The following is a 144,179-nucleotide window of genomic DNA, read 5'->3' as shown; positions in this document are numbered from 1 at the left end:
CTTTTATGATCAGAATTCTCAAAGGTTAAATGAATACTACACATTAGCAGTGTTGGTAGGGTTATAAACCTGGTGGACTGTATACAACCATCAACATAATGCTTTCTGGGGACACACACTTTGCAAATTCTGATAAAATCTATTAGAGCTGATAGCAGTAATAACTGCTTGGATAATGGCTCAGTGTGCACCATTGCACATAAAATGTCCAAATAGATTTTAGCTGAATTGTTTTCCATTTTTTTTACCAATTTGGAAAATTAAATTTCAAGCACTTAGTGCTGGGGTATAACAAGCATATTAGCCTTAGGGCATTACTGTGCTAAAAACAGTTGCTTGCAGTGTGATATGTGGAGATGAGCAATTTAATGCTGTAATTTTGCTTGGAAAGCAAAAGTATGGGTCAAACAGGAAGTTTGAGTTTCTCCCACTTCTTTTTATCCTTAGAAATACTGTAGTCTTTTCTGTTTAAATGCTTTGGAGGAGGTGGTAAAATTGTTCAGTGAACGGGCAATCATAATTGAAAGGGTGTAACAGGCATATTTCCTGGACATGACAATATCTGCTTGAAGGTTGTTGGTTACCCCAGCTTTATTATGAGTTTTATCCAGGTCTTCTATTTTCCACACACATTCCAAAAGCAAATTTTACACCCCCCCCCACACACACACATACACCAATGGACCTATTGTGCCCCCCCAAGAAAAAAAAGTTCTGTAAAAATGTTTATTAGATTGTTATCTGACCATAATTGGAAACCAAAGTCAACATTTTACAGACAAAATAGGGCTGTAGATATAGAGCACAGATACACAAGGTAGGAGTTAAATGGTGAGGGGAGCATCTGTAATGCAAAGCAGGCATGAGAAATGTATAAAAACAAGGAGATAAGCAGCTTCTGTATATACAGTTAACCTCCCTGCTGGTATGATTTTCATACGGTGCACGGCCGCGGGAGGCTTTTTTTTTGCCTTTTTTTGCCTTTTTTAGCATGTAGCTAGCCTAGCGCTAGCTACATGCTTCCCCCCTCCCTGCAGCGTCTGCCCAGCCCCTCCGATCCCCTCCGGCGCATAATCACAACAGGAAATCCCGTTCTGAACGGGATTTCCTGTATGGGCTTCCCCCGTCGCCATGGCGACAATCGCTATGACGTCAGCGACGTCGTGACGTCAGACGGGGACCCGATCCACCCCTCAGCGCTGCCTGGCACTGATTGGCCAGGCTACGCACGGGGTCTTGGGGGGGGGGTGGCGCGGCGGATAGCGGCGGATCTCGGCGGCCATCGTATAGAACACACAGCTAGCAAAGTGCTAGCTGCGTGTTTAAAAAAAAAATGATGCAAATCGGCCCAGCAGGGCCTGAGAAATCCTCCTGCGCAGCATAGCCCGGGCTTACCGCCAGGGAGGTTAATAGAGAACGCCACTTCCCATTTATTTCTAATTTTGCTTTTAAAGTGTACCCGAGGCAAGATGTGACATAATGAGATAAACATGCACATGTACAGTGCAAAACATAATAATAACAAGCTGTTTTACTTGTTTTAGTTTGCTACCTGAGTTAATTTCTAGACATGGAAGTGACAGCTTCTGTCTTGTCGTTACCTTGTCGGTATATAGTAAATATCACTGATAAGCAAATTACAACCATAAAAGTTTTCCTGGCACAATACAAGTTCAGAGGACAGGGAGAGATAAAATACATAAACTATTAACATTTTTTCTAACCCTGGGACACTCAAAAGGCTGCCACTGATTAGAGACAGTAAAATATTCAACCTACTTGGTAAATGTTTAAAGAGGAAGTGTCGTGAAAATCTTAAAATTTAAAACACATACAAATAAGAAGTTCATTTCTCCCAGAGTAAAATGAGCCATAAATTACTTCTGTCCTATCTTGCTGTCACTTATAGTAGGTAGTAGAAATCTCACATTACCGACAGGTTTTGGACTAGTCCATCTCTCCATAAGGGATTCTCAGCATGACCTTTATTCCTTATAAAGACATTCCCTGAAAAAGATTTACATAAAGATGCTGGCCAGCCTCCCTGCTTGCTGCACACTATTTTGGCAGTTGGACAGAGCAACCGCCATTCACTAAGTGCTTTTAAAAATAAAGAACCCCCCTATGAGAAGATGGGCTAGTCCAAAATCTGTCAGTAATGTCAGATTTCTACTACTTACTGTAAGTGAAATCAACATAGGAGAAAAGTCATTTATGGCTCATTTACTCTGGAAGAAATGTACTTCTTATTTGTATGTGTTTTAGAATTTAAGATTTTTGCGACAGTTCCTCTTTAAATATAAAAAATATAAAAAAAAAAACATAAGATATTTTTTTTTTAAAAGTCATTTTTAGAAGTAGGAGGATAAATATAATTTTTTATCTCATCAGTTAATTTTCACCTTGGGTTTACTTTAAAGCATAGTTCCCAACTGTACCTCTCTCGGAGGGACAGTCCCTCTTTGGGAGCCCTGTCCCTCTGTCCCTCTTTCCTCCTCATTTGTCCCTCTTTCAGAGCTTTGTTCCTCTTTCTATGTAAATATATGTATTTCTCTACTAAAAAATGTGTTTGATTGACTCTAAACTTTTTTCTTATCCTTTAAATTGATATATTACTCACTTGAAAATGTTAATATGAAGGAAAATGAACTGTGAAATAAAGGACCAGTGTAGAGATGTCCCGAACCTCCGATTTTCGGTTGGCGAACCTCCGCAAAAGTTCAGTTCGCGTGAACTTTCACGAACCGCAATAGTCTTCAATGGGGAGGCGAACTTTGAAAACTAGAGACACTTATGCTGGCCACAAAAGTGATGGAAAAGATGTTTCAAGGGGTCTAACATCTGAGTTTTTGCATGGATAAGTGGGATAGCGCCAAAAGTCCCGTGGTAAAATCTGGATTTGATGCAAAACAGCGTTTTAAGAGCAGAAATAACATTGAATGCTAAATTGCAGGCCTAAAGTGCTTTAAAACATCTTGCATGTGTATACATCAATCAGGGAGTGTAATTACAGTACTGCTTCACACTGACACACCAAACTCACTGTGCAACGCACCGCAAACAGCTGTTTGTTTAGTGATGGCTGTGCTGGACTGGTGCGCACCATGGCCAGAGTGCAGGCCGTTGCGGTTTTCAAGCCCATATGGTCGCCGGGCTGTGGTAGCTCAGGGTGGATCCGGAAGCACTAAGGCAAGGCATTGGACTAAAAAATGTCTGCATGTCCGACATCACCATGAGATCGCTGGAGCGTCCTGTCCTTGCCTGCGTGGACATGGGAGGAGGAGTATTACTGGCAGTGGTACCTTTATTCCGTTGTGCTGTGACATCACCCTTAAACGCACTGTAAAGCATAGTTGCCAGCTTGTTCTGCAAGTGCTGCATCCTTTCTGCCTTCAGGTGAGTTGGTAACATGTCCACCACTTTGTGCCTATACCAAGGGTCTAGTAGCATGGCCACCCAGTACAGCTCATTCCCCTTGAGTTTTTTTTATACGGGGGTCCTGTGCAGGGTACATGTGTCAGCTTTCCCAAATTCAAAGCGGAAATGAGATTGCTGCCGTTGTCACACACCACGTTGCCGATCTCCAACTGGTGCGGGATCAGCCATTGATCCACCTGTTTGTTAAGAGCAGCCAGGAGAGCTGGTCCAGTGTGACTCTTCACTTTGAGGCAAGACATGTCTAAGATGGCGTGACAGAGTCATACCTGGCATGCAGCATAGGCCCTGGGGAGCTGGGGCTGTGTAGCTGGAGAGGAGATCGCAGCACCAGTAGAGTTGAACTATCACTCAGCCAAGGAGAAGGAGGATGACGACAGCGAAGAGGATGTAGCAGGAGGAGAGGAGGTGGCATAAGGCCTGCCTGAAAGCCGTGGAGGGGTCACAAGTTTGTCCGCTGCACAGCCACGTACTCCCTGCTTGCCATCGGTCACCAGGTTGACCCAATGGGCTGTGTGAGTAATGTACCTGCCCTGACCATGCTTGGCAGACCAGGCATCCGTGGTCAGGTGGACCCTTGACGCTGTGTGCCAGAGATGACACCACTTGCCTTTCAACTTCACAGTACAGTTTGTGTATCGCCTTTTTAGAGAAATAATTGCGGCCTGGCATTTTCCACTGCGGTGTCCCAATGGCCACAAATTTACGGAAGGCCCCAGAGTCCACCAGCTGGTATGGTAACAGCTGGCGAGCTAACAGTTCCACCACGCCAGCTGTCAGACGCCGGGCAAGGGGGTGACTGGCAGAAATTGGCTTCTTCCACTCAAAGATTTCCTTCACAGACACCTGGCTGCTGTGGGCAGAGGAGCAGGAACCGCTCAAGGTCAGAGGCGGAGTGGAGGAGGGTGGCTGTAAAGGTGCAAGGGAGAAAGCGGCTGAAGATGATGCACCAGAAGGAGGAAGAGTAGAAGGAGGGTGGATATTCTTTTTGTGTGCTGCTTTTGCTCAGGTGCTCTTCCCTTTGCAGTTTGCGCCTTTTCTCCATGTGCCTTTGTAAGGCACTTGTCCCTACGTGGTTGTTGGCCTTTCCACGGCTCAATTTTTGGAGGCAGAGAGAACAGATGGCATTGCTTCGATCTGAGGGAGACACATGAAAAAATTTCCGTACCGTTGAGCCCCCCTGGGGTGATGGCACTATGGTGGCATCAGCAGCTGACGTTGAAGGGCATGTTGGCTGGCTGTACATAGGTGGTGATACATGGTGCCAGACACTGCCACCAGCTGTTTCTGATGACGAGCTCCCACTGCTTCTTTCAGGAACTCGTCTCCTCCTATTCCTCCCTGCCCCCCCCCCCCCTCTGAACTGTCCCCCTGCTCATCTCCTCTATTGGGAACATACATGGGATCCATATCATCGTCATCATCATAATCATCCTGCCCAGCTTCGCTTGCCTCAGACACCTCCAAAACTGCACCAATAGCAGGTACTTCATCATCCCCCTCCGCACACTCAGACATATGAGGTGGTGTAACTTGCTTAGCGCCTTCATCTGGTTGTAACAATAATGGCTGTGCATCAGTGATTACCCCACCAAATAACTCCTGCGATCTGTCAAATGTAGCAGATGTGGTACTTGGAGTAGTGCTGGTGGCTGCGGAAGATGAAATGTTCTGTGTTAAATAGTCAACCACTTCCTGACAATCTTGGGAGTTGATGGGACATGCCTTCTTCTGAGCACTGTACTGTGGTCCAGGGCTGCACAAAATAACATCACCATGACTTTGCACAGACCTGCCGGGTGGCCTTCCTCTGGGTCTGCCTCTACCTCTGCCTCTACCTGTTTTGTCCGTTTTGGCCATATCGAGGGGGATGAAGTGAAAGGTATGCACTGACTTGAGTAATACAATGTGCAGTCACACAGGTGCAGTTAACAGGTATGCACGGAGTGGTACATCACACTGCGTGCTCTCACGTAGGTGGGTGGGTGCACTGAAGTGAACAACAGGTAGAAGTAGGTATATGCAGTGATGGATATTACAATGTGCACCTGTCACACACAGACAGGTACTGGACAGGCACAGTGACACTGCATGCGCTCACATAGGTGGGTGGGTGCACAGTGAACAACAGGTAGGTATATGCAGTGGGTATTACACTGGGGGCAAACCGAACTTCTGGAAAAGTTTGCGGTTCTCCGCGACCGCGAACCCCGGAAGTTCGCCGGGAACCGTTCACACGGCATGCAGGCAGAGATGCTGTGTGTGGGGACTGACTTGGTCTTCAGGCAGGCCTGAGCGTGCTTTGCAGACCAGGCATCCATGGTCAGATGGACCCTTGACCTAACGCTGTGTGCCAGAGATGTCACCACTTGCCTTTCAACACCATGGTACAGTTTAGGTATCGCCTTTTTTGAGAAAAAATTGCGGTCTGGTATCTTCCACTGTGGTGTGTGGCTTTGCTTTTGTGTGCTGCTTTTCCTCAGGTGGTCATCCCATTGCAGTTTGTGCTTTGTAATCATGTGCCTTCGTAAGGTAGTTGTCCCTACGCAGGTCTTGGTCTTTCCACGGCTCAATTTTCGGTGGCAAAGAGTACAGATGGCATTTCTCTCATCTGAGGCAGACACACACAAAAATTTCCACACCGCTGAGCCCTGGGGTGATGGCACTTTGGTGGTGGCGGCTGACTGAGTGTTAAGTGGAGTGCCAGAATCAGAGCTGGAGGAGGAAGATATGTCACGCTTCTGAGAAAGATGAGGTGTTCTGCTGTGTTAAATATGTTAGTCAACTAGGTCCTGACAATATTGGGGCTTGATGGCACGTGCCTTCTTCTGAACACTGTACTTTGGTTGAGGGCCACACAAAAATCACGACAGCACGACCTCAAACAGACCTGCCAGGTGGCCTTCGTCTGCCTTTTGCTTTGTCCATATCGGGGGGATGAAGTGAAAGGTATGCACTGACTTTACTAATACAATGTGCAGTCACACAGGTGCAGTTAACAGGTATGCACACTCCGTGCATACCTGTTAACTGCACCTGTGTGACTGCACATTGTATTATATCACACTGCGTGCACTCACGTAGGTAGGTGAGTGCACTGGACACAACAGGTAGTTATATGCAGTGATAGGTATTACAATGTGCACCTGTTCCACACAGACAGGTACTAGACAGGCACAGTGACACTGCATGCACTCACTTAGGTAGGTGGGTGCACTGTGAACAGGTAGGTATATGCAGTGATGGGTATTGTAATGTGCACCTGTCACACACAGACAGGTACCGGGCAGGCACAGTGACACTGCGTGCACTCACGTAGGTGGGTGGGTGCACTGTGAACAACAGGTAGGTATATGCAGTGATGGGTATAACAATGTGCACCTGTCACACACAGACAGGTAGCGGACAGGCACAGTGACACTGTGTGCGGTCACGGGTGCACTGTGAACAACAGGTAGGTATATGCAGTGATGGGTTTTATAATGTGCACCTGGCACAGTAGTAATTATACCACCAAGGGGCCAAAGGCCAGCTGCGACTGACTGACAAGGCTGTATATAATGCAAGTGGGCCACACACACACAAAAAAAAATAGATCACAAGAACAAGATTAGCACCCAAAAGAGCTGTTGAGGGGTGCTTTTTTTAGCAATAAAAATCAGCAAGGAGCAAGCTAAGAAGCCTACAAGAGCCTAACTAAGCTTTCCCTATAGGTAGGGATGCTCAAATTCGGATTCGGGAGATACCCGGATAGTTGCTATCCGGATATCTCCCAGTAATGCTGTGCGGGGTGGGCTGGGGGGGTCAAGCTTACCTCTCTGACGTCTTCTTCGCGCGTCCTTCGGCGCCTCCCACGATGCAGTCCACGCGCATCACGTGACTACAAACACTTCCTCCTTTCGGGTTGAAGGAGGAAGTGTTTGTAATCACGTGACGCGCATGGAGCGCATCGTGGGAGGCGCCGAGGGACGACCGAAGAAGACGTCAGAGAGGTAAGCTTGACCCCCCAGCCCACCCCGCACAGCATTACTGGGAGATATCCGGATTGCAACTATCCGGGTATCTCCCGAATCCGAATTTGAGCATCCCTACCTATAGGTCTCTGCACAGCAGCTCTCCCTTCTCTAATTACTGCAGGCACATGAGTGAGTGAAAAGCCTGACGCTGCCTGCCTTTTATAAGGGGAGTGGGGCTCCAGGAGGGAGTGTAGCCTGATTGGCTCCAATGTGCCTGCTGACTGTGATGTAGAGGGTCAAAGTTGACCCTAATGATGCACTATGGAGGCGAATCGAACTTCCAGAAAAATTCACGAACCACCGAAGTTCGCCGGGAACTGTTTGCCGGCGAACCGTTCGGGTCATCTCTAGACCAGTATGGTTTGAATTATAAAACAACATATTTTTCTTATGAAATCGTCATGGTTTGCATGACTAGGGGTTTGGTGGGGGCGTGGTCAGGGGTGTGGCAGGGGTGTGGCTTACATGTCCCTCTTTCTCATCTCAAAAAGTTGGGAGGTATGCTTTAAAGTGAAATCACAATGTACAATACCATTACTTTCTAGTCATGTGCCATGCAACTTCTAAGCACAGTAGACAATCACAACCAATCAAAGCGGGGTGTCAGGAGGGGGTGTGTGTGCAGCGGATGGATACAGCGCTGCAGTCAATCAGAGCGGCACAGGAGGTGACGTGTGACAGAAGGACACGCATAAACACAGTGGCGAGCTTAGAAGTTATTACTATAGATTTTAAAGAGAACCCAAGGCAGTTCTTTGGGGGACAGAGGGACACAGAGGCATCTTCTCTGCCCTATGACATGCCTCTGTGTCCCCACACCGCCACTCTCTGCGTCCCCACCACCGCACTAGAGCCCCCCCCCCCCCCCAAATTATTGGCAATATTTGTTGCTCTCTTGGAGGGGAAATATTGAAGAGGGATTCCCTGCTCAAAACGCCCACTAGGGGCGTTCCTGAAGGCTTTCCAGAGCTGCCACTGGGCAGCTCTCTCTCTCCTCGTCTGCGCCTCCTGGCCCTCAAGTGGTTATCTAAAGGGCCAGATCCCATGGATGCTTGCATGTTATTTACCACAGGCCAAGGCGCTCGATGTTTAAGCGCTGCCCATTCAAGCGAATGTGCAGCGCCAGTACTGCAGTTACCCTCTGTTTACCGCCATTTATGCAAACACCACGTTTTCACCCTATTTTTCCCATAGTTTGAACCCACCCCCTGTGGGATTGAAAAGCACCAATCACCACTAAAAACCTATGAAAGCTGTCAAATACTTTTTTGCACTCTAACAAAAAAGGATTTGACCGAAACACCCCAGAATGCCCATAAGAAGGGGTGCTGCTATGGTGCTCAGCCACTGTGTTCTTCCACCTGGGACATATTCTCATAGTTTGACAACATTCGGGAAAATAGCAGAAGGCAGCGCAGGGGACTGTACTACTTCCTGCACTAGATGTAGCACCCCTACCCCTTCCTGTCCCATGGGCAATGTGTCTCCTCACTCGCTACACACAGCCTGCAGTGAGTGAATGTGCTGAGCAGCAGGTTGAGTAGAGAGAATGATTGCTGTGCTGCAGCTGGGACATTAGAAGGGAGAGGTGGCAGGATGTGTTATGTGCTTCAGAAGTTGCCTGTCATTAGTAGCCATGTGCACTGGTTGCCATGGTGACCTGGACTATTGATTATTTATCCTGATAAGAGTAATTAATCGATAATGCAGGACAGTCTGCTGTTGCAGAAGCCAGTGATACAGGTGCTGACAGTCAACTTTTGTAGTGAGCAGAAAAGCAAGCTCCGGGCAATTTAGATTAGCTAGATTGCAGGTAATCTTATTTCTTTTCCCAGCTCCCCCTCCCACTCTGTTGTTTTCCCCATGACCTTTTCCTCTTTTCAGATTTTAGTGGCTTATTTTAACAGCATGTCCCCTGCTAAACAGCACTGATGATATCTGCAGTCCTGTTGAGAGGTTTCCCTTCCATTTCTCCTCTCCCACCAGGCTCTCTGTCTTGTGCCTCTACCTCTTTACCCAACCTGCCTCCTATGCTTCCTCCTCTTTCATATGTCCCCCTTTTCTGACTATCCTCAGAGGAGCTCACAATGTAATCATACCATAGTCATAGTCTAATGTCCTACCATATTATTATTGTGTATTTATATAGCACTCACATCTTCTGCACCACTGTATAGAGTACAAAGTTCCATAACAGTTAGCTTCGTCCACATCCTGACAACTCGTTGCTGGGACACGCTCAGCGCCCCAACCCGTCAACCCTCCCATCAAAAAAAATGTTTTGTTTTTTATTTCCTTGGCTTTTTTTGGGGGGGGGGGGGGGTCTGTATATAGTCAGCACCGGGTGTTCTCAAATTAACTGGGTACACCACTGTGAACCAGCCCTAAAGTACCATTATTGTCTGCTTTTGATTTTTGTATGAAAAGCATACACATTAGGACCAATGTTCCATCCTGATTTTGCTTGATCTCCCAGCGGTTTTTGACACAGTAGATCAAATAATCATGCTACAAGAGTACTGAGGCATTGATGTCTTAGTTCAGCAGTTGTTTAACACCTTCTGGGCTGGCAAAAAACTAAAAGATTATCCTTGGGTCCTTTTCTTTTCAACCTTGTACCAATAAAATATGGTATACCATATACATGCTGCCACTTGGAAAAATTGTCCAAAAACACCTGACATTCCACAGTTATGCTGATGACACCCAACTATATTTAACATTCAAACTTGGTGTCACAGACCCTTCGCCACAAATTAATGCATGCTTAGTTGTGCTTCAGGAGTGGATGAATGACAACTGGCTAAAAATAAATGCGGACAAAATGAGGTTCTTGTCATCAGAGGTCAGTGCTTGACAACAAAATAGCTCCAGTTTCAGTCAGCACAGCACTACTAAGGATAGGAAGTTCAGACCTGAACAGCTCAGGCTGTGTGTACAACCTGAATGTACTAACTGAAGGGGGAATTAAGCTTCAGGAATCAAATCTTAAGAGGCCCATACACTAGTCAATTTTAGCCATCTATTGACGGCCGATTCGACCCTTTTGATCGAATCGTCTAGAAATCGATGCAGCGAAAAGCATGATCGATCGGCAGATTTCCGGCTGATTTCGATCGATTTGCTCGATCGGTCCGGGTGGAAAATCTAGGTCGCAGCCGATCGATGGCCCATAGGGTTGCATTGGGTCAAATGGTGCAACACTGCATTTTGATCGAATTTCAATAGATTTTATTCTGAAATCTATTAAAATTTGATTCCTACTGTGTGGCACACATCAGATACATTCCTGTCAGATTCAACCTGATAGGCATCTGACAGAAATCTATCTGATGGTCGAATCTGCTGCAAATCTTTTAGTGTATGGCCACCTTTAGTTGTTGTAAAACATTCCTTCTTTTACCTAAAGACTATTGCAAAAATTAAGCAACTTATACCTCCAACAGATATTCCAACCCTGGTTCATGAGTTCATCATGATTGGACTACAGCAATGTGCTCTATACAGGCCTTGCAAACAAAGATCTACATCACCTCAAATTAGTACAGAAAGCCGTTGCAAGGCTGTTAACAACCAACCCCACTATTGCCACATAATACTGATCCTTTGCTTACTCCACTGGCTACCCAGAGAATTCTATCTAAGATTGGTTCATTGACTTTCAAATCTTTTCACAATCTGGACCCTGGATACCCGAAGGATATGTTGCAACTGCATCACACCTCCCACAAGCTTAGATCAAAAGGATCTGATAATTTGGTCAACCGCAGGGAGCCTTCTGTCATGCTGCGCCTACACTTTGAAACTCCCTGGGACATCTCCTCCACCCCTGGATGCATTTAAGTCCAAAATGAAAAGCCACCTGTTTAGTCTGGCATTTAAGAAAACCTGATTATTTCCTCTGTAACGCAGTCCACCCTGTAACCATGTATTGATTTGAGACATTTCTATGAGCTTTGAGTCCTACGGGAGAAAAGCGCTTTATAAGTGTTATTGTATTGTATCCTATAGGAATGAGGTTCACAGCTGCTTGTTATGGAGGGAATTGGCTATACTTATTGCTGGGGAAGGCTGTGGAGAGGGGAGTATGGCTATACTAGAGGACTGTTGCTGCTAACAACATATTCTTGAGTCTTCACAATTTCCAAACTTAAAAGGGTCTAATATTTGCATATATTCAATATGTTGCCATATATTCAATGTGGACTTGTATTTAAGTGTATACAGTGACTTTAAAAATAACACATGTACTTCAGTTGTACTGAACATCAATATTGAGTGCATCATCTTCTTCAATAGTGCGCAAGTAAAGTATCAAACTTTTTAAAAAAATTAATTTTCCTCTCTTTCTAAAAAACTGTTTAAAAACTTATCAGCACAGATAAATTAATATTTTACGTTTGAGTTTTCTTCTCCTGTTTGTACCTGTCATTTGATCTTGATAATCTGACCCTCAGATGACAGTAGTTGTTTGTTGGTCTTTCAGCTTAGCATATAAAGCAAATATATAAAGCACTCTGCAGTTTTAAGACTTTGCTTTTGCAGCATGAAAGTCCATTTTAAAGTCAGTACCTAAACAAATGCTCTAGTATCGAACTCATTCATTTGTTTTAAGCCTATTTAGTTTAGAAGTGAGATAAAGGGAGTTGATCTTGGCCTTCTTTCATCAATACTGTGCTGCCAGACAAATAACTAATCTAAAAAGTTCCCTATTCATTCTGCTCACACTGCTCTTGTGATTTATTCAATCTACAGATTTGCTTTCCCCCTAAAACAAAAGGTGTAATTTATCAAGATTTGGTGGTGAAATAAATGCAATAGAAAAAGTCCTCATTCCCAGTCCTTGCCTGAGGATGACGGTGGCGGCTAAGGAAGCAATACGCTGTCTATTTGTAACACACCACTACAATCAATGCATTTCAGTTTTCTTTTCCGTTTACTGCTGATTCGTGCTGAAAGATATCTAACGTTACACAAATAGACCTTTTTTTTATAAAAGTGAAGATAGTCCCCTTACATTGATTAGTTCTTCTGTGCGCACATTTCTCTGGTCACATCTCCACTGATGCTTCTAAAGCATAACCAATGTAATAATACTTGTGTGCATAGAAGTAAATATTAATTTTAACAACTTCAGCTTTGAATGAAGGCTGAAGATAATAAAATATATGCAGTAAAAGGGTGAATAAATATCTTTATTGCAAGTGGTTGCTAGAGGTTGCATCAGCATCATTTTTTCTCTATTGAAAATAATGTAAGTGACAAGACAATTATGTACAGTGCTGTGGAAGATGTTGGTGCTGTATACATACTAAATAATAATAATTAAAAATTATAATGTAACACACCACTATGATAATTGACTATTAGAAGCCTTAGTTTAGAATGTACAGTCCCATCCTTAGGGCCGGTTTAATCCCTGATGGGGCCACGGCCGGGGCAAAGGTAACCTGGGGTCCCCATCCCCTAGAAAAATTTCATCTAGTCGGCTGATGTCCCCCGACACCCCCCCTTAACTTTACAGTGGTCCCTGGGTTGTGCTGCCAGGAACCCTGACCTCCCCCGAATTGTTCTGCGCTGTCAGTGCACTATATCTCGAACATTCAAGTATACTGCGCCAATCGCATAAAAACAACAACTAATATATATATATATATATATATATATATATATATATATATATATATATATATATAACAATTACTGCAAAAAAGTCATGGGTGCACCTTAAGAATAATGGTTTGCGGTGTATCCAGTTTGTTATCAAATGAGCTATTTCCATAGCCTCTGAGGAAGCTTTATATAAGCGAAACGGCTGTCAGGCTCTCTTCACCCCCACTGTAAACCCGATGTCCGTCTGCAGTGATTAAAGGTACAATAATTGCAATCCTAGTGCCTCCTCTCTCTCCGTTCAAGTACTTACCTTACTTACCTAGTAGTCTTAAAGGTCCTTTGGATTCCTCCCAATCTTCTCCATTGGCTCCAGTGCCCCTCCAAAAGCTCACCATTTGGACCAGTTGCGGACCAACGCACATGCGCAGCCCTGGCCATGTGCCTCCTCGATTGTGTTCCTGTCGTCGAGAGTACAACGGAGAAAGCATGCAGCAAATGCCCAGTAGCCCATGATGGGTGATCTTACGGAGAGGCACAATGTTGGAATGGAACAAGAGTACTTACCTTACTTACCTTGTAGTCTTAAAGGTCCCTTGGATTCCTCCCATTCTTCTCCATTGGCTCCAGTGCCCCTCCAAAAGCTCACCATTTGGACCAGTTGCGGACCAACGCACATGCGCAGCCCTGGCCATGTGCCTCCTTGATTGTGTTCCTGTCATCGAGAGTACAACGGAGAAAGCATGCAGCAAATGCCCAGTAGCCCATGATGGGTGATCTTACGGAGAGGCACAATGTTGGAATGGAACAAGAAAAAGCTGAGGGACCTTTAAGGCTACAGAGGGCTGGGAGAACAGCCTGGTAAGTAAAATAAACTTGTGTTTCTTCCATCTCAGGTTTGTATGTAATGTTAAAATGTAGAATACTTCTTTACTTCAGCAGTTAAAAAAAAACTCTCACAAAGTGTACACGGTGGAGGAGCAAGTAGACTTAAGGTAGCCATACACTGGTCGATTGCCACCAGATCGACCAACAGATAGATCCCTCTCTGATCGAATCTGATCAGAGAGGGATCTAATTGCTGCCCATACACTGCAAACAGAATTTGAATTGATTTCAGCATGAACTTTCTCACAGGACGGGACAGGAAGTGAAGAGAAGACGCCGGAAGAAGTGAGAGACTGCTGGGACCTGGGGACTCACACCGGCCTGACAGGTGCTGTATTGCATTATCAATTTCACAGCAGATTCGATCACAGTGATCAAATCTGCTGTCTCTCAGCGGGAAACCGTGTTAGTGTATGGGCCCCTTTAGTAAAACAATAAATGGATGAAAAATGATAAAGAAAAAGAAAAGAAAATTATACATTTCTTTAGAAGGAATGAATTATATTTAGTTAGAGCTACTGTATAGAGAGGATGGAAGTTGTACCAAGTCTACCATAAATACACCTACTTGTAATCAAGGATATCTCATGCATTGTGTACATGTGTGTGATACTCCCAGTGGTATGCTGTCAAGATTCAAGGCATCCTGCAAGGAAAATATGATATGTTGCTGAAGATCAGATATAGCTAAATGGTTCTGAATAAGTGTTGCTCATGTGTATGAAAACTCATTGAGAAGCAATTTATTGGTTTGATCAGCTGATATGTTTTCAAGGCTCTTATTTACTGTGATCACTTCCGTCTTTAGCACAAGGTTGTGACCAGCAAATCTAAAGCCTTCTACACACATAAGATAAAAGTTGCTTGAAACATCTCATGAACTACAGATTTCACTATTTTGCACAACAAACATAGTAAAAAAAAAGTGCAGCTAAACAACAACGAGTGACTAATATTGGGTATTCTGCTTGGTCCAACTGGTGGATCAATTCAGACTTTTGCACAGATATTGTGCAGTCATTTACCGTCATTGTTCCAGAGCATGCACGCATGTCATATGAAATGCCACTTCTGCTTGCAAGTGCAGTTTTTGAACTACATAATCAATTGGAATATCGGTTAGTGTGATCAAAGTTGAAACTACTTGAAGTTTCTTTTTGCTTGGCAACGTTGTTGTTGTTTGAGTGCCAACTATACCTAGCATGTGCATGGACCTTAAAGCATACGTTAGCGCAAAAACAATTTAAAAATGGGGAGAGCAGGCATGTGTATTGCGCTCCCCTAATGCCCACCGCTCCTCTCCCCATTCTCCTCTGTCCCACTCGGTTACTGCATACCGATCCCCCAAACTTTCTTCCTTGTTGCGGTGGTCACAGCTGACTGCCCATGCGCTGCCTGGCAAGTGGCGACACACGTTCTTACTTGCACGCACAAGTTCAGGAGTAGTTGTGACGTAGTTCCCCTGCACAGAGCGCTCCCAGCCGTGGGAGCATGAGCAAGGAGGCACATTGCTGGGCAGCGCCTGCGTAGCTGGCCGTGACCACCCTGCCCAGGAAGTAAGTTTGGGGGATCGGTACACGGTAACAGAGGGGGACAAGGGAGAACGGGGGAAGTGGTGGGCATGAAGAGCGCCCACTACACATGCCTGCTCCACCTGTTTTTAAATTGTTTTTGCATTAAGGACCTTTAAAGGATATCCGAACCAAAAGTTTTGCTACAAATGAAGTCCATACATACTTTAACCATTTCAATCCACACATTTTATTTGCCCATTTGTCCTGGTTATTGCAACATTAAAATTATATCCCTAGTATAAAGTATGGTGACAATATTTTATTTGGAAATAAAGGTGCATTTTTTTCAGATTTACATCCATCACTAATTTTTAGCCCATTGTTTAATAATTGTATGCCCTCTTGACATAGATATTATTATTTTTCCCCTAAAGTCAATAGATGTATTTTACTATTTGGCCACAAATTGTCCCCGCTGATTCTATGTAGCTTACAAGTACGCTATATAGGATACAAGGAGCTTGATTCACTAACCGGCGCTAAGTGCTAGTGAAAAGCCACTTAGTGCCCCTTATGTAGCTTTGTGCACACTAAGAGATGCACAAAGCTACATCGCGCACCGCGCATAGTGCACTCAGCGTAGTGTGCCGATAATGGCGCACAGTGCGACAACAACGTCGCACCCGCTATGCTGTATATGATGCGACAATAACAGCGCATCGGGTGCCCCCGAAACAGCACACTAATGCGCCGTTTTGGGGGCACCCGATGCGCCATTATCGTTGCATCATATACAACATTGTTCCCATTCATAAATTTAACGATCGGGCGGAAATCACGGCGGGAGATAGTGTGGTGGCTCTATGTAAGAATAAACACTATTTTTGAACAAAAACAGTGTTTATTCTCGGCGGACATGTATGGATTGGTACAGGGGACTTTTGTCCCCTGCATCCAATCTCCCCCTGCTCCTGGCAACAGCGTGATCATGGGCATCTGCCCGCAGGATCGCCAGCACAGCCCCCAAACTGCAGGGACGTGACTAGCGTGTTCCTGCGGCTCTAGCAGCTACCGCTGTGGACATGAAGCTTACGTCCGAGCGGCATAAATGGTTAAAGGACACCCGAGGCAAAAATAATCTAATGAAATAAATGATTGCATCTATCTTCCTTCTCCTAAAATTGACTTTTTAAGATATTCTGCAGTTTTATTTTATGTTTAAATGTACTTTTTAAGTTTTAACTGTATTATTGTTTTTGCTCAATGACACAATGATTGAAATAAGCCAGAGGTAAAATGTATGAACTATTGACCCTTTTTATCTCTTTCCTGCTCTCAGAAGCCATTTTCTGCTAAGAAGATGTTTTATAGTTGGAATTTCTTATCAGTGAGGGTCACACACACTGTAGTCACTTCTTGTCAGTCAGGACTGAGTCAGCCACTTACATACTTGATATTGAACTCTTTCAGGCAGAGAAAGAAAAAAAAGGAACACAGCACAGTTATTTGTGTGCTAGGCACTGTACATACCCATGTCTATCTCATCATGTCACATGTCACCTCGGGTATCCTTCGAGTAATGTCTCCACACCAGGATCACTGCCTCTTTTACCCCCCTGCCAGCCTCTGTTTCCTTGCAGTAAGCTCTGGACTAGGCCCCAACCACCAGAGGTCGTCAACCTTTGAACCAGATAGTTTTTTGGCGGTTGGTACGTAGTTGGGGGCCATTGGCATAGCTAAAGAACACAGGAAGGGAATAGTTTGTTAATGATCACCAGTATTCAAACCAAATATAGAAGTGATCATTACTAGCATAGCACCATTGAAGAGCTAATAATGCGGTTGAGGAAGGTCCCCTATTGGGCCTCTCTGGTCCAGGGGCCCCAGTGTGGTCGCAACCTCTGCATCCCCTTTTGCTAAGGCCACTGGGATTATTTTAGGGAAACTAAGCCTAGCTGGAGCAACAGAGGCTGGGATCCTGGTGTGGAGACATGACTTGAAGTAAGGACTTCATTTGTGGCAAAACTTTCAACACCTATATCAATTAAATCTTGCAGCTCTATCACCTGTTTAAACTGATCACTTGTTTCTCCATACACACAAGTATCAGTTTGTCTGATTTGTAAAAATATATTGTAAAGTGTGTGATTCCTACAATCAATTACATTTACATATATTTTCAAAATATGTGTTGCCAATGCAAAGTTAAAAACAGATATTTAAATGGGAAAAAATATTTATTTGCAGCAGAACCATCTGTGAGGAACCACCATCTGTGAGGATCTTATGAGTAAAGACCTTAAAACTAAATTTAGAAGACATCATCAAAAAAAACTACATATGTTGTCTTTACGTAAACCTTAAAACTGCACTCCTAGCAACCCATAATCAAGGAGGCACTGTTTGAGAAGGATATGGGTGGCAGAGTGGCAAACATTCTTGCCTTGCAGTGCTGGGTCCCTGGTTTGAATCTGAGGCAGAACATTTAGGCCGGATTTACACTGCCAACCAGCGTTTTCATTGTGGTTATATGATTGGATCGCACCGCAACACTAAAAACAAGCCTAGTGTAGTTCTTGCTAGCAAAACAAACTGTAAGTGAGGCTCTTTGGCACTCACTTCCTGTGGTGGAAATTCGCATTGCATGCAAGTGTATTGAAAATATATGCTTTCCACTCACACAAATTGCTACCCGAAACAGTTTAAAATATCTGTGGCGCCATTGACTTACATGACTTCCGGTCAAGGGGCTTGATTCACTAAACTGTGATAACTCATATCACGGCTGTTTTTAGCACGGAAATTCAGGATTGCGTGCGATAATTTGCGATCATGTGCAAACGCGAAAATGCACACAAAAACGGCCGTGATATCAGTTATCATGGTTTAGTGAATCAAGCCCAATGTGCGTTGCCGCAGATGCTGGCCCATTACACGCTGTTGCCGTTGTGTCAGATTGGATGCTTCCACCACATCACATCCGATCTGAAATGTTCCATAGACTTTCAGTGCTTTAGCATTACCCATTTAGCATTAAAAAAGGGAAACACAGTGCAATTAAAGAGGCCTAAGGCTAAGTTCACAGATTGGCATTGCAGTCAGTGAGACCCTACAGAAGTATTTTACTGAAATGCAGAAAGTCACACTGTAATAGCAATAGTATTTCGTTTATGTGATGTTCAGAGCACATCCAGTGTGATGTGATCCAGCTAACTACAGTATCAGCATGCAGTGCGTTACTGCATGGCGCACATATCAAAAGGGGCAGTGAACTTTTCATTCACTGACTGTATGTGACGCAACAGTCGCATAATGTCTAATGCAACTTTTATATTGCATTGCATTCCTGTTTTTACTAGGAATGCAATGCAGCTCGAATTGTGAACTCAGCCTCACTGTATGGAGTTTGAATGTTCTCGCTGTGTCATTGACTGACTCCCCCCACTACCCCCCCCCCCCCCCCAACTCCTTAAAACTTGGCCTTAAACTATGACAGGTGTACTTCCTGTTGTAAGTATTACATTGGGAGCCAAAGCAGGTCATTCATGCACAGAGGTACAGAGGTGAGTAAGTGCCAGATGATGGTGCAGCTATAGCTGCAATGTTATGCTATGTAATGTGCCCTGAATAAGAGTAATTTGGGGTTCTGTGATTGCTGAACTCTGATTTACTGCTCTCTTTGAGTTGCGATGACTGCGGCAGCAGGGTGAGCCGCCATTCGGCACCTGAAATACCTGTGCACAAGTCACGGACTATAGCATTGCAGCTATAGCATAAGGTAAAAAGGGGTTCAGCCCTAAGAAATGGCACTACACCAAAATATATGCAAATTACAAAAGTATTTATTAATCAATATGCAACACTACAACATTTAAAACCAATTAAGAACGGAAAAGCACCATACCGATTAGGCACATATATTCATCATAAATAATTCTACTTATATTTCAATAGATTATTCATAATAATATCAATAATAGCCATCAAGATGCTCAATTTTTGAGCTATCTTGGGCTAAGAACCCGGGTTCTGTATCAAGGCTAGAGAAAAAAGTGCTAAATTAGTGCAATAGGACCTGTACAATAACACATGAATTAAAGTGCAAAACAATAATAGCTTGTTTATATAACGCTACAATTCAATCAATCAGTGACTGGTAGACCTAATATACTAGAGTGAGCACAGACGTGACTATAGTGAGACACAATAGAGATAAGGTAGTCGAGATACTTAGCCGGACCAAAAATGGTAAAGAAGCTTGTGGTAGGTGCCTGGTGGAAGCCCCCGGTGGACTGCTCCACCGGTATAGCGGCCATCACGCCGCTTTTTCAAAGAGCGAGGGGGATCCGTGCATTCAAACGCCGCAAGTGCACCAGTTAAGTAGTGTGGAGCAGGGGTGACGTCAGAGGAAGTGACGTCAGCGCGTATCCCAGCATAGGCTTATGGAAAATGTGGCCAGTACGTCTGCGGAAGAAGCAGAACCACGCTGGAGCGCAAATAGGGAAGTAAGTATTCCACCATACAAAAGCGCTGGGAGAAGACAACCAATATGCGTGTACTCATAGCGGAACCACGCTGAAGCACATGGATAAGGTAAATATGAAGAGCAACAATAATACAATGAAGGTGGTAATGAATCCGCAAATATAGAAGGCAAGGCTGGACAATGCCAAACAATAATATGAATAAATCAGGGGGCTGAAGATATATTGATATAGATCACGTCTGGGCTCACCCCTCTAGACACCTTACCAACCCATCAGTACAATTATGATGACAATATTATATACTGAGCTTAATTATTATTCAAAAACAATAACATAGATACAATACAGTATTCAGATACAGTCAAATGAGGACAAGAGCAAGAAATAGTAAGAATATGGTCCCAGCATCAGATTGGCAATCCCAATAAAAAACAGCGGCGCAAAATAGCACAAAAACGCGTTGCATGGAAAAATATATATGTAAATCCATAGGGCATCCATTGTAGTCCATATATATCAAACCTTGAAGGTTAAACATAAGTATTGGCATGTCCATGGTCCATACAGAATTCCCAAAGAACAGAGCAAAGGTATCATTTAACCACTTTACCCCCGCGCGTACGTATTTCTCCGCCCCTTTTTCCATCCTTTAAAAACCAGGGACGGAGAAACACGTACTTTCCGCGTTCCCGACGCTGCCCGCGCTCCCGCTCGTAAACACGCCACCCGCCGCTAGTAAACACGCCGCCGCCCGCTCGCCCAGAGATCAATGAACGGGAAAATCCATTCCCGTTCGTTGATCTAAGCCCCGCAATGATCAGCTGCTCTCCTATGGGCAACGCGATCATTGTGAGAAAAAACTCACGTGTCCAGCCTCCTTATTCTTCCTCCAAGCTTCCGGAAGGAAGCTTGGAGGTCGCATTAAAACAAAAAGTTACTGTGGCCATCTTGTGGCCAAATAGTAAACTACACCCTACACATTTTTCACATACAAATAAATTACTTTTACACATAAAATTAACTCATTACCTCCCACACTCCCCATTTTTTTTTTTTTTGTAATTAAAAAAAAAATTAAAAAATTTACAATTAAAAAAAATACATAAATAGTTACCTTAGGGACTGAACTTTTTAAATATTTATGTCAAGAGGGTATAACACTGTTACTTTATAAACTATGGGCTTGTAATTAGGGATGGACGCAAAACTGAAAAAAATGCACCTTTATTTCCAAATAAAATATTGGCGCCAAACATTGTGATAGGGACATAATTTAAACGGTTTTATAACCGGGACACATGGGCAAATATGTTTCATGGGTTTTAATTACAGTAGCATGCATTATTTAAAAACTATAATGGCCGAAAACTGAAAAATAATTATTTTTTTCCCCACATTTTTCCTATTTTCCCATTAAAACACATTTAGAAAAAAATAATTCTTGGCATAATGTCCCACCTAAAGAAAGCCTAATTGGTGGCGAAAAAAACAAGATATAGTTCATTTCATTGCGATAAGTAATAATAAAGTTATAGACGAATGAATGGAAGGAGCGCTGAAAGGTGAAAATTGCTCTGGTGCTCAGGGGGTAAAACCCCTCAGTGGTGAAGTGGTTAATGGCAAATGACATCAAGGAACAATCAAGACATGGCAAGATTCAAGTTATCGTGTACTTTTGGTCTGCTGTTTAGGAGATCTCCTCGATTCTTCATCCTAGCTCTATAGAAGGCGGATTTGATGACTTTTTTCGGGTATCCTCGATCAAGGAAACGTTGTCTCAGAATTTGTGCCTGTAGTAAAGGTCCGAGGCCAATGAGCCATCATCCTGTATCTGTATTGATAAGTCCAGAAACTCCACTTGCTCCGTAGAAATCTTCCATATCCAGAAAGTATTTGGTGGTTGTCCAGGCCCATTCATGGGAGATGTTCGTGTATAACGATTCAACATCGCAGGTAATTAGTACAGTTCCAGGAGGTACATATCACTACTACTACTACTGACATGCAGAGGGGGAATGCTTAATGAGCCAATCAACCACCTCTTCTGCATTCGAGGATCTAACAGCTTTCTTATGCAGAAGATCACATTTTCCATGGCCACAGGATGACGAGCCAACACACCCACTAGAACCTCTGAGTTTTCGCCTGCCTCTGCCTGTCATGTTTGTTTAAGTGAGTGACCAGTATTGTCAGAAATGTCTGTTTCACTTCACCTACTGACTGATATATCACTGAAAGTAACACACAGTAATGTATGTTGGTGTAACAATGTATGCTAATCAACAATCAGTAAGTGACAAAAATGTCCATGACACTGTAATTTATTTATTTTTTCACCAAAAACTGACTGTCTGAAATATCACTGAAAGTAATGCACAGTAAGGTGAGCTGGTGTACCAACATACAGGATCTTCTCAAAAAATTAGCATATTGTGATAAAGTTCATTATTTTCTGTAATGTACTGATAAACATTAGACTTTCATATATTTTAGATTCAAATACACACAACTGAAGTAGTTCAAGCCTTTTATTGTTTTATTATTGATGATTTTGGCATACAGCTCATGAAAACCCAAATGTCCTATCTCAAAAAATTAGCATATTTCATCCGACCAATAAAAGAAAAGTGTTTTTAAAACAAAAAAGTCAATCTTCAAATAATTATGTTCGGTTATGCACTCAATATTTGGTCAGGAATCCTTTTGCAGAAATGACTGCTTCAATGCGGTGTGGCATGGAGGCAATCAGCCTGTGGCACTGCTCAGGGGTTATGGAGGCCCAGGATGCTTCGATAGCGGCCTTAAGCTCTTCCAGAGTGTTGGGTCTTGCGTCTCTCACCTTTCTCTTCACAATATCCCACAGATTCCTTATGGGGTTCAGGTCAGGAGAGTTGGCAGGCCAATTGAGCACAGTAATACCATGGTCAGTAAACCATTTACCAGTGGTTTTGGCAAGGTGAGCAGGTGCCAGGTCGTGCTGAAAAATGAAATCTTCATCTCCATAAAGCTTTTCAGCAGATGGAAGCATGAACCCACTTTTGAACCAGAAACAGCGGCAGAAGCGCCTGACCTGGGCTACAGAGAAGCAGCACTGGACTGTTGCTCAGTGGTCCAAAGTACTTTTTTCGGATGAAAGCAACTTTTACATGTCATTCGGAAATCAAGGTGCCAGAGTCTGGAGGAAGACTGGGGAGAGGGAAATGCCAAAATGCCTGAAGTCCAGTGTCAAGTACCCACAGTCAGTGATGTTTTGGGGTGCCATGTCAGCTGCTGGTGTTGGTCCACTGTGTTTTATCAAGGGCAGGGTCAATGCAGCTAGCTATCAGGAGATTTTGGAGCACTTCATGCTTCCATCTGCTGAAAAGCTTTATGGAGATGAAGATTTCATTTTTCAGCACAACCTGGCACCTGCTCACAGTGCCAAAACCACTGGCAAATGGTTTACTGACCATGGTATTACTGTGCTTAATTGGCCTGCCAACTCTCCTGACCTGAACCCCATATCTATGGGATATTGTGAAGAGAAAGTTGAGAGACGCAAGACCCAACACTCTGGATGAGCTTAAGGCCGCTATCAAAGCATCCTGGGCCTCCATAACGCCTGAGCAGTGCCACAGGCTGATTGCCTCCATGCCACGCCGCATTGAAGCAGTCATTTCTGCAAAAGGATTCCCGAACAAGTATTGAGTGCATAACTGAACATAATTATTTGAAGGTTGACTTTTTTTGTTTTAAAAACACTTTTCTTTTATTGGTTGGATGAAATATGCTAATTGTTTGAGATAGGAGATTTGGGTTTTCATGAGCTGTATGCCAAAATCATCAATAATAAAACAATAAAAGGCTCAAACTACTTCAGTTGTGTGTATTTGAATCAAAAATATATGAAAGTCTAATGTCTATCAGTCAGGGCCGGATTTACAGCTCAGGAGCCTATAGGCACATAAGCTCTGGCGCCCTAAACTCTGCCCCTTAACAGACCACACCCCTAATGCCACGCCCCTTTTTCTTATTTAATAAAACCACACAATGTAATGTAGATACCCAGATAGGTAGGTGGGAGGTAGGTATAGACAGCACAGATAGAAGTCAGTGGGGGTTGATAGGTAGGTGGGAGAGTACAGCAGGTAGGTATACTGAGCACAGAGAGGAGTCAGTGAGGGTAGGTAGGTGGTAGAGCACAGAGAGGAGTTAGTAGAGGAGTCATTGGAGGTAGGTAGGTAGCAGAGTACAGCAGGTAGGTATAGAGAGCACAGAGAAGAGTCAGTGAGGGTAGGTAGGTAGCAGAGTACAGCAGGAAGGTATAGAGAGCACAGAGACGAGTCAGTGAGGGTATGTAGCAGAGTACAGCAGGATGGTATAGAGAGCACAGAGAGGAGTCAGTGGGGGTTGGTAGGTAGCAGAGTACAGCAGGTAGGTATAGAGAGCACAGAGAGGAGTCAGTGGGGGTAGGTAGGTATAGAGAGCACAGAGAGGAGTCAGTGGGGGTTAGTAGGTAGCAGAGTACAGCAGGTAGGTATAGAGAGCACAGAGAGGAGTCAGTGGGGGTAGGTAGGTATAGAGAGCACAGAGAGGAGTCAGTGGGGGTAGGTAGGTATAGAGAGCACAGAGAGGAGTCAGTGGGGGTAGGTAGGTATAGAGAGCACAGAGAGGAGTCATTTGGGGTAGGTAGGTGGGAGAGTACAGTAGGTAGGTAAAGAGAGCTCATGCACAGAGCAGTCAGTGGAAGGGTTAATGCGGACCTGAACATAGAACTTCTGCTCTTCTCTGAAAGATACACATATAACATTTAAAGATTCATTACAGCTGATACAAATCCTGCAATAAATCTGCATTGTGTCTACTTCCTTCGTTCGTGAGAGCAGACATAGGCTTAACATTCTATGCTTTCAAACAAGCTTAAAAGAGTCATCAATCAGTACTGCTTACCCGGGGCTTTCTCCAGCCCCTGGCATCCGCTATGTCCCTTGCCGCAGCTCCGCTCTTCAGCGCTGGCTCGCGGTCCCTGGCGGTGCCTTGTCAGTGTCCTTTACTGCACCACTGTTAATCACCTCCACATGGTCCGGAGTGTACTGCGTCGACGGCGATGCAGAACTACTGAGCCTGCACAGTACACCCCGGGCCACGTGGAAGTGATTGACAGTGGCGCTCGCACAGGTGCAGTAGAGGACGACCTGTCGGTCTGGGACCGGGGGCCATCGGCGGAGAGTGGAGCTGCGGTGAGGGACATAGCAGCTGCCAGGGGCTGGAGGAAGTAGTACTGGAGGGTAGCATTATCTGATTGGTGACTCCTAATTGATGACAGGGGCAATCAGGTGACACAGGGAAGAAATTACAACTTGTGATTAGACAGATTAGTGGGGATTAGACAGGCTAAACTCTTTAATACATACTGTGCACTTCATGTTTTCCTTCTGTCCTGTGCACGAGTTCAAGTCCACTTAATTCTCTGCTCCAGAGGACTGGGTGAGGCTTTTCTTGAGCTGGAGATTATTCCAGGTGCTTTGCACCAGGCAGGCAGCTCTCCAAGGAGTCGGAGGGGGCGGAGCCGCGGAAACTTCAAGTCCCTCTTCTCCAAAGTATGCCGCGCGGCTACGGACAGCGGCTGAGGGGAACTTGGGGGCAGAAGAAGGCCATGGCAGAGGAGACCCGAATAGAATCCGGAGGAGCGGCGGCCGCCCAAGCAGCCCTCTCGGCGGTGACAGGAAGGATGCCCACGGCCACGGCTCCTCCATGCGTTCCAGGCAGTCTTAACGTCACTCCTCAGCAACGCCCCCTGCGTCCTCTCCATGGCTACACACAGCGTGACATGGAGAGGATGCAGGGGGCGCTGCTGAGGAGTGACATCAGCGCTGGGTCTGGAACACACACAACGTAATTTTACATGCGTCGCTCTCCGGCGCAGAAGGTGCTGCCTGCTGCCACTTTGGTCGAATGGAGGGAGGAAGGGAGGACGAGACAGAGACACTGTGGGTGGGCAGTGACCCGCCCGCCCCTCACAAACGGCTCCGCCCCTAAGCACGTGCCTACAGTGCCTAATGGTAAATCCGGCCCTGCTATCAGTACATTACAGAAAATAATGAACTTTATCACAATATGCTAATTTTTTGAGAAGATCCTGTATGGCTGAATAGAGTACTGGTTAAGGGCACTGCCTTTGACATGGGAGACTGGGGGTTGAATCCTGGCTAGGGTCAGTACCTATTCATTAAGGAGTTCAAGGCAAGACTCCCTAACACTGCAAGGTGGCCTCTTGAGCGTGTCCCAGTGGCTGCAGCTCCGGATCACAGAAAACTCATCAACGAATGCGGGTGTGGATTTGTTTGTGTTTCCATGTGGATTTTCATGTGGAATCGCTCGCGGTTTGCACTATGTGATATTAACCATGTCAATGCTGGCAAACATTTACATGTGTTTTCACGCGCAAATGCTGGGAAAACCGCAAGACTAACATGCTTGCGGTTTTCCTATTACATTACATTAGAGGCGATTCACGTGCGGGTGTGCGGCATGCGAATGCAGATTTTTTTTCCTGCACAGCAGACCGCACAGAATTTCTGACAAGTGGAAACAGCCCCATCCACTTGTATTGGTTATGCGAATTTGCATGCGGACAACGCATGCAAATTCGCATTAGTGGAAACGGTGCCTTAAGCCAATGCACAGAAAGGTGAGTGACTTGGGTGACGCTGTGTGGGGGTCAGTGACAATCAGTCATTTATGCACAATGAAAACAGGCTAGAACGGTGACACAGCCAGCCACACACTACGCTGTATAGAGTGTTGTGTTGCTACAACACTCACCACAGACACCACAATGCAACAACAAAATATCAGTACAACGCACAGCAGGGTCAATTTCAGTACACAACATGACTGATGAGTCCTCAAACTGACTATTAGGTGTTTTTAAAGTGATACTACTAGAATGGAATCAGTGTGGCTACTGTCCTCCGTCACTCATATACAGAACTACTTTTCTGCAGCTATACATTGCTGAATAATAAACATAATTGCACTGACATATTTTGTAGATATTAGATGGTAGTGCTAATGTTTGTAATGACAATGATTGCACCTTATTTAATTTGGCTTAAGTATTATGCCATGAAGCCAAATTACTTGTAAAATACCTGTGGTATATTAAATAAAATAACACTTTTTTTGTTTACCAGCTTTTTCTATTAGAAAAAAGGATTCTTCTCAGAAAGGAAGTACTGGCAGTAGCCACATGGTGGTGCATACATCCCTCAGTAAGGAAACAGCAGGCTTTTGCATGAGCACGTACTCTTTATTGTTAATATTGAAACGTGAAGCTGGGGAGACTGAAGAATTTCAAAGTGGAATGACACAGCTTGTAATATCATGCAAGCCCATCTTGCTTTTACAGGCTGCATCCCATTACCTGGCCCTGATCTATTTGTAACAACAATGAACTACTAATGCTAAATGTAGCTGTTATATTTGTGGTATTCTTGTATATAGAGACAGTCTCGGCCATTCAGCTGGTGCTGAGACTATGAATGAAGGGGAAAAATACAGGGCTTATTAAATTGAATGCTGCACAAAATGTTCTGGTTCCAGCACCTTACAGAGGAAACGCTGAATACGAAGCGGCACTAAATGTCACTTTTTAAAATGGAAGTTGCCGGCACAATTGCCTTTTCTATTGCAGGTCAAAGAGGCTGCTTGCAGATACGTGTGCAAGTACTTCTCATTAGGTTTAGCTTTTTTTTCTGCATTACCTTACCCATATTACATTCTCTTGAATAGAAACTAGCCACAATGTTATTTCTGAATGTTTATTTCGTCTGAACTGTGGATGCTCTCCTGTAAACAGGCAGCATGCAGCGTATCACCTGTTGTAAAGCCATGTTTATTTGATATTGCCCATAGCTATTATTTTTAATCCTGGCTTGCCAGTGCCCCTAGTGTTTTTATCACAGTTAAACATATGCTGTGGCGGGCATGTACAAGTTGTGAGGCAGCTGATATGCAAACCTTCGCAGAGCCATCATATGGTTCATCAGAGCATTCTGCATTAAAATAGTCTATTCCTTTTACAGAAAATCGAGCTTTGAAGTGTGCGAGGCTAAGGTGACATCAAGGAGTCACGCAGACACCGTCAGTTCTTCTCTGCAAATGAGGAATGTCCTACAATGTAGTTCAAGATTCAAGCTGTTGTCCACTTTTATGTAGAATTCATTATTATTGGTTAACCAATTAGGGACCGACGCAGTACAAATCTACGTCGGGCCGGTGGCGCTGCAGTTCTGACCGGACGTAAGCTTTACATCCCATTCACCGCGTGCCTCCGCTCTCGCCGCTTTCTACCCGCCGCATGACGGCAGAGCACTGTGAGCCGGGCAGGAGCCGTTATCATTGGCTCCTGGCCCTGTCATTACTGTAAGCCAATCCCATTGGCTTACATTGAGTGACAGGGTCAGGAGCCAATGAAAGCGGCTCCTGACCGGCGCACAGCGCTCTGCCGTCATAGAGATGGCAGAGAGAGCAGCCTGCTGCGGGGACAGAGCGGCGTGACCGGCGGGAGCGACGGATTATTGCGGCGATTTGTCGGTATGCTGCATTTTAGCGTACCAGCAGCCTCTGGTCCTTAAGTAGGGAGAGGCTGCTGGTACCGAAGTGGTTAAAATGAGACTGATTGGAAATATTTACAAACAAAATATGAATTGTCTACACCTAAGTTAATACGTAAGTTAATTGGCACACTGCAAAATTGGCCTTAGACTATAAGGGACTTATGACTATGGTAGGGGTTAAATTGTGAGCTTTTCTAAAGCTGCATACAAATTGAATAAACTCGGTGGACGATAAAGACCTCTTTGGCCAAGAAATGACTCCAGCGTGTACAGCGGCCGCCTGATGTCTGCTTAATATCCGACATGCTGCGACATTAGCGATCCCCGACACCCAAGCATTGCCCTATAGAATTGTTCTCCACGCTTCCCTGCCCGCGAGAATCCACTCATCCACTGGTCGTTCTTCCTCCATCCCTCCTTAGCAACAGACATATCACTAGCCTGGAGGCTAGTGATGCATCTTTGCAGTGTCGGCACAGCACTGTCACCCAAAGGATTGTGTACCAATCCTTGCTCGGTGACAGAAATCCCATGGTGCGTACGGGGCTCTATGAACAGTTAGTGACATCATTATATATATAATCTGTAAAGTTCTAAAAAAACAAATCAAATCTGGGAATTGGGTAGGTGCCCCTAATGTGATAAAACTCTTAAAAACTGTTTAAAAGGCTAAGAATCCAAGCTTGCTTCAGAGATGTAGTAGAAGTTATGTTTATTAAAGATACACAAGTACAAGTTGTTTCACGAGTTTTATCCTCTGGAGGATGAGCCAGACACAACACCATTCTAGTGAAGATGTTTTTTTCACACGCACTATATCTTGGTCGCTAGACTAGCAACACGGTTTTGTGAGTACCCATTGTCTTCAACTTATTACTGACTCATTTTGACACATACACTATACGAGGCTCCTGATATCTCTGTGTTTTTATGTCCCTGGTGTAGTTTTACATCTACATCAAACTCCACCAGCTTAAAGGGGAACTGAAGTAAGAGGTATACGGAGGCTGCCATATTTATTTCCTTTTAATCAATACCAGTTGCCTGGCAGCCCTGCTGGTCTATTTCTCTGCAGTAGTATCTGAATAACACCAGAAACAAGCATGCAGCTAGTCTTGTCAGATCTGACTTTAAAGTCTGAAACACCTGATCTGCTGCATGCTTGTTCAGGGGCTATGGCTAATAGTATTATAGGCAGAAGATCAGCAGGGCTGCCAGGCAACTGGTATTGCTTAAAAGGAAATAAACATGGCAGCCTCCATATACCTCTCTCTTCAGTTCCCCTTTAAAGGGATCAAGAAGTATTGTTATTGATCTAATAACAAGATATTATCTTGTTGCATCCATTATTAGCATTCACAAAATATACCAGGAGGTTGCATGCTAGGTGCAAGTGAAGTTTAAAGAACTTTTTTAACAGTAGGGGTCTTTGCTCTTAGTGTTGCATATGAGGCACACAGACATGGGCTGCAGCAAGTGTGCAGAGAAAAGCAGGGTAGCTTTCAGGTTACTTGCCCCTTTGCACTCCTGTCCTATGTCTTTTTACCACCCAAGACCCAGACCTTTAGGGCCTACCTATAAATCTGGCCATGCGTACAGCTCTAAAATACTTTGGTATAAAGAGGAATTAATGATCAACGCAATAGCTACTATGTGCCCCACTCCTGTCACTGTAAAAGAAGCATGGTTAATCTGGTGTCTTTGATATTAGCACTTCTTTTTAGGAGTGGTAATGGTGTCCCAAATGTTCACACTCTGCTTTGGATTTTGACTTTGGTCAAAGTACAGTTTGGTTGCAGTGCTATGGAGCAGACAGGGACTAGGGGCTGGTCCACAAGCCCATACATGTATAAATGTAGCAGAATAAAAAGAAAGAGATTGCCCTGGTGCTTGAACACTAGTCTCAATGCTGGCCTCTTGGTGTAATAAAATAGATAGTACCTTTTCCTGCCGAACCAACCCAAAGAGTGAGTCTATGCAATGGGGATTTTGTCTGTATGGTACAAAGGGGAAACCCGTGCAGCCGGGGTAGCTGTGCAATGCAAGCAGGTAATCCTTGGGATGTGAAACCACTCTGATTCGCCTTCTGGTCTCAATGCAGCGAGTCGTGATGTAGCCTGTGAGTGATCTGTAAGGTCCAATGCTCCTCAACCATGTATCTTCAGTGGTGGTGGCTGTGCTTCCTGGCTAAGGGATGAGAGGGGACAAAAAAGTGCAGACCGCACACACGCAGGTGAGTGCATGTTAAACAATGCACTCAACCCGGATTTCAACCTAAAGGTGCGTACACACGTCTAATTTTTTCCAAACGACCTGTTGTTTGAACGTCTGAATGATCGGTCGTTTGGACGTCAAATTGGGCGTGTGTCCAAACGGTCGTTCAGCTGATGGATCGGTCAAATCCAGTCTTATCAGCTGAAAGTCCGTTTGTACACACGCCCAATTTGACGTCCAAATGACCGGTCGCTCAAACGTCCAAACGACCAGTCGTTTGGAAAAATCCGACGTGTGTATGTACCTTTAGCCTTCATCAGGGGAGTTTGTATGTACCTAATTCTAGACCTGTCAAGGACATGCAAAGCCTTAACATTGTACTTTTGTTCTCATGGCTGTAACTGAAACACAACTTATTATTTAAAACAGCAGCAGTCCAGCCTAGTAAAAAGAAAAGCAAAGTGTTACAGGAAAATAATGGTTTCTGTTTTTTTTTTCTTTTTTTAAACAACTTAAATATTAAAAAAAAAATTATCACAAAAATGTACCTGTAATGATAACTGAAAAAAAGCCCAATGGCCTCAAAACAATAGCTTGCTTGTCTTTTACATACCTGGGACTTCCTCCAGCCCCATGTGCATGGATCGCTCCCACGCCACCATCTTCCACTGCCTACAGCCCCGGTACCAGGTCCTATAACTTCATCCAGTCGTGATCAGTCTGCACAAGAGGAAGTGCGCTCTCTACATATCTCTCTGGCGGCTGGTGGAGAGATACATAGAGGGCGCACTTCTCAAAAACAATGGGTACAAATATTAAGGGTATTTCATTATTAACAATTTAAACCTTTTCAGAAAACATAGCTGAAACAGCTCATTGTCTCACTCAAAAATATAAGTTGCCTGCATAGTAAGAACTAAATCAAAGTATGTACAGTTATGGAAAACATATTAACAATTTTGACATGACAGGAAAAAAACACCCTTAAACGTGATAGAATATGTAACTGCCAAACTGATCCCATACGCGCCGTTTAAAGTTTCCTAAAATCTTGCAGAATAAATCTAACAATAAGGAAAGTTATCAAGATACAATGATTTGTTATTGTGCCATAAAGTAAAACACAGACAGACACAGCAAGAAATAAACACAGATTCCCTCTCTGTCCCTTCAAAATAATTTCTCTTTGCCGTGCCTAATGCAAAACATGATGCCGCGAGATGGGAACAAAAAAAGGATAAACACTAGCAACACTTCTGTATAAGAGCCAGTCCCTAAGCCCACTCCTGTAGCAACTAAACAGAGTATCAATAGAAAACATGCTTAGAGATCCCTGTTGTTCTCGTGTAGGTCCCAGGACAAATAACCTGTCTCCTCTGTCCTGTCCTCTCTGGGCAAAGTGCATTGCTCAGTAGGGATAAGTGAAATTAGCAAGTAGTAAGTTTGCAGTTTGCAGAAATCACCGGTAGCCGTCCTAGGTCATCACAGTGCCCAACCACCCACCTTTGCACTGATGTGTAGGGTCAGGTGCAGTGATACAGTTACTGACGCGTACCGCTGATGGTTACGGTATGACTGCCTAAGGAATACTGGATGCTTTTTGGATTACCACACAATAAATCACTTGATGCTTCAGATGGTGCCTGTCTTCTACTTCTATGTACCACACAACATAAGACCCACTAATAATAGTAATTCCAATATTTGTATAGCGCTTTTCTCCTGTCGGACTCAAAGCGCTTGCGAGTCAGCTACTAGGGCACACTCAAAAGGTAGTAGCAGTGTTAGGGAGTCTTGCCCAAAAGCTCCTGCTGAATAGGTGCACAACATAAGGAACATACTATAGGAGCTGCAATAAATACGAAGATACTATATCTGGAGGCATTTTAATGGGGAACACTTACTTTAACCACTTCAGCTTGTAGGTATTTTCACCTTCAGGACGGAAGCAATGTTCTCCTGGGAGCGCTCCTCCAATTAATTTGCCAATAACTTTATCACTACTCATCACACATCAATGATCTATATCTTTTTTTTCACCACAAATTAAGCTTTTCATGGCGGTACTAGTTTACAGTAATTACTTTATTTTCTATGCATTTTATAGGCAAAAATAAAAAATGAAAAGAGAAAATACACTATTTCTCAAATGCTATCCCCTATAGTTTTAAAATAAGCAATGTTATTATAAATAAAACCCACCCATTTAATTTGCCCATTAATCCTGGCTATCACAACATTTAAATTATGTTCCTAGTACAATGTATGGCGTCAATATATTATGTGGAAATAAAGGTGTATTTTTTTCAATTTTTTTTTTGTGTCCCATCAATTGTAATCCCTTATGTACTAAAATAACAGTAATATACCCTCATGACATACATATATATATAAAAAAAAAAGCTGAGTCCCTAAGGCAACTATTTATGGATTTTTTTTTCATCTGTTTGCTTGGTAATTGGGATGGTGGGGGGGGGGGGGGGGAGGGGGCTTTGAAACGGTTCACGCTCATGCCTGTGCATCCACTAGTTAAACCACTGGACGAGAGTACTCATCCAGTTAGCCTATGAGCTATCTGTACAAGAATACTCGTCCAAATAGGCTTAAGTGGTTAATGGGATCCATAAAAAAGATATTATTTTTGAGACCACATCCCTATGATAATAGATTATTTGATCCCCCTTTCTATTAACTTCTTATCGCCCACTTATGCCATTAAAAGTGTTCTTATTAGTTGTACAATGCAATAAGTAAATGTACATAAATGCTTTTATTTTTATATTAAATATCCTCATCATACATTGAATCAGCAGAATAATTTATGTTTTATCCTCCATTAGTATAGGTGTATAGCACCTGTCTCAGCTGTAACGAGTGCAGTTGTGTCTTTAATGCTAAGTACAAACAATACAATTTTCGGACAGATTTCCTGTCAGATTGACTATTTCCAACAGGTCCGATCTGATTTCCGATCAATTTTATGATCGATTTTCCATTTACTTCTATAGAAAATTGATCGGACAATTGATCATAAATCAGATCTGACCTGTTGGAAATAGTGGATCTGACAGTAAATCTGTATAGAAAATTGTATATATATATATATACCTAGCATTAGAGGCCTTGCAGCTCTATGCAGATAGTGTCAGTCAGTAGCGGCTTGGTTTAGATGCGCTGCCATTCCTCTCTATGGTGTGCAAAAATAATTTATGTTTTATGATAAACAGGATAGATAGTGAATATGATTTGTAGTTTTAATTTTCAGTTGCAATGATAAACTATATTGGTAGAAACATGGTGGAAAAAACGCATCCCAAAAAAACTTCTTTGACATGAAAAATAAAAATGAAAAAACTGCACGTTACTTAGGAAAGTTGGGATAAAGTTATTCCTTAAAGGGACTCCAAGCACCTCTCATGGGTATGCCTAGGGACTCCAACCAGTACTGCAAAGTACTTAAAGATGCATACCTTTCTGTACCTTTCTGTAGCTTGTGCTCCTCTCTTTCATTTGATGCCTGTGCCATTCTACACCAAATAGTTTTCATTCGATATCAATTAAAAAATCGTGGCTGCCATCTTGGCTATGTTATAACTTCTGGATCACCCCTGTCTTCTCTGTTAGAGAAGTGCATCACTGAATGAAGCAGGAAGAGGAAGTGACACACATGGCCATTGCAAGAGGCTCCTCCAGAGGGGTCATAGCACGACTTTGTTGGAAGTTGTCTGGATTAAAGGCATACCCATGAGAGGTGCTCGGAGTCCCTTTAATAAATAGGGACAAAGAGTAGCTAAAGCAGCAAAATTGCTGTAGTCCCTAAGGTGAAAACAACTTCTAGAAGCAAAGTGGTTAAAAAAATTGCATGTTAGGCTTTCCCTTGTATACATTACCAGTTACAATTTGATAACGCCTGTACAGACTACTGTATCTTTCATGAAGGTGAGAAGGCGCTTAAGGTGTTTGGCTACGTGTTTATTGGGTATTAAGTTTGAGTGTGTGGTATAAGTAATATATTTTGTTATTTTCTCTACTCTTTTCTCTATTAATGTCACAGGGGTGCTTAAATGTAACAGGCATGGATTACCATCAGAAGAGTTTTCACCAAAAGGAGGGGAGCCTTCATGCACCTTTGCTGTATAGCGAGATCAGTGATAGAAAGTCCGTAATCATTTCCTTAACATGCTCACCTTGCTCCTGGCACTAGGACACTGAGCATCACTGAGCCTTCACAGCAGGAGGAAATCATCAAACATGAGTTTTCCAAGTGTCTTCCTGTCTGCATTGTACTATACTCCTGAGACAAATTGTGGGTTTAGAATTAACCATTTCACAGTCATGACATGACAGACACATTCACAGCTGTATAAGAGGGGAGTAAACATGCTTAGGATAAAATACTACAGGGATCCGTGTGAAAATAATTCTGGAGTAATCTAATTGTTTTTGCGTTAACCCTTAAAATCCATGCTTTTGTATGTGCACATGTGTATGGATGCTTAATCCATCCCTCTTGTGGTTAGCTCTTAGATGTAACTTCTTTTTGGGGTCAATGAAGCTTACCACTAAGGAACTGCCAGGGCCAGTGCCCACTGTACATTGTAACTGCAGCTTGTGGTTCTTCTGAGCCAGGCCCACAAGAATTGATCAATCATCCATTACACATACAGAGCTAAGATGGGCATGAACTGAACCGATGCAGGTAGTATCTGAAGGCCTAGAGGTGATAGCATTTCCTTTTAAAGTTCAGGGATTAAAAGTTCAGTTTTTGACAGCCCAGATCACCCAAGGGGAAAATGCATTTATGCATACCGACTATGACATGTAGAAAATAAAATGTAACGTTTTCAGTGCTTATAAAGTTATTGCGTGTAGACAGCAGAAAAAAAATAACCGCAAAGAAAATGAATGTACACTTAGGTGCCACTGGGCACAGACCAACAGGGAAACATACAAACAATTATTTATTTTTCTTTTAATGGTAACTCTTGCAAAATATGTGGCAAAAATATAATATTTTCAATTGCTTCTTTTAAACATAGGCAACTTCCATTGCCAGTCTTACAGCCACACCATCACAGAGACTTAGCAGGTCATTTCACATTGTCACTTGTTCCTCCGCATCAAGCTTGATTCCAAGACTCTTTAGAGATCTTCAGAAAATAAGCAAACAGAACTTGGGTTGCAAATGCAAAGCACCACACATACACCTATCAAACAACAGTAGAATAAGCCAGTCCTTCAGTCCTATGGGTTATTTGCATTAGCTTACTGGCAAGATTGATTATGTTCCATTTTATATAACAATCAGTGTGGACTCCTCCTTCTTAAGGCCCATACCCACGAAACAATTTTCATGGACGATTTTTTGCAATGAAATTTTTTTGTGATCTTGCACAACATCGTTTATCAAAAATGTGTTAAACAATGTTCAATTAAACACACCACTCACAGCGATCGTTCATTTTTGAATGACCGACATGCCTGATTAAGTTGTTGAGGATAATAATATTGATCCTCATTGACTTGCAAGGGCTTTGCTGTGATCGTGTAAAATATCGTTCGTTTCAGACATCGCAAATGAGGCTTACCAATTAGACCAGAGGGATCGGGGAAATGATTGTTCATCGGCATGGACCCCTGATCCATTTGGCCTCATCTGCCGGTGAGTATGTAGCTTTACTTCTTTTGCCACACCAGTAGTCAATTATCTCAGAGGTTCAGGGTAAAGCCCAGATAGAAAAGCGTAGTTGTTACTTGCATGCTATGAAATGGTGAAAAGAAGGTTTAAACAGCTTGTTCAGTAAAGCTCAACAATCAGCCTTCACTCTGGCCTCTTCACTCCACTTGAATTGGCTAAATGTACAACAAATAATTCATATAAATGCACAGCATCTCAGTGCTCAAATAACTACAACATCTCTGTAAGCGATAGACAATCTTGACCTTGGTCTATAAAAACACTTAGCGACATACACATATTCACTTTTATATTTCATGCACAGTTTCATGCACATTTAAAATAAACCACATTAATAATACCCCAGTCCAGCATCACCCACATAACCAGGTGTCCTCCCAATTAGATAATACCCTTGTATCACTTGTAATTACAAAAAATAAAACTAAATTTGATTACCCCCGCGTCACTTGCAATAAAAAGAAAAAAATAGCTATTACCCTTTTCATTCACTGTCCAGAAGTTTTAAAGTGTAACTGTCAGGGCATGAAATTAAAAAAAGAAATTCTTTATTTTTATCTGGTAAACAAATTATTAATAAGTATGCTAACCAGGCAATCCAAAAGGTAAAAATGACTATTACTTTTCTTGTTGATAAATGATCATTCCCAAGTTTGCCTGGCTCTTATTTGGTACATTGCCTCGCAAAGGAAGTTGCAGGGCATGCTGTGTTTTTCTTTTTTTGCTTTTTTACTTTCCTCTCAGACTTAACTAATGCAGCCTGATTGGCTAAAGCCTTTTTCCCTCCCGTTTTCCCCTCCCACACATCTGTTCCTCTCTGATTGGCCAATATTTCTCATGCTGAGACAATGCACTTTTTATTGCAGAGCTGGTTGGGAGTGCCTGAAGACAGGGAGGAGGGTGGGCAATGCGTACACCATCAGGCAGAGGAAAGTAAGGGAGGAAATGACATCAGGATTTTCTTCAAGATAGACACAGTTAACATGAAGAATCTTAAGACGGAATTTCTCTTTTTTTACAACAGAAAAATCACTAAAATAAAAATGTGGACAGTGCAATACATATGCTATGTAAGTAGAGCAAGAATTTATCTAATTATATACATGGGTTTTTTTTATTTTCTGAGATGGTATGGCTGACAGCTCCTTTTTAACAACCATGATCAATGTATTTAGACAAAATATGAGTGTTGCAGGGCAATATATTGGTTAGATGACACTCTTTTCATCTGTGAATTTGGTTGGTTCTTTTAACTCCTGTAGTGCTTAGCTGTAAGATGCCTCTTCTTGACCTCTCCTTCAAGGCTTACCCCTTCCTGGTGTCTGACTCTAACCCCTAACCTAACTTCAACATATTTCTTAACCCATTAGCAGCTTTAATAGAGTTATCTTGTTTGAGATAAGTGCACTGCTTTTTACCTCAGTCGGCAGAACTCTTTGCGCTGTAAATCATTGGAATGCTTTGTTCTCTCTCTACTAGCAGAAAATATAGAAACTAAAGGCAGAAGTCCTCTGTTATCATCTCACACTCCCCCTAGTGTCAAGTGGCCATAAATACACAGGACTAATTAAAAGCAAGAAAATGTAATAAATCAGAGATTAAAAAATGTGCTTAAATAAATTGATCTGGAGTGCTTGCAAGCCTTTACATAAATTGGCTGCTAAAGGTTAAAGTAAGTGAAAATTACCCCCCCCCCCCTTACCTTACATGCTAAGCTCACAGGAATGCTTAATATAGATTGATTGTGATACATACACCTACATTACATAAATAAGCTCCTGATATACATAAATATGCATTAGTAAAAAGCAGAACTAAATGTATACGGTAACTTCCTCTCTGTTCTAAAAGATTAGGCACAGCATCATAAACTTTATGGAAAAAAAAGTTTTCATTATAACTTATGGAAATCCTACAAAAGTGTTAATTTGGTTTCACTATGCAGGGAGCATTGTATGTGTTTACTGTTTGGGGAGAGGTCTCCTTGCAGAGCTCCTGCAGTCTATTCACAGCTACCATATATACTCAAGTATAAACCGAGTTTTTAGACCAAAAAAGTGGTCCAAAAGAGGAAGTCTCGGCTTATACTTGAGTCACTTGTTTCTGACCCCCCATGGAGATTAACAACCGATGCCCATGTGCCGCTGTACTGCACCCCACCTGGGGCAACCATTGGAAGGCACAATTCTGTTCTGCTCTGGCAGGGGGGCAGCACAACAGCAAATGGCCATCTCATGGCCGTTAATCTCAAGGGCACAGTACAGAGCTCTGCTTATGCAGGGTGGATCACAAATTGGAAAGCACACATTCTTCTCCACTCTGCCAGCGGTGAAGCACAGCAGCATATGGCCATCTAATGGTGGTTAATCTCCTATGTCAAGGACAGCAACTCATGGCAACAATATTGCTTCTTTCTGCCTTTTCAAAGTGACATGAGTGACAGTAAATCCTTTGAAAACCATCCCTACATCCAATGCTTGAGTATCTTATAGCATTTTTTCTAGTCTACTTCTTAGAACAGTGATGGCTAACCATTCAGAGGCCGAGTGCCCAAACTGCGACCTAACATCGCCTTATCTATCTCCGAGTGCCAATGAAGGGGGGGGGGGGGGGGGGTTGCGCGCATCGAAAAATTGGCGTGGCCATGATATTGTATGGGCAGAGCTAACGTAATGATGTAACAGCGAGGCAAAAGAAAGCAGTGTTTCCGCCATGATTATTATTATTATTTTTTATTTATATAGCGCCAACATCTTCCGTAGCGCTGTACATAGTACAAACAAATAATGGGGAACAAATATACATAAGAAATACAGGACACTGTACCGTCATGACATTGAATAGAGTAAATACAGATACATACATAGTTGATATGTGGTTGGTACATGTACATATGTTAAAATAACAGCAGTATGAGAAACACTAGGAGGAGGTCCCTGCCCTTGCGGGCTTACAATCTAGAGGGTAGTTGGGAGGAAACAAAAGGGAAGGAAACAAAAGGATTAGTGGGTGAGCCAGTGTGCCTTCAGTGCTGCCTATAGCAAATTATAGGCTTGTCTTAACAGGTGTGTTTTCAGAGTACGTTTAAAGGTTTCCAGACTTGAGGCATGACGAACCGGCTGAGGGAGAGAGTTCCAAAGGAGAGGGACAGCCCGTGAGAAGTCTTGGATGCGAGAGTGAGACGAGGTGACTAGGCTGGAGGACAAAAGGGTCTCCTGTGAGGAACGGAGGGTCCGGGCGGGGAGGTATCTGGAGATTAAAGAGGAAATGTATGGAGGCAATAGCTTGTATAGAGCTTTGTATGCAAGTGTGAGAAGTTTAAACTGGATCCTTTGGGCAACTGGTAGCCAATGGAGGGATTGGCAGAGAGGGGCTGCCTCAGAGGATCTAGAAGAGAGGTGGATGAGACGGGCAGCAGAGTTTAGTAGGGATTGGAGAGGTGCCAGTCTGCTTTTTGGTAGACCACAGAGTAGGGTGTTGCAGTAGTCAAGGCGGGAGATGATTAGGGCATGTACAAGCATTTTAGTTGCTTCTTGTGAAAGGAAGGGACGGATTCTGGAAATGTTTTTGAGATGGAAGTAGCAGGAGGTAGTTAAAGTGTTAATATGTGGTTTAAAGGAGAGCTCAGAGTCCAGAGTTACCCCTAGGCAACGAGCTTTGGGGGTTGATGCTATTGGGGTGTTATCTACATTGATTGTGACAATGGGAGGTGGAACAGAGAGCGAAGGTGGAAATATCACAATCTCCGTTTTGCTCATATTAAGTTTAAGGAAGCGGGATGACATAAATGTAGATACAGCGGATAGACATTCGAGAACTTTTGATAGTAGTGTGGAGAGGTCTGGGGCAGAACAATAAATTCGGGTGTCATCAGCATAGAGGTGATATTGAAACCCAAAAGAGCTTATTATTATCTGTCCCAGGCCATGGGTGTAAATGGAAAAGAGGAGGGGTCCAAGGACGGACCCTTGTGGTACTCCCACAGACAGTGGGCGTGGAGAGGAGTTGGTATTGGCATAGGAGACCATGAAAGAACGTCCAGACAGGTAGGAGTTGAGCCAGGAGTGTGCTAGGCCCTTGATTCCCAGTGTTGAGAGGGTCTGGAGAAGTAGGGTATGATCAACAGTGTCGAAGGCAGAGGACAGATCTAGGAGTATTAGTAAATCTGCCTTTGGCTTTAGCAGCTAGGAGGTCATTGGCAACCTTAGTGAGAACGGTTTCCGTAGAGTGTTGAGGGCGGAAGCCAGACTGGAAGGGGTCCAACAGGGAATTAGCAGAGAGAAAGTTAGACAACTCTGAGTAAATGTGGCGTTCCAGCAGTTTGGAGGCAAAGGGAAGGGACCATGATGTGGGGAAACGAGGATTCGCATCATGGGTGTGCAGAAACTGTGTGATGCTATTAATTAGTATACCCGCCGTAACCCCAAAGCAGCAAATATAGCCAACTATGACCATTTAAGGCTCATTCACACTATGTGCTGCGCTGTCAGTTTTGACGCAACGCACATAATGTAAGATTCATATGGTAACATGAAAGTAAATAGACTTCCATGTTACTATTCACACTACAGGCGTGCGTTCCCATGCGTTACGTTGTAACGCATCTGGGAACATTTTAACGCACAACGCATACGTTTCCCCGATGGGTACAGCTACCGACGTCCACGCTTTAGCGCACCACAATGTGCATTCCGTACGATCACTGTGCGTTGGCAGCGCATGCATGAAATTGCATTAGTGCATACATTCTGTAGTGTGAATGAGCCCTTAATAATAAATGCAGCAACAGTTACCCCAGACACTAGAAAATAAACGCAATGTGTGCAACATTTCAGCAGAAAATCATGCAATGTGGGCCACATTTCATCAGAAAACAAACACAGTGGGCCACATTTCACCAGAAAATAGACGCAGTGGGCCACATTTCACCAGAAAATAGACGCAGTGGGCCACATTTCAAGAGAAAACAAACGCAGTGGGCCACATTTCACTAGAAAACAAACGCAGCGGGCAGCATTTCACCAGAAAACAAACGCAGCGGGCAGCATTTCAGCAGAAAACAAACACAGCGGGCAGCATTTCACCAGAAAACAAACGCAGCGGGCAGCATTTTACCAGAAAACAAACGCAGCGGGCAGCATTTCACCAGAAAACAAACGCAGCGGGCCGCATTTCACCAGAAAACAAACGCAGTGGGCCACATTTTACCAGAAAACAAACGCAGCGGGCACCATTTCACCAGAAAACATACGCAGTGGGCTACATTTCACCAGAAAACAAACGCAGTGGGCAGCATTTCACTGTAAATAAACGCAGTGGGCCACAATTCACCAGAAAATAAACGCAGTGGACCACAGTTCACCAGAAGACATACACAGTGGGCCACATTTCACCAGAAAACATACGCAGTGGGCCACAATTCACCAGAAAACATACGCAGTGGGCAGCATTTCATAGTAAATAAACACAATGTGGGAAACAGTTTAACAGAAAACCACACAGTGGGCCGCATTTCACCTGCAAAAAAAAGTAATGTACTCACCTGACAGAAGTCTTCCCTCTCGGCTTGGCTCTGGCGTGCATCTTCCCCGGATCTTCTGCAGCTGCGTCTCCCGCGCTGCCGCTGACAGGCAGAGTGCAGGGCTATGGGAAGATGGCTGCCGCCGAAGCCCTGTACTGGAGACACAAATAGTCTCCAGTACAGGGCTTCGGGATGGCAGCCATCTTGCCGTAGCCCTGGTCTGCCTCCCGGGAGACTGCGGGGCTGCGGGCTATGAACTGGCACGGCGGCGTCTAGTAGACGCTGCGGCCAGTTCATAAGCAGCGGTGGCGTGCCAGCAGATTAGGATAGTGCCATAGGTTCGCCACCGCTGTCTTAGAATATGGCCTACTTGCAATAAAAAGGATTCATTCATATTCCTAAAATGGGACTCCTAATTTTTCAGCATATGTTAATTTCTACTGCTACTTCTACTTCAAATTTTTCCACCCTCGGCTTATACTTGAGCCTTTTTTTGGGGGGGGGGATTCCGGTAAAAGTTGTGGGGTCACTTATACTCGGGTCAGCTTATACTTGAGTATATACAGTAATTCAACTTTTCAATCTGCGTAATCAAATGTAGAACACAGAGCAGTGAATTTATTTAGCAACTATATGTGAAATAAAGACATTTCTTTGTGTGTTACGAAAGAGTTTGGATCTGCTTTAATAATTGCTGCTTGACATTTATCTGCCTGGTACGTATACATGCACCGCCTTTATTTACATACATCCCTGGCATATACCTGCTAGAAATGATTTTAGTGGTGTTTCAAACAGGTTTCTACAGTGTGTTGGTCAAATGCTTAAGCTTATGACAGCTTTTGACGGCTTCCAGCAGCTATTGGCGGATTTCACATTTTTTCACCACTGCAGGGGGCACGGAAATACAGCAGTAAGCAACCCTGGAAGTAGCATCTTTCAACAGAAAATTTAGGATCGATATGCAGTGTTCGGTTCGTGCAAACTGCAGTAAACAATGCTACAGGCACTGCCCATTCAGTTGAATGGGAAGCAGTTTAACGACGAGTGCCGTGGCTGGTAATAAATGTCCTGCAACCAGCCCTTAGGGACAATCAAGTTTTTGTGTTTTTAACATATTTATTTTTTTAACGTTAAACAATAGATGTCCCCATCATACAGCATAACTACTGTGTTAGCTAAGTAACCACAGCTGGCATTGTCATTCATTGTACAGAAGCTCTCAAGCAGTTATTCTGTGTTTGGTGTCAATAAAAAAAGATGAACAACCAATAGTATTGCATATAAATAGGAAATTGCTTCCGAGGCTGACAAAGCACTCTGATATTGGAAAACTGTATCTCGCAATAAAATATCTTTGTTACCTGCGTTATCTGTTCACTTGTACTGCATTTATTTCTTTATGCATTACAGTCCAATGAGACTCAAACACCTATAAATGAATTTGATACCATGGATATATTTGGCAGAGCTATATATGACTTCTTAATGTTATTAATAATCCCATGCCAAATGTTTTCTCATATACAGTAGGGAAATAAACAGAACTTCTAAACTACACTTCAACTTTAGAAGCTTTATATATAACGTTTTACCAGTTATTACAGGTGGAAGCTTGCTGGGATTATTGCTGCTGCCTGTTTCTCTTCTGTGCACAGACAAAATTTTGTGAGTGTGCTGTGAGGTTCAAAAATGTGAGTAAAACATAGGGAATATGATTGTACTTGACACGCTACTATATTCTGTATATTGGGGTGATTGTTTAGCTGTTTGTGTTTGATTTATAGAGCTAATTGATAGGTACATACACCTACATTACGTAAATACTAGCATATACTTCACAGAAATGTTCTGTGTCTCTTATCCTGAGAGGGATATGGATGCTGCCTTATTTATTTCCTTTTAAACAATACCAGTTGCCTGGCTTCCTGCTAATTTTTTATGCATCCGGAGAGTCGGAATCACACTCCTGAAACAAGCATGTGGCAAATGAAGTTAAACTTAAAGTGTACCTGATGGGAAAAAAAGTGCCACTAGGGGTACTTACCTCAGGAGGGGCAAGCCTCTGGATACTAAAGAGGAATCCCCCATCTTCCTTACCAGAGGGGATCCAGCGCTAGGACCACTCAAGATTTACTTGATGCTGCTTGACAGTGGTGCACGCGGGCACAGTAGCGGCTCTCCCTTGGGCTCTGGTGGAAATAACTCAGCCCAATCAGGTCTGCTCTACTGCACAGGTGAGAGCCATCTAAGCTTGCATGAGAATGGACCTGACAGGGCTTGGCTGTTTCTGCCCTAGCCTGAGCAGAGCTGGATTAGCATGGCAATGGGAGACAGGGGAAGCCTCATTAGGATTCAGAGGCTTCCCTTTCTCTAGGTAAGTACCCCCCAGGGGTCTTTTTTCACTACAGGTTTACCTTAAGTCAAACATTTATTTTACATGCTTGTTCAGGGTCTATAACTAAAACTATAAAGAAAATTCACATATATCTAGTTGCCCCATGTGTGCTTTCTGTGCCACTTTTCCAATATTAGATCTAGGGATCACCACTTTAGTGCAACCTTTTTAACAATTTCAAAACAACAAGAACTAGGAAATAGGTCTAGGCACATCTCTTTAAGTGATCCACTGTAGAAAATGTTATTGCACAAATAATCTTGGTGACATGAAATGCTAACGAGCCAGAACAGTACAGACATCTAAAATATTTCTCTGAGCAGAAAAGGTAATTAAAGGGGCACTACAGCGAAAACCTGTAAAATTTAAAATATCTGCAAACATATACAAATAAGAAGTACGTTTCTTCCAGAGTAAAATGAGGCATAAATTAATTTTCTCCGATGTTGCTGTCACTTACAGTAGGCAGTAGAAATCTGACAGAAGTGACAGGATTTGGACTAGTCCATCTCTTCATACGGGATTCTCAGCAAGGCTTTTATTCTTTATAAAGATATTCCCTAAAAAGGATATAAACAATGATGCTGGCCAGCTTCCCTGCTCCCTACACAGTTTTTTGGCAGTTGGATAGAGCAACTGCCATTCACTAAGTGCTTTTGAAAATAAATATATCCCTGAGAATCCCCTATAAAGAGACGGAGTAGTCCAAAACCTGTCACTTCTGTCATATTTCTACAACCTACTGTAAGTGACAGCAACATAGGCGAAAAGTAATTTATGGCTCATTTTACTCTGTAAAAAATGTACCTCTTATTTGTATAAGTTTGCACATATTTCAAATTTTACATTTTTTTGCTGTAGTGCCCCTTTAATTAAAACCACACAGGGGCCAGCAATTCACCGCATTTTTATTGGCTTAACTTGCTTGCAGGATCGGCGGTCATTCAGACTCAATTGAGTCTGGATGACCGCTGCTCCTGCAAGCAAGTTAAGCCAATGAAAATGTGGTGAATTGCTGGCCCCATGTGGTTTTAATTAGAGTGACCAGATTTTTGTGGGTTCAACCTGGGACGGGGAGGGAGGCGAAAAGTGGGGGGACTGAGGAGCGCGCAGCTATGCGCGCCACGGTGAGAAATGGGCGTGGCCATGACATTGTATGGGTGGAGCTAACGTAATGATGTAACAGCGAGGCATAGGAAAGCAGTGTTTACGCCATGATGTGGTCAAACGAGACTTTGCATCATGGGTGTGCACATATTTCAAATTTTACAGTTTTTTGCTGTAGTGCTCCTTTAATTAAAACCACACAGGGGCCAGCAATTCACCGCATTTTCATTGGCTTAAATTGCTTGCAGGAGCTGCGGTCATTCAGACTCAGTTAAGTATGGATGACCGCCGCTCCTGCAAGCAAGTTAAGCCAATGAAAATATGGTGAATTGCTGGCCCCATGTGGTTTTAATTAGAGTGACCAGATTTTTTGTGGGTCCAACCTGGGACGGGGAGGGAGGCGAAAAGTGGGGGGACTGAGGAGCGCGCAGCTACGCGCGACGCGGTGAGAAATGGGCGTGGCCATGACATTGTATGGGCGGAGCTAACGTAATGATGTAACAGCGAGGCATAAGAAAGCAGTGTTTACGCCATGATGTGGTCAAACGAGACTTTGCATCATGGGTGTGCAGAAACTGTGTGATGCTAATAGTATACCGTAACCCCAAAGCAGCAAACATAGCCATCTATGACCACTAAATAATAAATGCAGTAACAGTTAGTCCGGACACCAGAAAATAAACGCAATGGGCAACATGTCAGCACAAAATAAACGCAATGCGGGCAACATGTCAGTACAAAATAAACGCAATGCAGGCAAACATGTCAGTACAAAATAAACACAATGCGGGCAAACATGTCAGTACAAAATAAACGCAATGCGGGCAAACATGTCAGTACAAAATAAACGCAATGCGGTCAACGTGTCAGTACAAAATAAATGCAATGCGGGCTAACATGTCAGTACAAAATAAACGCAATGGGGGCAAACATTTCACCAGAAAATTAACGCAATGCGGGCAAACATTTCACCAGAAAATAAACGCAATGCGGGCAAACATTGCACCAGAAAATAAACGCAATGTGGGCAAACATTTCACCAGAAAATAAACGCAATGCGGACAAACATTTCACCAGAAAAACGCAACACGGGCAATCATTTCACCAGAAAATAAACGCAATGCGGGCAAGCATTTCACCGGAAAATAAACGCAATGCGGGCAAACATTTCACCAGAAAATAAACGTAATGCAGGCAAACATTTCACCAGAAAATAAACGCAATGGTAGCACATTTCACCTGGAAAAGAAAGCATTTACTCACCTGGCAGAAGTCTCCGGCCTCTGGCGCGCTGCTCCCGGGACCACCTTCCTCCTGCTCTTGTCTCCCGCGCTGACAGGGCTATGGCAAGATGGCGCCCGAAGCCCTGTACTGGAGACACAAATAGTCTCCAGTACAGGGCTTCGGCAGCCATCTTGCCGTAGCCCTGCTCGCCTGCCGGTGTCGGAACACCGGAAGACTATAGACTAAGGAGGCTGGAGCGGGGCTGCAGGCAATAGCCATGCCAGTTCATGCAGAAACAGTGGCCAGAGTCCCGAGGCCGGGACGATCCGCTGCTAAAAGCGGGACGTTTCCCGGGACCTCATGCTGCCTGGGACAGCGGACCCCGAATCCGGGACGCGTCCCGGGCAATTCGGGATGTCTGGTCACTCTATTTTAATTAATTATCTTTTCTGCTCAGAGAAATATTTTAGATGTCTGTACTGTTCTGGCTCGTTAGCATTTGATGTCACCAAGATTATATGTGTAATAAAACTTTGTACAGTGGATCACTTAAAGAGATGTGTCTAGACCAGTGGTTCCCAACCTGGGGGCGATCGCCCCCAGGTGGGCGATTTGGGTTCTAAGGGGGGCGGTAAATTTGTGGGGGGCGACAGGGGGGCGATCAGTATGAAAAGGCAGAAAAAATAAAGTGTCGCAGTGTCACTCGTTTTTAAGAAAATTATAGGCAAAAAATATGATCTGTATAAAATATGCAAGTGTGCATGATAGAGTTGCGTAATTCCTCAGGGCTCGTTGGTCACGCGCCGGTGTAATGTCAGATATTGCAGCCTGGAAGCAGCCTTCCTCACTGAGTATCGCGCATGCTCAGTGGGAAGTTAGATATTATTTACCTGAAATATCTCTGCTTCCGCACCACGTACACTCCCAAAATTTTCAGGGGAGGGAGGGGACCCCCAGATCTAGCTCTGTGTTGAATTTCAGCCCCCGAGCCCTGCTAATTCCCGAGATAGGTTTGCTGCAATCAGTCTCGGGAACCAGCGGGGCTCGAGGGCTGCAATTCGGCACAGAGCTAGATCTGGGGGTCCCTGCTGGATCTGCTAGATCCCCTCCCTCCCCTGAAAATTTCGCGAGTGTACGTGGTGCGGAAGCGGAGATATTTAGGACGGTTTACGTGGCTGCACAATTTAATGGGACGCAGGCTCCTACTGCGCATGCGGGGCTGCACAACGTGCGGGGCTGCAATAGCTGACATTACACCGTTAAGGGAATTGGCGCAAAGTAGTTGAGTCACCGGCTATTTTTAGCTAGCAAGGTCACAGCGCTACCCCCTCCACTGGCACCTCTACCTGGCGTAAGGGTATACCGTACTAAGAGAAGGGAGGCAACAGGGGTGAGTCATCTTCCCCTAAGGGGCGATACCTCATAAAAGGTTGGGAACCACTGGTCTAGACCTATTTCCTAGTTCTTGTTATTCTATAACTAAAACTATTATAGGAAGAGGATGAGCAACACAGCCAGGCAATGTGCATTGTGTAAAAGGATACAAAACACAGCCTCAATATCCCTCTCAGGTCAATTATTCTTTAACTATTTGACATTCCTGGACGTGAAACTCACGTCCAGGAAGCCATGTGCGCTCCTGCGCGTCCACGCGGCCGATCGCGCGCGTGCACGCGCGCTCCCGGCCGGCGGTTTGTTAGCCAGTGAATCAGTGAATCGGGCAACGGTGCCCGATCACTGATTCCTCTCCCCCGCAGAAAAAGCGACAGCTTCTCTCGGAAGCTATGCTTTTTCTGCTTCCTATGTCGCTCTAAGCGTACGTGGTACGCTTAGAGTGACGTCACTGTAAACAACTCATGGCTGCCATCTTGTGGCCAAAAAGTAAACTACATCTAAATGTTAAATAAAAATAAAAATACACATATTTACAAAAAAAATACAATTTCAATCCACCCTCCCAAAAATACCCACATAAAATGTTTAATTAAAAAAAAACAAAAAAACATTACAATAAAAAAAAAAAACACAAATATTTACCTAAGGGTCTAAACTTTTTAAATATCTATGTAAAGATGAAATATTTCTTTTTTTTTATTATTATAAGCTTGTAAATAGTGATGAATGCAAAACGGAAAAAATGCACTTTTATTTCCAAATAAAATATTGTCGCCATACATTGTGATAGGGACATAATTTAAATGGTGTAATAACCGGGACAAATGGGCATATACAATACGTGGGTTTTAATTATGGAGGCATGTATTATTTTAAAACTATAATTGCCGAAAAGTGAGAAATAATGATTTGTTTCCGTTTTTTTCTTATTCTTCCTTTTAAAATGCATTTACAGTAAAGTGGCTCTTAGTAAAATGTACCCCCCAAAGAAAGCCTAATTAGTGGCGGAAAAAACAAGATATAGATCAGTTCATTGTGATAAGTAGTAATAAAGTTATAGGCTAATGAATGGGAGGTGAACATTGTTCGGATGCATGAAGCGAAAAACGACTGAATGCGAACTGGTTAATCTTAGCTCCTGTGTTGATATATTAGGCTTACTCGTTTGTTATTATTGAAGATTTACCCTTGCTTCAATTGGGCAGTTTCTATAAAACAAAAGGAACTGTTTAGAAATGTATATAGGTTGGGTTTAGAAAAATATATAGGGGCCATGTGATTGGCATTATTATTATTATTATTATTATTATTATTATTTTTATTTTCAATTTCTTCATAGTGTAGTTTCAGTTTTCCCAATTTTTGGAATGTAGAGGCCAACTAATTACCGACAGAATTCACAGTTCAGTGTATACTTTCTGTGTTCTGAAAAAAGGGTGCCGCCCTAATCTACCATGACGATGAAATACAGTGGAACCTTAGTTTGCAAGCATAATTCATTCCGGAAACATTCTTGTAATCCAAAGCACTCTTATATCAAAGCGAATTTCCCCATAAGGATGAATTGAAACCCGGTTGATATGTTCCACAATTCAAAAACAGTTATAGTAAAATAATATAAAATATTATTGGCTTGCCCCAACCTTTTTTTTTGTGTTGCTTTAATAAGGTACTTATCCAATGACAATTAGTTTGGAGGATTTCATAAAAAAGTGACTTTGCACAATCTCTACATTCAGATTAAGTACAATCCTGCAACGCCAAAGGGAGAAGAACCATTGGGTCAGTTGTGATGATGTGATGCATGTATACTTTTTTCTGCTTGTATATCAAAACACTGCTTGTATAGCAAGTCAAAAGTTCACAACATTTTTTGCTTTTATTACAAAGCTCTCATAAACCAAGTTACTCTCAATCCAAGGTTTTACTGTAGCGCTGCATTACCTGTTTTTTTTAGCAACACTCTAAAAATGTGTGAACTAAGGAGACTTATGATCATTTTTGAATAGTTAAAAGTGATAGCACATCAATCATTACAAAAAAGATGGACTTTACTAAGATTCCAGAAGAACCAATGGTTGAGCCCGTAACACATTGTGGACTTGGCTAAATAATGTATGTGACCCTAGCAGCAATGTAATTAGCAATTTGTGCCATCCAAACTCCTCCCCAGCAAAACTGGATAAAACCTGCCCTCTCCTCAAAGAATAAAATGGGCCAAACCCTTTACTACTATATAGACGTCCATAAGAAACATAATAAAATGGTATCATCCTGATTTAAAACTTCTTGCTTATAATAAAATACATGGTACATGGACTATTTTCCACAGCAACTACTTCTAGATTATTTAATCACACATAACCAGGCATATTGCCATACACAACAATTAAGCAACTTGTTTGTTTAAATAACAATTTGGCACTATGTCCACCACAAGCAACATGAATAGGAATAGACAGTATGTCACTCATTTTGAATATGATCCACTGACCACTCTTTGCTTTCTGTCCAGTAGCCACTTCCCTATCCATGCACACAGACTCTTCCCCAGTCCATGCATCCTCAACTTAATTCTACTGTCTAGGGGCACAGAGACAACCTAGTACTACTATTTTAGGGACACAACTTAATATATATATATATATATATATATATATATATATATATATATATATATATATATATATATATATATATTATACTGCTATGTTAAGATACAATCAAATGGACCATACTTATTACTGATATCTTAGGGGCACTATCTGATATTGTTATTTGAGGGGCTGCTACTGCACTTTATACTACTGTCGGGGGCACATAGACTACCAAATACTATTATTTGGGGGACACACGTGGCTACTTTATGATAATATCCTACACGTCACATGTGTCCCCCGCCGCAACTTTGTTCTTCTCCCATCTCCTCCCGGCAGCATCTGAAGATTGCCAAACGCCGGATGGGTCGGCCTCTTCTGCTCATGCAAGGGCTTGCACCCATGTCACTAGCAGTGTACTGCGCAAATGCAGTATGCTCCTGATGACACAGGTGAATTAATGCACGGTGTGAACGCGTACTTCCCCCCTCCCCTGCATACGCAGAAGACGCTGACCCAGCTGCATTGGGATCTTCAGAGCCTGCTAGCAGGAGATTGGAGAAGACCAGAGCTACGGTGAGGGACACATGTGACTTGTAGGGGCTGGAAGAAGCCCCAGGTAAGTAAAAATAATTTTACTAAGGAATACTTCAATATTACCTCCCAAGTGCTATGATTATTTCCAGATTTTAGGGTGTTTTTAAAACTTTTCAGATCCTAAAATCAAGAAAAAATCATGCCACTAGAGTCTCTGCAGCAGCCCCTGCTCTTATTCACCTCCCTGGCCTCCAGCTCTGCAATTTTATCTCCATCCTTCGGGTGGTGGTCTAACTCTGTAGTGAGATCGATGACAGTGATCTCACCAGAGTGATTCCGAGCCTCAGAGGACAGGAAGGGGAGCGGCTACCGACATCTGGACCCCCGGGAGGTGAGTAAAAGCGCCCGTTGCTCACTAAACTCTGCATTGCATGTAAAACAAAAAGGAGGAAAACCGAGAGCCCAATATAGTGTAGTAGTTTTTGATACAGATGGTTAAATTAGGCCAACAATAAATATAAAATTCACAACAATTACAGCACCCTGATACTGCGCTCATATGCTGAGTCAGGTGTTAAGTGGGTCACCTCTAAAATTTTATAAAAGATAATGAATCAAACATTCATCAAACATTCATATTACAGGTGCTAAATTCTAAATAAAACACATTGGCAGGTAGTAACCACATGTATAGTGTCCTTGCTCATATAATGGTTATCATGTGGGAGCGCTCTTCCTAGATGCGTGCAGCCATCAAAATAGAGTTCTTCAGTGAAATGGTTAAGCGCTCTTCTCTGCCTGTTCCTTCTTAAACACAGCGAATATGTCATATAATGAAAAAGCCCCCCCTTCGGGGAAAGACTCACCAGACTTCTAGGCCTCCAAGGCCAATGCTCGCATTCGGGGTATTGGCCACCCCGCAGCCTCTCTGGCAGTCCTCTCTCGGCTATTCCCAGTCTGTGTAATCAAAGAAACGAATTCCACATCGCGTAAAAGCATACCAGTTTATTTAAAAAATGGTTAAAAACAGATCAGTGGTGTGTAACCACTCATTGGGTCAAAAAACTTCATCATAGCGTTGTGCGCTATGACTTGCTAGGGCAACGAAACGTTGGGCGGAGCTACGGAGTGACGTCATAGTGCACGACGCTCGCTGGACGCGGCGGGATTGTCTGTCTGCAGTAGGCTCGGTATCTTTTAGAGCACTAGCCAGTAAGATATTGCGGAGAGGGACGCTAGATGACAGAGGCGTGCGCCTTGTCACAAGCTTAGTGCATCTCATCTCTGCATACCCCACTGGCGAACTAAGGGGGCTATTCCGGGTGTCTGGAACCTCCCCCCTGCACTGAGCTGTGTATTCAGCCAGGGAAGCCCGCATAATATAAACAGCCTCATTCTCCCTCCCTTCTTACTTCTGGTGCTTCCCTCCAGCTAATAGAATGAGAGAGGCAGCCTAGCTTCCCTCACAAGAAGATGTAGCCTGCAGTGAGAGAATGTTGATTATGGAGTCCTGGACTCTCCACAGCACAGAAGTGTCCGACATGATGAAATTAGAGTGCAGGCAAGCTGGTAAATATGCACAGCATGATGCAGAGCTTGCCTGGACTCAGGGTCCGTGGGCAAACATCTGTCTGGTCTCTCCCCATTGTTATAATGACTGCATGTGTGGGTAAGGTGTTTAACAAGCTGAAAAGTTTTTGACAGTCCCTAGACTCCAGGAGGGCTTCTTTCTGACTTGTATGAGAGACTGACAGGGACAGGAGTCCGATTACAGGCAAGTAGCCTGTCTGATGTGGGACTGCAATACAGATAAGTTCTCTGCTCCATCTCAGGCTATTCTCAATTTCTCCACTCCTCTTCTCTCTGGGCTAGTGCACGCCAAAATGACAATAGCAATCGCTAGCAATTTGTGAGTGTGATTTTGTGAAGTGATTTTCAGAGCGATTTTTGAATGAATTGCTCAAAAACATGCTACATGCAGTATACCTGCGATTTTGAAAAAATCACAACGCTGCTGTGGGAACACCCACATAGGGTAACATTAGTCAAGCGCTTTTCAAATCACTGTTGATTTGAAAAACGCTCAGAAGCACTCTTGGTGTGCACCAGCCTCCTTCATTCACCTTTGTTTCCCTCTTCCCCTAGAGCTGGCTGTGTGTTCTTGTCATACAGGAAAGCTAAATAAAAGTGCAATCCTGGTGAGGCAAAATATTATTATTTAGTATTTATATAGCGCCGCCATCTTCCGCAGATGCATATATCCCTGCATCATATGGGTATCGCTTGCGCTATGTGACACTATGTAGCATATTCCACTGAATTGTCCAAACTAAGTCTATCTCCTGTTCCTCTCTTGGGGAGTTGTTCCAGCCCTGTACCCCGTTCACATTTGCTGCTACCAGAAGCCCTCAGAAACACTTGTGTCCTTGAGTACTTCCAAAGATAGGCAGCTCCGTAATACGCCAGCGCACTTTTGTGCATGGGCAGTATGGAGCCACCTGTATTCGGAAGCACTCGGGGACATACGTGCTTCTGGACCTTTCAGGAACCCCCCCTTAAAAATCCTGCGTTTGCCCCTGTACCCCTGTACCTGAAATCAGGTAGCTTGTCAAACAAGGGGCTGGCTGTGTTTCATTTTCTTGATGAAGTTTTTTGACCCAATGAGTGGTTACACACCACTGATCTGTTTTTAACCATTTTTTAAATAAACTGGTACACTTTTACGCGATGTGGAATTCATTTCTTTGATTACACAGACTGGGAATAGCCGAGAGAGGACTTCCAGAGAGGCTGCGGGGTGGCCAATACCCCGAATGCTAGCATTGGCCTTGGAGGCCTAGAAGTCTGGTGAGTCTTTCCCCGAAGGGGGGGCTTTTTCATTATATGACATATTCGCTGTGTTTAAGAAGGAACAGGCAGAGAAGAGCGCTTAACCATTTCACTGAACAACAATAAATATACTCACAAGTATAGGTTACCAGCCAGGTAACTACTTCAAAGGCAGGTGGGGAGAATTATAACCTGACCCCACTCAGGTTTAAGAAGTCGCTCTCTGTAGATAGGAAACATCAGTGGTGGACTAGACCCTAGTTTCTCAACATGCGGTACGTGTACCCCAGGGAGTACTTCTGATGGTTCCAGGGCGTACTCAGGCTTGAGATACTTGATCAAGAGTAACAAATTTAGAGTTTTAGAAAATTATAAATCCTATATAAACACCAAATTAGTATTTTTTTCTAATTAAAAGCAACAGTAAATGCTTGGAAATTGTTTAGAACCAATTATCATGTACTAAGATTAAATGTATTTGTTAAGGAGTACTTGTGATAATATTTACTATGCCAGGGGGTACTTGGTGAGTACAGGGTTTTATAAGGGGTACATACCAATAAAATGTTGAGAAACACTGGACTAGACTATATAAAGAGGTTTTTAACAGAGGCGCCAATGTAGAATAAAAACGTCTAAAAACTGTTTAAAAGAGGGAAGTTGGTGAACTTACCTCCCTCGAGAAGTAACAGACCAAGAGTCGTTAATTCAATAAAATATTAACATTTATTCGTAGCTCCAGTATGTAATGCGTTTCACGGGTAAAAATCAAACTTCATCAGGCAATTCAATGGAGAAAAAGGGAACTAGGAAAAGACAAGGGGGATCATATGACAGAGGGCTAAGATGCAGTATACAAACACTAGTAAAAAAAAGTTACATATACAAAATGACTTACGTCTTTTTAAGCCACAGCATTAGATATGGTTATATACATAGTGTTAAAATATCGTACCAAAACTATATACATTTTGGTCATATAAATAACAAACAGATACCATGCTAATACAAAGCTAGTATTTTCCTCTTATATTAATGCTTATTATCCTGTTAAAAAGTTGTGATTTAGCCATTGTATATGTGTGGTAAAAGGGCAGTTTAAGGCCATAGCAACAGAACAAAATATTTTATACGTGTCATCAAAAGTTGGTATCCCAAAGGAATAGACTATGTTAGCAAGTATATCGCTATAGAATCTAAAGCCAAAACAAAGTGTCAGTGACAGAATAAAAAAAGGTTTCTTTAATCTTACCTAGTGCAGGTCTGTGTAACAGCCGAACGCCTCTGTATCAGGTGATTGCGCACGGCTGCTTAAAACCCAAAGCTGGCTGCCAATTAACCAATGGGCTGCCTCCTATTCATCAGAAACATCAGAACTGCTCCGCCGTCAGAGTACGGCTTCAGGGCGTGCGTCTATGACGTCATGGGCATGCCCTGAGTTGCGGAGGAGTGAGTTTCCACCCTTAACGTTAAGGGCAGAATAGAACAGTAGCTAGAGTGCGTTTGTGCATGTCCGTGATGTCATTGCCACCGGAAATGCACCGGCGGCCATTTTAAATAAGGGAATATGACTCTGATGGTCACCCTTCCTATAAATATATGTTTATGCATAGCGAAAATTATTAAAATATAATATATGTGCAAATAGATGTCTACCAATTTGTTTAAGGTGTCTCGTTAGAACATTAGTGTGTTTACTGTACAATTATAACATGGTCAAATTGCCGGGATTCTATTTAGTTCGGTATGCTAGCGGCCCCTTCTGGTAAAAAAACAACACTCATAGTCATTACAGATCTTCACATTTATGTTGAAAAGATTATTATATGATGGCTAAAATAAATTACATGAATATATTCATAGGGCAAGGATTTTTTCGGAGCAAAGAGGTAAAAATGGAGGTTTTTCTTTACAATAAAATTATATATAAAAACCAAAAGTAGACAAAATCAAAGAAGATATATATATATAAAGATCAATATTAAGATTAATATTAAACACAATTCAGCCCTAATAAGTGACAAGTTAATATAAAATGCATTCACCATATTTACAGGCTAAATATAAGAAAATAATAGCATATATATTTTTATGGGTAAAAGAGAGGACTGGTATATGTAAAAAATAATAAAAATTAGTATATGTATTAATTATTTTGCCCATAGTTTGGTCGTAACGCACTGGATCTAAAAGGTTTTTTTCAAGCTGTTCATTGAGTCCATTGGGTGTTAATGTTTTTAAAATTTGGATCCAGTACATTTCTCTGTTTCTCAGGGCTTCAAAAGTATTTGTGCATCGGGGGTGAATTGACTCTATTAATGTGATTTTGAACAGGTGGGGGTTATTGTCATGAAAAATACCAAAGTGACGGGATACACTGTTCAAGGAATAATTTTTTGCAATGTTCCTCCAATGTTGGCCCACTCTGCTGCGTACTGTCTGAGTCGTATGCCCCACATACTGGAGATTAGATGGGCAGGAGATGACATATATGATGTTTCTTGATGAACAATTGATAGTTTGTTTGATGGTGTATTCAGTATGTGTAGCTGTAGATGCAAAGGAGACTGTGGAATTTATAAAGGAGCAGGCTTGACATCTAGATCTATTACAGGGAAAAGACCTTGGATTAGATGGGGCCATGGGGACCTCTGTTGTGTCAAAGCAGGGTCGCAATTTGCTAGGTGCTAACAGATTCTGCAGATTAGGGGCTCGTTTAAACGTAAGAGTGGGAGTAGGAGGCAACTGTGATTTGAGATATGGATCTTGTAGAAGTATTTCCCATTTTTTTTGTAGAATTGATCTGATATTACTGTGTTGTGCACTATATCTGGTGATGAAACATGGGAAGGGGAAGGACTGATCTACAGGGTCTTTTGTTCTAGCTGGGCCTGACATGGCTTTCCGTTTGGCGTCCATAATGAGTTTCTTTGGATATTGATGGGCTATGAATTTTTGTGTTAAGGTATCTGACTGGTTATGGTAATCATTAATATCTGTACAGTTCCTAAAAATTATTTTGTATTGACTGTATGGGGTATTGGTGGTCCATGGTCTGTGGTGAAAGCTGTTAAAATGTATATAATTGTTAGCATCGACTGTTTTGAAGTGGGTTTTGGTTTTGATGTGGTTGGATTCAATGAAGAGGACAAGATCAAGAAATTCTATTGTGGTTGGGTTATAGTGAGAAGTAAATTGGAGGCCAGCGGAGTTGTTATTATGATATTCTATAAATGATGGTATGGACATGGGGTCACCTTTCCAGATAAATATCAGGTCGTCTATATATCTCCTGTAGAAAATGATGTTGTTAATAAATGGATGTTGTGCCGATAGTTTTTGGTGTTCGAACAGGCTCATAGATAAGTTAGCATATGAGGGGGCAAATAAACTCCCCATGGCGCTACCAGTAATCTGATGGTAGAAATTGTCAACAAAAGAAAATGTATTATGTTGAAGTATAAATTCCGTGCTTTGAGTAATGAATTGTTGTTGAGAAGAAGGCATATTGGAATTTGAGGAAGGATAAAATTTGATTGCTTTTAAACCAAAGTAATGTGGGATATTGGTGTATAAAGATCACATCACGTGTTAACCAATAATATTCAGAATTCCAGGTGATATTGTTGATAAGCTGTATTAAATGTTGGGATTCCTTGAGATAGGACTGTAAAGACTGGACATGCACTTGTCAATGATGATCTATAAACCTAGAAAGATTGCTAGTCACAGAATCTATTCCAGATATTATTGGTCGATCTGGTGGTTTGTTCAAAGTTTTATGTATCTGTAACGATCGGTGAAGCACAGAGAGACTCTGATTACCGGTGATCTGCAGTATCACTGGGAATACAGATATATACCAGATTATATGTGATCTGCAGTATCACCGATAATCCGATATACAAGCTAACCTCTGTTCACCTGAGTAGAGTGTAGTGTTTGGTGTAACAGTAACACTTAGAGGACAAGGCCTCAGTGCAGCAAGGAGTACTGCACAGATTCCCTCCGCAGACCTGAGCTCTCCAAGACGGGAGGAGTCAGACTGACAGAAGGAGGGATAGTCTGAAAGTGACCCTCAGGAGGAAGAGTCGCTAACAGAGCGAGGAACCGCCTCTAACAGTAAGGTCGGTTCTCGAGGTCGGACAAGCCAGGTCGTACACACACGGACAGATAAAGTACAAGATCAGGAGGCAAAGGCGGAGTCTAAATACAGGCAGAGTTCGGCAACAGGGTATCAGGAGGCAGAAGCAGAGTCGAGGAATGAGCCGGGGTTCGGCAACAGAATATCAGAAATATCGAGGTACAAGATCAGAGTTCAGAGGGATAGTCAAGGCAGGCAAAGGTCATAACAGATAATCACAATCAAACTAGTACTTTAGCTATCAAATAGAATCTAGCTAAGTGTAGGATTACAGCTCCAGCTGGTCCCGGCACACTTGCGGATCTGACTACGGATCTGGGTGCTCCCACGTATGTGATTGCAACGCCAGACAAAGAGCAAGTGAACAGCCAGCAGTATATATACTCAAGGACCTTTCCAGGACCTCCCTAATTGCTGGACCAATGAAAGTTGTGGAAAATGTCAGCTGACCAGCCTGGTCAGCTGACTCACTTCTGGCTGTTATTTAAACTCAGCCTCTGTGCTCGCGCGCGTGTAAGTCTGAATCTTGGTGGACTATCAGTCCCAGCCACACCAGTACTGTTTTGCAATGTATCTAGTGAACCAAGTGCGGGAGCCGCCTCCAATGCGGATTCCGCCGTTACCGATGCGGATTCTGCCGTTCCCAACGCGGATTCCGCCGCTCTGCCTGAGCAGTTTGCGGCGGTACTTCTGCGTTGAGACGCGCTGCTGGACGCGGAAACAGCCGCCTCACCTCGAGAGCCGGCGGCTTTTCCGCGTTTCCTCACAGTATCTTTGGTAAATAATAGAAAAATGGTGTCCTAGAGTGATGATTTATGAAGAAATTTCTTTCATTTTTAGTAATAATACCATTGCGAAATGTTTCATTGATTAATTGTTTAAGTACAGTATTATAATTATTAGTGTGGTCTGAACTGAGTTTCGTATAGTGGTTAGTATTATCTAGTAGCCTGTGAGCTTCTTCCAGGTAATCTACCCTGTTTAGAATAACAATGCCTCCCCCTTGTCTGCTGGTCTGATGATTACCGTATTTTTCGGACTATAAGAAGCTCCAGACTATAAGACGCACCTAGGTTTAGAGGACAAAAACCCAGGGAAAAAAATAATTTACTAGACCTGGTGTGTCTGTGGTGCACGGGCGTCTTATGGAGCTTCTCCCCCCAATTATTATGTCCCCGTTGTGCCTTCCTTGAACCTCCTGTGTCCTCTGTCCTCCTAGGTCCCCTGGTGTCTCTTTGTCCTCTTTCTCCCTTCCTCTGTCCCATGTTCTCTGTCCCTCTGTTCCTGTCCTCCATCCCCTTGTGTCCTGTTTCCTCTGTGTCTTCTACTCCTGTGTTCCCCTGCATACTCTGTGTCCTCTATCCCTCATGTCCCTTCTACCCTCACCATGTCCTCTAGTGTGTTAAGTAAATACTTGCAGTCTGGCATCTCTATCCCTGTGTCATCTATCCCTTATCTCCCTTCTATCCTCATGTCCCCTTCCTCCATCCCCATGTCCACCAGTGAGTTAGATACATACTGTACTTGTAGCTGGGCAGCTCAATCCCTGTATTCCCCTGTGTCCTCCATGTCCCCTGTCACTCATCTGCTGGGCATCTTAATCCCTCAGTTCCTGTGTCACCCATCTCTTTTTCCATTCTATTGCTGATGTCCTCCTCCTTTGTCCCTGTGTCAGCCAGTGCATTTAATATATACTTGTAGCTGTTCCCATCCTTTGTGTCCCCCATCTCTTATTCCCCTTCTATTGCTGATGTCCTCCTCCTTTATCCCCATGCCAGCCAGTGCATTTTAATACATACTTGTAGCTGTTCCGAGTCCTTCGTGTCCTCATCTCTTATTTCCCTTCTATCACCGTCCAATGTCCTCCTTCGCCATCCCACGTGTCAGCCAGTGCATTTTAATACATATTTGTAGCTGTTCTGAGTCCTTTGTGTCACCCATCTCTTATTTTCCTTCTATCGCTGGCCAATGTCCTCCTTCCTCGTCCACGTGTCAGCCAGCATATCAGATTCAAACGGGAAGCCACACAGCTCCCTCCATTCAAAAGTCACAGCACAGCTTTGCTGATCTATGGGCGGGACAACAACTCCATCAGTGGGGCCAATCAGTGCACTCCCTGCTACTGAGGGAGTGCAGTGATTGGCCCCAACGACGGGCTGTGCTCCCACCCTCGAGACTATTGGGTGCCGTTTTGATTGGAGCAGGAAACGTTAAGCAGCGTGATTGGCGGTCTGGGGCAGCGCCCCTGCTGCCTGATTGGCTCATAGCTCGGCAAAGTTGTGGCATTAATGTCGGGAACTGTTTGTGTCTGAAACACTGGCGAACACGGGGATGGAGGAGGACATCGCGACCAGGGAATAAGTGATGGGGGACACAGAGGACACGGCAACATAGCTCAGTATGTACTCAAACACTGGCGGACACGGACGGATTAGGAGGACATCGGGGATAGAAGGGAGAGGCAAGATAGGGGACATACAGGACACGGGAACACAGATATTGAGCTGTGGGGCTGTTTGTACAGTATCTATGGCAGGCACAGACTGGGGTGCAGGTCTGAAAATGTAGTATTCAGACTATAAGATACTGACTTTTCTCCACCACTTTTGGAGGAGAAAAAGTGCGTCTTATAGTCCGAAAAATACAGCATAAAAAGTGTCAATGAAACTACCTTTGGATTCAGTCGGATAAAAACGTGTGCTAAAATTGGTGTGCTATCATTAGATGTAATGATCAGGGTCCAGTCTTTTTCTGTACTTAACCACTTCCCGACCGCCTAACGCACAGAGGCGGCCGGGAAGTGGAGCCCTGAAGGACCGGCTCACCCACAGAGGCGGCGGTCCTTCTAAGGGCATGGGCGGAGCGATCGCGTCATCCGTGACGCGATCCTCCGCCGGCGCCTGTCACCGCTCGCCCGCCGCAACATCCCGCCGGCTATACGGAAGCGCCGGCGGGATGTTAACCCCGCGATCGCCGCATACAAAGTGTATAATACACTTTGTAATGTTTACAAAGTGTATTATACAGGCTGCCTCCTGCCCTGGTGGTCCCAGTGTCCGAGGGACCACCAGGGCAGGCTGCAGCCCCCCTAGTCTGCACCCAAGCACACTGATTTCCCCCCCCCCTGCCCCAGATCGCCCACAGCACCCCTCAGACCCCCCCCCCTGCCCACCCCCCAGACCCCTGTTTGCACCAAATCACCCCCCTAATCACCCATCAATCACTCCCTGTCACTATCTGTCAACGCTATTTTTTTTTATCTCCCCCCTGCCCACTGCCCCCTCCTGATCACCCCCCACACCTCAGATTCTCCCCAGACCCCCCCCCAGACCCCCCCCCTGTGTACTGTATGCATCTATCCCCCCTGATCACCTGTCAATTACCTGTCAATCACCTGTCAATCACCTGTCAATCACCCATCAATCACCCCCTGTCACTGCCACCCATCAATAAGCCCCTAACCTGCCCCTTGCGGGCAATCTGATCACCCACCCACACCAATAGATCGCCCGCAGATCCGACATCAGATCACCACCCAAACGCAGTGTTTACATCTATTCTCTCCTCTAAACACCCACTAATTACCCATCAATCACCCATCAATAACCCCCTATCACCACCTGTCACTGTTACCCATCAGATCAGACCCTAATCTGCCCCTTGCGGGCACCCAATCACCCGCCTACACGCTCAGATTGCCCTCAGTCCCCCCCTTATCAATTCGCCAGTGCAATATTTACATCTGTTCTTCCCTGTAATAACCCACTGATCACCTGTCAATCACCTGTCAATCACCCATCAATCACCCCCTGTCACTGCCACCCATCAATCACCCCGTCACTGCCACCCATCAATCAGCCCCTAACCTGCCCCTTGCGGGCAATCTGATCATCCACCCACACCAATAGATCGCCCGCAGATCCGACATCAGATCACCACCCAAACGCAGTGTTTACATCTATTCTCTCCTCTAAACACCCACTAATTACCCATCAATCACCCCCTATCACCACCTGTCACTGTTACCCATCAGATCAGACCCTAATCTGTCCCTTGCGGGCACCCAATCACCCGCCTACACGCTCAGATTGCCCTCAGACCCCCCCCCCCCCCCTTATCAATTCGCCAGGGCATTATTTACATCTGTCCTTCCCTGTAATAACCCACTGATCACCTGTCAATCACCCATCAATCACCCCCTGTCACTGCCACCCATCAATCACCCCCTGTCACTGCCACCCATCAATCAGCCCCTAACCTGCCCCTTGCGGGCAATCTGATCACCCACCCACACCAATAGATCGCCTGCAGATCCGACATCAGATCACCACCCAAGCGCAGTGTTTACATCTATTCTCTCCTCTAAACACACACTAATTACCCATCAATCACCCATCAATCACCCCCTATCACCACCTGTCACTGTTACCCATCAGATCAGACCCTAATCTGCCCCTTGCGGGCACCCAATCACCCGCCTACACGCTCAGATTGCCCTCAGACCCCCCCCCCCCCTTATCAATTCGCCAGGGCATTATTTACATCTGTCCTTCCCTGTAATAACCCACTGATCACCTGTCAATCACCCATCAATCACCCCCTGTCACTGCCACCCATCAATCACCCCCTATCACTGCCACCCATCAATCAGCCCCTAACCTGCCCCTTGCGGGCAATCTGATCACCCACCCACACCAATAGATCGCCCGCAGATCTGACATCAGATCACCACCCAAGCGCAGTGTTTACATCTATTCTCTCCTCTAAACACCCACTAATTACCCATCAATCACCCATCAATCACCCCCTATCACTAGAGATGGGCCGAACGGTTCGCCGGCGAACGGTTCCAGGCGAACTTTGGGGGTTCGCGTTCGCCTGCATCAGGCGAACTTTTGCGGAAGTTCGATTCGCCCCATAATGCTGTATTGAGCAAAATTTTTAGCCTCCATTTCACTGTCAGCAGACATGTTATTGTCAAACACACTGCTTTCAGTGCTAGAGAACCCGTCCACCCTCCCTTCAAGCTAGGTCCTTTATACCATTTGACTCAGTTGTCTGGCTACACTAATTAGTTATGGGACAGCTGCTACACACTCTGCTAGGGAGATTTTAATTGGCCTCCCTCCACCCTCCTCCCTCCACCCTCCTCCCTCCACCCTCCACCCTCCTCCCTCCTCCCTCCACCCTCCTCCCTCCACCCTCCACCCTCCTCCCTCCTCCCTCCACCCTCCTCCCTCCACCCTCCTCCCTCCTCCCTCCACCCTCCAGAGGATCTGCAGGATAGCCAGGTAACTGGTATTGCTTAAAAGGAAATCAATATGGTAGCCTCCATATACCTTTCACTACAGTTCTCCTTTAAGCAACCTAATGGTTCTATTGCATTGAGCATAAATGTTACATTTTAGGCTAGCTTCACTTACTTCTGTAGTGGTACAGTGCTTAGAGTGACGTGTCCACCACACAGTGAGATCTGGGTTCGATTCCCAGCTATGGTATGATCTGGTGTTTGACATTTTTGTAAGATCTGACAAGATTAGCTGCATGCTTGTTTCTGGTGTGATTCACACTACTGCAGCCAAATAGATCAGCAGGGCTGCCAGGCAACTGGTATAGCTTAAAAGGAAATCAATATGGCAGCCTCCATATACCTCTCACTACAGTTCTCCTTTAAGCAACCTAATGGTTCTATTGCATTGAGCATAAATGTTAAATTTTAGGCTGGCTTCACTTACTTCTGTAGTGGTACAGTGCTTAGGGTGACGTGCCCACCACACAGTGAGATCTGGGTTCGATTCCCAGCTATGGTATGATCTGGTGTTTGACATTTTTGTAAGATCTGACAAGATTAGCTGCATGCTTGTTTCTGGTGTGATTCACACTACTGCAGCCAAATAGATCAGCAGGGCTGCCAGGCAACTGGTATAGCTTTAAAGGAAATCAATATGGCAGCCTCCATATACCTCTCACTACAGTTCTCCTTTAAGCAACCTAATGGTTCTATTGCATTGAGCATAAATGTTACATTTTAGGCAAGCTTCACTTACTTCTGTAGTGGTACAGTGCTTAGGGTGACGTGCCCACCACACAGTGAGATCTGGGTTCGATTCCCAGCTATGGTATGATGTATACTCATGTATGTATCCCCAGCTATGGTATGATGTATACTCATGTATGTATTCCCAGCTATGGTATGATGTATACTGGTTTTTAAAATAGTATAATTCCCTGGCAGAAGAGACCCTCCTCCCTCCGGTAGGAGGGAGGAGGGAATAAGCAGAAGGGTGGAGGGTGGAGGGAGGCCAATTAAAATCTCCCTAGCAGAGTGTGTAGCAGCTGTCCCATAACTAATTAGTGTAGGCAGGCAAATGGAATAAAGGACCTTGCTTGGAGGAGGGACGGAGGGTGGGCGGGTCCCCAGCAGTGATGTGTATTTCACTCAATTAGGTGTGGCTCCAGGTATTAGAGCTTTTGAAACATGTTTTCTATCATTTTTCCAGTTGATAGAATTTTTTTAAACTTTCAAAGTTCGCCTCCCCATTGAAGTCTATTGCGGTTCGCGAACTTTTTCGCGAACCGAACCTTTCGCGGAAGTTCGCGAACAGGGTTCGCGAACCTAAAATCGGAGGTTCGGCCCAACTCTACCTGTCACTGTTACCCATCAGATCAGACCCTAATCTGCCCCTTGCGGGCACCCAATCACCCGCCTACACGCTCAGATTGCCCTCAGACCCCCCCTTATCAATTCGCCAGTGCATTAGTTACATATGTTCTTCCCTGTAATAACCCACTGATCACCTGTCAATCACCTGTCAATCACCCATCAATCACCCCCTGTCACTGCCACCCATCAATCACCCCCTGGCACTGCCACCCATCAATCACCCCCTGTCACTGCCACTCATCAATCAGCCCCTAACCTGCCCCTTGCGGGCAATCTGATCACCCACCCACACCAATAGTTCGCCCGCAGATCCGACGTCAGATCACCTCCCAAGGGCAGTGTTTATATCTGTTCTCTACCCTAAACACCCACTAATTACCCATCAATCACCCCCTGTCACTGCTACCTATCAGATTAGACCCCTATCTGCCCCTAGGGCACTCAATCACCCGCCCACACCCTCAGAATGCCCTCAGGCCCCAGCCCTGATCACCTCGCCAGTGCATTGCTTGCATCTATTCCCCCCTCTAATCACACCTTGAGACACCCATCAATCACCTCCTGTCACCCCCTAGCACACCTACCCATCAGATCAGGCCCTAATTTCCCCGTGTGGGCTCCTGATCACTCGGCCAAATCCTCGGATCCCCCTCAGACCCCCTTCCGATCACCTCCCCAGTGCATTGATTGCATCTATTTTCCCCTCTAACCACCCCCTGAGACACCCATCAATCACCTCCTGTCACCCCCTAGCACTCCTATCCATCAGATCAGGCCCAATACAACCTGTCATCTAAAAGGCCACCCTGCATATGACCGGTTCCACAAAATTCGCCCCCTCATAGACCACCTGTCATCAAAATTTGCAGATGCTTATACCCCTGAACAGTCATTTTGAGACATTTGGTTTCCAGACTACTCACGGTTTTGGGCCCGTAAAATGCCAGGGCGGTATAGGAACCCCAGAAACGGACCCCATTTTAGAAAAAAGACACCCCAATGTATTCTGTTAGGTGTATGACGAGTTCATAGAAGATTTTATTTTTTATCAAAAGTTAGCGGAAATTGATTTTTGTTTTTTTTTCACAAAGTGTCATTTTTCACTAACTTGTGACAAAAAATAAAATCTTCTATGAACTCGCCATACACCTAACGGAATACCTTGGGGTGTCTTCTTTCTAAAATGGGGTCACTTGTGGGGTTCCTATACTGCCCTGGCATTTTAGGAGCCCTAAACCGTGAGGAGTAGTCTAGAAAACAAATGCCTCAAAATGACCTGTGATTAGGACGTTGGGCCCCTTAGCGCACCTAGGCTGCAAAAAAGTGTCACACATGTGGTATCGCCGTACTCAGGAGAAGTAGTATAATGTGTTTTGGGGTGTATTTTTAGACATACCCATGCTGGGTGGGAGAAATCTCTCTGTAAATGGACAATTGTGTGTAAAAAAAAATCAAACAATTGTCATTTACAGAGGTATTTCTCCCACCCAGCATGGGTATGTGTAAAAATACACCCCAAAACACATTATACTACATCTCCCGAGTATGGCAATACCACATGATTGGCACTTTTTTGCAGCCTAACTGCGTTAAGGGGCCCAAAGTCCAATGAGTACCTTTAGGATTTCACAGGTCATTTTTGTTTCAAGACTACTCCTCACGGTTTAGGGCCCCTAAAATGCCAGGGCAGTATAGGAACCCCACTAATGACTCCATTTTAGAAAGAAGACACCCAAGCGTATTCCGTTAGGAGTATGGTGAGTTCATAGAAGATTTTATTTTTTGTCACAAGTTAGCGGAAAATGACACTTTGTGAAAAAAAAACAATTAAAATCAATTTCCGCTAACTTGTGACAAAAAAATAAAAACTTCTATGAACTCACCATACTCCTAACGGAATACCTTGGGGTGTCTTCTTTCTAAAATGGGGTCATTAGTGGGGTTCCTATACTGCCCTGGCATTTTAGGGGCCCTAAACTGTGAGGAGTAGTCTTGAAACAAAAATGACCTGTGAAATCCTAAAGGTACTCATTGGACTTTGGGCCCTTTAGCGCAGTTAGGGTGCAAAAAGTGCCACACATGTGGTATCGCCGTACTCGGGAGAAGTAGTACAATGTGTTTTGGGATGTATTTTTACACATACCCATGCTGGGTGGGAGAAATACCGCTGTAAATGGACAATTGTGTGTAAAAAAATCAAAACATTGTCATTTACAGAGGTGTTTCTCCCACCCAGCATGGGTATGTGTAAAAATACACCCCAAAACACATTGTACTACTTCTCCCAAGTACGGTGATACCACATGTGTGGCACTTTTTTGCACCCTAACTGCGCTAAAGGGCCCAAAGTCAAATGAGTACCTTTAGGATTTCACAGGTCATTTTGAGAAATTTCGTTTCAAGACTACTCCTCACGGTTTAGGGCCCCTAAAATGCCAGGGCAGTATAGGAACCCCACAAATGACCCCATTTTAGAAAGAAGACACCCCAAGGTATTCCGTTAGTAGTATGGCGAGTTCATAGAAGATTTTATTTTTTGTCACAAGTTAGCGGAAATTGATTTTAATTGTGTTTTTTCACAAAGTGTCATTTTCCGCTAACTTGTGAGTTGATCGGGGAAGTAGGTCCAACGTCATACTTAGTTCGTCAGTTGTATGGTTTTCTACAGTTGTATGTTTGCTGTTACTGTGTTTTGACTGTTTTTTGGGGGACCTGATAGAGAGCTTGGGGCGAACAGTTGGTAAAATTACAGAAGGGAACCTTGCCAGGTTCGAGGTTATTGGTTTTGGGGAAAGATGGTGTAGATTGTAGGTTCATGGAGGTTGTGCATATATTTGGTCCTATGTCGGGGGCTTGTTTCTGGTCCGCAATTATAAAGGGTTTATTTGTGATTTGTTTACGTGGTGGTTTAGAGTTTATGTGAGAGTTGGATGAACTATTGGAATTTTTGAACAGCTTGAAAAAATCTTTCAGATCCAGTGCGTTACGACCAAACTATGGGGCAAAATAATTAATACATATACTATTTTGTATTATTTTTTTCATATACCAGTCCTCTCTTTTATACATAAAAATATACATGCTATTATTTTCTTATATTTAGCCTGTAAATATGGTGACTGCATTGCATATTAACTTGTGTCACTTATTAGGGCTGAATTGTGTTTAAAAACCACTTAACTACCAGCTAACGCCCATAGGCGTCAGCAGGTCTTAAGTGGGTTACCATGGAAACGGCCGCTCGATCGAGCGGCCTTTCCATGTCAGTTCACGGAGGGTGTCTCCGTGAACAGCCGGAGAGCCGCCGATCGCGGCTCACCGGGAAAATGTAAACACGCGGGGAAGAAATCCGTAAGTCAGATCGGCGATCCCCGGCCTCTGATTGGCCGGGGATCGCCAGCATATGATAGGCTGAAGCCTATCCTACAATGCACAGGACGGATATCCGTTCTGCGCCGCTCAGAGGGGGAGGGAGAGGGAGGGAGAGGGACGGAGCGCCGAAAACGCTGCGGAGGGGGGCTTTGAAGAGCCCCCCCTGCAAAGCGCAGCGAGCCTGCGGCGATCAGACCCCCCCAGGAGGACATCCCCCTAGTGGGGAAAAAAAGGGGGTAAGTCTGATCACCCTGGCTCTATCCTGATCTGTGCTGCGGGCTGGAGAGTCCATGCAGCACAGATCAGGCAAACCACCCATGGTCCTTAACCACTTAAGGACCAGGGGGTGGTTTGCCTGATTGATCTTAATATTGATGTTTATATATATATATATCTTCTTTGATTTTGTCTTTGTTTTTTATATATAATTTTATTGTAAAGAAAAGCCTCCATTTTTACCTCTTTGCTCTGAAAAAATCCTTGAACTATTCATATATTCATTTAATTTATTTTAGCCATCATACAATAATCTTTTCAACATACATGTAAAGATCTGTAATGACTATGAGTGTTGTTTTGTTTTTTTACCAAAAGGGCATACCGAGCTAAATAGAATCCTGGCAATTTGACCATGTTATAATTATACAGTAAACGTACTAATGTTCTAACGAGACACCTTAAACAAATTGGTAGACATCTATTTGCACATATATTATATTTTAATAATTTTCGCTATGCATAAACACATATTTATAGGAAGGGTGACCATCCATCAGAGTCATATTCCCTTATTTAAAATGGCCGCCGGAGCATTTCTGGCAGCAATGACATCACAGACATGCGCAGACACGCTCTAGCTATTGTTCTATTCCGCACCTAACCGTTAAGGGCGGAAGCTCACTCTTCAACAACTCAGGGCATGCCTGTGACGTCAGAGACCCCAGCCCTGAAGCCGTACTCTGGCGGCGGAGCAGTTCTGATGTTTCTGATGAATAGGAGGCAGCCCATTGGTAATTGGCAGCCAGCTTTGGGTTTTAAGCAGCCGAGCGCAATCACCTGATAGAGAGGCACTCGGCTGTTACACAGACCTGCACTAGGTAAGATTAAAGAATAGTTAAAGAATATCACACCCCGGGATAACACCAATCAATGGCCACACTTGCCCAAAATAGGGGCAAGGATGGAGTTGTGGGAAGGGGAAGGGGGAGACAGGAGGAGAGGGGAAAAGGGGGAGACCCCACAGGCATCACTAAGGGCCAGTGGGCAACCTGCCCAATGTACGGCCCGAACCATGCCCCCCAGAGTCAACCCCAAAACCCGTCCCACCCAGACCCCCCAGCCGCCCCACCCAAAGCCCAGGGCCACTAGGCAGTGCACATCCAGGGGGAGGGGGGGCATAGCAACTAACCCCCACAGAGTCCGCAATATTGTAAGAGTTATTTGGTTTCTAATACTACAAAAAACCTTAAATAGCAAAAAACATTTTTTTAAATATCTCCTTCAATCAAATCCCTATTATCAAAGGTAGGCATCACCAAATAAATATAAAACAACAAAGTATAATAACATACAATGAATATTCTTTGTTCCACCGGTGGGAAGCGAGCAAGGGGAGACAGTTAGGACACTGTGGGGCAGCAGAGTACCAGGCCATCCCACCAACCAAAATAAAGTGAGTATTACTAATCATACCCAAATCATAAGGATCAAAAAAGGGGGGTATACCAAAGTCATGGGGGGCTAGGAAAGACCAACCGGAGCACAAAGAGCTCCAAGCGCAGGTGCACAGAGTGAGAGGATAGGGTTAATGGAAAGTTAGAAGGGAAAAAGGTACCAAACCATCATTATTATAATGCAGAAGCCTATAGGCGAGCAGTCACAGAAATTAAGCGAAGTCAATACCTGGCCAGGAGGCCGCAATAGCAGCATAGGGGGCGATATACAGGCTGGGAACGCGAACAATCACTCGCGTTCCCATGCCGGTGACGGCGAAACCGGAAGTCGTCGCCGGCGGATGCAGAGGCATCGGAGCGGAGCTGCGAGGGCACCGATCGTCTGCTGGGGGCTGAGGAAAGCCCCAGGTGAGTTCATCTCATTTTTTTTTGTTGACTTTAGGTTATCTTTAAGGGATGACCCTGGCGGACTATTTGAATTATATCAACTTTAACACAATACTATACTAAGCTTTTAAAACTGTGCACCCTTCCAAGTATCCATCACGTGCCTGTATCACTAACATTTATTGATGCCGCTCGGGGATCAATCCTGGTGAACTGTATGCTGGAATATGTGAAATGTACATTGTATTACCTTATTATCTGCCAGCCAGCCCGGAAAATCCACCACATGAACTGTGTTGTTATTGCTGTAACATTGATTTGCTTCACTCTGGACCATGTCAGAACCTCAATAGGGACTGACTGTTGGTCAAACTGACCCTACCTCCCAGTTTGTGGTGTCTATGCATGAATAATATTGTGACAGCACCAGTATAAGGATTATATCCTGGCGGACTCAATCCTCTTGTTCCTCCTCTTCCATCATACCTACAACCATTGTTATTGATACAGAGATCACTTTGCGGTGGTTTTGTTTGGATCTGGAATATACGCATACTACCTATTGCGGGAATCACAAGGAGAACAATTTTTGCCTTTTAGGCCTTGGATACTTGGTCTAACAGCCTAATGATTTACATTATTTTTTTCTCCAATGGTTTTCTGCTCATATGTCCCTGAAAGGAGTCTTTTACAATGAACTGTGTATTTTTTACATATTGAGACCTGGATATATATATCCTTTATAGGGGATCCCCACTAACAACTTATTTACTCTAGGTCTTATTTTTGATCCTGAGACAGCTTACCTGCTTGTGTGTTCTTGTCACTTTTTTAATTGTTATATATATTTTTGTATTTTGGTGATTAATAAAATTAGCATTTTGTATTTTTATACTTATAACTAGTCTCCTCCTGTTCTCTTAGTCAATTAATTGTATTTGGAAATGCACATAGAAGAGGGGGTACACATGGCATGGGGTGGAGCTGCCGTGCAGCATTGAATGGAGTGCATGTGCGTATAGAATGAGGGCTATTTCTGCACATCTGGTGGCTGCAACACATGAATGATTAGTTCTTATATGCAGATTCTCTACTTTGATTCAGTTATCTTCACACCTGTCTTGATAATTCAGCCTTTGTGTACATATGCTGCTTATGATTGCATTTTGATTTTATTATATTGGTTAAAGTGGCAGCAGGATCTGCTTGCAGTTCTTGTTTAAATAGCTTTGAATATCCTATAGCTGTTTACACCTGCAGTGACTGTGTAAGCTTCTATGGCAGTGAAAGCAGTAATTTGCCTAGACTAGGATGAACTTTATAGATTTCATTTGTTCTGAGACACATGCATCATCTTAATTAATACATACTTTATTCTTATTTTTTTAAATGCTGTACCTAATCATACTTGTGTACTGAACTTCAATAAATCAGATCCAACTATCTCATTAAATAAAATGTCATCTTTGCAGTTCTGTTTTTACGAAAATGTTAATTCTCTTCAGATAAATAATGAATATTAATTTCTCGCTTTATAGTTTCACTTTTATACTGGAAGCGTGCCTTTTGAATTTTCTGGCAGTCCAGTTTCATCTTGATCAAACGTCTTGCAATGATGCCACCTTGATTCTTCCTCTTTTGATTAGTTCATTGGGGCTTTGCAAGTCATTGAAAAGGAATTTCACCCAGAACTCTCTTCAAGTGGCACTCATATAAAAGAAGTGTAATGATTAGAAGAACTCTCAATTCAATAACATGTTTCAGTTGCTCAGATCTCCGTAGTACGACAAGGTATTCTTGCTTAACCTTTATAAATGATACCCTTCATTTTATCATGTGTTTCTCCAAATTGAGACATCCAGGGCCGGATTTAGGCCAAGGCCACCTAGGCCATGGCCTAGGGCACCACGGGAGCAAGGGCACCAAAGCAGCAGGCTAAACTGGTGCAGGAGGGATTAAGGGAGTCATCTGGCTACCTATAATGGAGGGGGAGGGGTTCTCAGGCTACCTATACTAGAGGGAAAGGGAGGAGAGGTCACATGGCTACCTATACTGGAGGGGGAAGGGGGTCATCAGGCTATACTAAAGAGAAGGGGTAGAGGTCATGTGGCTACCTATTCTGGAGGGAAAGGGGATGGGTCATCTTGCTACTTATACTGAAGGGGGGTGGCTGGTGACAGTGGTCTTGGGTGGTAAAGGGAACAAATCTTACCCTGGAGACATCCTAAAGTGTACCTGTAAAGAGGGAAATGTGGGATGTGCCCATGCATGTTTATTATGTGTAAGGCTAAGTACACACTAAAGCATTGCATACACAACCTGGAAAGACAGGCATAATGACATCCTGACACACTTCTTGTACAGGAAGTAAGAGATGCACATGTGGAGAGGGGTTTGGCTTTAGGGTAGGCCAGGCAGTGTACATCCCAACCAGGTAACACATACTGTTTTATAAATTATGTGGTTATATTATATTCTCCACTATGGTAGGGAAGTTATTTTAATGGCTGCTGGATTTACTACAGTGATGTGAAATCTGCAGTTTCTGCATTGTAAACTAGGAAGCTAGGTATGTGGGTGATTCATTATGAATTACAGGATATGAATTCCACTCCATGCAGAGAACAGTGTTGTTATTTCCATATTTCCGTATCTTAAACCCCCTGCCTCATAGCTAACCTAGGGTGGACTGCAGCTTGCCTCTGTCATCTCGCCTAGTTCACTTAGGGTTTTATAGACTGTGTGATGTTGATGTTGTTTAGGTGCTAGGATGGGAGGGTTCAAATGAGAATGGTTGCCGGGTTGTGCATAGTAAAATATCAGTGTGTAAATTACCAGCACCTAATTCATGTAGCTGATCATGTAGCGACTCTCATGTAGCGACACTGCCATACATACTCCTGGCCAGAACTCTTGCTCAGGACACCTGTACATCCTACGTAGGAGGTCCATTTTCCTTTTTTATGAGTGGCAAATACATAACTTTAGGTACACATGTTAAGTATACTTAATTTTCAAAACAATCCTGAAAACAATTAATGGAAGCAAAGCATAGGTAAAATAAACCACACAGTTAGAGGCTACATTCATGAATACTGCTTGCTTAAATGTTCTAATATTTCCAGAGATTGCAACTGTTCAGTAGAGATGTAGCGAACGGTTCGCCGGCGAACGGTTCCAGGCGAACTTTGGTGGTTCGCGTTCGCCTACCAAAGGCGAACTTTCTCGGAAGTTCTATTCGCCCCATAATGCTCTATGGAGCAGAACTTTGACCCTCTACATCACAGTCAGCAGGCACATTATTGCCAATCAGACTGCACTCACGCCTGGAGCCCCACCCCCCCCTTATAAAAGGCAAGGTCCTTGAGCCTTTTTACTCACTCGTCTGCCTACACTAATTAGTTAAGGGACAGCTGCTACACACACTCTGCTAGGGAGAGTTTAATTAGGCTCTTGTATACTCCTCCACTACCTCCTACCCCCTACCCCCTACGGGAGGGAGGAGGGTCTCATCTGCCAGAGAATTACAGTATTTCAAAAGCCAGTTTACATACCATGGCTGAGAATTGAACCCGGGTCTCACTGTGTGGTGGGCAAACACCTTAACCGCTGTACCACAACAGTACTAACTAAAGCTGGCCTAGCATTTACCATTTATGCTCAATCCAATAGAAACATTAGGTTGCTTAAAGGGAACCTTAACTGAGAGTGGTATGGATGTTTCCTGTTAAACAATACCAGTTGCCTGGCAGTCCAGCTGATCTCTGTGACTGCAATAGTGGCTGAATCACACTTTGAAACAAGCATGCAGCTAATCCAGTCTGACTTCAGTCAGAGCACCTGATCTGCATGCTTGTTCAGGGGCTGAGGCTAAAAGTATTAGAGACACAGGATCAGCAGGCGATTCAGGCAACTGGTATTATTTTAAAAGGAAAAATCCATATCCTTCTCAGTTTAGGTTCCCTTTAAGGATTTGTAGCATAAATAGTGGCTGGATAGTGTACTAGTGGCTGGGTAGTGTACTGGTTAAGGGCTCTGCCTTTGACATGGGAGACCAGGGTTCGAATCCTGGCTAGGTCAAGTACCTATTCAGTAAGGAGTTCAAGGCAAGACTCCCTAACACTGCAGGGTGGCCTCTTGAGCGCGTACCAGTGGCTGCAGCTCTTGAGTGCTTTGAGTCCGACAGGAGAAAAGCGCTATACAAATGTTTGGATTATTATTATTATTATAAAAGCCAACTCACATTGGCTGGGAATTGAACCCGGGTCTCACTGTATGGTGGGCAAGTACCTTAACCGCTGAACCACAACAACTGAAGCTGGCCTAGCATTTACCATTTATGCTCAACCCAAGAGAAAAATTAGACAAGACAAATAACATTTATATCACGCTTTTCTCCCGGCTGACTCAAAGCACCAGAGCTGCAGCCACTAGGGCACGCTCTATAGGCAGTAGCAGTGTTAAGAAGACTTGCCTAAGGTCTCCTACTAAATAGGTGCTGGCTTACTGAACAGACAGAGCCAAGATTTGAACCCTGGTCTCCTGTGTCAGAGGCAAAGCCCTTAACCATTACACCATCCAGACACTGCTTAAGGATCTAAGCCAGCACCTATTCAGTAGGAGACCTTAGGCAAGTCTTCCTAACACTGCTACTGCCTATAGAGTGTGCCCTAGTGGCTGCAGCTCTGGTGCTTTGAGTCCGCCAGGAGAAAAGTGTGATATAAATGTTATTTGTCTTGTCTAATTTTTCTCTTGGATTGAGGATAAATGGTAAATGCTAGGCCAGCCTCAGTTAGTACTGTAAGAAATACGATATTGCTGAAAATATTGCATCAACAATGGGATATTAATAAAGACAATAATACCGATTTCTCGTAAGTTCTAGGTGGTCGTTTGGCAAAGAAATACACATCAACAACAGTATAAATAAAGTTTATATTGCAAGTGGTATTTGCGATACAGGTACAGATACTGATGAACTACAGAAAACAACATGTACAGAGCAATCCAACATTATAAACACATAAAGCTTAGAAACCAATGCCCACAATGTATACATTAATACATAACATTAGTGCAGCTTCCCAATATATCTTCTAAATACAGCCCACAATGCGCAGATACATCTTACCATTAGCCATGGTTTCCAGCTAACAGCCTCACCAGCCCATTCCAGCAAAAGACCCCCTCACAGCAACAAGTCAAAGACAATATACCCCTTGACTCCACCCCCTCACCCTACATCACATCCCTTTGAGGAGGAGGCTCAGTGTCATTGGCTGAAAGGATGCCCCTCAGGAGATTCAAACTTTATCCCCGCCTAAGGTCAGTTAAGCAGGAAGTGACGTACTTTGTCTGAAAACATGTGCTCTAAGAATGGATTTTCAAACCGTCCAATTCTTACAATCCCCCACTTGAAGGTGATTGAAATTTATGAGAGAACCTTCACCAAAATGTAACAGTCCATAAATCCATGAATGGGATTAAATTGGATTCCAATGTCTATATAAAGAGTTCATAAAAGTTCAAAGTAAAACAGTCCATAAAGTTGTCCTTTGTTCAAATGTTTTTCCAGGTTGCAGATTTTAAAGTTCATAATGACTCCAGTGTGGATACATTCAGTCTCTTGCACAGTCCCAGAAGTTCTCAAGACGTCTGCAGATAGCACATCCAGCTCAGGGTTCCAGCACACTGGATTCTTGGTTGACCTACATTTGCGCAAAATAGCAGAGCACAAAACAACACAGTTCACAGAATCACAAGTCCTACCCCATTAATTACTTTAAGCAGCTTTGATAGGACTTCTGATTGAAAATGACAATGATATATCAAGACATTGCATGGGACCCCTAAAATGTTCCAAGATTACCATTTTAGAGACTAGCACATGCTCTATCCACTACTTCTCCAATATCAGGCCACGCCTAGAATGCACACATCTGCAATTATCTGCCCAGCTCACAGTCTCGGCTCTCTGATCACTCACCACTCTGGGTGGTCACACTCCAGCTCTGTGTGGCTTCCTCTGCCGAGTCCCTCTCTCAGCTCACATTGGTTCACAGTGGTTTTGCGCGGTTGCCGAGATTTGGACTTCTATGGCAAGTTACACCTGCCTCTCCACTTACTCAGCCCACACTGACAGTACCACGTCACACACTATGGCAGCACTCAAGCATGCCACTTACCAAGCCAGGATGGACTCATGATGCTCCCACACTCAGTTTGTGAGGCACACGGCACCTCATATGCCACATGCACTGGAAAATTAGCCAAAGAGCTCTCCACTCCGTGATTCTGAAACAGACAGGTTGGCAGAAAAAGCCAGGCAATGGAACCTCATTATGCTTTCATAGCTTCAAAAGCATATGCGTGAACTATATTACCCACTAAGTACAATAGCACTGCAAACTGATCCAATCACTAGGGTCTCCCATGTCTCTGTACATCAGCATCATCTCCAATTGTGACTCTGTAAACTTGCAACACATAGAAAACATTATCAAAACATAACAGACTCTGATATCTGGACTGTAACGCTCTCACTGGAAATGATCTCTGTAAAAGGTAGACAAACACAGTTTAATCCCAACACACAGTTATACAATCTTATGGACCTTTGACTGCATTTACAAAAACTTTCATGGGTGAAGACACTCATAATGAGAGCACATGGGGCTTTTAACTTCTGCAAAATCTGACCAACAATTCTGGCTAAATCTTGGCTGAGATATGGTCTGCATATTGTACCTGTACACTCAATTATTTGGGCATTTACATTAACAATAGGAGCAGTTTAAAGTGTGCTTTCTGTAACAAACCATCTGTACTAGAGCAAACATCCCCCACTTGACTACATACAAAACCCAATTTAAAAGAAATGAATCAAAACTGCTGTGTGCTTTGAAATCTCAGGTATATGCAAAGTACCTGAAACAAAGCTCACAACCAGAAACAAAAACTCCAGATTGAACAAGGCCTTACCATTTGTTCATTAACATAATTGACCTTACATTACAAATTTTAAGGCATTTTAAATCTGGTTTTCCCGAAATAAATTGTTGCCTTTGTAAAACGCTATATTCAAAAACATTTCAATGGCCCGCAACTTTGTGCATGGATCCTTACAAGAGGTGAGAAAACAAAAATACAATCTCACCTGCCATGCCTTCAGGCCATTCACAAAACCCTCTACTATAGTACAGTAACAAAGGCAACCCATTCACATTTCCATAGTTACAGTCAGCACCTGAGACTACAAAAATAGTTTAGAATTTTACTTTTCTGACTGTAGATAAAATGATCCCTTAAATAAAGAGGCTTATTCCAAACTAAAAATTTGTTAGGATCCTCTTCATACATAAACGCATACATAGACAGACAAACAACAAAACACAGCTGGGATCTTCTTTTGTTCCTCGGTTTCCTACGAAACAGAAACTGAAAAACCATTATTAACATTTGACAAAGTTCCTGAGTGAGAGGGTTCTGGAACCTTCCGCACTGTTTTAGTTCCCATACATTTTGCTTTATTATTCTGCCCTGGTTTGCAGAATTTCCTTGAGCCAGTTCACCTCAGCTTCTAACTGTGCATTCTGTGCTTCAATTACTCTAAAAGGAACCCAGGCTCTATCCTGTCTAAAGTGCCTGTTCCCCCACCTGGGAGAATACACCTCAGTTTCTCTCCTCATGGTACGGTAGCTATTATTTCTCATAACATTATTCCTGTCTCCTCCAAGAGATGGACAAAACCACTTGATGTGGCCTTGTTTCCGACAATGGAAGCACCTCCGTATCTCATTACTGTGGAAAGCCTGTGGTAAAGGTGCTCTTGCTTGATGGAAGGAACAGTTTTGTGCAATATGGTTACTGCTTCCACATGCAAAACATTTCTTAGAGGGATCTCTGAATTGGGGCGAGGGCTTACTATGAACTCTATGGGCTGGAGCAGGCCTCTCCATAATTGGCAAGCTACATTGATAAGACCTGTTCTGTTCTTTTAACATTGCTTCAGCCCTCTTAAAACAGTTTATAATTTCAGTGTAAGAGCTTTGGGCTGAAATCACAAATCCCACTAATCTACGGATTTCAGGGAGGGCTCTGTTGAGTAACGCACGTTTATAGAGTTCATCGTTTAATGTCCCTTGTGTTCCAACTGGCAATGTATATTTGTACAAGGTAAATAATCGGTCGGTGAAACCCTGGAGAGATTCTTGCCCTCTTTGTGTACAGTTCCCAAAACGGGCATGATAATCTATCTCTTCAATACCCAGAGACTTCAACACCTCATTCACTAAATTATGTTTAATTCTGGGTTCTGTAAACACTAAATGAGGCAAGCTTGATCTTAGAGCATTATCCAGACTGGCCAGAATGACATCAAACACATCAATATTGGGATTCAGATTCTTATGCACTTTTTCAAACTGCTCAATTCTCATCAGAATTTCTATAGGATCATCATTCAAATCGATACATCCTAACTCCTGACTTAAAGCATGAATTTCTGAGCTGGACAATGGTCTTACAATAGTAGTCTGTGAGATAAGCATGCCTAGAGGATCCTCCCTGTGTTCTGTACTTATAGGAGCCATCTTTAACTCTCTATCATAGCAAGCCTCCTCACCATCCATCTCATTCATCCATGCATCATCCCAGTCACACTCATCACTCTCTGACATGGAAACATTAAAAGCAGCAACCACTGCACTGTGTTTTCCCAACTGTTGCTTCAAATACTCTATCTGGGCTAAACACTGAGAGTGATCAATGTCTGCCTGTGTATGGGACACTGCTAAAGATCTTATGGCTGCCTCTGCATCTTTGAGACGTTCAGTTAATCTCTCATTCTCACTTTGCAACTCCTTATTTGCCTCCATTGTCTTCTGATTATTTAATCCTACAGCCGCAGCATTTTGAGCAGAAATGGTCAATCTGCTGACTGCACTATTTAAATATTCCACCCTGTCTTCTAATTTTCTTTTCTGTATTCTCATACATTCAAACTCTTTTGCCATCCAACAGGCTGCAAATACCAAGGCATGTTTTGCTTCTGTCTTGGAATATTTCTTGGCCAACATAGCCTCAGATATAAAACTTTTAATCTGAAGCCATGGTTTTTCTGAGTCCTGTATCTGGTTAACTATTGTTTGGAAATCTTTAACTTTTGTGATTTTACCAAGCAATAGCTCCACAGCATTGTCCATTCTGTTTACCCCCAAAACAAGTCAATGGCCAATCTATTCAATGCGAACACTTTGATCTCTGTACACAACAATAGGCAGAGTTTACAGTGAAACTCACAGGCTACCTCACAACATGGCTGCTTACACAGTTTCTCCCAAAATCTGTCTGCAGTATAACCTCAACATCAAACCTAAATCACAAATCCAACATGCAACATTATACAGTTATTAATATGCCTTCCTGCCAAATCATAACACACCTCCTACCTGCCGCTCACCATTTATGTAAGAAATACGATATTGCTGAAAATATTGCATCAACAATGGGATATTAATAAAGACAATAATACCGATTTCTCGTAAGTTCTAGGTGGTCGTTTGGCAAAGAAATACACATCAACAACAGTATAAATAAAGTTTATATTGCAAGTGGTATTTGCGATACAGGTACAGATACTGATGAACTACAGAAAACAACATGTACAGAGCAATCCAACATTATAAACACATAAAGCTTAGAAACCAATGCCCACAATGTATACATTAATACATAACATTAGTGCAGCTTCCCAATATATCTTCTAAATACAGCCCACAATGCGCAGATACATCTTACCATTAGCCATGGTTTCCAGCTAACAGCCTCACCAGCCCATTCCAGCAAAAGACCCCCTCACAGCAACAAGTCAAAGACAATATACCCCTTGACTCCACCCCCTCACCCTACATCACATCCCTTTGAGGAGGAGGCTCAGTGTCATTGGCTGAAAGGATGCCCCTCAGGAGATTCAAACTTTATCCCCGCCTAAGGTCAGTTAAGCAGGAAGTGACGTACTTTGTCTGAAAACATGTGCTCTAAGAATGGATTTTCAAACCGTCCAATTCTTACAGTACTGTTGTGATACAGTGGTTAAGGTACTTGTCCACCATACAGTGAAACCCGGGTTGAAATCCCAGCCAATGTGAGTTCGCTTTTATGCTACAAATCCTTAACCCTCCTGGCGGTTTAATTATTTCCGCCAGGAGGCAGCGCAGCAGTTTTTTTTTTTTAAATCATGTAGCGAGCCCAGGGCTCGCTACATGATAGCCGATGCTCAGCGGCATCCCCCCGCCTGCTTCGATTGCCTTTGGTGATCTCCGATCAGGAAATCCCGTTCAAAGTGCTAGCTGCGTCCAGCAAAAAAAATTAAGTAAATCGGCCCAGAAGGGCCTGAGAAAACCTCCTGCGCGGCTTATCCCGAACTACGTTCGGGGTTACCGCCAGGAAGGTTAAGCAACCTAATGTTTCTCTTGGATTGAGCATAAATGGTAAATGCTAGGCCAGCTTTAGTTAGTACAGTTGTGGTACAGTGGTTAAGGTACTTGCCCACCACACAGTGAGACCTGGGTTCAATTCCCATCCACGGTATGTAAGCTGACTTTTGAAATAGTATAATTCCCTGGCAGATGAGACCCTCCTCCCTCCCAGGCAAAAATCTAGATTTCACATAAACCCCAATTTTAGGTTCAATTTTAGGCCTGCCTCCCTCCCTCCCTCCTCCTCCCTTCCTTCCTTCCTTCCTCCCTCCCCCCCTCCTGCCTCCCTCCTCCCGGAGGAGGAGGGAGGGAGGGAGGGAGGCAGGCCTAAAATTGAACCTAAAATAGGGGTTTATGTGAAATCTAGATTTTTGCCTGGGACTTTTGACCTCCAGGTATTAGAGCCCTCGAAACATGTTTTCTATCATTTTTCCAGCCGTCAGAATTTTTTCTATTTTTCAAAGTTCGCCTCACCATTGAAGTCTATTGCGGTTTGCAAACTTTTTCGTGAACCGAACCTTTTGCGGAGGTTCGCGAACCGAAAATCGGAGGTTCGCGACATCTCTACTGTTCACTCAGCACATTTAAGCCCTAATTCACATTCAATTTATATTTGTTGATTTCACTGAAATACAATTGAAAAAAATGTGCATTTAACATTATATTTTAAAAAATCTTTTGCTTCTGCAGTATACTAACTCATACTACCACCTTCTTTCCTGTTCCTATCAGATGACCATTCACTTGTATCCAGCAAGGAATCAGATCCTTCTGAGCTTGCCCTTAGAGCTACACCTCTCAGGTCAGTGACAACCAATGGATATGCGGTCAGTCACTAAGGAGGCTTGGCTGCAGTGTGGAATGCAGCAGTCATAACCCACTCATGACTTTAAAGTAAATGGGAAGCATAAAAAAAAATCAAACACATACTTACCTAAGGAGAGAGAAGGCTCTGGCTCCTATAGGGCCTTCCCATTCCTCTCACGGTCCGCTTCTTCCAGCGATGGCTCCCTTGTCCAAACTTCCCTCCGGCTTTGGAAGTCTTTGGGAGAAGGTGGATAGCTCTGTACTGGGCATGCGTGAGTGGGAGAGAGCGTGCTTGTGCATGTACAATACGGAGCTGCCCGTCTTAGGGAGCACTCAGGCTCCAAAAGACTTCCAAAGCCTCCTGTGGTGGCAGAGAGCAGTATTTGACTGATCGGTTGGAGACTGCTACTGTGGGTGTCAGCACTGGAAGGATGGGACTGTGAGAGGAGTGGGAAGGCTCTATAGGACCTAGACCGGCCTTCCCTCTCACTAGGTAAGTATCTGTCTGTATTTGATTTTTATTTTTTTGTTTTGCACTGCCCAATAACTTTAACAACATAATTTCCGGGGTATAGTCTCTAGTAGGAAGGTGTAGGGATAAAAGAGGGTGAGGAGGCAGCAGCTGGTCCCAGTGACTGCTGACAATTGGAACCCTAAACCACTGTCGCAAAAATCTTAAAATTTAAAATGCACGTAAACACATTAAAATAAGAAGTACATTTTTTTTCCAGAGTAAAATGAACCATAAATTACTTTTCTTCTGTGCTGCTGTCATTTGCAGTAGGTATTAGAAATCTGACAGAACCGACAGGTTTTGGATTAGCCCATCTTTTCATGGGTGATTCTCACCAAGGCTTTTATTCTTTATAAAGACATTCCCTAAAAAGGATTTATACAATGATGCTGGCCAACCTCCCTTCTTGCTGCACTCTTTTTTGGCAGTTGGACAAAGCAACTGTAATGCACTAAGTGCTTTGAAAATAAAAAAACACCCTGAGAATCCCCCATGGGGAGATGGGCTAGCCCAAAAACCTGTCGGTTCTATCAGATTTTTACTACCTACTGTAAGTGACAGCAACATGGGAGAAAAGTAATTTACGGCTTATTTTACTCTGGAAGAAATGTACTTCCTATTTGTATGTGTTTACATGTATTTTAAATTGTACGATTTTCATGATAGTGGTCCTTTAATAATAACTTTTTAATAAACGTAACCTCTTATAGCATACTTCACATTCATTTACTCACTATGTATTATTTAGGCTTGCTTTGGGGTCATTTTAACATTTAATTATTCTAGCTGAGAGGCATCATTGTTGTAGATGTAGACTGAGAGGTTTTGCTTTTGCTTTTCTTCTGTTTCTTAGTAATTTATGATTACAGTGCGATGATGAATGCATTCATGTGGTTGTTTCATCTTTTTATCAATGAGTAACAGTTGGTTACAGACAAATTTCATAAATGAATCTTGGTTTTGCTTTTAATAATAAGTGTAAATAAGAGCTAGTTAAATTGAAAAATAATCCTGCTGCCCACAGCAAGAAATTAGCACTTGCTTTCATTTTTTAATGTAAACTTGAAAAATAAGAGCGGGAATGTGTGATGTAGAGCGCAGCTATAATTCCCTCCTCATGTTGTGCTTATAGTGTTAGTCCCAGTCTCACATGACGTCTGATACATGTCTCTATCTTACTACTGAACCATGCAAGGTTATTAAACACCCAGTCCACAGAGTTGTCTGCAGTTGGAGTAAGCAGAAAGACAGTCTATTACTTTTGCTGTTGGTAGTTTTGACAGATGACATCATCCTGAGCTGTGAGACAAGAACAAGACCATTTCAACTAGACAGTTGGTGAATGAGGTCTGTCTGTATTTTACAGATGGACTTCACCTATGATGTTGAAATGACAGCTTGTAAGAATGCCCCACATATGGGAAAAATAAATCTTAGATTAACAGTACATCCAAAAACCAAGGCTTGTAATAGCCAAAATATTTGAATGCATTTTGTGTGACTTTGTGGTAAGCGCGTGGGGAAGGGGTGGCAGTTTAAATGGTTTTAACCATTTAGAGGATAGAAGTACAGAGAAACAGATACTTTCAAGAACAGTGGCAACATCTAGACCATATATGGTAAACTCCTCCAGCCAGCGGGCCATATCTGACCCACCGAACAATCAAATTTGGCCCCCAAGTGGTTTACCCACTTCACATTATATCTGGCCCATTCTATACCACCAGGGAAGCTATATTAGAAGTGAAGCCCTAGATCACCAGGGAAGGAAGCCATATGGGGAAGGAAGGGGGAAAGACACCAGGAATCTGCATAGAGGAGGGAGAACCACTAAACACCAGGAAACTGCATGGGCAGGTAGGTAGGACAACTAGACAACAGGGAATTGTATGGGGCAGGGAGGAGACATTGACCAGGGAACTGTATGGTGGGGCTCATTAGACACCAGGGATCTTTATAGGGAGGGAGGGAGGAAGCCACTAAGCATTGAGTTTGGCCAGCGACTTACAGTGGGTTACAAAAGTATTTGGCCCCCTTGAAGTTTTCCACATTTTGTCACATTACTGCCACAAACATGAATCAATTTTATTGGAATTCCACATGAAAGACCAACACAAAGTGGTGTACACGTGAGAAGTGGAACGAAAATCATACATGACTCCAAATATTTTTTACAAATAAATAACTGCAAAGTGGTGTGTGCATAATTATTCGTCCCCCTTTGATCTGAGTGCAGTCAGTTGCCTATAGACATTGCCTGATGAGTGCTAATGACTATATAGAGTGCACCTGTGTGTAATCTAATGTCAATACAAATACAGCTGCTCTGTGAGGTCATCAGAGGTTGTCTAAGAGAATATTAGGAGCAACAACACCGTGAAGTCCAAAGAACACACAAGACAGGTCAGGGATCAAGTTATTGAGAAATTTAAAGCAGGTTTAGTCTACAAAAAGATTTCCAAAGGCTTGAACATCCCACGGAGCACTGTTCAAGCGATCATTCAGAAATGGAAGGAGTATGGCACAACTGTAAACCTCCCAAGACAAGGCCATCCACTTAAACTCATAGGCCGAACAAGGAGAGCGCTGATCAGAAATGCAGTCAAGAAGTCCATGGTGACTCTGGACGAGCTGCAGAGATCTAAAGCTCAGGTGGGAGACTCTGTTCATAGGACAACTATTAGTCATGCACTGTACAAAGTTGGCCTTTATGGAAGAGTGGCAAGAAGAAAGGCATTGTTAACAGAAAGCATAAGTCGCGTTTGCAGTTTGCCACAAGCCATGTGGGGGACACAGCAACCATGTGGAAGAAGGTGCTCTGGTCCGATGAGACCAAAATGGAACTTTTTGGGCAAAATGCAAAACACTATGTGTGGCGGAAAACTAACACTGCACATCACTCGGAACACACCATCCCCACTGTCAAATATGGTGGTGGCAGGCAGCATCATGCTCGGGGGGTGCATCTCTTCAGCAGGGACAGGGAAGCTGGTCAGAGTTGATGGGAAGATGGATGGAGCCAAATACAGGGCAAACTTGGAAGAAAACCTCTTGGAGTCTGCAAAAGACTTGAGACTGGGGCGGAGGTTCACCTTCCAGCAGGACAATGACCCTAAACATAAAGCTAGGGCAACAATGGAATGGTTTAAAGCAAAACATATCTATGTGTTAGAATGGCCCAGTCAAAGTCCAGATCTAAATCCAATCGAGAATCTGTGGCAAGATCTGAAAACTGCTGTTCACAAACACTGTCCATCTAATCTGACTGAGCTGGAGCTGTTTTGCACAGAAGAATGGGCAAGGATTTCAGTCTCTAGATGTGCAAAGCTGGTAGAGACATACCCTAAAACACTGGCAGCTGTAATTGCAGCAAAAGGTGGTTCTACAAAGTATTGACTCAGGGGGCCGAATAATTACGCACACCCCACTTTGCAGTTATTTATTTGTAAAAAATGTTTGGAATGATGTATGATTTCGATCCACTTCTCACATGTACATCACTTTGTATTGGTCTTTCACGTGGATTTCCAATAAAATTGATGCATGTTTGTGGCAGTAATGTGACAAAATGTGGAAAACTTCAAGGGGGCCGAATACTTTTGCAACCCACTGTAGTCCCAGTATTCAGTTTTAACCCACTTTGTATTTGAGTTTGCCACCTCCGATCTAGACTGTATTACACTTTGACTAAGCTCTTTATAGGAAAGAATGAAGTTGGTAAGAAGATTCCCCAGCATGGTGGCATAGTGGTTAGCTCTCTCACCTTGCAGCGCTGGATCCCAGGCTCAACTCCCAGCCAGGGCACTAGGAGTTTGTATGTTCTCCCTGTGTCTAAGGCACTCTGGTTTCCTCCCACATCCACAAAACATAGAGATAAGTTAATTGACTTCCCCCTAAACTGGCACTAGACTACGAATCATACACTACACAATACAGCAATGTGAGCCCCTCTGAGGGACAGCTAGTGACAAGACAAGATACTGTGTGCAGTGCTGGGGTAGATGTCAGCGCATATACATTCTAAATAATAATAATAATCTCCCTGATCAACAATTGATAATGCATTACTGATTTTGCTCAATCTTTAAAGATCTAAGAGACATGTATCTAGCTTTAAAGAGAACCTGAGGTGGGTTTGAAGAATGTTATCTGCATACAGAGGCTGGATTTGCCTATACAGCCCAGCCTCTGCTGCTATCCCAAACCCCCCTAAGGTCCCCTGGGCCCTGCACTCTGCAATCCCTCATAAATCACAGCCACGCTGTCGACACACAGCATGTCGCAGCGGGCTGTGTTTTTCTCTATAGTGTCAGTCTGCTGCTCTCCCCACCTCCTGCAGAACTCCGGTCCCCGCCTGCCTCCCTTCCCTCCCCGCTGATTAGAGGGAAGGGAGGGGGGCAGGGACCGGAGCTCTGCAAGAGGCGGGGGGAGCAGCCGAGACTGACACTACAGATGTAAACACAGCGCACACACCATGGCTGTGATCTATGTCTGATTGCAGAGTGCAGGGGGACATTAGGGGGGTTTGGAATAGCAACAGAGGCTGGGCTGTATAGGCAGATCCAGCCTCTGTATGTAGATAACATTCTTCAAACACACCTCGGGTTCTAATTTACATTCACTTTTCCTCCACAGCTGTCTGTATACTGTGTATACTATACACTCCATCTCTGTGTCCCTCTACTCTTCCAGCTACCTCCTGTCTTCTCTTAGAAGCAAAGACAGGACAGGTGTTCATAGCAACGCAGTGCCTTTTCTCTATTGCTATGCATGACTCTCCATATAGTAGTGGGGTGTCATTCTCATTGACATTTATAATATGGATACAGTAATCCAGCTTCTTAGTGTTCAGCGATGTAGAATGCAGAAGAAACAAATATTATTCAGCAGATCTCATGGCTAATGGCTCTTGGCTATTACACCAAGAGAAATAATAATACAAAAATTCTAACTTCCTTTACATACACAGGATGTTACTAGAACACACTGCCACCCTGTGTTTATAGCTGGTAATGCATGGGACCTGGCAGCGAATTTCAAGTGGTGTCTCAAGTCTAGTATAGCAGTGACCCAGGAGCTAACTCAATCTATGATCTGTTTGTTCACCCTATCTAGCCGTGCTTTAGCCGTTTTAGTGGTTTAAATATGGATTTACACTATTAGAATCTGGTCTTCTATCTTTTTGGTTCTCCCTATCATATGACCTTCTGGGAAGGAAGCAGGCTTGGCAGTTTTGAACAACTGTGATGACCAGCATACGGGAACCACAGAGAGGAGCACCTGAGGCGACGGGGAGTCATACACCCCGAAGACGCAGATTGGTCTATTTAGCCCCTACAATCCGGTGAGTGGTACCCTGAAGATGGGGTTTGATTGCATATAATATGAAGCTGAAGTACTAAAAATGCAACATTTGCTACACATTATTCCATGGATTATCTATGTTATGAAAAGCGAAGAAGAGACCTTGAGAATCTCCCATGAGGAGATAAACTTCTATAGTCCAAAACCAGCCATAAGACTAATAATACCTACTTGAAATGACAGCTACATAGGAAGTAAGTCAATTACAATTCAATTTACTCTGGGAGAAACGTACACCTTGTTCTGTATGCATATGTATGTAATGTACATATGCATTTTAATTTTTACCGTTTCTGCCATAGCTCAGCTTGAAGATCTGCTTCTCCCCATCTGTATGCGTAAATGATAACATGCCTGTAACAAAGACATGACTGCAGCAGATGAACACATAATGGTTTGAAAACTACTTTGTACGGAGTTTTGCACATCTAACAATTTCCATTTTAAAACAATACATAGAGTTCTTAAATGGCAGATGTGTTCCATGCTTGCCCGTCTTCTGCTTCCCGTGGCCGTCTAAGCAGCTCCGTTTTCAAAGTCTCTGCTGGATAACATCGTCTGACATAAAAACTGTAAAAAGATACAATTACACTGTGTGCTAATGAAAGCTGCCAATTGCTCTACTTTTTTTCTTTAAAACAAAATTTGCTCCACATGTATGTTTTGCAATTGAATAAAATGTCATTATGCAAATGCTTAATTATTTGTTGCACATAAACCTGTCCTTTTTACCCACTGAGCATATGCTGCGCGGCAGACTGAGATCTGTTGAGACTGAGATGCAACGCGGAATCAATTATCACGACATAATTGTTTCTGCCACTACAGTATGGCAGATACAATCTCTTGAATTCAAGCATGCATCCCTGGCAAACACACAGTTAAGTGCCTCTTACATTATATGCACCTGTTCTAATCAACATGATACGACGTGTTTCTATTCAGCTCATGGCGATGCCTTTTTCTTGCAGTTTTCAGTGTTTTCTTTGTTTAGCAAGTGGGTGAAAATTTGGCTGTTGCTTACTGTGTGGACTGTCATCAGTAAACTTGGCGAGGCAAGCCACTGAAAGAAACCAATATCATGTCATATATTTAATTATGCAGCATTATGTTGTTTTATGCCTCTTGTTGATGTTGCAAATGAAGGAGGCAAGTAGCCCTACAAGAAGCCATCTGTTGTTGATTTTATTAGCTAACGCTGTATGCCTATGTGTTAGTAGACTGGCTTTAAAACAATCTTTTTTTCCCCCCTGGAACTACAGTGGATATAGAAAAGAATAACCTATTCAAAATGTTTGGTGCTGAGCATAGTTTTTTTCCAGCTGCATTTATTTAATGCAATTTATGACAGCCAAGTGAAAGATGTAAAAAGCAACAGGTCTGAAAATAAATAAATAAAACAAAATTACTGAGATGAATAAAGGACCACTACTCCCTCCCCACCCCTTCCCCTCTTTAAAAAAAATGTGTAAACTCAATTAGGTATAAGTAATTACCTTCTCTATTGCACATCAAGCTAATTGACTTTCACCGATATGTAATTCTGATCAATCTATACAGCTATCCTTGGAGCATCCCAGTACTTGGTAGTGCAACTTAAAGCAAATAAACAACTTTGGGCCTGATTCACAAAGCTTTTTTGTTAAATTATCTCACCTTACTAATTAACTCACAATGTATCTCTCCTTAAATGACTTAACTCATGATTTAGCTCTCCTTAACTGACTTAACTCATTGTTTAGCTCTCCTTATCATCTAACTTAACTCATGGTTTAGCTCTCCTTAACTGACTTTATTCAAAGTAATACTCTCCTTCTTAACTGATTTAATTCATTGTATAAATCTCCTTAACTGACTTGAATCATGGTTTAGCTCTCTTTATCTATTTATCTCAGGAATTATCTCTCCTTATGTGTTTATCTCCTGTATTAGCACTCCTTACAGTTTAGGTGAAAAATAAGGGCCCGTTTCCACTGCTGCAGAAATCAGGCCTAATCCGCAGTGTTCCCCTGCAAGCAAATCGCATGGGGAAACTCTGCTGCCGTCCAAATTGATTGCATTAGATATTCGGCCGGTATTGCAGCATTTTTCCGTGCAGGCAGCAGCAAATCTCTTTATCAGCTTCTGGGATTCGTCTGTGTACCCGCAGAGCAGGAAGTGCCACTGCACGTGTTCGGTGGCTAGGGGAAACGGGCCCTAAGTAATCTTTGTGAATCAAAAAGACTTACCGTATTTTTTTGAATATAAGACGCACCTTTTCTTCCCCAAAACTGGGGGGGCGGTGTCTTATATTCCAAAGATGCGGTAATTGTGGGCCCCGGAATATACTTAACGAATCCTGTCACCGCGATCCTCAGCTCTTCTGTCTGTCTCTCTTCATCCAAGGGTGCCTTGTCATTCAGGATTAGAGATGTCGCGAACCTCCGATTTTCGGTTCGCGAACTTCCGCGGAAGGTTCGGTTCGCGGAAAAGTTTGCGAACCGCAATAGACTTCAATGGGGAGGTGAACTTTGAAAAATAGAAAAAATTATGCTGGCCACAAAAGTGATGGAAAAGATGTTTCAAGGGGTCTAACACCTGGAGGGGGGCATGGCGGAGTGGGATACATGCCAAAAGTCCCGGGGAAAAATCTGGATGTGACGCAAAGCAGCGTTTTAAGGGCAGAAATCACATTGAATGCTAAATTGCAGGCCTAAAGTGCTTTAAAACATCTTGCATGTGTATACATCAATCAGGGAGTGTAATTAGAGTACTGCTTCACACTGACACACCAAACTCACTGTGTAACGCACCGCAAACAGCTGTTTGTGTAGTGACGGCCATGCTGGACTACTGCGCAACATGGCGAGATTGCTCTTCCTCACTCAGTGATGTCAGGTAATGTGTGACTTCCTTCTCAACTTTCCATGGCATTGTTAAAAAGCTTATGTTTTGTTTTTAAATTACATTTTCTACTTGCTGTGTACTTGTTCAGTACCGCTACAATGAGAATCCTGTGGAGGCGGGCAAGTCTGCCATTGTGACCCCGGGTAATGGCCGGGGAATGAGGGGTTTGAATCCGGTGTGGAGCTTGAGCAACGGCTACCACTACACATCCAAGGAGGGCAGCGGGCTGGCATGCACGCCTGCCCGCCCCGAGGTAGTGACCAAAAATAACAATACAGGAGGAGGACTTTCGAGGCCCTGCTGTGTATTTAAAATGAATGTACTTTAAATCCTTTAACGAGAACCAGTTATGGCGGGCAAAGATGACACCACATTCCTTTCACGAGAATCATATGGAGGCGGGCAAGTCTGCCATTTGTGACCCCGGGTAATGGCCGGGGAATGAGGGATGGAATCCGGTGTGGAGCCTGAGAAACGGCTACCACTACACATCCAAGGAGGGCAGCAGGCAGGCATGCACGCCCGCCCCGAGGTAGTGACCAAAAATAACAATACAGGAGGCGGACTTTCGAGGCCCTGCTGTGTATTTGAAATGAATTAACTTTAAATCCTTTAACGGGAATCCGTTATGGAGGGCAAGTCTGCCATTGTCACCACGGGGAATGAAGGTTGGATTCCGGCCTGAAGTGGGAGCCTGCTGAGACCCATGCTGTAGCTGCCCTGACCGTGCTTTGCAGACCAGGCATCTGTGGTCAGATGGACCCTTGAGCCAGCGGAAGACAAACCAAGTGGAAAGCATTTGCCAAGAATGTTTTATGGAGGGCAAGTTTTTTTGCCCTTTTTTAAATTTTTTGAAGATAATAGATGGTTGTATTTAATTTTTTGAAGATGATAGATGGTTGTATTTTTAAATTGTTTGAAAGTTTAGATGGTTGTAATTTTAAATTGTTTGAAAGTTTAGATGGTTGTATTTTTAAATTGTTTGAAAGTTTAGATGGTTGTATTTTTAAATTGTTTAAAAGTGTATCCATTCTTCCTCCCCCAGCCACAAACAATACCATGGGAACGTGGAGCAGCAGAAGCCCCCTGTGACGGCTGCCGTGGTTGTTCTCCGCGGCTTGTCTTTTGAGGGGTGCTGCTTTTCCTCAGGTGTTCTTGCCAATCATAGCTGTTTGTGCCTTCTCTCCAGGTGCCTTCGTAAAGCACTTGTCCCTACGTGACAGTTGGCCTTTCCACGGCTCAATTTTTGCTGGCAGAGACAACAGATGGCTTTGCTCCGATCTGAGACACACACGTTAAAAAATTTCCAAACCGCTGAGCCCCCTGGGCTGATGGCGCTATGGTGGCATCAGCAGCTGAGGTTGAAGGGCATGTTGGCTGGCTGGCCATAGCTGGTGATACATGGCGCCGGACACTGTCCCCAGCTGTTTCTGAGGACGAGCTCCCTCTGCTTCTATCATGGAGTCGTCTCCTCCTACTCCTCTCTGACTCCTCCTCTGAACTGTCCCCCTGGTCATCTCCTCTACCGGGAACATATGTGGTATCCGTATAATCGTCATCATAATCCTCCTGGCCAGCTGCGCTTTCCTCAGACACCTCCTCATGTGCACCAACTTCAGGTGGTCCACCATCATCCCCATCCACACACGTTACGCCCATACTATCGCCACCTAACTCAGACGTATGAGGTGGTGTACCTGCGCCTTCTTGTTGTTGTTGCAGTAGTGGCTGGGAATCAGTGATTTCACCACCACCACCAAATAACTCCTGCGAAGTGTCAAATGCAGCGGATGTGGTGCTTGTTGTAGCGCTGGTGGCTGCGGGAGATGAGGTGTTCTGTGTTAAATACTCAAGCAGCTCCTCACGATTTTGGGAAGTGATGGCACGTGCCTTCTTCTGAGCACTGTATTTTGGGGCAGGTCCGCACGAAATCACAGCAACACCACCTCGCACAGCCACAGACCTGCCGGTGCCAGGTGGCCTTCCTCTGGGTCTGCCTCTACCTCTTCCTCTACCTGGTTTGTCCATTTTGTCCATCTCGGGGGTATGCTAGCTATATGCAGTGAGGTGGGTTCTCACTCAACACAACAGGTAGTTACAGTAGATGCAGTGAGCTGGGTTCACTGAACAGTAAAGGTACTTAAAATGCAGTGAGGTGGGTTCTCACTCAACACAACAGGTAGTTAGATGCAGTGAGGTGGCCAGGTGGGTTCACACTCAACACAACAGGTAGTTAGATGCAGTGAGCTGGGTTCACTCAACACAACGCTAGGTATATGCAGTGATGAGGTGGGTTAAGTAAACACAACAGGTACTGGGTAGTTAGATGCAGTGAGCTGGGTTCACTGAACAGTAAAGGTACTTAAGATGCAGTGAGGTGGGTTCTCACTCATCACAACAGGTAGTTAGATGCAGTGAGGTGGCCAGGTGGGTTCACACTCAACACAACAGGTAGTTAGATGCAGTGAGCTGGGTTCACTCAACACAACGCTAGGTATATGCAGTGATGAGGTGGGTTAAGTAAACACAACAGGTACTGGGTAGTTAGATGCAGTGAGTTGGGTTCACTGAACAGTAAAGGTACTTAAAGAGGAACTCCAGTGAAAATAATTTAATAAAAAAAGTGCTTCATTTTTACAATAATTATGTATAAATGATTTAGTCAGTGTTTGCTCATTGTAAAATCTTTCCTCTCCCAGATTCACATTCTGACATGTATTACATGGTGACATTGTTACTGTGGGCAAGTTATGTAGCTGTTTCTAGCTGCTCTGGCTGTTACAGACAGCTTTAAACAGCCATTTCCTGTCTGTGAACATTGTTACATTGTGGCAGTTTGCCCAGAGTACCGCGGTATTCAGAGCCTCTTGTGGGAGGGGTTTCAGCACAAAATTAGTCACACAGCGCCCCCTGATGGTCTGTTTATGAAAATCATTCTATTTCTCATGTAAAAGGGGGTATCAGCTACTGATTGGGATAAAGTTCAATTCTTGGTTGGAGTTTCTCTTTAAGATGCAGTGAGGTGGGTTCTCACTCAACACAACAGGTAGTTAGATGCAGTGAGGTGGCCAGGTGGGTTCACACTCAACACAACAGGTAGTTAGATGCAGTGAGCTGGGTTCACTCAACACAACGCTAGGTATATGCAGTGATGAGGTGGGTTAAGTAAACACAACAGGTACTGGGTAGTTAGATGCAGTGAGCTGGGTTCACTCAACACAAAGCTAGGTATATGCAGTGACGAGGTGGGTTAAGTAAACACAACAGGTACTGGGGTATATGCAGTACTGGGTAGTACAACGTGCAGCTCCCTGTCACACACACATGTAGTCACTGAATGTGCTGGGCTGCTGGCAGTGGCACACACAATATCAATTAGCAAGGCTGTGCATGCAACAAAAGTGTCAGTTTGACACACAGAAAAAAAAATGTACAGGATGAGCTCTGAAAAGAGCTGTTGCTGGGTGCTTTAAAAGCAATAATAATCAGTCAGGAGCAAGCAAAGCAGCCTAGAACCTAACTAATCTGTCCCTAGGAGAAAAAGTCTGCAGCAGCTGTCCCTTTCCTCTCTCTAGCAGGCACACAAGTGAGGCTAATGGCTGCCGGACCCTGCCTTATATAAGGGGGGTGGGGCTCCAGGGCTTAGTGTAGCCTGAATGGCTACAATGTGCCTGCTGACTGTGATGCAGAGGGTCAAAGATGACCCTCATAGTGCATTATGGGGCGAATCGAACTTCCGCAAAATTTCGCCTGGTGCAGGCGAACGCGAACCCCCTAAGTTCGCCTGGAACCGTTCGCCGGCGAACCGTTCGCTACATCTCTATTCAGGATGCAGGTCTTCTTCGTCCCAGCTACTGTTCTTCGCTGCAGTCAGAGCCGGGACAAGGTCCTCCAGCACCCAAGGCTGAGACACCAAAGTGCGCCCCTCCATCCCTCCCACCCCAGCTTTCACACACTGATTGCTATTAGACTAAGAGGGCCACAGGGCCCACAACCTCCCCAACACCTTAATATCTAGTTATCTGGCTTTCAGTCACTGCTATGTATCCCCTTTTCTTATTTCTTTCTGCTTCAAACACAATTAGGAATGACAGCTGAATGAATTGTGCGCCCCCTCCTACACTGCGCCCTGAGGCTGGAGCCTCTGCAGCCTATGCCTCGGCCCGGCCCTGGCTGCAGTCTCCAAATAGGCTGCAATCTTGCGGTAAACTCTTGCTGCCATCGCCGCCATCCTCCCTGGTTACAGCGTCCTCAGGGCCAGTTCTCTCATGAGGCAAGGTGAAACATTTGCATCAGGGGGCAGAGATTACAGGGGCAGCATTTTTGTACTGTTTTTACACTAACAGCATGCAGTCAGAGTAGGAAGGGAACGAGACTCACAGACTCACAGACAGCCAGTGTGCTAATGTGTTGAGCTGCAAAATGTCATGTGAGAACATTCATTGAAGCAGAGTAAATTGTGGGGTGATGTGCGACCATGCCAAACTGGGTTGGGGTGCATCCTCACAAGTTTGCCTCAAGGAGCAAAAAGTTTAGAACCGTCCCTGAGCATCCACCTCCTAGGCACTCCCTAGTTACAGTGCCACTGCTGTTTGATGTGCGGCGTGGTCACAACTCACGAATGATATCAGAGGCACTGTAAACAAGACTTTTTTTTTCCTCTCAACTTTTTGTGAATGATTGCTGGTAGTACACACACAATCGCACCAGCGGTGGCTTTTAGTGAATCTCACATCCAGGAACTTTTAAAGTCGCTAGTTTGGATGTGAGACTTCCGTCCACAAACCATAAGTGGTTAAGTATCCCAGAGCTCAAATACTGTACAAGGGCTATTGACCACCACTCCCCACTGTGAATGTAGCCTAAGTTGCAGTCCAAATATTCAGGATCAGGAATCCACAAAGATTATAATTACTAAATAGAAGGTTTCCTCCAGGGAAACCAGTTTCCTCCCACAGCCCAAAAACATACAGATAAGTTAATTGGGAAACTTTATAGTTGGTAGAGGCACGAACAGTGGTCAGCAATTCAAATATTACATCTCAGTCCTCATTCTATTCACATTACACCACTAGGGTTTACTGAAGATTAAAGGGACTCCGAGCTCATAAAAAAAATTAAAGTTGTACTCACCTGGGGCTTTCTCCAGCCCAGTGCTGGTCGGGAGGTCCCACGATGGCGTCCTGGCTCTTCTCCTTCTCCCCGCTCTGGAATGGCTGACAGGCTGCAGCCCGGGCGACACTCGCCCGAGTGTCGGGCTGCTCCTTCCGCGTATGACGCGGATTACGTCACACGCCGGCCGCCTCGCGTCATCACGGCGGCCGGCGTGGCAGTACGGCGCATGCGCGCTTTAATCGCGCATGCGCAGTACTTTCACGCCGGCCGCCGTGAAGACACGAGGCGGCCGGCGTGTGATGTATTCCGCGTCATACGCGGAAGGAGCAGCCCGACACTTGGGCGAGTGTCGCCCCGGCCTGCGGCCTGTCAGCCATTCCGGAGCGGGGAGAAGGAGAAGAGCCAGGACGCCGTCATGGGACCTCCCGACCAGCACTGGCCTGGAGAAAGCCCCAGGTGAGTACAACTTTCATTTTTTTTATGAGCTCGGAGTCACTTTAAAGACAATGATACACACATATAATTTAATTGAATGTATTCAAACTGAACTGAAAATTCAAAAACAATCAACTAATAGCGATCATTTTTTACAGTTAAATGAACCAGGGACCTTGAAAAATGATATAGCTTTGTGGTTTTTTGAATGCAATTCATTACTATAGATTACCTTACTTCTATGTGCTATTTTTTCTTCATATTGACCACCTAGTGATTGCATTCAAAGCTACCCATGTGTGGCCAGCATACATTCAAAGCAGATTTCTCTCTGAGAAGGTAGAATAGAGAGTCACATGTAATTGGCACCTGTCACAACTTTTTCCACCAGTTTCTCTGCAGGGAAAAGGAAAAGATTTTCCAAGATGCTTAAAAAAAAAATCTGCTTTCTATAATAATGAGCACTCGATATTGCTCAGAAATTGAAAAAAAAAATAGTCATTTTTTTCCATTCTTTATTTAATAGGTTAAGTATTTTTTTTTCAATGTATTTTTATTTATTTATGAAGACATTAAAGCAAACCTTAAGTGAGAACACAATGAAAGGTACTATTGTTGACTTCCTGCTACTTGCCTGGCATTTGTGCTAATACTGTCACAGTCACTCAGATGCCTGTGTGCTTCTTGCAGGTGTGTGCATTAAAGGACAACTATCAATAAGGAAGTGTTCTAAAACTACAAAGTACAAAATATGTTTTAATAGCTGTGTAAGCATGTTCCTAATTTTCATGTTAAAAATCGGACTTAAAGCGGTTTAAAATTCTGACAAAATATTCAACAAAAATGTGTTTTCTTTCTTTGTATAACCCATACAATTATCATATTTGCTTTTGTGCACAAGTATTATAATTCTTTTAAGAATTATAACTTCCCAAAGTTCAGTTTATTTACTTAGAAAGCTGCTGGTTCATTTTATTCATAACTGTTGTAATTCTATTTTAAATGCAGCCATCAGTGATTTCTGACATGTTTTTCACTCCAGGACTCATTAGCATAAGTTTCTGCAGAGCTAGAGAATGTTTACTTAATTGTATCAAGTAAAGAATGTATACAGAAGATAAGCTAATCACCAGTTCGGATGCGGCAGCCCCTGCAGGAGAAAAAGTCAGTCCTGTGATATAACCCTTTAAATGCTGTTTTACTAAAAAAAAAAAAACAACAACATTGTGTTAGTATATTATATGCTGTAAATAATATTTTAGAGCAAAGAAGAAATACTGGGTTATATTCCACTTTAAAAGCTGTACTTTGGTTTCTGTAGATTTTAGCTGCATCCATTAGCAGAGGTAATTCTTTATTATTTGAAATGTAACATCACAGCCAGAGTGGGTCTCTTTCTCAGAAGACTTCAGCCTATATTTCTTTGAGAGAGAAAATAAACCTGTTACATGCAAAAGCTAAAAAGTACACACGGTTAACAGATGAAGGGAGAGAGATCTCCCCCCGTCCCGTGATTCACTGGTCCAACACCTGACCCCAATTCCCATCAGTGAGACACTTTTAGAACTTTAACCACCTTGGGGTTTGATTCTTTCTGAATTTTAAGGTCTAAAAGTGGTGCAATTTTTTAGCATGCTTTTAGACCCTAAAGCCTGGGGAAAAAATCATACCGCAGAGAGATCTGCAGCAGCTTCAGCACTCACTCACCTCCCTGGGATCCAGCACTGCAGTTCTCCCTCCATCCTCCGGGTGCCGCTGTAACCCTATAGTGAGATTTTCGGCTGTCGTCATGACGACAGACGGCGATCTCACCAGGGGGAAGCAGAGCCTTGGAAAAGAGGAAGAAGAATGGCAGCCGACATTGGGATCCTCCGGGAGGTGAGTAATAACACCCGTCGTGCGCATTTCTCTGCATAGACCTACCGGCGGCTACCATGAGTTTAGCATGGGATAACCACTCCTAGCTTGTTTTTTCCACCCTAAGCTTTACTCATGATTACCGTTTAAGAGGTTAAAGGAAGAGATAAGCAAGGGAAGGTATACAGCAGTACTTAGGAACACCTAGACAAGCTATTCCAATCCCGTTGTTTATTGATAGTTGTCCTTTAATGAATAGGGATGGTCAATGAGATGCTGATCAATCAGAGTCGATGGAAAAGATATGCTAATTTTATCCAAATGTATGCAACTTGGAAATGGACTAATTAAATGCAGATCCTGCAATTGATTGGTCCATTGCCCATCTGCAGAATATTGTATAAGATGTGCATCAACTCAGAATTATTAACACCTGATTGACCATCCTAACTAACGAATTCTTAATATCAGCATGACATCCAGTAAACTGCTACTTTTCAAAAAGAAGTAAAAATGTCAACATCCATATTTCTCACACCTGATTTTCTCTTACAATATCATAAATAATAATAATATATATTTTTCAAGCTAGTACATTGACAAGCCTTGTAAGTACCAGAAAGGTACTTAGAGGTAAAGTGCATTAAAGAAAGGAGAGCTCTGTAAGGTCTGTTGGGGCCCAGTTATCAATCAGTGGGCCTGGTCTAATTCACTTTTTTTTTTTACTAATTCTGCTACTAGGTGATATTTTCACTTATTATGGATAAAATTCTGTTTAAGTCAACAGCAAGAAATAAAATACTCAGAATAATTGTGACAGTGCTTTTCATCGGATTTTTGGTACTTTTTCAATTGCAGAGTCCTGAGAGGTTATTTAAAACACAAAATGAAAAATTATCTCCTAGGAGAAAACTTAGGAAAAAAAATGAATCGAATAAGGGCCAATAAGTCTGGGGATCTTGTAATGTTTGGTGCTTGTTTATCACAGCAGTAAAACTGCCTTTTCCTCTTCTAACAAAACATTACCAAGTAAAGGTGCAAGTATTATTGAAGTACCCCAAAAAATAAAATATGATGCTTGTATCATCTTTGTTAGTAGTACATCATATTTTCTTATGCTCAGTGTGAAGTTGTGTGTGCACAGTCACATGTACTGTGACTGTACTGCCTCACAGATGCCAAAAACAAAAGCAGAAGGGTGCTTGCTCAAGTGTTTCAATAAATTGAAGCCAGCAGCTCAAAATATTGCAGTATTTTTGTTTCAGCACCATATAAGTCTTCTATATAAACTGTATTTACAATCGGTTAACACTAAAATAATTTATGACTTGCAGTTCCATTTTAACTCCTACTCAGCCACCTTGTGCAGCGCCGCCGCTGTGGTCCTATTGGTTAAATTGGTGCGAGCTGTTTCAGATATCAAGTCAGACTTCTGATGTGTTGCTGGTGTTTGCTGATTACAGTCAGCCAAAACAGTTCCTGAATATAAGGATAGTTTCAGACACTCTATTATGGGATAAGTCAGATTTGTAAGCTGAAAATTATAGCTTCTCCATCATAATAAGAGGTGACAGACTGAACTGCGAAGCTGGAATCTGGGCATCTGGGAGCTGAAAATAAACAGTACAGACTGAAAAGAATTCTGTATTTCACACTGAGATGCAGCGTTGAATGGACCGTACCACACAAACTGGAAATTGCATTAGATTAGGCTTGACACAGCATTAACTGTGTCATGCTAAGAGGTCCTTTATCAGCTGCCTGAAGTCATGAATGATAATTGGCACTCACAATTTAATTTCTACCGTAGACTTTATTTAATACCCCTATCAAAGTCTAAGGCCAGTTTTTAAGTAAACCAGTTAGCTTATCAGTATACACACAGGGGGGTAATACATTTTTTTCAAATAGTTTATTGTCATCATTGAAGTAAGCCATCGCTATTATTTCCAATCTACATTTAGTTTGCATTAAATTTGTAGGCAATTCCGAAAAAATTGCATTTTAATGGTCATCTCTAGATGTAGCAGGAAACCAGTGTCCAGAGGAGGTCAACTTATAAACAAGGAAAAATATACAAACATAATGCAGATAAAACCATGGATGAGATTTTTATCAGGGAGTCTTGTGATGCAAGGCAAACGTACTAGCCACTAAGGCACCATGGTGCCCATGTGTATCCATTACCCTTGGGGTTTATTGTCAGTGAAACTGTTGCAGGCTGACTGGTTGCTTTTCCTTAAAGGAGCACTATGGCGAAAAATTGTAAAATGTAAAACATGTGCAAACATATACAAATAAGAAGTATGTTTTTTCAGAGTAAAATGAGCCATAAATTACTTTTCTCTTATGTTGCTGTCACTTACAGTAGGTAGTAAAAATCTGACAGAAGCGACAGTTTGTGGACTAGCCCATCTCTTAATGGAGGATGCTCAGGGATTTATTTATTTTCAAAAGCACTGATTGAATGGCAGTTGCTCTGTCCAACTGCCAAAAAACTGTGTAACGAGCAGGGAAGCTGGCCAGCATCGTTGTTAAATCCTTTTTAGGGAATATGTTTATAAAGAATAAAAAAAAGCCTTGCTGAGAACCCCTATGAAGAGATGGACTAGTCCAAAACCGCTTCTGTCATATTTCTACTACCTACTGGAAGTGACACTGACAGCAACATAGGAGAAAAGTAATTTATGACTCATTTTACTCTGGAAAAAACGTACTTCTTATTTGTTTGTTTGCACATATTTTACATTTAAAATTTTTAGCAATAGTGCCCCTTTAAAGTGAACCCGAGGTGGAAATAAACTGATAAGATAAACAAATATTTATTGTCAGGATCATGTCCTGTCATGATCATGTTTGTGACTTATCCTGCTGGCCGCGATGTTTCTGCGATCAAGCTGTTCTGCTCAGTTGTAATTCTATTCTTGTCACTGGGAAGATTGAAAAACATCCGGCACTGCATTGAAGAAATTGCACATTTATTGTGGACTCGTGCTCAAAAATGTTAGAATGCATACAGCAAACAATTCAACAAGAAGAACAGTACTGTCCTACCATAGGTGCTTGGATGGCAGTGGGTGCTGGGTGTGATACGGGCAGCCTGACGGCCGTTTCGCACGGCGGTGCTTCTTCTAAGGCTCAACCATCTTAGAAGAAGCACCACCATGCGAAACGGCCGTCAGGCTGCCCGTATCACACCCAGCACCCACTGCCATCCAAGCACCTATGGTAGGACAGTACTGTTCTTCTTGTTGAATTGTTTGCTGTATGCATTCTAACATTTTTGAGCACGAGTCCACAATAAATGTGCAATTTCTTCAATGCAGTGCCGGATGTTTTTCAATCTTCCCAGTGACATTGATATGCTATAGAGCCATGCTATCCTGAGCACGCATATGGAATATAGGTCCCTTATAAGACTTTCCCAGCATATCTAAAGGGCAATTCCTCCGAGTAGTGCCGACTGTCTTCTTTCCCTTTTCTACGTGGTTCAAATTGTAATTCTATTCTTGCAAGTTTTATTTTGCTGGTCATGGATCTAATGCTGGATACACACGTTGAGATTTCCAGTTCGATTCCCGGGATCGAACGGATCAAATCGATTATTTCCAACATGCTCGATTCGGATTTCGATCGTTTCTGCCGTCGATTTGCATGTTAAGTATGCCAAATCGACGGCAGAAATGATCAAAATCCGAATCGAGCATGTTGGAAATAATCGATTTGATTGGTTCGATCCCGGGAATCGAACAGGAAATCTCAACGTGTGTATCCAGCATAAGACCTAGTTCTGTCAGTCTGCCTGCTGCTCCTGATCAGTCTCATTACCATTCAGTTGTGCCAGGATTTGCATATCTCCATTCAGTGAATGCTACCAGGTTAAAAGTCTGCTTCCTGTTCACTTAATTGCTCTGCATAGCTACAGCTACGGCTGGTGCTACGAGCCCCTGTTCCAGTAAACGATATTCCCTGGTTGCCTTGATCGGTGGTTGTTGTAGTCTAGTTATTATTGGAGTGGCGATTAGCGTGCTCCTTCTAGCATAGATCACTGTATCATTTGTATTGCCGTGCCTTGTCTTGTCTTGTATCTTGCGATCGCACTGTCTCCAGCGCTGGCTGACGGTGGGTCCTCCAGTCTTGTTCCTTGTGGATCGCATTCGCCCTTGCGGTAGCAGCAGTGGATCCTTCTTGCCTGTGTTCCTGGAGTGTAGACCATAGCCGCGGTGGCTACTAGTTGCACTCATTCTTCAGTCTTGTTCCTTGTGGATCGCATTCGCCCTAGCGGTAGCGGAAGTGGATCCTTCTTGCCTGTGTTCCTAGAGTGTAGATCATAGCCGCGGTGGCTACTGGCTACACTCATCTGTCTGCCTTGTCCTGTGTTTACGCCTGTTGTTGCCTGGTGTGAGGCAATCGATTAGCAAGCGTCTACGCAGTCTGTTTGTCTGTGTTGATTGCTTGCTGTCGCAAGCGTTTATTCTGTCTGTCTCAGTCCATTTGTGTTTATTTGTATTACTTGTTGTTAGTTAGGGTGGCACGCTTGTCACTGGGCACCTAACGCGCGGTGACCGTGTCTTAAACGCGCTCTCTGTTGGGAATGAGTGTGGAGTTCGCGTTTAGCTAGTGTTTGTTATTTTCCTTCCGTTGTTTATTTTTACTGTGTGTTCCTTTATTCCTTTCTCGCTGTTTCACCCTGTTCTGTTTATCTGTCTGCTATCGCGGTTCTTGCGATTAGCTCTCTCGTTCTATCTGTCCTGCTCTTGAATGTCCGCCGTCGCTGGGTGGCGACTAGATTGCCGGACATTCACCCAGTCTGTCCTTGCTCTTTTCTGAGTTGCACAGTTTACGCGCTGCGCTGTGTTGCACCCCGCAACCAGTGTCCATTGGGATTTGTGGGTCGCACAGAGGCACGGTTGCTCTGTGCTCCACAACTCCCCCTTGTGTCTGTTTCTGCTCCTCCACTATATTTGGGGAAATCCCTATTTCTCGTACAGCGCTTGCGCATGATCTCCTCTGTGCCAGCGTGCGCGTTGCACACTGACTGTGGAGATAATCCCGCAAGCGCTACATTTATCTTCCTACTCCTAAAAATTACTTTTTTTTTAGATATTTCATGGCTTTATTTTATATTTAAAAATTTACAAAGTATGTACTTATGTATGTATGTATGAGATTGAATGTTTTATTGTCTCTGCTCAATGGCAGCCTATTGACCTTTTTCTATCTCTACAATGTCCTAAAAAGTTGTATTCCAGGAAAACTTTTATGGCTGTAATGCGTTTATCAGTAAGGTTCACTATATTCCCAACAAGGTACTGACAAGGCAGAAGATGTCAACTGCATGCCTGAAAATTAACTCTTTCATCCAGCAAAATAAAGCAAGATAAACAGCCTGGATATTAATATGTTTTGCACTGGACATACACATGTTTATCTCATGTCACATGACGCCTCAGGTACACTTTAAAGCACTGTTTGCAGGCACTAACCACTACATATTTGGAACACCGAGTGCTAACCACTATGCCACTGTGCCACTGTGCTGCCTATTCATAATTTCACATAACTTTGTGCCGATCACCAGAATAAAGGTAACTAGTAAAAAAAAAATCTTTAAAAAAAAAAAGTCTTTGTATTTTTCTAGATAATCGATTTTAAGAATTCAAAGGAAAAATGTTTCTTAAACTTGGTAAAATTACATTTTTCTGAGTTTAAAAAACATTTTTCCTTTAAGTTTTTAAAATTTACTCAAAAACTACTAATTACAGTTTCTGATTACGGGTACAAACTAAATTAATTAAAAAACATTTTTCCAAACATTTTGCATTACAAATGTGCATCGTAATTGCGAATTATGATGCAAAATGGTGGTTTTGTGAAATTCATGCTGATCACTACTCCCAGTCGCTGTGCTTTGTATTGGTATTGGATTTTTTGACAAGTTCAGACCAATGTCTTCACAAGGAATTGGATCCAGGGCCAAAATGGATCTGGGGCTCAACAAAAAATAAGTATTCCATAGAATGTTTAATGTATGCTTGACCACAAATCGATAGCATTATAAGATAGGATATCCTGTTTACATTCCTGGAAGCTCCACTTTGCAGAGGCGGGACAAGGTCCTCCAGCACCCAAGGCTGTGACACCAAAGTGCGCCCCTCCATCCCTGCCACCCCAGCCGTCACACACTGATTGCTATTAGACTTATGCTGGGAATACACGTTTCATTTTTGCCTTCGTTTTAGCCTTCGATTCGTTCAGTAAACGAATCGAGTGTTGAAAACGTATGTGAAAATAGTCATAATCTCATTATAGTTTTGATTAATAGACCCCAAAAACGAACGACTAGTGATCGAACATGTTTGATATTATCTCTCTTTATCCATCTAATCGAGCCATTGGTAGGCTTGATGGCTGTTCAGATCGATTATATGTTCGTTTATGTTAGTCCGTCCCTGTAAAAAGGGATTTTCGTTTCGTTTCTTTGCAGCCTTCGATCATTGGAAAAACGAAACCATCAGAATCGGAAAAAAAAACGAAACCGTGGGTGGTGATATTAACCGTACGTTCGATTATTTCGGGAACGAAAAGGACAAAAGGCACAATCGAAACGAAGGCTAAAACGAAGGCAAAAACGAAACGTGTATTCCCAGCATAAGAGGTGCCACAGGGCCCACAACCTCCCCAACACCTTAATATCTAGTTATCTGGCTTGCAGTCACTGCTGTGTATCCCCTTTTCTTATTTCTTTCTGCTTCAAACACAATTAGAAATGACAGCTGAATGAATTCTGCGCCCCCTCCTACACTGCGCCCTGAGGCTGGAGCCTCTCCAGCCTATGCCTCGGCCCGGCCCGGCCCTGCCACTTTGGGTCATATAAACTCGTAAATGGGCTTCCCAATTTAAACTACGGTAGCTAGCCAGTTAGGATATATCAGGGTATTTCAATTCTCAATGCTTGAAACAGAATGCTTCAAACAGAACCCAATATTCATTTATCCCTTTAACACCAAAACATTTCTTCCCGATCCTTGTGTGCCCATTCGAGACAACCTATAATAAGATACCAAATTAAAGACTTCTTACATAGTTAGGGCATTTCAAGAAGTTCACCTTGCAACTGAAAAAGAAAAAGATATATAGCAGAGAATAAAGCTGAGTAAGTTATAACCTAACACACAGCTCTACATAAATATGTATGTGAGCATCTACAACAGACCTAATTGATCTTCCTGTAAACCAAGGCCTTGAAAAGAAATCTATCAAATAACATCAGCCCCATGGTGCAACCTTACTGCAGATAAGTCAGAATATCTGGGAGGGAGATTTCAAAGTTAATTGTATATGAGTGTGACGCTGATTTACTGGTTCAGGGACACGACGCTTCATCTCCTATGGTTGATTGATTCATCAGTAGTTACTGATGAGTCACCATTTATCCCCACCTGTGCCTTCTAATGCATAAAACAAAGATGACTGCTGACTTTCCTAACATGGCAACCTCTTGAATGATCTACAGTACGGTAAGATAATTAAATTAAATAGATGTTCCATTTCCACTACAATATTCTAATGGCTATTCTTTTATTAAGAGGGCTAGGATTTATTCTGCCTCCACACAAAACAGGAAGAATGGCTGTAAAGCTATTGTAAATAATACTGTATATTAAAGTGCAATATTGCTGAAAACCAATACTGCACTTCTGTTTGGTTGTTGATAATTGAGCTTACATTCATTTGCTACATCTTTTTGTAGAATCCGTCAGTGATATCTGCTCACCACCAGTAGTTCCAGTAGCGCCCAACTGTTAGTGCCATTACAACAAAATTCGAAATGAAAACTTAAAGGGGTGGGGGTGGGGATACAATTTATGGAAACTGTACCTTCTTCCAGATATGGCTTGTATTTGTTCACTCTTGATCCGAGATCCAAAAACATACTTCTCAAAATAACAAACATTGCTTTAGGTGATATCTTTAATGACTAACTGTAGATAGTTTTCTAGCAAAGTTTTGAAACTTTAACCACTTGAGGACCGCAGTGTTAAACCCCACTAAAGACCAGGCCATTTCTCACTTAATTGGCCTCTGCAGCTTTAAGGCCTCGCTGCAGGGCCGTCCAACTCAGCACAGAGCTTTCTGTTGGTGGGGTCTGATCATCGCCCCCTAGATGTTTTTTTTTTTTTATAAATATTTATTGTTTTTATGTTTTATTAAATATACATATTTTATTTTTATTATCCCCCTGCCATCCCTCCCCCGCCAGTCAATCAGCGTGATCAGTTGTCATAGGCTTCAGCCTATGACAGCCAATCACCTCTGAGTCCACAAAGGGGACAGCCATGTCACACGACTGTCCCCAGTACAGCGCTGCCTTACATTGCAGCGCTGTACAGCAAAAAAAGACGGCAAACAGTCTCCCAGTGGCGATCGCCGCTGGAAGACTGAAGGCGGAGCGGAGCCATCATAGCTGGAATGCGTGTGCATAGGAGCGCATGATCACCCGCAAACCATGCCCCAAGGACCTTACGCCGATCGGCATTAGGTGGTCCTGGGGCTCCCGCCGCGTCCACGCCCATCGGCGTGACACAGTCGGCAAAAGGTTACGTTTCTTCTTCAGTACTATAGAAAGAATATGTATGCACCGCAAAAAGCTTTTTGTGTAGTGACGGCCGTGCTGGACTGGTGTGTCATGGCGAGAGTGCAGGCGATGGCGGTTTTCAAGCCCATATGGTCGGGCTGAGGTAGCTGAATGACAGAACAACAGTGACTCTGTGTGTCCAGCTAGTGATGGGCGAACACCTGGATGTTCGGGTTCGGGAAAGTTCGCCGAACATGGCCGAGATGTTCGGCATGTTCGGGCCGAACCCCGAACTTTCCGAACATCCAGCTTTTGGGGGCCATATGGGGTCGCAGGCATAAGGGGGGAGCATGCCCCGATCGCGGGGGGGGTCGGAAATTCCCCCCACCCCCTCCGCTAGCGCTCCCCCCTCTGCCCGCTTCCCCATACAAAAGTTTAAGCAAAGTACCTGTAGTGGATGGCCTGGCAGTGGGCGGCACTGTGGAGTGAGGAGGAGGAGTCCGGAGAGTGACGAGTTGAGGGAGGCCGGGCAGCGGGCGGTTCAGCGGAAGTACCCTTGTGGTACTTCCGCCCTTTCTCTGACCTCATGCCCGCTGCCCGGCCTCCCTCAACTCGTCACTCTCCGGACTCCTCCTCCTCACTCCACAGTGCCGCCCACTGCCAGGCCATCCAATACAGGTACTTTGCTTAAACTTTTGTATGGGGAAGCGGGCAGAGGGGGGAGCGCTAGCGGAGGGGGTGGGGGGAATTTCCGCCCCCCCCCGCGATCGGGGCATGCTCCCCCCTTATGCCTGCGACCCCATAGGGGGGCAGTATTCGGCCGAACAGGGCCCTGTTCGGCCGAACAGGGGCCCTGTTCGGCCCTGTTCGGCGGCCATTAGAAGTTCGGGGCGAACTCGAACTTAAAAGGCCGAACACCATCAGGTGTTCGGCCGAACGCGAACATCACCCGAACAGGGTGATGTTCTGCAGAACCCGAACAGTGGCGAACACTGTTCGCCCAACACTATGTCCAGCTGATCAAATTTGGGGTGTCCACAATGAAGCAACAACCTTATTATCTTCTTGGGTCAGGTGTGCCCCCAAAACCCAACACACTAATTTAGCCAGTCATTGCTTCATTGAGATACGCAATCCTCTTCACCGCAGCAAGGTAACGATCATGAAGGGGAATTGACACATGTACATGCCTTTTGTTTTGTTGTTGCAGCCGCAGTGCAGCCAGAAAAATTAGGCAGGCATGTACACTCACCAGAAAAAATATTATAGCAGCCGCTGCTAGCAGCAGCCTTAAAAATTCAGGAATCCCCCTGGAGTCCTGGACCCTGTTGGTGGTGGCAGAGAAGGCACTCAAGCGGCCTGCAGGCAGAGATGCAGTGTGGGGAGCTATTTGGTCTTGGGGCAGGCAGTCACACGGTGTGCAGGCAGAGATGCTGTGTGTGGGGACTGCTGCAGGTTGCAGTGACTGCTGGTACAACAATGTGCGGTAACACAGGTGCAGTGAAAAGGCGACTGCTGGTACAACAATGTGCGGTTACACAGGTGCAGTGAAAGGTATGCAAGGACTGGTATTACAAATGTGCAGCTGTCACACACAGGTACAGTGAACAGGTATGCAGTGACTGGTATATAAAACTGCATGCTGTTACACAGCTGCAGTGAAAGGTATGCATGGACTGGTATTACAAATGTGCAGCTGTCACACACACAGGTACAGCGAACAGGTATGCAGTGACTGGTATATAAAACTGCGTGCTGTTACACAGGTGCAGTGAAAGGTATGCACAGACTGGTATTACAAATGTGCAGCTGTCACACACAAAGGTACAGTGAACAGGTGTGCAGTGACTGGTATATAAAACTGCGTGCTGTTACACAGGTGCAGTGAAATGTATGCACGGACTGGTATTTCAAATGTGCAGCTGTCACACACAAAGGTACAGTGAACAGGTGTGCAGTGACTGGTATATAAAACTGCATGCTGTTACACAGCTGCAGTGAAAGGTATGCACGAACTGGTATTACAAATGTGCAGCTGTCAGACACACAGGTGCAGTGAAAAGGTAGCCACTGAATGCGCTGGGCCTGGCACAGTATAGCAATTAGCAAGAACCAGCTGCGACAGACAGGGGTGTATATGCAAGTGTCAGTGGGCCACAAACAAAAATGAAAAAAAAAACACATCACAAGAACATTAGCTTTTAAAAGAGCTCTTTTGGGGTGCTTTTTTAGCAATATGTTTCAGCAAGGAGCAAGCTAACAAGCCTAACAAGAGCCTAACTATCGCTTTCCCTATCTCTCCAATGTCTCTCCCTTCGCTCCCTAATACAGCAGCACTGTGAGTGAGAACTTGGCCGACTCTGCTGCCTTATATAAGGGGGGGCTCCAGGAGGGAGTGCAACCTGATTGGCTGCCATGTGTCTGCTGACTGTGATGTAGAGGGTCAAAGTTTAGTCCAATGATGTAGTATAGGGGCGGGTTGAACTCGCTATAAAGTTCGCGTTTTGACATGAACACGAACCAGCGATGTTCACACGAATAAGTTCGTGGCCGAACCGTTCGGGACAACTCTATTCATGGTGAACTATGAGTTCTAGCTCCATTTGCCTGTTATTATTATCACTACTATTTATCATCAACTCTGTTCCCTCATGTTTTGTGTGTTAGTCACTAACCATTCCTGTTTATATGGACACACTGTGATTTTTTACACAACTTCCATTAATGAATGTATCCTGGATTTTACACCTAATCGGTGTTTGGATAGTTGCTTGGTATTGAACCCCTTCTTCACACATCCCAATCTATTACTTTTTCCTGGCTTGTTAATCTAAGTCTATATATTGATTGTATTTTGTTTTGTTGTTAAAGGGATACTGTAGGGGGGTCGGGGAAAATGAGCTGAACTTACCCGGGGCTTCTAATGGTCCCCCACAGACATCCTGTGCCCGCGCAGCCGCTCACCGATGCTCTGGCCCCGCCTCCAGTTCACTTCTGGAATTTCTGACTTTAAAGTCAGAAAACCACTGCGCCTGCGTTGCCGTTACCTCGATCCCGCTGATGTCATCAAGAGCGCACAGCGCAGGCCCAGTATGGTCTGTGTCTGCGCAGTACACTCCTGGTGACATCAGCGGGAGTGAGGACACGGCAACGCAGGCGCAGTGGTTTTCTGACTTTAAAGTCAGAAATTCCAGAAGTGAACCGGAGGCGGGGCCGGAGCATTGGGGAGTGGCTGCGCCAACACAGGATGTCTGCAGGGGACCATTAGAAGCCCCGGGTAAGTTCAGCTAATTTTCCCCCGACCCCCCTACAGTATCCCTTTAAATGCAGCTACATTGTCTATTCTAGGAAGTTTTTATGTTTCAAAAAGGGTGAACTTTGTGGAACTGAATTATAGGAGTGTAATATTGTTAAAGATACCAACAAATTAACTTTGGAGGTCTTTCTAAAGTGTCATATGTAAGCATATGCACAGAACATGGTATGGTTGGAATCCAGTTCTTTATCATGCCTGAAGAAAAAACTTAAAATTTCTATCTAGCAACAAAATAGTTGAGGGCTGGTGCACACCAAGAGCGCTTCTGACCGCTTTTTAAAATGCTAGAGCTTCAAAAAGCAGTTGGCTAATGTATTTGAATGGGATGGAGCACACCAGAGCGATGTACTTTTTTCCCAAATACAACTAAGATGGCGCCGGATGCGCACGACACGGCCACAGGTCTCCGGCCTTTTTTCTTTTTTTCTCTCTAATTCCCCCGAGTTGCTCTCACCCACATCCTCCATCCTCCTGGGTGAGATGCGGGGGGCCACGGGCGTGTACTGCAGGCAACTCGGTCTGCTCTGCCAAGAGGAGAAACCAGGACAAGTACCTTGGGGAAGCCCTAAGTCCGGAGCAGGATGCGGTCACCAGCTGTGCACCTTTCCTCCCCGATCTCCGGAGAGCCGCATCTCAGCCGGGACTCCGCTCTCTGCATGCACACACCGCAGCGCGGGTCTGCCAGAGCGTCGGAACATCCGAGACGGACCAGCTGAGCGGCATCTGCCGCCACCCACGTGGTGCGGCCGCGGGCCCAGGCACTGCGCTGCTTCATCCTGCCTCAGGCAGGGAACTCGGCATCATGATTAGTCGCTGCTGCTGGGGAGCCACCTCGGGCACACGTGGGATGCTTCGCCCTCATCTGACCAGGCCGGAAGGAGAGCCGAGAGAAGGGACGCCCCCACCATTCTGCAGGGCGGATTGTTGCAATCCCCTGTCGGGCTGCCTCGCTCAGGTGAGCCTGATGGCGTTGCTGCTCCCCCATGCCAGACCACCATCTCTGCTAGGGCATCCTCCAAGTCCACCTCGCTGCCTGGTGCAGGGCCGCCGCTCGGTCCCACCGGCGCTGCTGATCCACTCTCCTCACTGCTCCTCGCTCCTCACATGCCCGATCGGCGGCATGCCAGCTGATCGAGCGGACAGCTGTTTGGGGCCCATGTGCCCTGATCAGTACTCCACCACCGCTGCCCGGACTGCTCTTAGCTACTGTGGAGCCTGTCGCTGCTGGAGCCTCATGTTGTGTGCGAGCAGGACCACACTGGCAGTTTCTCCACCACTGCTGCCGGGTCCTGGATCCGAGTCTGCCTTTCATGCAGACACAGTGGGCCACTGATCCCCGATTGCTGCCCCGAGCCAGCCCCTCCGGCCACCGCCACAACAGGGGGTCTCAGAGACCCCACACCTGGGCAGGCTCACGGGCGAGCTGCCGACCCTGAGCTCGGCGTCCACGTGGTGCGGGTCGCATAGTCGCCGCTTCCTGCGGGACCTCCCACGTGGAGGAGATCCTCAGCTACGCTCCTGAGAGAGGGTCTCCACCATCCGCAGCCTCCAACCTGCTCTAACTCTGCCACTGCTGAGGACCGTGCTAGCCTGCACCACCACCAAGCCCTGAAGATCAGCTGCCCATCTGCTGATATCGGGGTACCAGATCACAGCCATGGACACTTCTCGGACTGATTGTCGGACCCAGTAATGTTATTAAATCTGCAGCCCTAGGACTCTGCCTTTGTATCTCTCCTCTTGCCTTGGTTCTTTCTCTTTCTTCCTCAGTCTCTCTTTAGCTATTCCTTCTCTCTATCTCTCTTTCTTTCTCTATCCACTCTTTTCCAGGACACACTGCGGGGTAGCTGGTACTGCTACGGAGCTAAGCAAGCGCCCTCGATAGTTGGCAGGCTGCTCCCCTCACACAGCACTCCAGACTCCCCCACACGTCCCTCACTACAGTTATGTGCTGTATGTATATATAGGTATATGCTTACTTTGTTCCATACTGTACCTGATTGTATGTGTTGGATTGCATGCATGTGTTTGTACCATCTCCGACCCTGTATGAGCCAAAAATAAAAATTCCAGGTACAACCCCCGTTGTACTTTGCGAAATAAAATGATTCTGATTCTGATTCTGAAATGCAAACGCGGGTCCTGCAGCATTTCTGCTTATTTCTGAGGCAATTCAGCCTCAATGTGAAGTATAGTAAAGTGGAAAATCGCTCTGAAAAGCACCAGATCAGAGCGATTTTCCAAGCGTTTTTTTTGTTACAGAAGCTGTTCAGTTACCTACACCAAAACACTCCAAAAATCGCTAGGCATGCTTAGAAAATCACACACATGCCTACAATCGCCTTAAAAAATCACTTCAAAAAGCGCTGAGCATTTGTTTTTAAGTTAGCGTTTGTTGGTGCGCACTGGCCCTAATTCTAGGAATACACGGTACGTTTTGTACCGCAGAATCAAGCCGCTGATGGCTCGATTGATAAAATCCGACAACTCCGATCACCCGCCAGATCGATTCCATGCTCAATACCGCGGGCAGGACAATGGAAGAAAACGAGCAGAAGATAAGAAGCGCCTGCAGGGACGAGCAGGAATCGATCCAGGCGCCCGCGGGGACGCGACAGAATCGATCCAGCGGCTCGATGCAGCGGTACAAAATGTACCGTGTATTCCTAGCATTACAGTTAGTCATTAAAGTACTCTTGAACTGAGAGGGACATGGAGGATTCCACATTTATTTCCTTGCAAACAATACCAGTTGCCTGGCAGTCCTGCAGCTGTAGTGTGTGAATCACATACCTTAAACAAGCATGATACTAATTCAGTTAGACTTAAGTCAGAAACACTTTCATTTTTAACCTTTTGCAGCCCTTGATGATTGAAATCTATGCCCTGTTCATGTCATGTTTTTCCTGCCAGGGCATAGATTTCAATCATCCTTGCCATGCATGCCACTTGCTCTCATTGTTCCTGCCTCTACCCACACCATTGCACCCACTCACTCTTGCCCCACCCCCCCTTATAAAAGGCAGGCAGCATCAGGCTTTTCACTCACTCACTCACTCACTCACTCACTCACTCACTCACTCACTCACTCACTCACTCACTGTGCCTGCAGTAATTAGAGAAGTGCACCCACCCACCTACGTGAGCGCATGCAGTGTCACTGTGCCTGTCCAGTACCTGTCTGTGTGTGACAGATGCACATTGTAATACCCACTGCATATACCTACCTGTTGTTCACTGTGCACCCACCCACCTACGTGAGCGAACACAGTGTGATATACCACTCCGTGCATACCTATAAAATGCACCTGTGTGACTGCACATTGTATTAGTCAAGTCAGTGCATACCTTTCACTTCATCCCCCCCCGATATGGACAAAACGGACAAAACAGGTAGAGGCAGAGGTAGAGGCAGACCCAGAGGAAGGCCACCCGGCAGGTCTGTGCGAGGTCGTGTTGATGTGATTTCGTGTGGCCCTGGCCCAAAGTACAGTGCTCAGAAGTCCCATCAACTCCCAAGATTGTCAGGACGTGGTTGACTATTTAGGTAGAGAAGGCCCAATCGGTTCGCCGGCGAACGGTTCCCCGCGAAATTTCGGGATTCATGATCACGGAGAACCGCAAACTTTACCGAAAGTTCGATTTGCCCTCATAATGCATCATGAGGGTCAACTTTGACCCTCTACATCACAGTGAGCAGGCACATTGTAGCCAATCAGGCTACATTCCCTCCTGGAGCCCCACCCCCCTTATAAAAGGCAGGCAGCATCAGGTTTTTCACTCACTCACTCACTCACTCACTCACTCACTCACTCACTGTGCCTGTAGTAATTAGAGAAGTGCACCCACCCACCTACGTGAGCGCATGCAGTGTCACTGTGCCTGTCCAGTACCTGTCTGTGTGTGACAGATGCACATTGTAATACCCACTGCATATACCTACCTGTTGTTCACTGTGCACCCACCCACCTATGTGAGCGAACACAGTGTGATATACCACTCCGTGCATACCTGTCAACTGAACCTGTGTGACTGCACATTGTATTAGTCAAGTCAGTGCATACCTTTCACTTCATCCCCCCCGATATGGACAAAACGGACAAAACAGGTAGAGGCAGAGGTAGAGGCAGACCCAGAGGAAGGCCACCCGGCAGGTCTGTGGGAGGTTGTGTTGATGTGATTTCGTGCGGCCCTGGCCCAAAGTACAGTGCTCAGAAGTCCCATCAACTCCCAAGATTGTCAGGACGTGGTTGACTATTTAACACAGAACACCTCATCTTCCGCAGCCACCAGCGCTACTACAAGCACCACAGCCGCTGCATTAGACACTTCACATGAGTTCTTTGGTGGGGAATTAACTGATTCACAGCCATTATTGTTACAACCATATGAAGGCGCTAAGCAAGCTACACCACCTCATATGTGTGAGTTAGGCGGTGACACTATGGACGTAACGTGTGAGGATGAGGATGATGAAGTACCTGCTGTTGGTGCAGTTTTGGAGGTGTCTGAGCCTGAGGCAAGCAAAGCTGGGCAGGATGATTATGACGATGACGAAGATACGAATTACCACGTGGGAACCTAAGAGACAAGATGACCAAGGGGACAGTTCATAGTGGGAGCCAGAGAGTAGAAGGAGGAGACAAGTTGCTGAAAGAAGCAGGGGGAGCTCGTCATCAGAAACAGCTGGTGGCAGTGTTCGGCACCAGGCCAGCCAACATGCCCTTCGATATCAGCTGCTGATGCCACCATAGTGCCATCACCCCAGGGGGGCTCAGCGGTTTGGAATTTTTTTAAGTGTGTCGTCCGTAGATCAGAGCAATGCCATCTTTTCTCTCTGCCTCCAAAAATGGAGCCGTGGAAAGGCCAACACCCACGTAGGTACAAAGGCACCTGCAGAAAAGGCACAAACTGCAATGGGAAGAGCACCTGAGCAAAAGCAGCACACAAAAGCAAAGCCACCCTCCTTCTCCTCTTCCTCTTTTTGGTGCAGCATCTTCAGTCGCTTTCTCCCTTGCACCTTCACAGCCACCCTCCTCCACTCCACCTCTGCCCTTGAGTGGTTCCTGCTCCTCTGCCCACAGGAGCCAGGTGTCCATGAAGGAAATCTTTGAGCGGAAAAAGCCAATTTCTGCCAGTCACCCCCTTGCCCAGCATCTGACAGCTGGCTTGGCGGCACTGTTAGCTCGCCAGCTGTTACCATACCAGCTGGTGGACTCTGAGGCCTTCCGTAAATTTGTGGCCATTGGGACACCGCAGTGGAAGATACCAGGCGGCAATCATTTCTCTAAAAAGGCAATACCCAAACTGTACCGTGAAGTTGAGAGGCAAGTGGTCTCATCTCTGGCACACAGCATTGGGTCAAGGGTCCACCTGACCACAGATGCCTGGTCTGCCAAGCACGGTCAGGGCAGGTACATTACTTACACAGCCCATTGGGTCAACCTGGTGACCGATGGCAAGCAGAGAGTACGTGACGGTGCAGCGGACCAACTTGTGACACCTCCACGGCTTGCAGGCAGGCCTCCTGCCACCTCCTCTCCTTCTCCTCCTACTTCTCCTGCTACATCCTCTTCGCTATCGTCCTCCTCCTCCTCCTTGGCTGAGTTGCCACTCTACTGAGTTCAACTCTACTGGTGCTGCGATCTCCTCTCCAGCTACACAGCCCCATCTCCTCAGGGCCTATGCTGCATGCCAGGTACGATGGTGTCACACCATCTTAGACATGTCTTGCCTCATAGCGGAGAGTCACACTGGACCAGCTCTTCTGGCTGCTCTTAACAAACAGGTGGATCCGTGGCTGACCCCGCACCAGCTGGAGATCGGCAACGTGGTGTGTGACAACGGCAACAATCTCCTTTCTGCTTTGAATTTGGGAAAGCTGACACATGTACCCTGCATGGCACATGTGCTGAATCTAGTCATTCAAAGATTTGTGTCAAAATACCCAGGCTTAGAGGACGTCCTGATGCTATTGTTATTTTTGGTCACTACCTCGGGACGTGCATGCCATGCCTGCTGTCTTCCTTGGATGTGTGCTAGCCATTCCTGCTCCTTTGCCCTTAGCGTGCCTGCTGCCTTCCTTGGATGTGTGGTGGTGGTAGCCGTTTCTTAGGCTCCCACTCTGGACCGGAATCGAACCAGGATTTCCCGGCCATTACCCGTGGTTACCATGCTACTGAGAAAGTACCATAGAAAGTTTCACACAGTTGAATGAATGGCAGACTTGCCCTCCATAACACATTCTTGGCAAATGCTTTCGATTTGGTTCGTCTTGCGCAGGGTCAAGAGTCCATCTGACTAGTGATGGGCGAACACCTGGATGTTCGGGTTCGGGAAAGTTCGCCGAACATGGCCGAGATGTTCGGCATGTTCGGGCCGAACCCTGAACTTTCCGAACATCCAGCTTTTGGGGGCCATATGGGGTCGCAGGCATAAGGGGGGAGCATGCCCCGATCACGGGGGGGGTCGGAAATTCCCCCCACCCCCTCCGCTAGCGCTCCCCCCTCTGCCCGCTTCCCCATACAAAAGTTTAAGCAAAGTACCTGTAGTGGATGGCCTGGCAGTGGGCGGCACTGTGGAGTGAGGAGGAGGAGTCCGGAGAGTGACGAGTTGAGGGAGGCCGGGCAGCGGGCGGTTCAGCGGAAGTACCCTTGTGGTACTTCCGCCCTTTCTCTGACCTCACGCCCGCTGCCCGGCCTCCCTCAACTCGTCACTCTCCGGACTCCTCCTCCTCACTCCACAGTGCCGCCCACTGCCAGGCCATCCACTACAGGTACTTTGCTTAAACTTTTGTATGGGGAAGCGGGCAGAGGGGGGAGCGCTAGCGGAGGGGGTGGGGGGAATTTCCGACCCCCCCGCGATCGGGGCATGCTCCCCCCTTATGCCTGCGACCCCATAGAGGGGCAGTATTCGGCCGAACAGGGCCCTGTTCGGCCGAACAGGGGCCCTGTTCGGCCCTGTTCGGCGGCCATTAGAAGTTCGGGGCGAACCCGAACTTAAAAGGCCGAACACCATCAGGTGTTCGGCCGAACGCGAACATCACCCGAACAGGGTGATGTTCTGCAGAACCCGAACAGTGGCGAACACTGTTCGCCCAACACTACATCTGACCACAGATGCCTGGTCTGCAAAGCACGGTCAGGGCAGGTACATTACTTATACAGCAAATGGGTCCTTACTTGGATGTGCGGTGGTGGTAGTCAGTTCTCAGTCTCCCACTCTGGACTGGAATTGAACCCTGATTCCCGAGCCATTACCCGTGGTCACTCACAATGGCAGACTTGCCCTCCATAAAAGATTCCTGTTGCAGGTATTGAAAAGCAAGCAGAACAAGTATTTAAAAAAATAGATGTAAGCTTTAACAATGGTAGAGAAAGAACCATTGAAAGTTGATGAGGCAGTCAGACATTACCTGACATCACTGAGTGAGGAAGAGCAATCTCGCCATGGTGCGAACCAGTCCAGCACGGCCGTCACTACGCAAACAGCTTTTTGCGGGGCGTTACACACTGAGTTTGGTGTGCCAGTGTAAAGCAGTACTCTAATTACACTACCTGATTGATGTATACACATGCAAGATGTTTTAAAGCACTTTAGGCCTGCAATTTAGCATTCAATGTGATTTCTGCCCTTAAAACGCTGCTTTGCGTCAAATCCAGTTTTTTCCCTGGGACTTTTGGCATGTATCCCACTCCGCCATGCCCCCCTCCAGGTGTTAGACCGCTTGAAACATCTTTTCCATCACTTTTGTGGCCAACATAAATGTTTCTAGTTTTCAAAGTTCGCCTCCCCATCGAAATCTATTGCGGTTCGCGAAAGTTTGCGCGAATCGAACGTTTGGTGAAGGTTTGCAAACCTAAAATTGGAGGTTCGGGCCATCTCTACTCACAGGTGAGGACGGTGATACAACTACAACAAAGGGATTGAAAACCTTGTATAATTATGCTTAAATAAAGGGGGTATTTATGTGGAGAATTCAGAAAATACAGTGTGTCTGAAATACAATGGAAAACATGCACCATTGGGGAGTCACGAGGACAGGTTTAAGAAACACTGGTATAGTCTTTCTCCCTTTGCTTTTGTGACTTTTATTTCCTATTTACTCGGTCTGATTACAGCACATATTTGAAAAGAAATGCATACACTAACTGAAAACAATGTTTCCTCTACAGCAGTGGGACCGTTTATTGTGTCAACATAGAGTTTCTTATTATTATGGGCCCCTTATGCCGTTATTGAACAATTTCTTGTTTAAGCCTTGTTCCAATCCCTCTTTTACAGTGAGAAAGATTATGGGAAATAAGTTGAATTTGGGGACTTTGTTGCCTTTTGAGTTAATTCCTACTAGACAGGATTTTTTGGCTAGAAGTCATGCCTTACCTCAATTTGAATATCTCCAATTACTACGCTTTCTTAGGCAATGTCTGAAGGAGGAGTATCATTGTAGAGATCTCACTGATGTAGAGAGACAAGTATTTTCTTTGCCACCGGACCCTAGATCCCTTTCAGTCTACTATAAAATGCTTTTAGAGATCATTTATGATTCTACACCTTCATATGGGCTTAAATGGCACCAGGAGTTGGAGTTCTCGGAGGAGTCGTGGACTAAAGATTTGGTTTTTGTGAGTAAGGCATCTATTTCCAGAAGATGCAAAGAAAATTCTTTCAAACTTTTGTCTAGATGGTACAGAACCCAGGGCCGGATTTGTACTTTTTACCGCCCAAGGCCCACTGTCATCAGTGCCCCCCCCGGTGCCCACTGTTCCTGTGCTCAGGTCCTCTGAGCATACTCATACCTTTCACTGCTGTCTGAGATTCTCCTCTTCCTTGTGGCTGCATTCACGTTTGTGTGCAACCGTACTGAGCCTGTGCGAGTATGGTCCATATACTGAGAACAAAACTTTTTGTGCATATCTGTTTCTTCTGTGCTCATGAGACTTTGTGCTAACGGGAATGTGAGGACCATACTCGTGCATGCCCAGTACAGTTACACTTGCACATAGGAGCACAGCCCTCCTTAGTATAGGTAGTCAGATGCTGTCCCTCGTGCCCCACTTTCCTTAGTATAGATAGCCAAATTCTGCACCTCCCTTTCCTTCCATAGTATAGTCAGATGCTGTCACCTGTTGTTCTCCACTCCTTAGTATAAGTAGTCAGATGCTGCCCCCCATAGTATAGATAGTCAGGTGCTGCCTCCTGTTAGTATAGGTAGTCAGGTGCTGCCTCCCTTAGCATAGGTAGTCAGGTGCTGCCCCCCTTAGCATAGGTAGTCAGGTGCTGCCCCCCTTAGCATAGGTAGTCAGGTGCTGTCCCCCCCCAGTATAGGTAGTCAGGTGCTGCCCCCCTTAGTATAGGTATTCAGGTGCTGTCCCCCTTAGCATAGGTAGTCAGGTGCTGCCCCCCTTAGCATAGGTAGTCAGGTGCTGCCCCCCTTAGCATAGGTAGTCAGGTGCTGCCCCCCTTAGCATAGGTAGTCAGGTGCTGCCTCCCTTAGCATAGGTAGTCAGGTTTTGCCCTCCTTAGCATAGGTAGTCAGGTGCTGTCCCCCCCAGTATAGGTAGTCAGGTGCTGCCCCCCTTAGCATAGGTATTCAGGTGCTGTCCCCCTTAGCATAGGTAGTCAGGTGCTGCCTCCTGTTAGTATAGGTAGTCAGGTGCTGCCCCCCTTAGCATAGGTAGTCAGGTGCTGCCCCCCTTAGCATAGGTAGTCAGGTGCTGCCCCCCTTAGTATAGGTATTCAGGTGCTGTCCCCCTTAGCATAGGTAGTCAGGTGCTGCCCCCCTTAGCATAGGTAGTCAGGTGCTGCCCCCCTTAGCATAGGTAGTCAGGTGCTGCCCCCCTTAGTATAGGTATTCAGGTGCTGTCCCCCTTAGCATAGGTAGTCAGGTTTTGCCCTCCTTAGCATAGGTAGTCAGGTGCTGTCCCCCCCAGTATAGGTAGTCAGGTGCTGCCCCCCTTAGCATAGGTAGTCAGGTGCTGCCCCCCTTAGCATAGGTAGTCAGGTGCTGCCCCCCTTAGCATAGGTAGTCAGGTGCTGCCCCCCTTAGTATAGGTATTCAGGTGCTGTCCCCCTTAGCATAGGTAGTCAGGTTTTGCCCTCCTTAGCATAGGTAGTCAGGTGCTGTCCCCCCCCCAGTATAGGTAGTCAAGTGCTGCCCCCCTTAGTATAGGTATTCAGGTGCTGCCCCCCTTAGTATAGGTAGTCAGGTGCTGCCCATGTTAGTATGTGTTCAGCTGCTGCCCCCCCTCCCCCCTTACTATAGGTAGTAGGTAGGTACTACCTAGGCAGTCAGGTGCTGCCCCCCTTAGTATAGGTAGTCAGGTGCTGCTCCCCCTCAGTATAGATAGATGATGTGTGTGTATGTATCCCATTAGAATAGGTAGTCAGGTTCCCCCCCCCCCCCCCCCAGTCAAATGATGACCCCTTCACTGTAGCATTGAATACCCGATGCTACTCTTCAACCCCACCCCCCTCCCCTCCAGCAGAACACGATGCATGCGTGCATCCTTATTTACCTTCCCTCCCCCAGAGCAGCCCCTAACCCCCCCCCCCTCCCCTCCCTCAGCAGGAGCAGAGTCACGCACCTCTCCGCTGGCAGCGCTGATGGTTCCTCTATCGCTCCATCAGTTCAGCTGCCGTTGTGCATCTCCCTCTGTTGGCGATTCCCATCATGTGACTGGAGTCACATGTGAAAAGACGCCGACTGGAAAGAGATGCACAGCGGCAGTTGCTGGAGCAATAGAGGAACCTTCGGCGCTGGAAGCGGAGGGTGAGAGGGACTCTGCTCCTGCTGAGGATGCGGGGGAAGGGGAGGGGCAGGGCGGCTGCTGCCCAATCACAGCGAGTTGATCGCTCCAGCCTCCCGAGTCCCGCCTCCGCCTGTACAAGCCGCTCGCTCCCGCCTGCACCACTAAGCAGGTATAGTAAAGGGGACATGTGCGGACTTGCGGAGTGGCTCTCGGGGTCAGCCTGTCACCACCCGCCCCTCAGTTTCAGGTGGATTCTGGCGCCCTAGGAACCGGTCTTGGGGGCCTGCCCCTAAATCCGGCCCTGACAGAACCCCCATGATGCTTCACAGAATTAATGCAGAGTTTCCAGCGGTATGTTGGCATTTTAAGGAAGGTGAGGGCACTATGGTACATGTTAGGCACTAGTGTCCGCTGATTCAACCCTTTTGGTCTAATGCATGTAACCTTGCTAAGGACTGCCTTGGGGTTGAATTAGAAAACATGCCTGTATGTTTGTTGTTATTAATGCTTCCTATGCCAATCACAAAATTAAAAAAATCTTTTTTGCAACACTTTTTAGCAGCAGCTCGGCTTGTGATTCCTAAATTTTGAAAATATATGAGTATTCCTTCTTTTTGAAAATATATGAGTATTCCTTCTATCAGGGATTGGCATGGGGAAATGGAGTATATTGAACATATGAAAGAGTTAGATTAGACCATTATCTCATGCAAATTCTTGGTTACTTTGGCATATTTATCAAGAGTTGGAGGAAGGGAAATGTATGCTGAGCGGTGGTGATTAATATGATACTTACTCAGCATTAGTTTTCCAGTAATGGGGTTTATTTTTAAACCTTTATATATATTCAGCGGTTGTCAACTTGAGTTGGTCAAAGTGGACCTTTGTCTGGAAAGTTGGTTCAATTTTATACCATGGTTGAGTGCATATTTGCCCTATGAGTCTTGTTTGGAATCGCTGAAAGAGAGAGAATGGAGGGGGGTGGGGGGGTTTAGAGTGAGTGGGTGGGTGGGACTTTCGGTGGGTGAACAGGAATGATAAGTATTTTGACTGCAGAGATTTGTGTACAGCTCATATGATGTTATTATTGTAGAAGTGTACTTTTGATTCTGTTGGTCTTACACTGTGCTGTGTTATTGGAGATTATTGTTTTACTATTATACTTGTTTTTCCAATACATTTTTTTGAAATTAAAAAAAAAAAATGTTTCTTTTGTGTGATGCTGTGCCAAGGCTGACATACTTTACAGTGGCTTGCAAAAGTATTCGGCCCCCTTGAAGTTTTCCACATTTTGTCACATTACTGCCACAAATTGGAATTCCACATTCTTCTTTGCAAAACAGCTCCAGCTCAGTCAGATTAGATGGACAGAGTTTGTGAACAGCAGTTTTCAGATCTTGCCACAGATTCTCGATTGGATTTAGATCTGGACTTTGACTGGGTCATTGTAACACATGGATATGTTTTGTTTTAAACCATTCCATTGTTGCCCTGGCTTTATGTTTAGGGTCATTGTCCTGCTGGAAGGTGAACCTCCGCCCCAGTCTCAAGTATTTTGCAGACTCCAAGAGGTTTTCTTCCAAGATTGCTGTAACGATCGGTGTAACAGAGAGGGTCTGATTACCGGTGAACTGCAGTATCACCGAGAATACAGAATATACCCGATTATTGATGATCTGCAGTATCACCGATAATCAGATATATATTCTAACCTCTGGACACCTGAAGGATAAGAGTGTTTTGGTGTAACAGTAATACTTTGAGTATTGCACCTTAGGAGAAGGTACAGAAGCAGTAAGGAGTACTGCACAACCGTATGTTCCTTCCGATGGCCTAGACTCTCCCGGGGGAGGAGTTAGGCAGAGAGTAGGAAGGACAGAACGAGAGTGACACCAGTGAGAGGGCGTCACTAACAGGTCTGGGAACTGCCTCTAACAGTAAGGCCAGTTCTCGAGGTCGGACAAGCCAGGTCGTTAACACACAGACAGATAAGGTACAGATTCAGAAGACGGATACGTAATCCAATAGTCAGGCAGAGTTTGGCAACGGGTATCAGAATGGCGAGGTACAGAGTCAGAAGGCAAATACAGAGTTCAGGAACGAGCAATGTTTGGCAACAGGATATCAGAAATAGCAAGGTACAGGATCAGAGTTTCAGAAGAATAGTCAGGCAGGCAAAAGGTCATAACAAATAATACAGGTAATATTCCTAACGCTAAGGTGTGAGGTCCTTGATCGTCAACACCTTTGGAAACTATGCTAGAACACAGATACGAACAAGGTCTGAGTGCTACCACGTTGTGATCGCAACTACAGACAACCACAGAATGACCAGCACCCAGTATATATACACCTGTGCTCTCCAGCACCTCCCTTAAGTGCTGGACCAATGGAAGTTGCTGTAATTGTCAGCTGACCGGCCTGGTCAGCTGACCCCTCTCTGACTGCCATAAAAGTTCTGCCTCTTCGCGCGCACGCGCATCATTCTGAACCTAGGTGGAATATCAGTCCCAGCCACACCAGTACTGCTTTGTAATGTCTCCGCTGACCCATGCGCGGGGTTGGTCGCACTGCTATCTGCATCGGTCTTTCCGCGTTCCGCCATGCTCTCCATGGAAACAGCCGCCTCACGCTGCCACCACCATATTTGACAGTGAGGATGGTGTGTTCTGAGTATGTGCAGTGTTAGTTTTCTGCCACACATAGTGTTTTGCATTTTGGCCAAAAAGTTCAATTTTGGTCTAATCTGACCAGAGCACCTTCTTCCACATGTTTGCTGTGTCCCCCACATGGCTTGTGGCAAACTGCAAATGGGACTTCTTATGCTTTTCTGTTAACAATGGCTTTCTTCTTGCCACTCTTTCATAAGAGCCAACTTTGTGCAGTGCACGACTAATAGTTGTCTTATGGACAGATTGCCCAACCTGAGCTGTAGATCTCTGCAGCTCGTCCTGAAAAACCATGGGCCTCTTGACTAAATTTCTGATCAGTGCTCTCCTTGTTTGGCCTGTAAGTTTAGGTGTACGGCCTTGTCTTGGTAGGTTTACCGTTGTGCCATACTCCTTCCATTTCTGAATGATCGCTTGAACAGTGCTCTGTTGGATGTTCAAGGCTTTGGAAATCTTTTTGTAGCCTAAGCCTGCTTTAAATTTCTCAATAACTTTATCCCTGACCTGTCTGGTGTGTTCTTTGGACTTCATGGTGTTGTTGCTCCCAAGATTCTCTTAGACAACCTCTGAGGCCGTCACAGAGCAGCTGTATTTGTACTGACATTAGATTACACACAGATGCACGTTATTTAGTCATTAGCATTCATCAGGCAATGTCTATGGGCAACTGACTGCACTCAGACCAAAGGGGGCTGAATAATTACGCACACTCCACTTTGCAGTTATTGATTTGTATAAAATGTTTGGAATCATGTACGATTTTCATTCCACTTCTCACGTGTACACCACTTTATATTGGTCTTTCACGTGGAATTCAAATAAAATTGATTCATGTTTGTGGCAGTAATATGACAAAATGTGGAAAACTTCAAGGGGGCCGAATACTTTTGCAAACCACTGTATGTTCTCCACTGCTAATACTTTATGTACAAATATTAGGCATAGCCCTATATTTTGTAAATTTATTTTTCTCCATGTGGTTTCTAGGTTTTAACAGGAGAAACAAATTAGAAGTCCGGGCACCAGCCAGCAGGATATGCTGCACACAACACCTTTAATACTTCCCCAAGATTCCTGACAGATTATTGCAAAAGCCTAACAGCCGTTTCACATATAAAACTGCTTCTTCAGAGGCAACAATAACTGTTATTGTTGCCTCTGAAGAAGCAGTTTTATCTGTAAAAACAAAACAGAGGACACCAAGAGCCCAATAGTGCAATATTGTCTGGTAAGCTCAATATATAATGTAAAGTCAAAGGTTCTTATACTCACAAAGGTGGGTTACCATCAGGTAACCACTTGACAGGCAGGTGGGGAGTATTAGTACCTGACCCCACTCAGGTATAAAAGTCGCTCTCTGTAGATAGGAAAATGGGGAAAGAACCCCTCCACCAGGGGTGGACTTAATCGTGCTGTAATATGTACGAACAGAGGCGCCAAGCAGAGTAAAACAATGTTCTAAAAATGATAAAAAGAGGGAAGTCGAGGTGGACTTACCTCCCTCTGGTAGTGGACATATACTCAAATGCAGAGTAAAAAATATACAATTTATTCACAGCTCCATAAAATCGCAACGCGTTTCACGGTCAACAATCCCGCTTCATCAGGCAGTACAGGAGCATATAAAACTGGTTCAGGTCCATAAAGCGTGTGGCCTGGGTTTGATTCCTGGCCAGTGTATGTGAGTTGGCTTTTGACATCCTACAAATCCCTAAGCACGCTCATTTTTCTCTTGGATATATCATAATGGTACATGCTAGGCTGGCTTCAGCATGTAGCATTGCAGTGTGTTGTGTTGGTGGTATAATGGTTAGGATAGCAGCCTACCACTCAGTAGGCCTGGGTTCGATTCCTGGCCAATGTATGTGAGTTGGCTTTTGACATCCTACAAATCCCTAAGCAAGCTCATTTTTCTCTTGGATATATCATAATGGTACATGCTAGGCTGGCTTCAGCATGTAGCATTGTAGTGTGTTGTGTTGGTGGTATAATGGTTAGGATAGCAGCCTACCATGCGGTAGGCCTGGGTTCGATTCCTGGCCAATGTATGTGATTTGGCTTTTGACATCCTACAAATCCCTAAGCAAGCTCATTGTTATCTTGGATATATCATAATGGTACATGCTAGGCTGGCTTCAGCATGTAGTATTGGTGGTGGTATAGTGGTGAGGAGAGCTGCCTACCAAGCACTAGACCTGGGGTTGATTCCCGGCCAATGTATGTAAGCTGGCTTTTGAAATCCTACAATTCCCAGGAAGACAAGACCCTCCTCTGGAGTAGGGATGGTCGGAAATGCAATTTCTGATTCCGCGGTAAATCCGCATTTCACCATTGCCAATTACAGATTCCGCTTTCCGCTACCAATTTCCGCATTAGAATGCGGAATTTCCGCCGGAAATCGTGGAAATTCCGGCCGACTTTAACATCAATTTTCTCAAAAACTGTAAAAACTTTTTGAAAACTTTTTTTTTGCATCTTGTTCACAAGATTCTGTTTAATAAACCCAGAACATTTGATGTTTTTAGGACTTACGGGGGCTTTGCTATTAACCGCTAAAGTCGGCGGATTTTTACTGTAATGTAAAATGCAGAAAATAGGCAGATGCAGATTTTCTGCATTTTACATTACAGTAAAAATCCGCCGACTTTAGCGGTTAATAGCAAAGCCCCTGTAAGTCCTAGAAACACCAAATTTTCAGGGTTTATTAAACTGAATCTTGTGAACAAGATGCAAAAAAAAAGTTTTCAAAAAGACCTTACAGTTTTTGAGAAAATTGATGTTAACTTTGGCAGAAATTTCCACGATTTCCGGCGGAAATTTCCGGGATTTCCAGCGAAATCCGCCTACTGCAACTTGCATTACCGATTTCAATCAGATTTATCTGTCTTGCTTACTGTCAGTCACCACCTGTGGAGCCATACTGTGCAAAGTGTAGAGACAATGTTAGCATGCAATTATTCGGTCATATACAACAAATAATATAAGTGTTTCTATGATTTTGCTCATGCAGAAAAAAGCCACATATTAATTGTATACTTAAACAATATAATTGTATACTGTTATGTTCTGAAATGTGGAACAGTATAATGCAAGCTAGGTCCACACATTGCTCTCAAGAAAGCTTACAGATGTTTATTCACCTACAGTGAAAGAGAATATCTCCATCATAAATCCTATGATCATTTCTTCCCTTTATAAGGAAGACCCTGTGTGGCTCTGAAACATTAATCTAATTTAAAATGGACATATTCTCTTTCTCTATGGGGGAATAAACATCTGCAGTTCTTCTCAAGTACAGTGTGTAGACCTTGCTTGTACACATCACTGCATTATTGTAGATTTTTGTCAAACTACTATTTATTTTATATATAGTATAGTAAAACTGATCTTAACAACCCTAAATGCAAAACTATATAACCTAAATACAGTACTATCTTGGAAAAAAAAAAGAGATGAGACTGTTGAGTTTTACATAAGAAGTCTGACCTAATATAATATTAAACATTTAGAACTGTGGAAATCAAGAAGACAGAAGTGTCCAACTCTCAAAAGTTCAATTAATTCCAGTCTTTTTAATAGAAAAAAAAATATTCCACCCTAATTGCCATTACAAACTTTAAAAAAAAAAATTCTTTCTATTTATCACTGCTACTTCAGGGCATGTATGTCAGCATGTCCCTACACAAAAGACAGGTTCTCTTTATGTAGTTGTTAGACGTCAGATTTGGCATAGTTTTGTCTATAGCCAAAACCCAGGGAGTGACCTGAGCAATCACTTTTACTTCTTGTGAAGATGTGAGATTATTTCTGGTGTTGAAGTGGAAAGGATAGTTGGAGAAGGGGGTGGACAGAATTGTGCCAGAAGCCCTTATTATAAACATATTAGGAGCTAACACAACATTAATGCAGGTAGGGACATTTAGCATCACAAACACAAAACAAGCTGGAAACTTCTGTAATCAGCATAATTTTTGTACAGTAAAGATGCAATTGATTTCTGAACATGAAATCTAGCAGAAATAGGCATGGCACTGCTGCCTGCCCCCCCCCCCCCACACACACACACACACACACACTAAGTATATAAATGTCCACCTGATGCTCATTCTCCATAAAATCTTTCACACACACACACACACACACACACACACAATCAAACACATGTGACTTAGCGTTTTCAGCATGTCTGATTCACGCTTTTGACAAATTACAGCCACAAATCGATTAGAACATGGATCCGGCGGATATATTACAGCACCGTTTTTCCTCCGATTCAATTAATTTATCAAATCGGAATTTTGATCGGCCTACAAAATTGCCTAATGTATGGTCACCTGAAGAGTTAAAAAAAATTAGAGTGGACATCAATGTAAAAGAGCTTGTTGCTTGAAGAACAGCTTGTTGAATTCAGTCCTCCCGTTTCCTGAAAAGTAAATAGAAGCCAAAAACAGCTGAAAAACAGTGGGATAAGGCTTCAGATAAGGTTTTAGTGCTAGAAAGTTCAGAGGGTCATTACTTCTATTTGTGTTTTTTCAATCAGAAAGTCAGATATGTCGGCTGCTGTCCACAAAAACAAAGACAGAAACTAAACATAAGAATATGAGACTCAGTTCTGTGTTTAATGTACCTATGCAGAAAATATACAATTAATCATCTTATAAGTTTTTTTGTTTTTTTTTACTGCATATTCACTTTTTAAACTGTTATAAAATGCAAGCCACGTTATTGACTGTTAAAGGTTAAAGGATTAATATACCCATGAAGATTTTACAGAAAGCACACTGATATCACTGATTACCCGAGCAGAATCATATACATATATATTGATTACAGGAAGTAGTTAATGCCCTGGGGGCGTGCATTGCAAATCCCCACAGTGTCTTGAATATCATATAGTGGTTCTATACTAGTTCTTGCTGTGCCCCTGTGGTGTCAGTAGGCTTCTCTAATGGCAATAAAAAGCATTCCATTGCAATGCCCCAGTCTCACAACAAGAAATAACAGCATAACTCTGACATGACATATTATTCTTCTCTTTAGTAATTCAGGGCTCATAACTAGGCTAATGATTTTTTTGTAATGTGTTTCATACTGTGAAGCAAATATAAACATACTTCACCACGTTTCAGTGAACGACAAGCTTGTGTCGCATTAATTCCATGCAGATATCTCTGGAGAAGAAAGAGTTACTACCTGGGACGCTTACCAGCAGGAGAAATAAACTGCATTTGTCCACAGATGAGAGAGGTGCCAATATAATTGATTGCACTGGAGAATGTAGTGTTCGCAGAGTTAGCTCTACTGCAAGTGATTACATATTTTTATAAGGCATATCTATTGATTTCCCCCTACTGACTGTTCTCCTGATCTGCATCATTGTTTATTTAGAAAGTTGTACCTTAATGAGCAGCCCAGGGAATGCAGTTTTCAGTGGAACATAAAACAACCTGAAGACCGCTATCCAATTCCAAACTATTCTAATGCAATAGAATTAGGGCAATACTTACTTTTGATAGGAATTGATTTCCTTCGTACCTGAGTTTTCTGGAAGGGTAATAACTACCATTTCTTTTATGAGAGCAGGGTAATGGGGAAACTACCAGTCAGATACTTATCTGATTAAATGAATGCCATGCAGTATGTTTACTTGGAGTGCATTTTCTAAAATAATGAAATGATCGTCTTTCATATTGGGGCACAGTTCTACTCTTGTTGTTAGTTAACTTCTAAATTAAGCTACAATAACACTGTGAACACTTGAGTACTTAAATACTTTAATGGCTGAAAAGGTTAGTTACGGATACTTTTGGTGACTTTTTCATTCTTAAAATGTACCTGAAGGGACATGTGACATGATGAGCAGCAATGAGCTAAAAAAAATGATATTCATTTCGTATTAGTTTTTCAAGCAAAAAATGCCTTGGAAAATAATTTTGTAATATTTTTTTGCAATTATTCTGTAATATGTTTGTGGGGGTTTTGCATGTTTTACAATTTTTCATTTGACAATTTGCAGTTTCATCCTATTTTCTTATATTCACTTCCTTTGATTTTATTACAAAAATACTATGTATTTTTTTCAAATATATTTTCAAAACCTAAAATAGCATTTCCAATTCGAAAATTACTTTCACTGAAAATTTGCAAGCAAAACTAAAGATTCCAAACCAACCTGTGAGAAAACGCGGAAAAGCCGCCGCGTGCGCTCAGAGCAAGGCGGCTGATTCCGCGTCCAACGCGGCGGTTTGCATGCCTAGGCCTACATCTGCCAGTATGGCTGAACACGGAGAAACCGCCGCATGCCTTGATATCGGTGCGGCGGGCTCCGCGTCCAGCGCGGCGGGTGGCACGCAAGACATGTCTGGTGTGGCTGGGACTGATAGTCCACACAGGTTCAGAAGGACACGCGCGCGCGTTGAGAGGCAGAACTTTTATGACAGCTAGAAGGGAGTCAGCTGACCAAGCCAATCAGCTGACGATTGTACCAGTTCCCATTGGTCCAGCACTTAGGGGAGGCGCTGGAGAGCGCTGGGCTATATATACTGGGTGCTGGTCATTCACTGGTTGTCTGCCGTTGCGATCACTACGTGGAAGCACTCAGACCTTATTGTCAGAATCTGTGTTATCATTCTGTTATACTTCAGACTAGTTCCAGGGTGTTGATTAATCAAGGACCTCACACCCAAGATTAGGAATCTGTGTTATCATTCTGTTATACCTCAGACTAGTTTCAGGGTGTCGATGATCAAGGACCTCACACCCAAGATTAGGAATCTGTGTTATCATTCTGTTATACCTCAGACTAGTTCCAGGGTGTTGATGACCAAGGACCTCACACCCCAGATTAGGGACTTGTGTTACCATTCTGTTATACTTCAGACTAGTTCCAGGGTGTTGATGATCACGGAGCTCACACCCAAGACTAGGCATTGTTTATTATCTGTTATGACTTCCTGCTTTCCTGACCACTCTTCTGTTCACTGATTTGGTACTTCGCTATATCTGATACTCTGTTGCAAAACCCTGCTTGCCTTAGGATTACCAAATCAGCCTCCTGTCTTTGTACTTTGTATGTCAGTGTGTTGCCGACCTGGCTTGTCTGACCTTGAGAGCTATCTCTCCAGTTAAGAGATAGTTCACAGATCAGTCAGTGGCATCCTTCTATTGGTGTCACTCACGCTCTGTTCCTTCCCTCTCCCAGTCTGACTCCTCCCTGCGGGAGAGTCTCAGGCTGCTGGAAGGTACTTGCTCCAGCAGTATTCCTTACTGCCTTGTACCTGTCCTCCTGTTATTGTTCTCAAAGTATTACTGTTGCACCAAACACTCATATCTCTCAGGTGTCCAGAGGTTAGTAATATATCTGATTATCGGTGATACTGCAGATCATCAATAATCAGGTATATATCTTTATTTTTGGTGATACTGCAGATCCCCAATAATCAGACCCTCTCTGTGTTACACCGATCGTTACACAACCACTCCCTGGTCAAGCATAAATGGTTGATCATCGAGAAATTAAACAATGAGTGTGTGCCAACTGTAAACTAACCAATATAGCAAACAGAGCAGCAAATCCTAAATAGGCTTGCAAGGAACTCTTGCCTCAACAAGTTGTAAAAGGACTAGAGACTATTTGCTCTGGACATTCCAAAGGAGACATGAGGGTAATATGAAGGAGAGCAGGGTTTCTTATGAAAGATCTGAGTCACTCCTGTAGTTCACCAGATTGATGACCCACCCCGTTCAAGAAAAATGACTACGGGGTCTATGAGTACCACTCAATTACACAGGGTTAAGAGTGCAAAAACAATAGCAAAGATAAACACACATAACTGCTTTATAAATACATTTTATTATGGCCTTATATTGTAATCCGTATGTCCGTTTTCCAGAAAAATTATAATTTACCAATAATATTCAGTAGTGATTTAGAATTCCAGAATTTAGTGGATTCCAAGTTTGCATTGTGAAATCACAAAATTATTATTTATTGAGAATATATTTCAACACTAATCAGAAGGTTAAATATGATTGGTGCGAATTTGCAAAAATATGTCCACAATAGATTACAATTTTGCTTAGAATTTTTGCTTTTTTGCCCACAATTTCTGCATTCATGTCCCTTGAGCAAGTTCAGTAGACTTTTTTGCTGTTTATGTGAAAAATGTTCACATTGCACAACACAAATGTAATCTTGCACAGCCTTTGGAATTTAGAGATGGGCCGAACTTCCCATTTTTGGTTCGCGAACAGTGTTCGCAAACTTTTGCGGACGGTTCGATTCGCGTTAACTTTCGCAAACCGCAATAGACTTAAATGGGGAGGCGAACTTCAAAATTTTTAAAAATTTCTGCTGACTGAAAAAATGATAGAAAAGATGTTTCATGGGGTCTAATACCTGGAGGAAGACATGGTTGAGTAAAATACACATCAAAAGTCCCAGAAAAAAATCTGGATTTAATACAAAGCAGTGTTTTAAGGTCAGAAATCTCATTGAATTCAATTGCAGGCCTACACTGCTTTATGACATCAGGAATCTCTCCCTCTCTCTCTCTCTCCTTCCTCCCTCACTCCCAGAAGGAGGAGGGTGTCATATTCCAGGGAATTGTATTATTTCAAAAGCCAGCTTACATATCGTGGCTGGGAATTAAATCCAGGCTGGGCTGGGAATTAAACCCAGGTCTCAGTGTGCAGTAGGTAACTCATTTAACCAATATAGTAGAACCACACTACATGCTGAAGCCAGCCTAGCATGTACCATTATGATCAAACCAAGAGAAAAATTAGCTTGCTTAATCCACAGAATTGTACTATATCAAAAGCCAGCTTAAATGCTGTGGCTGGGAATTGAACCCAGGTAGGTAACTCATTTAACCACTATACCATCAACCACACTACATGCTGAAGCCAGCCTAGCATGTACCATTGTGATATACCCAAGAGAAAAATGATCTCTCTCTCTCTCTCTCCAGCGGAAAGCGGTGACCATCCCTACTAGAGAGAGAGAGAGATGAATCTACCTGGCTATCTGGGGTTCTCTTCGGACAACTGTTGAACACAAAAGGCATGGCCATGCCTGGGTGGGCTTGAACCACCAACCTTGCAGTTAACAGCCAAACGCACTAACCAATTGTGCCACACAGACTATGTACCACAAAGACTGTGCATGCAGTTGCTGTTTAATTATTTTATGGGGCTGTATTTGTGTCTTTAGGAGGGAGGAAGGAAGTCTGCTCCGCGAAGTTTCAGCATGTAGTGTGGTTGGTTGTATAGCGGTTAAATGAGTTACCTACCGCACACTGAGACCTGGGTTCAATTCCCAGCCACGGTATGTAAGCTGGCTTTTGATATAGTACAATTCCCTGGATTAAGCAAGCTAATTTTTCTCTTGGATTGATCATAATGGTACATGCTAGGCTGGCTTCAGCATGTAGTGTGGTTGGTGGTATAGTGGTTGGTTAAATGAGTAACCTACCGCAAACTGAGACCTGGGTTCAATTCCCAGTCACGATATGTAAGCTGGCTTTTGATATAGTACAATTCCGTGGATTAAGCAAGCTAATTTTTCTCTTGGATTGATCATAATGGTACATGCTAGGCTGGCTTCAGATGTAGTGTGGTTGGTGGTATAGTGGTTAAATGAGTTACCTACCGCACATTGAGACCTGGGTTCAATTCCCAGCCACAGTATGTAAGCTGGCTTTTGATTTAGTACAATTCCGTGGATTAAGCAAGCTAATTTTTCTCTTGGATTGATCATAATGATACATGCTAGGCTGGCTTCAGCATGTAGTGTGGTTGGTGGTATAGTGGTTAAATGAGTTACCTACCACACACTGAGACCTGGGTTCAATTCCCAGCCCAGCCTGGGTTCAATTCCCAGCCACAGAATGTAAGATGGCTTTTGAAATACTACAATTCCCTGTAAGATGAGACCCTCCTCCCTCCGGAAGGAGGGAGGGAGAGAATAACAATCAGCTAGGAACAAACGTACAAGATCCTAACTAAACTCTCCCTAGCAGAGTCTGTCAGCAGCTGTCCCTTAAGATCCTAACTAAACTCTCCCTAGCAGAGTCTGTCAGCAGCTGTCCCTTAAGATCCTAACTAAACTCTCCCTAGCAGAGTCTGTCAGCAGCTTTCCCTTAACTAATTACTGGAGGCAGACGAGTGAGTAAAATGACTGCAGAACCTTGCCTTTTATAAGGGGGGTGGGGGGGGGGGGGGGGGGGGGTGGGGGGGGGGGGGGTGGTGCTCCAAGAGAGAGTGCAGTCTGATTGGTGACAATGTGCCTGCTGACTGTGATGTAGAGGGTCAAAGTTCTGCTCAATAGAGCATTATGGGGCGAATCGAACTTCCGGGAAAGTTCGCCGGCAAAGGCAAAGCACCCGAAGTTCGCCTGGAACCGTTCGCTCACGAACCGTTTGGGCCATCTCTATTTACAATTCGGAATTTGGTGTATTCCAAATTCTGACATCTAACTTTGAATTGCAAATTCAGAATCTTGTAAAATCCGTACACTTTACAAAGAAAAATGCATTACTTAGTATAGGCAATTACCCTTGAGTGTACATTGAGAGTATTCTCAAGTACAAACATCCATATCTGTAGACTCATCTGTAATATTAAATGATGGGGAATTGTGTCACTAAGATAGGGCTTGGAATGCCCAGACTATGTTTAAGAATTAACCACTTCTCAACCATAGCGATTTTCACCTTAAAAACACAGCAATTTTAACATTTCAGGGAGGCAAGGGTTAATGCTTTTAATGGGGGTATAATTTATTTAAATAAAAATCTCACTGATGCTGATCACTCACTAATGCTGTGTGGCCACTAATGGTCCAATTTCAAGCAAAAAATCGTTTGAGCGATCAGAAATTCTGATCGGAAGAAAAATCGTTCACTACACCATCAACAAACCAATCTTTGCTTCCTATCTATCACAACCAATCAAGAAAATCCAAATTTTGGTTTGACAAAAATCCAATCGGACGACTTTTTTTTATAATCGTTCATAATGGATTGTGCCCATCAACTGAGATTATTTTCAACCAATACGATCAGAATTTCTGATCGCTCAAACGATTTTTTGCTAGAAATTGGACAGTTAGTGGCCAGCTTTAGTTATCTGAGATCCTCTCACGAGTGATCTCAGTAACTGTAAAGGTGGCCACTAACGGTCCAATTATTAGCGAAAAATCGTTCGAGCCATCAGAAATTCTGATCAGAAGTGAAATATTGTAATACATCGTTCACTACACCATCAACGAACCAATCTTTGCTTCCTATCTATCACAACCAACAAGAAAATCCAAATTTTGGTTCGACGAAAATTCATTCTAGCGACATTTTTTTCACTCCATCATAATCAACTGTGTCCACCAATGGAGATTATTTACAACCAATCCGATCAGAATTTCTGATCGCTCTAATGATTTTTCGCTAGAAATTGGACTGTTAGTGGCCACCTTAACAGCATAGTGACTGATACAATGTTTACACACATTCTGAATGAATGAGCACTGTCATTGGCTTTGGCAGTGCTCATTCAAACTTGCAAGCACTTTGATTGGCTTTGTGAACACATGTTCACATCAGCCAATCATGGACCAGTGGGTGCCCGATGCGTACGCACATCTGTGTGCATGCACAGCACGAAAATAAACAGGAGTTGCTTATCTACGCCCCTGTGACTCAGGTGAATTTTAAAGGGGCGTAGATAAGCGTGGCAGAGGTTGCTAAGTGTTTAAACTGACTCTTTTATTTAGTTTATTTTTTTTACTAAACTGGCATGACCCCTTTCTACAAATTCAAATCACCTTAACTAACTCGACAGGTTCAATCCCTTCCCTGGACACTATCCATGCAGAGTTTTTATCTTCTCCTTGTATTTGTATGGGTTTTCTATAGGCACTGTGATTTTCTCCCACAGCCTAAAACCATAATGAAAAGTTAATTAGTTCCAATGATTGGAGAGTATGTAATCCCTAAGCTAAGGATCTGGTATATTGCCTATTTATTATCCCACAGAGCCAGTATTCCAGGATATGATTTCATTGACACACATTGCAATTCATGGTACCTCTAACTTAATTTATGGCACATTGAACGGTAAGGTGGCATAGTACACTTTTATTGTAGCAGAGCTATATCTTTTTAGAGCATCAGTCCCCAACCCCCGGTCCATGCCCCACTGTTGGTCCGTGAACCATTTGCAGTTGGGCCGCGAGTCTGTCCTCTCGCCCCCTCCCCCAGCGGCCGCCGCTGTGTTATCTTAGCTGGCGGCCACTTCCTCTTATATATCTTGCTCAGCCCCTCTGCTCGTCTTTTCTCACAGCAGCGCGTCTCCCAGCTGCTGTGAATAGGCAGAAGCAGGAGAGCGGCTTCCTGTAGCGGCGATGCGTATCCCCGTTACCATGGGAACTGCTGCCCTGCTTCCTGCCTCTTCACAGCACCCGGAAGAGGCGCTGCTGTGAGAGAAGACAAGCAGAGGGGCTGAGCAAGATATATAAAGAGGAAGCGGCCACCAGCTAAGGTAACACAATGGCGGCTGCTACTAACTATACTGAGGCATCTATACTGGCTATACTGGGGCAGCTATACTGGCTATATTGGGGAAGTTATACTGGCTATATTAGGGCATCTATACTGGCTATATTGGGGCATCTATACTAGCTATACTGAGGCATCTATACTTGCTATATTGGGGCATCTATACTGGCTATATTGGGGCATCTATACTGGCTATATTGGCGCAGCTATACTGGCTATACTGAGGCATCTATACTTGCTATATTGGGGTATCTATACTCCCTATACTGGGGCAACTCTACTCCCTATACTGGGGCAACTATACTTAGATACCCTACCATTACCTGACTGCCAACCCCCCTAAAAAAAACCTGGAACAATCCCCGGGCCCCGGGGAAAGGTTTGGTCTGGATAGTGGTCCCCGGGCCAAAGTTTGGGGACCCCTGTGTTAGAGAACATATCGTAGGACCTGTCAGTAGTACTCATCAGACAACAATTGCTAGGTCTATTTAAAATAATTGCATGTGATTATAGGCTATTAGACTTCAGGCTGACCTTAAAAAAAGTGTTATGTCTAAGTTCTGTGACTGGAGATGTATTTTAAATTTCCTCCTCCTCAGCCTTTGTGCTGTAGACTTTTTTTGTCATTTAATAGCGGTCTTTCTCCATACCACCACTCCAGTTTTGGTTTAGCTTCAGTTCAACTTACAAACTGATGACTGGACATTTTCTGCAAAGTGACCATTCAATTTTTCTCAAACAATGGCACAGATCAGTGCTGTGTAATATGTTGGCACTTTATAAATACAATAAATAAATAAATACATTTGTGAAACAAAGCAACCTAATTTAGATTGACAGCAGTTTTGATCACAGATCTTCAATTAATCCCAATTTTTTTCCCCAGAATATTTACTATTCAATTATCATGGTCTCCAGACTGATAAACTTCAATTTTGTTGTTGTTTTCTTTTTGTGTCTTAACTCTCCTTTGTTGCATAGCATGTTTATTGAAACTACATACCAACTGCTCCACTATTGTTGATGTGTATCTATATATATATATATATATAGATACACAGTAGTACATGTGTGGGTCTGGATACACACATAGCTATGTGGTTTTCTAAGGATAAATAGCTGCTATTTTATTTATTTTGACAACACTGCAGCATTTTTTACATAACAGCGTTTTCATACATAATTAAAAACAACGCTCCATTAAATGCCGACTGTATATGCCTGGCTTAAACTTGGGCTTTAAAAATGCATTTTTGTTTTAATTTAATTTTCTAAGTAAATGTTCTTTATTTCTTTTCAGATATTGGACTGCTAAGGTCATCCAGCCAGTGATGCTCATCTGAGCTAGGATATCCGAGTTACTCGGATATCCTAGCTCTTTTTTCACTATTCGAGCTCGAATACCGAGCTCGAATAGTATTAGCTATCCAGGCTGTGCTATCCGAGCGCACTCGGATAGCAAGCAGCTATCCGGAGATATCCTAGCTATCCGAGCTCAGATAGCGTCATGAGCTCGGATAGCGTCACGACAGACGTCACCTCGAGTCCTCACAAGCGAATCAGAGGGCTCCCAGCCCTCTCACTGCAGCCAATCACAGAGGGGGAGCCTGGCCAAGCCCCCCTCTATAAATAGCGGGCGCCATGTTGCCTCACTCGTCCTGCTTGCGACTTACTGACTGATAGTACTGAGAGACTGCTCCAGTGCTTTTTGTCTGTGTGCAAGTGCATTGCTATTGTTCTAAACCTAGCGTTTTTACACTCCAACACTTGATATTCAACTGTATTGCTTTGTATTGTAGATAGATTGTATTTTAGGCAGTTTAGTTTGGGTGATTACTAGGGGGACTAGGGAGGGAGAGAGACTGTCACAGGTGCTGCTGCAGGCCTGCAGCCAGCAGCTAGGCCCTGTGCCTAGGCAAGGCAGCCTGCCCTGCTCTGTGCTCTAGTCTCTAGTTACCTTACCTGTGCTATAACCTGTCCTACTCTACTCCTGTACTACTACTACTTCTGTGTTAGATAGATTTGTACTATTTTGTAGTTAGCAAGGCCCAGCTTTACTGCTATACCTGTCCTGCTGTATCTGCGCTCTGTAATCTAGTCACACCTGTTGTATTATTTAGCTAGATTCTTCTATTGTTTAGTTAGTAGTACTGTAGTGTACTGTACTCTAGTCTGTGTATAGGTACCATCCGTCACCGCGTTACCTAGGGTCTTTGTGTGCGTAGTGCACGTCTGTGCTGTCCGCACCCTCTCATTAGTGCTACACCCGTCCTATTGTTTATATATTACTTCTATTGTGTATTTGCTGACTTGTACTGTAGTCTGTGCATAGGGACACCGTCAGTCAGCGTCAGCTAGGGTCTTTGTGTGCGCAGTGCACATCTGCGCTGTCCGCACCCTCTCGTTAGTGCTACACCAGTCCTACTTTTTCTATTACTTCTATTGTGTATTTGCTGACTTGTACTGTAGTCTGTGTATAGGGACACCGTCAGTCAGCGTCAGCTAGGGTCTTTGTGTGCGCAGTGTGCACTCTCTCGATAGCGCTACACCGATCTCTGCTGTAGAGTACACCTGTCCGTCACCTCACACACCCACCACCACCAGTCCCACCCCATTAAAGTACCCCACTTGTCCCACCCACCTTTACATACATAAGTTTTTTTTTCCATTTGTATAATATTAAAAATATACAATGTCTGGCACTGGCAGCCGCGGTCTGGGCAGGGGCAGCAAGGGCAGCAAGGGCATCACCAAGAGAGGAGGTCGTGGGCGTGGCAGCCGCGCCACCACCACCATGCGCAGTTCTGCGTCTGCACCAGTGGCTGTTCCGCCATTAGCCACTGGCTGTGGACGCCTTGGCCGCCCAACAGCTGGGAGTCACGCTGCAGAGACACAGCAGCAGCAGCGTGTGGCCCAGATGTTCCTCCCACCACCAGGTCGTAGCCGTCCTATTGAGGAGAAGGATGCAGACGCTGCGGTGGAACTGATGGTGAATGAGCAGGCCACTATTAGCTCTGGAACCGAGTCCTCCACCCCCGCCACCACTCCTGTTCGCAAGAGCAGCAGCAGCCGCCCAGCACTGCCTGGGGGAGAGGAGGAGGAGTGCAGTTCTCCAGCCCCAGCGGGCAACACCAGCACCCTGTCACTCAGCAGCACCTTCATGTTATCCCCAAGCACAGCGGGCTATGGAATGCTGTTGTGGAAGAATTGGCGGAGGAAGGAATGCTGATGGGCACTTTGGGGGATGATGCTTTGGACAGTCAGACAGTGATGACTGTCCATACGCCGATGCATGCAGAAGGGGAGTTTGGGGATCCCAGCAGGACATGTTTGCGGAGGGGGAGGATGATGATGACACTGTGAAGGACAAAGACTGGTTGCCAGGTCCTAGGAGTGGGGATGTCATCAGCTCTGAGGAGGAGGAGGATGCGTCTGCGGGCCTTGCTAGAAGGATCAGCATCGCAGGCATGGGCAGGATCACAAGTGGGCGTGGTATGCAGGCCACACAGCGTGCTGATCAGGAGACGAGTTCTGCCAGTGCCACCACCAGCCGCACCAAGTCCCCCCCCCCCCCCCCCCCCCCCAACCACCACAGGGAGACCAGCAGCAGCAGCACCTTCCAGCCGAAGGGGCAACTTCACCTCCCCAATATGGAATTTTTTCACCCTTCCATATTTGGAGTGCAAGTATGCCACCTGCAACCAGTGCCACAAGCAGCTCAGCAGAGGCCACCTTGCAGGGAAACACTTTCACGAGCATGAGGAGTTTGTGAAGTTGAAGGAAGCTGGCAGTGGCAGTGGCAGACCCGCCACCACTGCGAAGCCGTCGGCAGCAGGAGTGCGTCAGCAACGCACTTCTCCTCCTCCCTCTGCAACTCCTGCCGCCGACACTGAGGCCTGTTCTGGCAGCCAGTCCTCAGTGGCCTCCTCTGCTCCCTCCACTGCTTCCCGTTCCAGCAAAAGGCCTCACCAGACCCTGCTCAGCGACACCTTCCAGGGGCTGGTCAGGGTTCTGCCTCCCAGCAGCCATCGCGTGCGTCAGCTGAACGGCTTGCTGGCACGGGCCATGTGCTCCCAACTCCTGCCTTATTCCCTTGTGCAGGAGGGGAGCGACATGCGTGCACTCCTGATGTGTGCAGCCCCCGATTGGCCAATCCCCAGCCGACATTATTTTGCATGCACGGCGATCCATGCACTTCACCGCTCTGTGATGGCCAATGTCGGGAGAGGGCTGGAGCACGCGATGGGTCAACGGGTGCACGTCACCATGGACTCGTGGAACAGCCAGTTTGGGACAGGCCGCTATCTGTCCTTCACCGCGCATTGGGTCAGCTTGGTGGAAGGGGGTGAGGAGGGGGGAGCAGCATCGGGCACTGTCTGAGCAGCAGCATCAACAACACAGTGGGTGGTGCCACCATGCAGGGTCAGCGGAACAGCAGCAGGTTCCCCTGATCCGCTTCCATCCTCCGGCACACCAGCCCAAACCCCCCGCCTCAGCAGCAGCGTGAAGCCCCGCCACTGCCAAGCGCTGCTGGAATTGGTCAGCCTGGGGAAGACCAAACTGACGGCGAACCACGTCCTGGCCAAACTCCGAGAGCAGGAGAGGAATTGGCTGACCCCCAGAGGCCTCAGAGTCAGAGAGGTGGTGTCCGACAATGGGGCAAACCTGGTTGCTGCCATCAGCAGGGGAGACCTGACCCACATCCCCTGCCTGGCGCACGTCCTGAACTTGGTAGTCCAAAAGTTCCTGCGGACCTACCAGGGGATGGACCGACTCCTTGAGGTGGCAAGGAAGGTTGTGCGTCACTTCCGGCACTCGCCTGCAGCCGTGGCGAGCCTGGAAGAGGTGCAGAAGGAGCTGCACCTGCCACAGCACCGGCTCATGCTCGATGTTCCAACTCGCTGAAACTCCACCCTGGCGATGTTGGAGCGTCTGGTTGAACAGAGGCAGGCTGTCAGCCAGTACGTTGCACGAGCAACAGTTGCCTCCCTCACTGCAACTGGGCGTGCCGCCACCAACCTCCCGTCCATCATCTCCACGGAGGACTGGGGGCACATGCAGCAGGTGTGCTCAGTCCTGGCACCCTTCCTGCAGGCCACCAACATGGTGAGCAGGGACCATGCAATGGTGTGCGAGTGGGTGCCCATGGTGTGTGTGCTGGACAGGGCCCTGTATGCACTGCTGGAAGAGGGAGCGGCAGCCTTGGACCAGCAGGAGCTGCAGGCAGCTTCACAGGCCACCTCTGAGGAGGAGGGCTCGGAGTTGGTGGAGGTCCCTGACCTTGCTGCTGATGAGGGGAAGCAGCAGAGCGCAGCTGGACTGGTGCGGGGGTGGAGAGAGGATGAGGTGGAGGGGGCAGAGGAAGAGGAGGACAGCACTCTCGGCGCTGGGGATGCCGATGATGTGCCAACAGACATGGCCAGACTCTTCCCAATGGCAGCGCACATGCTGAGGTGCCTGCGCAAGGACCCAAGGGTGATCCAGATGAAGCAGAGGGAGGACATCTGGATCTGCATGATGCTGGACCCACGTCTGAAGGGGAAGCTCAGCCAGTTCCTGTCTGCAGGAGGAGACCGTGCGCAACAAATGAGGGATTTGCAGCTGTCCCTTGTTGAGCGCTTGGAGGAAGCCTTCCCTCAGACATCCACCCCCACTGTCCAGCCAGCACAGAGGCAGCAGCAGGTGCCTGCATCCACCAGCAGCAAGCGCACGCGCACCACAGACCTGCTGTCTCTGACCCAAGAGCTCTACATGAGTGTAGAGCTGCCAAGGACTAGAGAGGAGGTGTCTGCAGCAGCATCCTTCTCCAGTCACAGGCAGCGCTTGACCCGCATTGTGGCTGACTACATGGGGTCCTTCAGCGGGCTTGACAGCGTGGCCCCTGTTGATCCCATGGAGTATTGGGTCAAGCACCTGCCGATCTGGAGCGAGCTTGCGCAGTACGCCCTGGAAGTGCTCTCCTGCCCCCCTTCCAGCATACTGTCAGAGCGTTGCTTCAGTACAGCCAGTGGAGTCGTCACTGAGAAGCGATCTCGTCTGTCTCACAAGTCTGTGGACAGACTGACGTTTCTCAAAATGAACCAGGCTTGGGTGGAAGGCGAATTCATGGCCCCTGTTGTCGGCGAGAGGGGGACATGAAGTGACGACTGGCACACACACATACACCTGCTGCTGCTGCTGTTGTATTTCATCCTGCTGTCTGTGTCTCCACTGCCAGGGAACACATTACAAGGTGCTGCTGCCCATGCGCCACCAGCTATTACGCTCAACAATAGCTGCAATAATTAAAAAAAAAATGTAATTATTTTAGAGGTGTCCGGGTTGAAAACTGTACTGTCCCAATTGTGTATTGGACACAATGTGGGCTTCACGACCGCTGTCTGGAACCTCATGATGTTCATTTACAGCCCTGGTACCACTGCTAGGAACCAGGGCCTATTATGTCAGTCACATCACACTGCCTGACACACATTACTCCTCCTCCTGTAGCTACATTGAGCTTCTGCTGTCTGTGTGCTGCTACCACTGCCAGGGAGAACAGAAGAAGAACTATTTTCTGCTGCCACCTGCCCACCCACTCTCCTACCGAGTACCGACCGACTATTACCACACACTACAAATAGCTGCAAGCCTGCAACTACTTCCTCCTCCTGCTGATGTCTGTGTTTTACCACCGCCAGGGTACACAGAAAAAGGCGCTGTGGCTTGCAATGTGCCACTACCTACCTATTATGCCATCAACACAAATATAACTATGGTGTTATTAAAATAAAATATTTCCCCAAAGGAAGTAAAAAAAATATTACAAAAGAAAGGAAAACCAAGACACATAATATAATGATAGAGAAGAAGAAGAAGAAGATGAAGAAGAAGAAGAAGATATAGAAGAAGAAGATATAGAAGAAGAAGATATAGAAGATGAAGAAGATGAAGTAGATATAGAAGAAGAAGATATAGATGAAGAAGATGAAGAAGAAGAAGAAGAAGAAGAAGAAGAAGAAGAAGAAGAAGAAGAAGAAGAAGAAGAAGAAGAAGAAGAAGAAGAAGAAGAAGAAGAAGATATAGAAGAAGAAGAAGAAGAAGAAGATATAGAAGAAGAAGAAGAAGAAGAAGAAGAAGAAGAAGAAGAAGAAGAAGAAGAAGAAGAAGAAGAAGAAGAAGAAGAAGAAGAAGAAGAAGAAGAAGAAGAAGAAGAAGAAGAAGAAGAAGAAGAAGAAGAAGAAGAAGAAGAAGAAGAAGAAGAAGAAGAAGATATAGAAGAAGAAGATATAGAAGAAGAAGAAGAATATATAGAAGAAGAAGATATAGAATAATAAGAAGAAGATATAGAAGAAGAAGAAGAAGAAGAAGATATAGAAGAAGAAGATATAGAAGATGAAGAAGATATAGAAGAAGAAGATATAGAAGAAGAAGATATAGAAGAAGATGAAGAAGAAGAAGAAGAAGAAGAAGAAGAAGATGAAGAAGAAGATATAGAAGAAGAAGAGGAAGAAGAAGATATAGAAGAAGATGAAGAAGATATAGAAGAAGAAGATATAGAAGAAGAAGATATAGAAGAAGATGAAGAAGAAGAAGATATAGAAGAAGAAGAAGATATAGAAGAAGAAGATATAGAAGAAGAAGAAGAAGAAGAAGAAGAAGATATAGAAGAAGATATAGAAGAAGAAGAGGAAGAAGAAGATATAGAAGAAGAAGAAGAAGATATAGAAGAAGAAGAAGACGATATAGAAGAAGAAGAAGAAGAAGATATAGAAGAAGAAGATGAAGACGACGTAAATGAGGACTGTTACAACAACCATTTTGGACACACCTTCTCATGCAAACACTTTTCATGAAGTTAATTTACTATTTTTGAGACCTTTTTTATAACTACTACATCACCACATAATCACTTGATGTTTTTCTTCATAAAAAAGGTGGTTTCATGCATCATTGACCTCCAATACAAGTTTTACAAGCTATTTAAGGCCAGCTCGAATATTTTACTCGAATACAGACTCAGATAGTGACGTCGGATATCCGAGGTCGAATCGGATATTCGATTACATCGGATATTGAACTTCGAGTGAAATCGGATAGTTTACTATCCGAATTCGACCAAACTCGAATAGGATAATGAGGTATCCGATCAACACTACATCCAGCCACTAGGACAGTATATAAGTGCCATTTTTAACAGAATTGTACATTGTTTCCCTTATAATCAGGATTCTACCTAGCAGAGATGGCCAAAACAGGCAGATTTTACCCTGCCTGCATTTCATAATCTGGAAAAAAAAGAACTTACCTGTCTATTGCTTATTCCTGGGGCTGTTTATGCTAAACTCATTACAAACAGCTTCAGGAACTCAGTGCAATCAGATGAGGTTTCTGCAGGGCCAGTACTGCACTCCTCAGAAATAAGATGGATGGTGTCTTGCAGCTGAAACTAAAAGAAATACTGTACATATTTCCACTTAGGAAATAATCATGATAACATTAAGAGATATTTTGAGGTATTAGCAACACCGGAGGAATAGAACAGCTAGGAACTATTATTATTATT

The sequence above is a fragment of the Hyperolius riggenbachi genome, chromosome 2 (assembly GCF_040937935.1).
Source record: "Hyperolius riggenbachi isolate aHypRig1 chromosome 2, aHypRig1.pri, whole genome shotgun sequence".
In the NCBI taxonomy this organism is placed as follows: domain Eukaryota; kingdom Metazoa; phylum Chordata; class Amphibia; order Anura; family Hyperoliidae; genus Hyperolius; species Hyperolius riggenbachi.
This window is presented reverse-complemented; position numbering follows the sequence as displayed.